The sequence below is a fragment of the Hylobates moloch genome, unplaced genomic scaffold (assembly GCF_009828535.3).
Source record: "Hylobates moloch isolate HMO894 unplaced genomic scaffold, HMol_V3 SCAFFOLD_22, whole genome shotgun sequence".
NCBI lineage: Eukaryota > Metazoa > Chordata > Mammalia > Primates > Hylobatidae > Hylobates > Hylobates moloch.
Window position 1 is genome coordinate 32,407,649 of NW_026652297.1, and position 144,179 is coordinate 32,551,827.

Below are 144,179 nucleotides of genomic sequence, written 5' to 3' on the forward strand. Positions count from 1 at the left end.
TACAAAAATTAGCCAGAAGTGGTGGCATGCGCCTGTGGTCCCAGCTACTCAAGAAGCTGAAGTAGGAGGATTGCTTGAGCCTGGGAGGTTGAGGCTGCAGTAAGCTATGATAGCATCACTGTGCTCTAGCCTGGGCAACAGAGTGAGATCCTGTCTCTAAATGAAATGAAATATTTATGAATGCTAACTCTAGACATAAGGATGATATGTTAGCATGACATTTGTAGACATTAATTAAATATGTATTTGATTGTGGTTTCTATTTGAATCTAGAAGCCAGTACATTTTTCCAAGGTCTCGTACATTTTTTGCATGCTCCTGAAAAGCTTGCAGGTATTGTACAAATGGACAAACTGTCCTTTTGCACAAACTCCCACACTTGGGACAGGTACTCCTGTAGATGTGAAGATGCATGAAGACACAGGCAGCCCTGCCCACAGAGAGCTCATGGTTTATGTTCATAGCTACTCTGGGCTTCTGCATCTATAAAAAAGAGGTCGGATTCACCCCATAGAATGGTTGTGAGGCTTCAACAAGATCACCCCTGGCCCCCACACAGACCTCCAAACCCTCATGCCTCCATCCATATTATCTGCAGCATGTCTTCTCCAAAAGCCACCCACAGTTCCCTGCTGTGCTCTGCCCCTGGCCATTGGCCTCAGACCCATTCTCTAAAGGCTGACTCTTGAGCTGCCATCAGAAAGCCCTGCTATCCCCAGCTTTATCACTGTAAATTTCCATTGATGTTTCAAGCTTTTTTCTCCTTAGCCTTTCTCCTTAACCAAAGCAGCTTTCTCCTATCCACCTCCCCTCACCATAACATTCTATGGCCAAGTAGGAAACCACACTTTGTTTTCTGCTGCTTCCCCAGACTGTTATCCACCATTGTCCCCCACTGAAGGTCACACCATCTGGTCCTGTTACTTTCTCCAACAGGGTATCCCTTTACTCCTAGTGACCCCAGCACCAGGTCCACTTGTCCCTGACTTCAGGTGATATGGCCGCCCCACCTGAACCCATCTCTCCCTCCCACCAGCACACTGGGCTCCCTCTTCGGCAGCAGGCAGCATTGCTTCCCCATAACACATCCCAGCATCAACCACTCTGTGCATCTGCTGCTCAGTCTCATATTTGGTGGTGCCTTCTCTTTCCTTCCATAACCCACTCATCTCTTGGACAGACCCCCAGTCATGTTACCTGTCCCATTTTCACCTGTCCACACCTTTTTTTTAATATATATTTGATTTCCTTCTTGTGGGGCCTGGAGCCCCTCAGCCCCTCTGATGCTGCCCCACAAATGACCTGAACTCCTTGAAGTTCACTCCTGAGCTGATGCATCCACAGCCCTGGGCTATCTTGTTTTCTTTCTTCTCTCCTGTTCCTTGGCTCAGAATTGGCAGGTGGAGAAAGTTATCATTCCATGCTAAATGGACCGACTACAAAATTGTTCTAACTCTACCACTTCCTTTTGGCAATCTTCTGATTCATTTCTTGTAACAGTGTGCTTTTCATCACGCACCGACTGTCTCAACCTTTCCCCTTCATCCTCAGAGTCTTAATCTCACTCCGACTGCTGATTTCTTACAAATTACTTCATCTACCACTTTCTGGAAGCCGATCATTAAGAGCTTTGTCCCAGTCGGTCCCTTCTCTGTACTAAAAATACCTCTTGTCCTCTCCAACTCCTAGCTTCCTAGCCCAGATGACAGACACCCCAGGTACTGAAAACTTGTCAATGGAGATTTCTCAAGTGTTATTTGTGAACTTTGAGCAACCATGGAAAGCAAGACTAGATATCAAAAAGTGTAGTTATTTTTGTTTGTTTGTTTCAGAGACAGGGTCTCGCTCTGTCACCCAGGCTGGAGTGCAACGGCATGATCTCAGCTCACTGCAACCTCTGCCTCCCAGGTTCAAACGAGTCTCTGACCTCAGCCTCCTGAGTAGCTGGGAGTACAAGCGCGTGCCACCATGCCCAGCTAATTTTTGTATTTTTAGTAGAGACAGGGTTTCACCATGTTGGCCAGGCTGGTCTCGAACGCCTAGCCTCAAGCGATCCACCCGCATGAGCCTCTCAAAGTGCTGGGATTACAGGCGTGAGCCACCGCGCCTGGCCTGGAAAGGGTAGTTCTTATTTTCCAGAGGTCAGTAGTGAATTCCCACAACTCTCGGCTTGATGACTTGCCGTCAATCACAGGCAAAATTATAGAAACCAAAGGGCTGCTTTACGTTATTTAGAAAATAGTACAGCAATTACTAGGAGTCAATACAAGTTCTCTAAGCCGCATTTCTTTTTTTTTTGGCAAGGTTGCTAGACTGGTAGATCAGGAAGACGCCATAAATATATTTTATATGGCTCTAAAGCAAGATGTTTTTTGACAAGCATGTGAGCAAGTAGGAGAATAGAATCCAGATTAAAGTAAAATCAGGAGGATTAAAAACTGGTCAAGTGTGGCCGGGCACAGTGGCTCACGCCTGTAATCCCAGCCCTTTAGGAGGCTGAGGCAGGCAGATCACAAGGTTGGGAGTTCGAGATCAGCCTGGCCAACATGGTGAAACCCTGTCTCTACTAAAAACACAAAAATTAGCTCAGTGTGGTGGCAGGTGCCTGTAATCCCAGCTACTTGGGAGGCTGAGACAGGAGAACCGTTTGAACCCGAGAGGCAGAGGTTGCAGTGAGCCGAGATCGCACCATTGCACTCCGGCCCTGGCGATAGGGCGAGACTCCTTCTCAAAACAAAACAAAACAAAAAACTGGTTAAGTGTACCCAAAGAGTGCTAAGTAATGGATTAACCTCAGTCAGAAGGGATGTTTGCTAAAGGCGCTATTCTGAGACCTATCCCATTCTTCCAAATTTTGGGGGATGACAATATAGAAGGAATATTTACAAACATGTACATATATTTGTAAAAGGAATTATGTTCGAGGAAATAATGAGAACCATAAATAACTCAATAGGCAGATTCCAACTAGATGTCTTTGACAGAGAAAATTCATCAAAACATAATATTGAGTGAAAGAAGCAAGTCATAGAAAAAATATTACAATAAGATTCCATGAATGAGTTTCAAAATAGGAAGAATTGGTGGTGGCTCACACCTGTAATCCTAACACTCTGGGAGGTCAAGGCAGGAGGATCACCTGAGCTTAGAAGCTTGAGTCTGAAGTGAGCTGTGATTGCACCACTTCACTCCAGCCTGGGCAAGAGAGAAAGACCCTGTCTCTAAAACAAACAAACAAACAGAAACAGGTTGAACTAAACAGTGTATTATTTACAGAAATACACACCAGAGATAAAAGATATGAAGAAGAAGCAGATGATTATCACAAAATTCAGGAGAGCTGGGGGGAAGCCAGGCATGTGATTAGGAAAGGGTACAAACGGGGCTTTGAGGAAGGATGGGTGAGTACTGTTCTATTTCCTAACCTCAGAAATATAACACAGTATTTGTATTAATATTATCCTTGAAAATGGACATATCTTTTCACACACTCTTTTGTGTGTTTGTTACATTATATAGTAAAAAGAAATTTTAAGGAATAAATCTAAAGTCCTATACCATGGTCCAAACCACTGCCCCCTCCAAAAAAAAAAACAGAATAATCTAATCAATACAAAGTGCAGAAAAGACAGGGGATTTAATGGGTGGTGTAAGTCAGAGTCAGGTGTCTAGGCTACATTTGGAGAATTGTCTCTACCCTATTCCTGTGCAGGCCAGCTGGGATCATGGCTGGGTTCATGGCTGGGTTCATGGCTGGAGTCATGGCTGGAGACCGTGCACAGTAAGAGCTGCTCCTTCCCTGGGAGTCAGGCAGACAGGGAAGAGTTGGGGGGTCTTGCCCCATGGGATGTCAGAAGCCATCCTCTGTCCGCAGATGCCTGCTTTTCCTGCTGTCCCGTTGGATCACAGAGAATGGGATGTTTAGGGGCAGTCACAGGTGGCAGCTGACAGCTGTCTTGAAACCTTTTAAACCGTCACATGAAAGAGGAATTCAACTTGTACTGTGTGGCTCCAGAAGACAGAGCAGCAGGTAGAAGTCACTGTGAGTCATGAGCTCCCATCTCTGGATGCATTCACGCCCAGGCTTAGGTCTTCTGTTTAGGGATGTCGCGGAGGTCACAGAAGAGTTCGGTCAGCTAAGATGACCCTTAAAGTCCCTTCCAACCTCCACAGGCTATGAGTCTATGAAACCTGTGCATGATATGCACAAAGGAAACATAGAAGCTGACTACTGGTAGCTCACGCCTGTAATCCCGGCACTTTGGGAGCCTGCGGCAGGAGGTTTACTTGAGCCCAGGAGTTCGAGACCAGCCTGGGTAACATAGCAAGACCCTGCATCTATGAAATTTTTAAAAATTAGCTGGGTGTGGTGGTGTGCATCTGTGGTCACAGCTACTCAGGAGGCTGAGGTGGGAGGATTGTTTGAGCCCAGGAGTTCAAGGCTGCAGTGAGCTGTGCTTGTGCCACTGCACTCCAGCCTGGGCAACAGAGCAAGACATTGTCTATTAAAAACAACAACAACGACAGCCATGCGCAGTGACTCATGCCTGTGATCCCAGCACTTTGGGAAGCCGAGGCGGGTGAATCACGAGGTCAGCAGTTCCAGACCAGCCTGACCAACACGGTGAAACCCCGTCTCTAATAAAAATACAAAAAAATTAGCTGGGCTTGGTGGCGGGCGCCTGTAATCCCAGCGACTTGGGAGACTGAGGCAGGAGAATTGCTTGAAACTGGAAGGTGGGGGTTGCAGTGAGCTGAGATTGTGCCACTGCACTCTAGCCTGGGCAATAAGAGCAAAACTCCGTCTCAAAAAAAATAAAAAATAAAAACAGTTTATTCTGAAACCAAAGAGATTTGATTTTAAATATAAGCATTATGCTTTGACAGTATTTATTTATTTATTTATTTATTTATTTTTTGAGATGCAGTCTCGCTCTGTCACCCAGGCTGGAGTGCAGAGGTGTGATCTCGGCTCACTGCAACCTCTGCCTCCCAGGTTCAAGCAATTCTCCTGCCTCAGCTGGGATTACAGGTGTGTGCCACCACACCTGGCTAATTTTTGTATTTTTAGTAGAGATGAGGTTTCACCATGTTGGTCAGGCTGGTCTTGAACTCCTGACCTGCAGTGATCCGCACCCACCTCGGCATCTCAAAGTGCTGTGATTACAGGCGTAAGCCACCGCGCCCAGCCGACAGCATTTATTTTAAAATGAAATGGGCTCTCCCTATGTTGCCCAGGCTGGTCTCGAACTCCTGGGCTCAAATGATCCTCCTACCTGAGTCTCCCAAGTAGCTGGGATTACAGGTGTGAGCCACAGCACCTGGCTCAGTTTGCCTCTGAGATCAACAAGTAGTATTGGTTTAGAAGAAGATTCAGGCACCTTCCGCCCACATTTCTAAGATTTCGAAGGCAAAGAGCTTTGAAACCCCCCTGGAAGCACAGCTTTTTGTGAGGTGCAGCACTTCCTGTGTCCAGCCTTCTCAAGGACCGCTGAACCTCCGCGTGATGGGCGCTGAGACCAGGGTTTACTCTCTCCTGCCACCTGCTGGTCCTCCACTGCATCTCTTCTTTCTCTAGGACACTGGTGGTATCCACACTGGATAACACTCTGTCACCTAGAGTTCCTTCCAGTGGCTCATACTAAATCCAGGAAAATCAGAAATTCACAGATCGTGAGGACTGGAGGAGACCCAGAGCTCTTTCTAAACTGGGCTCAGAGCCAGAGCTCTCCAGAGCCCTTAAAAACTGATAGCTCCTGGGCAATGGGCAGCCCACAGACAACCTCCTTGTTTGGCCCACACAATATTATATAATTTTGAGTCAATATATAAAAATTTGGAAACTTTACCTAAAAAATCTAGATTTGTAATGTTATGTTACTGGGTATTCATGAAGTCTCAAAGCAGAGAGCAAGAAGGGATTCTGGTTGTTAGACACACAATGCATGATATACGGAAAGAGAGCCAAACCAATCACCCCAACAGCTCTATAAGAAATGACAATGTAAAGGACTGCACCTAAGGGAATCCACGGGCCCAGGAAGGGAGAGCTCCACTCTTCCAATCCTACTACACCAAGCTAAATGAGGAGCCTTCTGGAACTTGGAGATGGGCTGGGGGTTGGACAGATCCTGCTTCTCACCTGGATAATTCTTAAGGCAGGACACAAGCTAGAGCTACCCACAACAGCAGGATGGGGAGACAGTGGTAGCAGCTAGCCAAACTGGACTTGCCTCATTTAGCAAGTGGTTTCCCTCGATCACAGGGAAGCAATAGCAGAAATCTGGGTTCCAGGTGAGAGCTAAATTGTTGAGACTTCACCGACGAGGGCTGCCGGCGAAGTGGACTCAAGTCTCAGAGGTGGCTGCAGGTGTGATCTTTGTGACTGGGAAAGGGTGTGAGATTGTAAAGACCCAGTTGGGAAGCGCATTCCAGGATCAGACAACTACGGCACTGACAATCCTTACAGCCAGCCTGAAGAACCCACAATGGGTGGAAAAGAACCAGCCCTGGGGCCTCTGCTGCAGTGGGGCAGCCAACAGCCAGGTTATAAGAGTGCCTGCCATGAAAGACTCTCCTCTTTTTCTCTGACTCCTGCTCTCTGCCCCTGTCCTAGAGGATCCAGTGGCTAATCCTCCCTAAACCCACCTTCTCCAGCCTCCACCCCCATTCTGGAGGGGCCGTCGCCGGGGAAGAGGGGGACCATGGGGCATCCTGGAAGAGGCAGGGTGAAGTATCAGATGTGAACCAGGAGGTGAGCTGAAGTTCTCAATTATATGTGAGATTGAAGTTCTGATTTAAATGAGAAGAATTTTTCATATCTAAAGGGAAATTGTCATTGTAAAACAGAACAGTTCTTGGCTGGGCGGGATGGCTCATGCCTGTAATCCCAGCACTTTGGGAGGCCGAGGTGGGAGAATTACTTGAGCCCAGGAGTTCGAGGCCAGCTAGGGCAACATGGAGGGGGCCCCACTGTACATAAAACTAAAAACTTAGCTGGGCGTGCTGTTTAGTTAACTGGTTAGTAAAGGTGGTTAGTAAAGGCATGGTGGCGCGCGCCTTTAGTCCCAGGTATTTGAGAGCTTGAAGCAGGAGGATTTTGAGTCTAGAAGGTTAAGGCTGCAGTGAGCTGTGACTGCACCATTGCACTCCAGCCTAGGCAACAGAGCAAGACCCTGTCTCAAATATATATAACAATTTCTATATTGGAAAGAGATCAGGAAATCATGGAATCTGATCTGTTCATCCAAGATGGCATCTAAGGGCGGGGAAGAGAATTCAGAGCATTGTTGAAGAAAGTGTGAGAAACAAGCAACTTGCTTTTTTCGGTCCTACCATGTTCAGGTCTTTCAATGCACTTTACTCATTTACTTCCCTTATAACACTCCATTTTATAAGGGAGCATTTTATAACTGAAGCAGCTGCCCTAAAGGAAGAGCTATGTGCTCTCTGGCTCCTCGCAGCCCCCACAGCTCACAGGATGTGAGCCACTTTCCTCACCTTCCCACAGGTGTTACCTGCCCCTGCAGCACCAGAATGTACAGTCCTGCTCTAGCTCTATTCCTCATCTCCCAGTGGGCAAATGGAGGCCCGGGGAGGACAAGTCATGCATCTAAAGTCACACAGAAAAGGAGCAGAGGCCGGGCACGGTGGCTCACCCCTGTAATCCCAGCACTTTGGGAGGCCGAGGCGGGCGGATTGCCTGAGCTCAGGAGTTCGAGACCAGCCTGGCCAACGTGGTGAAACCCCGTCTCTACTAAAAACACAAAAATTAGCCAGACGTGGTGGTGGGTGCCTGTAGTCCCAACTACTCGGGAGCCTGAGGCAGGAGAATCGCGTGAACCCAGGAGGCGGAGGTTACAGTGAGCTGAGATGCCACTGCTCTCCAGCCCATGACAGAGCAAGACTCCATCTCCAATTTAAAAAAATTTAAAAATTAAAAATATAAACAATAAATAAAAGGAGCAGAGCTATATCCTAAATGCATACCACGGAAGGTAAAGTCTAGGAGTGGAAATGGTGTGTGCCCCCTTTCCTTCAGTAGACAGTGCATTAAATATCGTCACCCACACAAGAGCTCTTTTCCCATCCTTTCTGATGGGGTAAGAAGAGGTGCCAAGGCCCTGGGAAGCTCTGGCAGGCTGGGCGTGGGGAGAGGATCAAAGGGGTGCTGGAGGTGCCTGGGGCCAGTCCTGTTCCCACCCCCTCACACCTGCAGACACTCCCACTTCTGCCCCACCCTCAAGCACAGGGATGAAAGCAAACGGCTTTCTTCTTTGGGTCATTCTACATGGAGCTCAGATTTTAATTGGATCAGAGGAGCTTATTAAGAAACCATTCATCCTGTAACTCTGTGTCCAAATAGAGGCCCGCTCAAGGGTAGGGACACCAAGTAGCTCCTAATCTTCTTGTTCCTCTTCATTTCTCGACTCATTATCTTCCCCTCAGCCCCATGGTGTGGGAATGCGGTATTCTCTCTTGAATTACAAGCCCCAGGATGCAAGGGCAGAGAGAAGCCCCTCTCCCTTCCCTGTAGCTGAGCCACTGCTTCCGCCAGGCCTAGAAGCAGGCAGAATGCCCAAGCTCAGCTGAGTCCAGAACAAGAGCTTCTGCCTTTGATTTTTTTTTTTTTTTTTAATCGGGTCTCACTCAGGTTCAGGCTGGAGTGCAGTGGTGAGGTAACGGCTCACTGCAGCCTTGACCTCCAGGCTCGAGCAATCCTCCCTCCTCAGCCTCCTGCGTAGGTGGGACTATAAGGCGACTGCCAACACCCTGGACTTTTTTTATTGTTGTATTTTTTGTAGAGATGGGGTTTTGCCACGCTGCCCAGGCTGGTCTTGAATTCCTGGACTTAAGCAATCCGTCCCTCTTGGCCTCCCAAAGTGCTGGGATTACAGGCATGAGTCCACTGCCCCTGGCTGCCTTTGATTTTTAAAAAGGTAACGCTGATTGGCCCCAAGCAGGGGAACTGGAAACACTTTCACCCTACACCTGTTTATACCTTTTGATTCTGCACCATGAGTACCTATGCCTGTAAATTTTTTAAAAATTAATTATTTTTCAGAAAGGAAAAATTCTTCCTGATCCCCAAAGCCCAGGAGATCCTGGGAGGCCACTCCTCCACGACCTCCTGGACTTTGGGGGCATTAACAGAGGGCCTGCAGGGAGGAGGCAGCAGCTAAAATGAGCGGAGATTTGTGTGTTTTGTTTACCTGCTTTTATCTTTTTTTTCTTTTTTTTTTTAAATAGAGACAGGGTCTCCCTGTCCCCCAGGCTGGAGTGCAGTGGTGCTATCACAGCTCACTGCAGAATTAAACTCCTGGGCTCAAGCAATTCTCCCGCCTTGGCCTCCTGAGTAGCTAGGACTATAGGAATGCCTAGCTAATTTTTATATTATTATTATTATTTTGTAGAGAGGGTCTCGGTTCTTGCCCAAGCTGGTCTTGAACTCCTGCGTTCAAGTAATCCTCCCACCTCAGCCTCCCAGTGTTGGGATTACAGGATTGAGCCACTGCACTCTTCTGCCTCAGCTGTTGATGTAGGCAGGTGGATCACCTGAGGTCAGGAGTTTGAGACCAGCCTGGCCAACATGGCAAAACCCCATCTCTACTAAAAATAAAAAAATTAGCCAGGCATGATGGTGCGTGCCTGTAGTCCCAGCTACTCAGGAGGCTGAGGCAGGAGAATTGCCTCGGAGGTGGAGGTTGCAGTGAGCCAAGATCTTGCCATTGCACTCCAGCCTGGGCAACAGAGCGAGACTCTGTCTCAAAAAAAAAAAAAAAAAAAAATGCTGTTTGGGAACCAGACTTAAGCTTTGTCTATTTCAGACCTTCCAACTGATTCCAAAGACTCTCCTAAAAGCAATTCCAGTTTTGAAATATTATGTAAGCCTCACTGATGCAGAGTACATAAAATAAAATACGAACTTCAGAGTTTGGAAGGGATATTACATGAAGACCAGGGCTTCACAGTGGAAGACGATTCTGGCAAGGCTAGGCTGGTTCCAGGGCACTGCACGGTGCCCCGAATATTTTCTCTTTTTCAGTCTGTGGTTTTCATCTGCTGACCCTGCATTGTGTCTTCGCCAAGGGTCAAAAAGCTTCAAGTCTGACAGATCAGCCTTTACCACCTGAAAGATCCCGGTTCTCTTCTGAAATCATAAGCAAATGTTATCCTTGTCTATGGAAAGCAAACTGCTGATGCAGAAACCAAAACACCAGCAGGAGCCCAGGCAGCTAAGGCCTCATCCAGGCAGGATGTGAAATGTCAGGCTATTTGTCTTATATTTTCACTGCAGTGGTTACAAGATGGGATTGATGTTGGAACAAAACACAACACTGACTTTGGAGAATTTCTTTTTTTTTTTTTTCAGCTTTAAATATTGACACCCACTCACCAGCCTTGAGAACTAGAAAAGCTACATGGATTTCTAGAGTGAGCAATAATTTCCTCTGGCCGCCATTCCTTGCCAGGTCGGTGCCACTCAGCACATGCCAAGGGCAGAGACCAGTTTCTTGTTTCATCTGGCTATGGTGTAGACCTATAGTCACACCGCTAAGGTAGAAAGCTCACAGCCCCTCCAAAAATTGACGCAATAATGATATCATAAAGATTTCATTAGTTTTGTCTAAGCAATCAATTTAAGACAGAAACTTAGCAATCAATTTAAGACAGAAAAAGAGGTATGTATAATCTAATGATAAACCTGGGTTAAAAGATGGCATTGGGTAGGTATTTGTATTTTCACTGCACTGCTAAGTCACCTAGTATATACACACATCTCTAAATTTTTCTGTACAAAAATTCTGGTTTCAAACTACATTCCCTATATAGACCAATTTACTTAAACATTTAAACCCCAGAACGCTAGCAGCTAAGGGAGTTAAAACCAACGGATGCAGGTATTGCCCTGGCTAGAAATGTAAACCAAATGTGCTCTGGTAAACATTTAAGAATTCAAATATGCTTTTACAGCTGGGAGAAAAACTTATATGTTTGCGTGGCTCCTCTGAGCCTAAAACCTCCCTGCAAGCATTCTCACAATAGTGTAAACTCTATCATAAAAGAGGTGAAAATCTATCAACAGAACACAATCCATAGCCCTACAGTCATCCATGAAACCACCCAGTAAGTCTTCACATTTGCAGGCTTGCCTTGGCCAAAATTTCAGGCAGACCCCCAGGAATTTTGGGAGAGCAGAGGGTCAAGCTGTAAACTCCAAGTGCTAGTGTTCAAATATTGTGGTCTTTCAGCTCTGGGTTCTTCAATCCTCTTCCTGGAATTCTTGGGCGACCTTCCCTTTACTAGGATTTGCTCCTCTCCTCCTGCTGTGACTGGGTGAAGGGCATCATCACATGGGGAGCAAGTACCTCTGTCTCCCCACTTGCCTAAAATAAGCAGGCATATCCCATCAGTGAGACTGGAACTTGCAGGAGAAAATAAGAAGTGAAATCTCTCACACACACACAGTTCTACTCAAACTATAAGCTTTTATTATTGTATTTTACAGATCATTCATTCAGGACATGCTGCGTCTGGGGTTGGCATCATTTCCCTTTTGAATGACAGAATGTGCATAAAAGTCTCTTGCCCACGCTGAACTCACACGTGCCTGGCAGGAAGGAGCTCTCACGAAGTGCCAGCTGGATGTGAGCTTGCTCTGGCAGCAGCAGTGCCGTCCTTGTTTCTGAGCTGCCACCTATTCACTGGAGTTAGGTGGGTCAAAGCTGAAATTTATCTTGGAATTTAAGTTGCTAATTTTATACTTTTCATTGTGGTCTGGTCAGATTTTAGTCTGCTTTAAAATCAAAAGGTCACTCACAGTCACTCTAATATGATCATTTTGAATATGGAAATTTGTTATTTACATGCTGTACCTCAAATCAAAGAAAAAGCAGGCCTCAATATCACGGGTAGGAAAAACCAGAAAATTGTTCCTTTTCCATTTTGCCACCCTGCTCAGTTTTCCTCATAAACGGTTCCAGCTTGGAAAACAAGAGCTTCCCCTCTCAGGCAGATGCAGCAGTGGGAGGAAGAGCTTTGGTCTTAAACTAGAAGCTGCAGCTGAAACTCTCCCCGTCTAATCCTGCTGTGTGTATGGCTCACACCATCTTTCCTGAGTGGGGAAAACCGCTGGCACTGAATAGCTGAAAGGCTCGCTGACATCTATGCTTCAAGAACGAGTTAAAGACAATACAACAAAACACATAGACACTGAAGGGGTTCAACCAATGTCCATCACTTATTCTGCTAATGTCAGTGCCTTTCAATAAACTTCTCAACATCTGTGTTGGTAAACTTCTCAATATTTGTTCTAGCCCAACCACGGTGACAAAGCTCCCCTGCCCAAAGATCGTGAGCCTGGACAAAGGTGGATAAGAAATATGAAGTCTAAAGCTATAGAATATAGCAGTTAGTGAAGTAAATTAAACATGCCCCTCGCCTGCATGCTGATCAGTGTTGAAACTGAAGACGGTGTTGGCAAAGTGACTCAGACCCACAGAACAGATTTGATCAAGGGCACAGCTCACAAAAATAGCAACAATTTCGAATTCTCCTATCCAACGTTTAGGGAACAATCCAATGGTAAGAAATGAGAGGAGTTCAATGCCAACAGTTTGACCTGTGGGCAATCAACCTATAAGTCCTCAAAAGAAAATTTCCTTGCTTTCCCTGGGACCAACAGAGATGGGGAAAAAAATAAAACACAGAGGCTGCGGGGTAGGGGCGTAGGAATCAACACAGGGGAGGTTGGAGAGCTATGAATTCAACAAGAGAATTCAGCAGAGAGACCTGGACATTTTAAACCAGTGTAAGCTGAGAGTTAGGAAATGTTTAAAGTTTGAGCCCCAGGACCTCTCATACTATAGTAAAAATATATGTATTCTTCAAAAGCACTATCTACATGTGTTGCAGTGTGAGGTACAGAGGAATTCTGTAAAAGCCGGGCTCCTTGGAAGTATGGAAGGAGCACAGCTATGAATTCACAGTCAATCAATCTAAGAAAGGACATCCCTTTGACCCAGTGAGCAGCTGGAAGAAAGAGGCATTTAGCAGAGGAGGAGAAAGATGATAGCCCCCTGCAGAACCTGTCAGACTGAGACTATGATGAATGAGGTTTTTTAGAGCAAGATCACCCTGAAAACCAGCTTGTGGAATGGGGGCTACCTTTTTATAGCAAATTCTAAGAATTCATATATCAATGTCCTTCCAGATAAAAAAATGATACTTTATTATAACTTTTTAAATTGCAGAACATCAGACTGAATATCATCAGACACATACACAAAACCACTCATCTCTAAAGTCATTTTCTATACCCTCTCAAAATTTGGCCAGTGAGTTTTGCCTCAGGGGATTTTCCAGTTCAACCCCATACACCAACGTGGAATAAATGGAAACACTAGCCTTTTGGTTTTGCCCACAGTTCCAAAGTGCTATTACAGGTGGAATATCTGCTGCAGGAGGTCATTCTTGCTGCTGTGGGTGTGAGTAAAACGCTTAGTTCCTTCTAAAATCATAATTGCAATATGGACTTCTGCTTCATGCTGCATCCCAAGGCACAAATCAGGTAACCTACATCTCCCAAATGATCAACAGAGCACTCCATCCTATTTTACCCTCAATGCTGAGAAACTACTCCTGGGCCCAGAAGTTGTCACATAGGTGGCTTGGGTTACCTGTTGCTCAGGCAACAACTACCACAGGCCCCACCTTGATGAACATCATCAATTTCTTTAAATATGATGATACTAAGATGGAGGCCCCTGCTCAGAGGAAGCAAGGACGTAAACGCTGGGACAGACCGCGCTGAGGGTCACTACACTAACAGACCCAGATGACACCACGGAACGTGAATACTGAAGCTGACAATCTTCTGAATCTTTTTCAAAACCCATACGCCCTTTTTTCTAATCAGGAAATCAGGGACAGGGAAACATTCGCATAATTACCCACCAACATGTTCTTCTTAACAGAAGTGAAGATTATTTTAAGAATATGAAAAGTGTTTCAAGACATCTGTTTCCAGGGATAGACCAGAGCAGCAGAAGTACTTTTCAGAGCTGGTTCATGTTAAAGTCTATCTCAAGAACAAGGGCAGCCTGCTTTCACAAGGTACCGAGACATGTTCTGGCAAAAACATTTTCCCTTTAAGTTATATGCTGTCAAGTTCAACTATTTTATACATATCTGATCCTTTTCTGTCAGCAAAAAAGGTACAATTTTTTTTAAAACTCGAAAATCAATAATTTCTGGGTAGGATGAAGGTAGAATTTTGGTTGTATTTTATACTTCAGAACACAGATGAAACCAAAAGGTCTGCAACTGTCTCTACACTCACATCTTTCAAAGGTCCTTTTCTCCTTTTCTCCTTTTACATGAATTCATCTGAATCATTGCCATCCTGTAGGAAACAAAAAAAGAGACCATAAAAGCCTTGAAAATAATTCAATATTTAAAATTTATAATTATCTTAATTAGTGAGCTGCCTTCTCATCTCAATCACTGAGTTCAGAAAGCAAAATAACTAAATTCACTCATCACTTCTCCACCTTAAGTTGTCAGTTTCCTGAGATAGCTGAATTAACAGCTATGTTTTGCGAGGTGTCATTACATGGCCTGATACACAGCAATAAGTGACCACTGATCTCTAAATAATGAAGTAAGTCCCACCTGACCTAGTATAGTGCAAAACAAATGTGACTGTAAGAAAACATGACAGATCCTTCAACAAATGTACCAAGCAAATGCTGCCTCAATGTCCTCGTGTCAACAATTCTGCCAATATGCAAACTGTTTCTGGCTTAAGTTCCACTAATTTGAGCCTCAACATTGTCACACATTTGTGACTTCACAACATGGCTTTGATCTCTTCTTCTTTTTTAATAGGAAAGGCCATTAGGAAGTCAAATATAGGCTAGTTTACCAACTTAGTTGGTTTGCCACATTTTTTAATTTAAAAAACCTGCATAATGGTATACAGCACAAAGGGACTGATTTTACTGTGTGGCTTAAGAGCAAGTCCTGAAGCCCACACACAAAGGTGGAGCCCTGACTCCTTTTTGGACAACATTCACTAAGAGTGTGCATTCTGATTTGCTTGCCAATGTCACAACCTGAACACTGCACTTGTTTTATCTTCTTTCTCTTTCCCATTGCTTGACACCAGCATTGTTAGAGAAAGGGATCAGACTAAGGCTTATCTACATGGCCCTTATTAAAGATGGTAGAGAAATACAATATGGGTAGAAAACATTGGTTCCTGTGAAGTCTGGTTTTAGCTCCAACTTCACTTAGTGGTTTTCTCTGTGCTTCTCTTCCATTAGCACGATGTACTGAAGCCATGGTAAAAATGCCTTCGATAATTGTAGAAAGAGCAGACTAATGATTGTGTTATATCCAGGCGCCAAGACTATGATTGCCCTAGAGTCTTAAGCTGAAATAAAAGCAGTAGCAATGTTTGAAAGAGTCATTTAGTATCTTCAGATGCCAGCTTTAGATCCCAAACACTGAAGATGAACAACTCAGTAAGACAGTCTGGGTTATTATCAACGAAAGTAAGCCATTCCCTATAAAGGCTGTGAGTTAGATGTGCAGAGTCCCCACTTGTCTGGGGCTATGTTTTGGAATTACAGTAATTATTCTTCTTGATGAACCTGTATATGCTAAATTAAAATTTAAGTCCTATATTATATAAACACTTGCCTTTAACTGAAAAATCAACTGATCACGTTCTAAATTGGATCATAAACCATCTGTATCGGTTACACTTCTTCACTGCTGGTGGGAATGTAAACTAGTACAGCCATTATGGAAAACAGCATGGATATTTCTTAAAGAACTAAAGTAGAACTACCATTTGATCCAGCAATCCCACTACTGGGTATCTACCCAGAGGAAAAGAAGTCATTATTCAAAAAAGATACTTGCACACACGTTTATAGTGGCACAATTCACCACTGCAAAATCGTGGGACAAACCCAAATGCCCATCAGTCAACGAGTGGATAAAGAAACTGTGGTATATATATATATATACACAAAGGAATACTATGCAGCCATAAAAAGGAATATATTAACAGCATTTGCAGTGACCTGGATGAGACTGGAGACTATTATTCTAAGTGCAGTAACTCAGGAATGGAAAACCAAACATTGTACGTTCTCACTGATATGTGGGAGCTAAGCTATGAGGATGCAAAGGCATAAGAATGATACAGTGGACTTTGGGGACTTAGGGGGAAGAGTGGGAGGGGGGTGAGGGATAAAAGACTACAAATATGGTGCAGTGTATACTGCTTGGGTGATGGATGCACCAAAGTCTCACAAATCACCTCTAAAGAACTTACTCATGTAGCCAAATACCATCTGTACCCCAATAACTTATGGAAACAAAACAAAACAAAACACAAACATCTGTATCCCTTAACAGAAGATGGTTACAAGGAGAATTAGTCTATTCTTTTAAAGTATGGAGAAAAACTATAAAAACATTTTCACTGAAAGAGAGAATAAAAACACCCAGTGCAAAACTTCCTTGGAATCTTGAACTTGATTCATACTTGGAGCTCAGGAACAGGGGTTGCAAGCAACAGAGGGAGAGTAAGGGTAGAAATGTTAGCAATCTTTTGAGCTACAAATTCAATTTCCTAGTCTTGGGACTTTTAACATCCGTCACTGATCAGATGGTGTTTGTATATGTATGTATGTAGGTTGGTAGGTAGGTATGTATATGTGTGTGTGTGTGTATTTGTTTATTTCTCAACTCTAGAATGACATACAAACTTTAAAAATCCATAATGATGAGAATGAAATGACTAAGGTCATGAAATAATATGGGGACTAGATTTCTGGTGGAAAGTAGCCTCTAAAATACAGAAAACTTCAATAAGCAAAATAACCACAACAATGACATCTGAGTTGTGGTATGTTAAAGACTACTGTTTAGTGTTAAACTGTTCCAATAGTTTCAAGAAATCTAAAATTAGCTTCCAGAAAGGATTAAACATATCTCATCTTTTCATAATGATATTCTGGAAAAACAGCAACCAAAGACTATATGGATAAGGTACAAAAATATGACTATTTACTGAGTAGGTCAAGGAAGACTTTCACATCGATTTGTCTTTGCTTTAATTCTGAAGCAGCCCTGTGAAATACGTCTCCATTTTGCTGATGATGAATACTCCCTCAGAGAGGTTAAATGACTTTATTAGGATCTAACCCAACCACTGTGACAAAGTTCCCTTGCCCAAGGGATTTTTAATCCCCCCCGATTAGCAGATGACAGTTAAGTCTCTAAACTTTGAATTCAAAGCTCTATTTAATTTAATAATGCTATTCTGGAATTTTTCAGGAATAAATTGTAAAGAAACATCTCTGATTCACAAAGGAGCCTCATAAACTTAGTTCTTCATAGAGACGGGAATAAGAATGTTGTTCTTACAAATTTTTAGAAGAGTATGTAGATATAAACAAGATGTAAAATCCTATTACTTCTAATTCATGCACTAAATCTGGGGTTTGACTAGAAGACTTGTAAGGGATCTTAAATTCTGTTACAGTTGGCCCTTGATTTCTTTATCTGTGAATTCAACCAGCCTCAGCTCAAAAATATTTAGAGGAAAAAAACAATTAAAAAAATACAATAAAAATAATATAAATTTAAAAAATACAGTATAACTATTTACATAGCATTTACACTAATGAGGTATTACAAGTAATCTAGAGATAAAGTATATGGAAGGATGTGCATATGTTATATGCAAATACTATTCCATTTTACACAAGGGACTCAGGCATACTAGGATTTTGGTAGCTTCAGGGAGTCCTGGAACCAATCCCCCACGAATACTGAGGGATGACTATATTTTTAAACTATACTACAAAACATGCAAAATCCCAAATACATCCACCCAGTTTCCATTTTCTGCAGACTGCTCAACAGCAGCTAAATTGTGCTATCTCTAGACACTTCAAGATAAATTTTGGGAAAGACAGCTCTCAAGGACAATAATTCTCTGACATAGTTCCAATCAAATAATTAGATGTGAAGTTAAGAAGATCCTTTCAGTACTATGTCATAGGTCACCATCTTTCTATCCCAGGTCCTAAGGAACATGAAAACAACCAATTTTGTCACTTAGGCTTCACTTAGTCACATAAGATCTTAGGGTAAGTACTTCTATTTTAATTGAAGGTGATAATTTTGTTCTCACTCAATTATAATATGGACTCTATAGTCACAGTAACAAAGAACACTAATAAAGGCACTTTTACATGCCTGCAACCAGAAAAGAGGGGAAATAAAGAATAAAGCCCTGTAAATATAAAATGAATAGACCTGTATGCCACAGTAGACAAGCTCTGACAATCTCTTTCCCTGAGATGACCTACTTAACAACACACATGAGAAAGTCCACAGGGAAGGAGGTGCAGTGCCTAATAGAATCCAGCCTGAGTGGTGTCCTGGTTGCCAAATCACGGTCAGCTATTTGCAACATGTAAGGCAATAATGGCCAGTAACACAATTATTAAAAACCCTTAGTGAATTATTTCAAGGCAAACATTCATGCAAACCACTTGAACATACCTGATTTGAAGACATATTTTCAACTTTCATTAGTGATGAATAGCTCCTAGAAGGAAAAAAAACACATTTAAAATATGGTGATCCAGTCAACAAATATTTGATGAACATTTCCTGTGTATCCAGCACTGCTCAGGGGCTTTAGAAGAAACACAAGAGCTATTAGATACAATCTCTGCGCTCAAGGGGATTGCAACATTCAAAGGATGAATATTTATGAACAATAAAAAAGATGTGCACAGCACTTGGTAGTTTACAAAGTGCTTTCTCCTACTTGTTTCATGTCACCACGTCCACAATAACTTGGCGAGACAGGTATTCCTACTTTTCAGATGGGGAAATTCACCTACAGCCAAGATCTGATATGATTCACAGCTGAGGTGTACAGCTCAGACTGTAAACGCTACAGGAATTCAAAGGAGGAAACACATCAGTGTGGGCAGGAGCTGTCAGGGCACCCTTCACAGACAAGGCGGAACCCAAACCAAGCCAATCAAGTGGGCAGGATGAGTGAGGGGGCATTTCAGATCCAGAGAGTGGGATGAGCAAAGAGACAGGGATGGTATCTTTAATGACTTGCTGAAGATCCAGCTAACTCAGGTAGGTTCTCAAAGTAAAGTAGTGGGAAATCAGGCTGGATGTGGGGCCCAATTATGTTGTCTTGATTGCACGACTGAACACAATGTGTTCAGCAAGAAGCCATAATACACAACTGAGTAAAGCTATAATGAGGTTCAAAGGGTATTTATTAAACATCCATGATGCATAAGACCCTGTGCTAAGCCTGGGTGGAGGATCGGATGAGAAGAAAACAGAAAATGATGACTAACACAAAGCCTGGACCCCCAGAACTTACTGGGAGCGGAAATAAGACTTATTCATCAATAACTACGGTAAAAAGCACTATTAAAAAATACACGGCTGGGGGCAGTGGCTCACGCCTGTAATCCCAGCACTTTGGGAGGCCAACGCAGGCAGATCACAAAGTCAGGGGTTCAAGAGCAGCCTAACCAATGTGGTGAAACCCCATCTCTACTAAAAATACAAAAATTAGCCAAGCGTGGTGGCGTGCACCTGTAATCCCAGCTACTCAGGAGGCTGAGGCAGGAGAATCACTTGAACCCGGGAGGTGGAGGTTGCAGTGAGCCGAGATCGCACCACTGCACTCCAACATGGGCAACAGAGCGAGACTCCATCTCAAACAACAACAACAACAAATACACCAAGAGACAAAGGAAAGTGAGACTACATAATACCAATGTTTTGAAAAGAATAATCTGTAGCAAACAAGAGTAGAGAGAGGAGGTGGTTAAGACATGAAGGTCCATTCACGATAACAGTATTTACCAGAGTATTTTAAGCCCATTGTACAAAATAAGAAAGCAGAGTCAGGGTGATTAAGTAAGTTGTCCAAGATCTTAAGAGATAAGAAGATATGCCAGGTTTTGAACCCAGGTCAGACTCCTAAGCTTATACTCTTACCAGGCCACAGCTTACTGCAATACCCCAATTTGAGGGCATGAATCCCTGGAGTTAACAGCTGTAATGGTAAGAAGGAATACAGAGAAGAAACAACAATGACATCAAGGTTTGTAGCTTGGGTGATTTGAAAAAAATAGGAGAAATGGGAAAATGTTGCAAAGAAGATGTGCCCGGTTTGAGACATGCTGCATTTGAAGCCATAGTGAGACACCCAAGTAAATATGAACTGTAGTAACTGAAAACTGAAGACCAGTGGGAAGGAGAAATGTCACAGTCAAAGATAATGAGTTGGGAGACACCCAGAGGGAGAGACCAGTAAGTCTTTCCCTCTGGAGAGACTTGTAAGCTTGTAAGAGTAAGTGGTATCCACAAGGAATTAAAACAAAACAAAAACAAATAAACACACAAACAAAAAACAGACAAGATCAACAGGTTGCATGAGCAGGAGGAGAAAGACATGTTGATGAAACAAAAGTGGTGAGAGCAGAGAATGTCAGTCCTGAGTGCATCTGAAAATCACTTGTGAAGATTTAACTGGATCCATATGCCCAGTTGTGGGGATCTACCCAGGCTGAAGAATCACTGGGTCAAAATTCCCATCTATGTGACAATGATGCACAAATTTACCTTTCTTGGGCCGGGCACGGTGGCTCATGCCTGTAATCCCAGCACTTTGGGAGGCCAAGGCAGGCAGATCACTTGAGGTCAGGAGTTCGAGGCCAGCCTGGCCAACATGGTGAAACCCTGTCTTTACTAAAAATAAAAAAATTAGCCAGTCGTGGTGGTGCATGCCTGTAATCTCAGCTACCCGGGAAACTGAGGCAGGAGAATCACTTGGACCTGGGAGGTGGAGGCTGCAGTGAGCCAAGATCGTGCCATTGCACTCCAGCCTGGGCAACAGAGTGAGACTCAGTCTCAAAAACAAAACAAAACAAAACAAAACAAAACAAAAACAAATTTACCTTTCTTTAGTTTCCTCTGAGCTCCATTTCCATTAGTCCAACTACCTCCCTGACATCTTTTTGGAGATCTCAAGGGTATTTTCAGGTTCTTATGTCCCTATCCAACTCATGGTCTTCCCCCTACCAAACCAGTTTAGTTCTTTTCCAGTGTTCTCCAGCTCAAAGAATGTCATCACTATCCATTCCATTTCCAACTGGAAACCTAGGAGTCATTCTTAGCCCCCTTTTCCCTGCCCTTTGCCTCAATCCAAACTATCACCAAATCCTAATGTTTTACCTAGAAAAACAATAATCCACTTCTCTCTACCCCAAGTCACCACCATATTCTAAGCTACCATCTGTGATATGGAATGCTCTTAACCTAGTCACACCCACTCTGGTTCCCTTTACAATCAGGTCAGCAAAGTGACCTTCTCAAAACACAAGCTTCATTGCATTAACCCTTGCTTAAAGCCTTTTGATGGCTTCACAGTGCTCTTAGGATGAAGACAAACACAGCCAGCAAGGGCCTGCATGGACTGGCCCCTTGATCCAAGTGCCCATTCACCCCTGCTGCTTCAGACATTTGGGACTTTAGTCCTGCATTTTGCCTTGCTGCTCCCATACGAGGTCTTTGCATACATAGTTCCCTCTGCTTAGAGCACTCCTTCCAACTCTTTAGCTATCAGAGTTTTGATCTTGGCTTCAAGACCACCATATCAGGGGACAAGTGTAATGGCTTATGCCTGTAATCCCAGCACTTTGGGAGGCCAAGGCAGGAGGATCACTTGAGCTCAGGAGTTTGAGATTAGCCTGGGCAACATAGCAAGACCTCGTCTCTACAAAAAATAAAGATATTAGCTGGGCATGGTGGAGTGGGTCTATAGTCCCAGCTACTAAGGAGGCTGAGGTGGGAGGATCGCTTGAGCCCAGGAATTGGAGGCTGCAGTGGGCTATGACAGCACCCCGGCACTTCAGCCTGGGATATGTTTGGCACGTGTTTAGCAGAAAGAGACAAACCAGTTGTTTTTGGTTTTCTGAATCCATGGAGATTATTAAAAAATACAAGTGATTAGCGACAGCTTAGAAAGTGGGACTAATTAAACTTTTGAAGCAAAAATTGTAGTCAATGAGATGGAGAATTATTTCCCCTTAGTTAATACAAATATTTTATATGTTGAGGACACTACGGAAGAAAGCCCAGAAGATACAAAAACTGTGTTTTGGTTTTTAAGTTTTGTTTAAATGCTTGTAATTTCTGAAACTCATAAAATGATACTAACGTCCTAAATTTTAGTAGCATGCAGCTTAATATGAATTATGACATATGCAAGTTACTTGGTTTATATTGAATAAAAATTACTTTAAAATTGAAACAAAAAAAATTGAAACAAAAAAGGAATCACCATACCAGGGAAGCTAATCTCAGTATATTCAAGATTTATGACTAGTCACTCACTGCACAGACAAAGCACTCTGCCACCTCTAAGGGGAGGCAAGGATGCACGAGTGCTTCCCTGAAGGAGTTCACAGGTAACACGAGGAGGCACAGCACACAGAGCATTATTTACAGTAGAAGGCAGTGGCGGTGTGTATAAGACAAAAAAAAAGGAACAAAGAAGTCGGTTCTTCATGAGACTGTCATCCATTTAATTAGCTAATGGTCTCACCATTTCCTCTCCTACACGTTACTTCATTCATCCTGTAACTCTACCTTTTCCCAATATTCCACAAAACCTATAAAGGCTCTTTATCACTTACAACATGAAATTCTGGACTAAAGGAAACCTTTTAAGTCACTCTACAATGTACCTAATTTTTCATTCTTTCACTTGCCTGTGTGTGACCTTGACTCTGGCCTTGCCAGTTTGTTCATTCCTTGCCTCAAAGGAAGCACGATACAGACTATCGGCTTCAGGATTAGACTTGAGTTTGGATTCCTGCTTTGTCAGTTACAGGCTAAAATCTTTCCACATTATCCTCCATGCTGAAGTAATCTTTCCCTGAAAATCAAGTTCATGTCAGTGTTCAAACTGATGATACATTTACTGACTTACCATTTCACCTGGGTCTTCTACTTCTCTCATTCCAATTACCTGAGCTTTGGGTTCCAATTCTGATCTCCCAGTCTCTATCACAACTTTCTATTTTTATTTTTTGAGACAGAATCTAGCTCTGTCACCCAGGATGGAATGCAGTGAGCTCACTGCAGCCTCAGCCCACAGGGCTCAAGCAATCCTCCCACCTCAGCCTCCAGAGTAGCTGCGACTATAGACTTGTACCACCCACGCCTGGCTAGTTATTTTATTTTTTATAGAGACAGAGTCTAATTTTGTTGCCCAGGCTGATCTCAAACCCCTGGGCTCAAGCAATCCTTCTGCCTCAGCCTCCCAAAGTGCTGGGATTACAGGCGTGAACCACTTTGCCCGGCCGCATCTCAACTTTTAAATATCCCTCTCTCAGGTAGCCATAGTCCTTAACCTTTGTTTTGACTGCCTCAACCTCTCATCTGTTATTCACCCATCCTCTATTTATGACATTTCCCTGACTATTGCTTATTTCTTCTGGTTTCGACATCTACATGGGTTGACTTAATTTTGATGTAATAAATGTTTGGTACAGTAACATAAAAAGTCAAATAAAAGAATGCAAAATTAAAACAAGTAATAGACATAGATTTCTATATCTTGGGTGGAAGATTCAAAGACAGAAATTAAAGTGAATGCTAGCACTGCAAAATGTATAAAAACACATTACAAAACAAGTCAGGGGCTTAAAGCCTATTGCTGGAATTTCACAGATGCTGCAGAACACAGCAAACAGTAGCTCCGGATGTGCCAAGCAAAGCCTTGCAATGTCACCGCGTCCCATTCCCGGCACTGCAGCCCTGTGCCACGTTCTTCCATCTTCTGCAGCATGTGACAGAAAGTTGTCTGTGTGGCACACGGTTAATGGAAATAAACCATTATAAAACAATAGCAATTGTTTTTGGTTTTCTGAGATCCATGGAGATTATTAAAAAATACAAATGACCAGTGACAACTTAGAAAGTGGAACTGATTAAACTTTTGAAGCAAAAATCTTATTCAATAAGATTGAGTCTTCCCTTCAGTTAATAGGAGTATTTTATATGTTGATGACACTATGGAAAAAAGCCCAGAAGATACGGAACTGTGTTTTGGTGGACAAATTTTGTTTAAATGCTTGTAATTTTTGAAACTCATAAAAATCATACTAATGTCCTTAATTTTAGTAGCACGCAGTTTAATTTGAATTATGACATCTATAAATTACTTGATTGATTTATATTGAATAAAAATTACTTTAAAATGGAATAAATTGAACAAAGGGAAGAAGAGTATAGTAAGTAATATGTGTAGGTTTGAGAATCAGACTGAGACTAACTAGCCAAATGAGCTTATAACAAGTTTCTTGATGGCTTCTCAGGCTCAGTTTCCTCTTCTATAAGATGCAGATAAAAATCTACTATGGCTATTGTTGGAATTAAATGATAGAATGCAGTAAAGCACTTTGCAGTGCAGTGTTTGGCAGATGGAAAATGTTCAGAAGGGTTAGCTAGTCTTCCTTATTCAATGTTGTAAGTAAATTAGGTGATCTTATGTTGCTAATATATGTTCCATCATGTTCCTAAACAAAATTATGTTCGATCCGTAAAGGGCACTAAAAGACATGTTTTCAATTTCCCCCCACTCCAAACTCAAAACAAAAAAGAATTAACTGCTCTAAATCCTGCATCACTCAGAATTCCACAAATTTTACCGCACTGATGGAGTTAATACCGTTTCTTTCACTTCAAACACAAAGCAGACTCACAATTCTAGGCCATATCAAGTATTTAAACATATGTTAGTTGGCCTCATATTAGCAGATTGTAACTCAGGGTAACATTTCTGAAGCTCTCCATTTGAACACTGTATTTTAAATGAAGCTACTAAGCCTGTTTTAGCAGAACCCCAACCAGAAACACATGCATGTGAATAATAAATAACAGTACATGTTCATTATACCTACATTCTGACCCAACAATCTTCCTAAGAATCCAAGGCATTCCAAGGAAACTGGGTTAGGACATGCCTAAGCAACATGTTTCTGATTCCACACCATTTCCAAAGGCAATATATGTTATCAGTAACCCTTTTTTCTTTTTGGTATATGTATTGCAAATAAAAAATCATAGAAAAATCTAGGAGTTCTGTGATGAGAATTCACAGGATTAATTTCCTTTAATTAGAACAACTAGGGGCTCTTCGGGTACAGCACTGTATGGCAGAATATCCACATTCTAGTCTCTAGAACCTATAAATATGTTATCTTCTACGGCAAAGTAGACTTTGCAGATGTCATTAGTTAAGGACCTAAAATGGAGAGATTATCATGAATTATCTGGATTAACCCAATCTAATCACACTGTTGCTTAAAAGCAGAGAAGGCAGTGGTCAGACAGGGGGCTGTGACCATGGAAAGCTTTGGAGAAGGAGCCACAAGCCAAGAAATGTGGGTGCCTTTCAAAGCTGAAGGGAAGATTCTCCCCTAGTGCCTCCAGACACTTTGATTTTAGCCCAGTGAGAATCTTGCTGGACTTCTAATCTACAGACAATAAATTTGTGTTGTTTTAAGCTACTACATTTGTGGCAATTTGTTTCAATGGCAATAGAAAACTAACATAATCATTATTCTCATGGCCTTCTTCACTAGAATTTCAGGAGCCAAATTGTATTTGAACTATTTAGCTGTTTAAAAATGTAGTGCTTTGAAGCAGACCTCACTACATTAAACTTTTGAAATGTAAAAAAGAGTTTTAAAAACAGCTTTGAGAGTTACTAGCATTGGTTTTTAGAGCCAACACAACTTTATTTAAATAGCACAGCTAGTCAATAGTAAATACCTCCCACAGCACCTTTTCCTTTCCAGAAGAACTTTACAAACCAAACCAAACTAGGGATAACCTATGAAGGTTTCTCTATGAATAAAATTAGTTATTTTATTTCATCCACTTTCATATCCTGCTGCCATAAACAAGCAATTCTTTTAACCAACACATTAATATAAATGACTTTTTTAAAAAAACTGATTTAAGGTTGAGTTTAAACTGAGCTTGTTACATGTCCCTCCTTCCACCAATATATCGTTCTTAATGGCTAATACATGATTAAAATCATCAGGGAATAATCTTTGAGGCCAGTCTCAATGCCACAGCTCCGACATACCTAAGTTCATCCATTTCCCTCTTCTTCTTCATTTCTTCTTTTTCTCTCCTTTTCATTTCCTGAATTTGGGCTTTTTTCTCATTCCTCTCTTCACGATCTCTGCATTCTTTCTCTGCTGCTAGGTCTGGGAACCGCTCCACTTTGGTCTTTTCTAATCGGTTCAGGATCTCATTTACTTTCTTCTCCACTGTCACAATTTTTACCTTTAAGGGAGATAGGAGAAAATATATTGCATCTTTTTGTTTTATTCTCCCAGAAGAGGGGTGAGGCTTTCCAGGGGTTTAGCAACCCAGTTTAATTCCCTTTAGAAAACATATATCATGCTCAGCCCTCAACAACAATGGTGTCAGACAGAAAAGATAGGATACTCCATTCAGTATCAGGGCTCCGCCTCCTTCAGTGGCACAAAACACTTACATCCTTCTGCCTGTGAAAGCCTATCTGCCCCACATCCATGTCAGCTGTTTTCTTCAGGTTAGACCACGGCGTATATACCACATTAACGTTGTTCATCTTGCAGCCTGCCAAGAGAGACTGTCTTCAACATGCAGGCAGGATGAGACTGAGCAATGTGTTCCCTTTCCCACTGGCAAACTGCCATAAGCCAACAAGGGAAACGGCTTAGAATGAACAGGCCACCCATTGTTTCAAACCACCAATACTTTTTCAAAAACCACCCACAAAAGGCAAATGGTAAAGCTGACAAAATTCAAATGAAAAGTATTACTGTGGCAAGTAGGGGTCCATGGATTAGCTTCAGGGACTTCTGAGGACTCTCTAAAATTGGATGCAAAATTTATCAGTGTGGTTTTTTTCAAAAGAAAAGGACAGAATATGTTTCCTCAGATTCTCAAAGAAGTCCTTGACTCTGAAGGTTAAGCAGCAATGGAAAGCCATGGCCTGGGACTCATAAGCCCTGGACTCCATCCGGAACTACCTTGAGCTAGCCGAGCCTCTCTGGAGAAGTCCCCCAGCCCTCTGAATCTCATATGAAATGTGAGGAAATTGGACTAGTTTAACAGTTTTTGCTTATAGTTTCTTTCAGCAGTGGAACCCTTTTACCAAAGAAAACACAGAAGTCATCAAAGCAGAGGTGCTCTGGATGGAAGAAGTGCCAGGTACCCTGTTCACTCCTCCTCCTGCCCCTTGCACCGCCGCCTCCACCACTCATGCCCTCTACCCCCAATACCCTCCCTGGCAGCTCTGGAAATCGCAGTTTGATCACTGGTTTGACACTCTCTCTGGTCCTTCCAAATTAGACGGCGAGATTTCAATGTTTATTAAATCCCCATGTACACTGGAAAAAGCTGGAAGACCACTTTACCCAAGTGGTCAAGGTTAACACCACTAAATATGGCGGAAAATGACATCATGTGCTGCCTGACTATAATGTGCAAAACTTCACTTATGTAATATTCCTTCCCCCAAAGTGCATGATGGGATTCTAATCCAGAGGAAGGATCAGACAAACCCCAACTGTGGGTTAGTAATCCCATTACTACAACTAGTCTGTACTTTTTGAAAGACAAAACAGCATCTCTGGATTAAAGAAGACTAAAGAGAAGTAAATACAGTGCAAGTAAATACAGCACATGGCTCTGGATCCAAAAAAAAGCTATAACGAAACAGTAGTGGGACAAGTGGCAAAACTTAAATACGGACTGTAATATCAGAACACGGTATTCTATCCATGTTAAACTTCCTGAATTTTACCACTGTAATACAGTTATTTAAGACAATGTCCGTGTTCTTCAGAGGAACATGTTCAAGGGTCATGATATCTACAATTTCGCTTCAGATGGTTCAGCTAAAAAGGTTAATGGGTATGCAATATATAAAGCAAATAAATATGGAAAAATTTAAAAATTGATGAATCTAAGTGAATGGTATATGGTAGCCGTACTATTCTTGCAACTTTTCTGTATATCTGAAAGTTTTTTCTAAATAAAGTTTCTTTAGAAAATCTCCATGTGCAAGGCACTGTGGGGGACACAAACATGACCAGACAATGAATCCTGCTCTCCACGATTCTAATGGAGCAGGGTAAGCACATAAATAACTTGGATTAAAAGGGGAACTGATCAAATGCTGTTGGAAAGCTACAGGAAACTGCTAAGACAGCACAGAGAAAGTGGGGCCACTCAAAGCTGAAGAAGGAAAAGCCTTCATCGAGGAGGCTCACAGAGCTCAGGGGTTACGGCAGCAGACTTGAGCCAAATGGGGTGACATCAAATCCAGTCTCTACTGTACTTCAGACCTCTAAGACCTTGAACAAGTTCCTTAATTCTCTTTAAGATCAGTTTCCTCCTCTATAAAATGAAAATAATATCTAACTCAACAGGGTGGATAATTTGTGAAGTACTTAGCACAGGGCCAAGCATGTAATTAACACTCCATCAATGTTAGCAATTACTACCACCACTACATCCACTATGTGGACCTTGAACCTTAGCTTGAATCTGGACTCTGATGACTGACAAAGACAAACCTGAGGGCAGAGGGAACAATATAAGCCGGGTGCAAGGTCAGAAAACAGCAAATATTGGCTTTGGCTGTAGCGTGCAATATGTGAAGGGAAAGAAGTCCACAGTCAAATCAGAGACACTTAAATGCTGGCTTCAGAAGTCCGGACTGAACAGTTTAGGCCAAGGAGAGTCAAGACAGTTTCTAAACTTTTAAAAGTTTAATCTGGAAAAGATTCACTGGGTGAACACAGAACAGGCTGACCTAAGATTCTAGACCTATGACCCAGAACAGGCTGATTCTATGGCGACAAACAAATTTACCCCCAAAGCCCTTGGTTCTGAGCACTGCAGGTGGTAAACTGGGGGAAAACTTTGTCCCGACAAAGTGCCACAAGTGGAGTGTCCTCTGGAAATCTCATAGCAATGACCATTTTCTCCACTCCTTGGCACATCATCTTCTACTGACTCACAAGAGCAAGACCCTTGGGCTTAGCTCCTTATTTGCTAGCTGAGCTATTGTTGCAGAAGGCTGAAGAGGAGAGAAAGAGGAGTTCAGTGTCATGACTCTTTGCTCCTCTTTGTTTTCTCTAGAATTAGTAAACTGTGAAGAGATTAAGAAGAAAGCAGCTGGGCCAAGAATAAGGCCTCCAAAGCTCTTTTAACAAAGACATGCCTGCTAGCCAGCAGCATAGGAAGGGATAAGGACACGTGAAGGAAGTTGGAACACAGAAGGAAAGAATATAACGATTGTTTCAATTCTTCTTGTTATTTCAGTAACTGAAGATCTTAGCTGAAAATCTTAGAAAATTCTCTTCTCCTCATAAAATGGAATGTCCCAAAATGTGTTATAATTTGTTAACTTATAGAGTTGAAAATCAGTGGCTCTGTAAAGCAACAGTTCTACCTTCTTTGGCTAGGTGCTGACTCATCATTCAGGCTGCCTAAGTGAAGGTGTGGGAAGTGTAGTCGGGGAAAGGGGAATGCTGCGCTGCTCTTGTCCTGTAATTGCCAACTCCTGGTACCTGTTATCAGCTGTGAGTCTGCCCCATGTTTATCTTCTACCCAAACCACGATTGCTTTCCAACCCTCTGGAGCATCCCTCCGCTCCATCTCAAGCCACAATAACCTCTGCCCGATCTAGACCTGTGTTCTACACCCTAAAATCGGATCTACTGGCTCATTCTTAGCAGAGCACCACCTCCTGGTTTCCCTTCTTAAACCCCACCCCTACCCTAATAATCATCCTTCTTGACCCTTCATGACTATTAGATGAAATCTTGCATAGCAGAAATAAATACCAGGTAATCACCAAGCACAGTATGCCAAGCCCCACCTAAAACACTTAGGCTGATTGTTCTCAACCCACGCTGCATAGGAGAATCACCCAGAGAGCTTTTAAAAGCAGTGATATTTGGGAATCACCCCAGACCAACTAAATAAGATTCTCTTCGGTGGGGAGGGGAAGTAACAAGATCAACTGACTTGACAACTTCACAATTTAAGAGGGAAAAAGTACGTAAGAGGAGGAGGGAAAGAAAAAGTAGAAAAGCATGATTTGGGGACTTTAATTCTAGAATCTAATGACAAATAATAGAAATAAAGATATCAAACAACATTAAAAATAAAGCCATAAAACACATTGTTCTTGCTTAGCTATCAACATTACCAAATTTCCCAAAGTCTTTTTATAATAACACTAAGTACAGACAGATCTAGACAACCTTCTATTCAAGGTAAGGAAACAGTAAAAAGAGCCGAGACTCAGATAGGACCGTCAAAATGACAGGGGTAGGGAGATCAGTTTTTAGTTCTTTGACAAGTAGCAAAATTGCCATCCATCTTAAAGAACAAAACATGGCAAAGGCACAGCACATATTATTCCTCTGATGGAGGCCAAAGTCAACAGCATGCTCACTAAAATGTAATCCATTTCAGACATAGAGAAAGTCAGTGCTAATTCTAAAAACACCGCTAGGAGAACTGACCTTGAATGCTATTGGCCTTAACAAGGTGGGCACAGTCCATCAGCACTTCCTTTGGGATGTCTTCTATATTCTCTCCCTGAAACACAAAAATAAACCAGTTGGTCCACTACCTCATTATCCATTGACACTGGAGCACTCAAAGGACATGTGCTGCCTTACCTACTAGGCATGATTTTATTAAAAGCAGAGGTTCTTCAACTGCTACAGAACACTGAAAAGTAAATTTACTGTGTGCATTATGGGAATGTTTGTTTAAAATAAGAGAAGGCTGTAATATGAAAAATACTGACACTTAATAAGTAAAAAAACAAAACAGGAAATGAAAAAAACTACCAGAATATTAATTACAATTATGTCTGAGAATTTTTATTCTCTTTCTTCTCATTCTGACTTCTAGAAACCTTGTGGAAAATGGTGCCTATTTTTGACAACTGGATGTCTTCCTGGCCGAGGTCCCCATGACCTTCCTCGCAAAAGAAAATGTGTAGTTTTAGTTCTCAGACATCTGGTAGTTCATCTATCCTCAGCTTTAATCAGGAAAAAAGTTCTTGTTGGGTAGATCTCAACCATTCATTGTGAGGAAGAAATAATAGAAATGACACTGATCCTTTTTCTCTACAGAAATCTGTATCAAAATCAAAGATGAATAAGTGAGGTGATGCCCCTTTTACAGAGGCAGAAACAGGCCAGTTAAATAACTTGCTCAGAGTCACGTGGTGAGTAAGCAGCAGAACCAGAATTCAAAGCCAGCAGTCTGGCCCCAGAGTCTGAATGAACCCCTTAGTCTTACTGCATTTCCAACCTCCTTGGTACCTACTAAGTACAACGGCTATGTCATTTACTGCAGGAAATTAATCAGGTAAAAGTTCCTCAAGGAGCACACACTTTCAAACTGGACACATTAGGCTGGGTTTAGGGGCTCGCGCCTGTAATCCCAGCACTTTGGGAAGCCAAGGCAGGAGGACACCTCGAGCGCAGGTGTTCCAGACCAGCATGGGCAACACAGTGAGACCCCGTATTTACCAAAAAAAATTAAATTGAGTTCATTACGTGTTTCCAAAAGAAAGAGAAATTGAACTTCTATTCAAACAAGTAATAACTGTGGCAATGTGAACTTGGGGCTACCACCAGTATTTTCCATCTTCTGACACAGCAGATCCCCCAAAGAATACATTAATCTGACGCCATAATTTATTTTCTCCAAATCTAATAGTTCCAAAATGGCAAGAAGCTGCCTAAAAGAATTCAGAATTTTGCTCCAGCATAGAGTTCATAATCCTCTTTTCCTTCACCATATAGTCCTCAAAAACATAAATAGTATGAGATGGGGCACACTGTTTAACCTTGCTAGTAAACTAAAAAGTGAATATTATTGCCATAATGAAGTGGCATCTTACATTCATCAAAATGGTCAAAAGGTTTTTATTTTTAAAGTTATAAAACCCAAAAAGGTTTTGGAAAACCTATAAATAGTAGAGAGCATTTTAAACAAGCACAATACTTTCAGAGGGCAATCTGGCGAAAAAGCAGTTACCAAACTATGTACATCTTTTGACCCAGGAAATCCATTCCTAAGAAGTATTCTAAGAGAATAATGAAAAACAAAAAACAAAAATTAAACCAGAAGGTAGTTCATGAAAAGTTATTTCTTGGTGATTCATAATGCTGAAAAATTGTAAACAACCTATATTCTGACAAAAGAATTTCATATTAATTGCAGCATATTATTAACTCAATGCAGCCAGTCAAAATAACAAATATGAAAATTATATAGCAACATAAAAAAGTTCATAAAATGTCATGTTAAAAAGTAATCTAATCAACCAGGGGATGTCAAGATGGAATGTGGACAAGAGAATTTAACTGTATTACAAACATAGGACATCACGTCACTGAAAGGGGTGGGAAAAAAAGTAGCTTACAGCTAACTTTGGAAAACTATGTGTTTTTGTTGTTGTTGTTGTTGTTGTTGTTGTTGTTGTTGTTGTTGTTGAGACAGGGTCTTGCTCTGTTGCCCAGGCTGGAGTGCAGTAGTGTGATCATGGCTCACTGAAGCCTCAGCCTCCTGGGCTCAAGTGAGCCTCCTATCTCAGTCTCCCAAGTAACTGGGACCACAGGTGGGTATCCCACAACTAGCTACATTTTCTTTATTTTTTGTAGTGACAGTGTCTCCCTATGATGCCCAGGCTGGTCTTGAACTACTGGGCTCAACTGATCCTCCAGCTCAGCCTCCCCAAGTGCGAGCATGGAAAACAATGTTTTGACTAGAAATGGTTTAAGGCAAAAAGACAACCTGTAGCAAAGGATGACAATCAGAGCCATCCCCATGAGCTCATCTTTAGCTTAATATAAATACATATGGAGAGATACAGAAACAATTACAGATATGTGCATACACATGGGTTAGTATACATACATGTATCTCCTTCTCTGTCAGCTCAGAGGGCCGAAAAGCGATGACACTCCAGTGGTAACAGGCGCACCCAGAGCCCAGATCTTTTTAAATTTTTTCACATCAGACATGACAAGGTTCAAGGGTGGCACATCTCATACATGCACATGAACAGCCAATCATCGCACTCAAACTACAAAAGGATCCATCTAGATCTTGATTTCGAAACACCATTACCACTGAAAAGAACCAGCGTTCCTTGAAGAAATGCCCGATTCTAGAGCTGGGACGGGGAAAATATAAGACAAGCCTGGAGCTCTCTGTAGTGCCAGAAAGCAAGGATGTGCTCAAAGAACAAACGGATGGGAGCATGTCAGAGGACATGGGAGCGCACAGGAGCCCGCTGAAAGAGCTCCAGCTGAAGCTGCAACGATATCAGAGTAAAATAACCCGGTTCCAGAACATATCTCAAAGGATAAAATAAACATAGGAGTCTAGGCTGATGCAAATAAATGACTGAATAAATAAATAGGGGAAAAGAGACAAATGTGCCTTCCAGAATTCCAAATAATGTATATAGACACTCTCCTCTCCAGGAAGTAGTGCTTAATTCCATCCTCCACCTCCTTGAGCGTGGGCTGGACTTAGTGACTTGCTTCCAAATAAGAATACAGAAAGGGGGAGAAAAGCAACCTTATAGTAGAGCAACCTCCAAACACTACCCTGGCCAGGCCATCAAGGCTTACGTCATCGGTGATACGTCACGGTAATACACGCACCTGATATGCTGTGACGAGACAGGCACTTCACCTCTGTGATATTCTCCCCGTAAACCCATAACCCATCTAGTCACGAGAAAAAATATCAGATAAATGCAAATTGAGCAATAGTCTACAAAACACCTGATCAGTACTTCTCAAACTGTCAAGGTCATAAAAAACAGAGAAAGAATGAGAAATTGTCATAGACTAGAGGAGACTAGGCAGACACAACTAAATGTAATATGGTACTCTAGACTGGCTACTAGAACAGAAAGAGGGCATTAATAGAAAATTGGTGAAATCCAAATAAAGTCCAGAGTTTAGGTGACAGCAATGTGCCAAGGTTAGTTTCTTTGTCTTGACAAATCTACCATAGTAATGTAAGATGTTAATGATGGGGGTAACTAGGTGAAGGGTAGATGGGAACTCTGTATGACTCCTGCCACTTTTCTGTAAATCTAACATTTTTCCAAAGTTGAAAGTTTATCAAAAAGAAAGCAGTACACTCACAAGCATATACACCCTATGATTCAACTATATAAAATATATGAATAGAGACAGATTGGAAAAATAATGGTATTGTATTATTAGGGGCCATTAAATATTTTTTCCTTTATTACTAGCATGTTCTTTTAAACTTCCTAAAGAAGCCCATGATAACTGGGAACACGGGCCCTTCACTGAGGCAGTAGAATCACATGAGCCACACATGATATCCACTGGAGGAGACAGAAAGTCTGGGAGTGTCAACTGAATCGAAAGAAAAGGAAAGCAGAGATGACAGACAACACACCGGAAGTGACGGGATAAGCAGTGCATCTAGCTGGGAAATATGTACACTGCCTCCTTCTACATCTCAAAAATCATCTAGAATGTTAGAGCGATTTCCTGGGTCAGAGGGAAGACATGTCTTCATTTGTTAACTTTTAGATTTGCGTACCGACTTATTACTTCAAGCAATTTAATTGCAAAGGATAAAGAACAAGATATGATGCATCATCAGGAGAAAAGTCAAGAATCCATGTTTAAATTCAGTTACCTTATGTAATCGAAGGTATACATGAGCCGAAGAGAGTTTGTCCACATGAAACCTACAAAGAATGAAAACCACTTTTAGCAAGAGGTACAAGACAATCATCTCCTCAGGCCACATGCCATTTAAAGCATTCTGTTCTAAAAAGTCTTCACTCCATGCCTGCCACATGTGAAGCATCATGAGGAGTATAAAGCACAGTCACCACCTCCAAAGGGCTCCCCATCACCATGAAGAGGTACGAGAAACACTGAGTTATGGAGCTGTAAGTGCCAAGATGAGTAGAGATACTAAATGTTAACTGTGCGGGGAAGGGTGATTTTTCAAGACATAAAAAGAACTATCAGTGATCAAACGCTTCATGATAAAAAGGAGGCAGTGAGATTTGGTTGGCCCCTGACTGAAGCATAGGACTTAGAGCAAAACCAAGGAAAAGAATTTCAGGTGAAAAAAGTGGGAGTGAAAGAAGTCAGCAAGTCTCCAATGCTGCCAGCCTGGGAGATTAGCAGAACCACAGTTTGGCGGAAACAGATGACTGTTTTGTTTGTGACATCCCAAATTTCAAGTGATAGCAAAACAATCCAAAGAGAATGTTGAATAGAGAGCTGGAAGAGTTAGGTGGGGCCTAAAGACGCTAAGCAGAACACATCATTAAATGGGTTACAATTCAATAATGTAACCCAATAATTCACAAGCCCAACAGTTCATCCGGCCCTATGTTCTGACAGTGATACTAACACATGTCTCTTGGGTGAGCACTGCCCTTTATTGACATTGTCCTAAAAACATTCAGAATGTTCCCCACCCCTTAAATTTACCTTGCATTATGGCTCTATCATCTATCAATTTAATTAAACCTTTTAAAATCTATGCAACATTCAGGATATGAGATTTTCATGTTTTCAATTCACCAAATGAATTTGACTTTCTCTTTCCAATACCCGGAAATGCCCCCTCAGAATCCCAGCATCACACAACAAACAAGGTAACACGACTGCCACTTCGTGATTCTGTTAACTTTAGTTGATATGATTTGGATTTGTGTCCCCACCAAATCTCATGTCGAATTGTAATCCCCAATGTTAGAAGTGGGGCCTGGTGGGAGGTGACTGGATCATGGGGGTGGATTCTTCATGAATGGTTTAGCAGCATCCCCTTGGTACTATTCTTGTGATAGAGTTCTCATGAGATCTGTTTAAAAGTGTGTAGCCCTGGCACCCTGCTCCTGCCATGTAAGACGCCTCGCTTCCCCTTTGCCTTCCGCCATGATTAAAAGTTCCATGAGGCCTGCCAGAAACAGACACTGCCATGCTTCCTGTATAGCCTGCCAAACCATGAGCCAATTAAACCTCTTTTCTTTACAAATTACCCAGTCTCAGGTATTTCTCTATAGCAATGCAAGACGGACTAATACATTAGTCATACTGCTTCCTTGGTCCTTACCTTTCCAGACTGAAGAATGTTCAGAAAATCCTAAAGAGGCATCATTACATCCCATTATGTTTCTCTAGCCATTTTCTTAAGCACTAATAAATGTTTTAGAGGTGAAAATGGTCACCTTCACACCTAGTACAAGATGTAGACTGTAAGATTCTATATAAAAGTGCCCTCTTTGAAGAGGTTAGTCATCTTGCTATTCACTATGCATACATAAAAATATTAGGCACTTTTGGCACACAGTTTATGATGACTCTAGGTTTTACTCTTAATCATTAGTGATACCCAGAAACAGACATAACATCTTATTTGACTTATATTTCTCCAAGTGGTTCACTTACTCATTTGCATTCCCATGTGAGAGATTCATACTAATTATCACCTTCAGCTGGACATTTTCCAGCCAGAAAAACCTGTGCTTTTTGCAAATCTAAAAATGACATATATCATTATCCTCTTTCAGAATCTTAGGAAAATATCACACTAGTAACCAAGATAACTGAAAAGTAACTTCTCCCATTCCAACTTTTATTTGCCTGAAGCCAGTTCTCTATTTACAACATCTTCTTCCCTATGTACCTATAGTAGATTGAATTCTGATTTTTCTTAAAGGTCTCTGATGTAGAATTTTGTCAAAAGAAATACCCAAATAATTCAATATATATTTAATGATATTCATACATAAGTAGAGAAAGAACCAAAACACACACAGGAATATCACTGCCAAAATACAGCAACTTTACTGATATACATCAATTTCAGGTTTGTATATGATAGATACACCTCTACAAAGGGCAGGGGAAAATGGATGAAAGTATAAGAGAAAAAATCCAGCTCTATAAACAAACTATCTTGAGCAAGTTTCCTTAAAACAGAAGCAAATGACTTCTCAAATCTTTCTAAACGTTTACTCAAAGTTTAAATTATAACCGTAGTTCCCTCTTATCCTTGTTATCTTCCTCTCCCTGTTACCCTTTTCTGAATGCAGAGACCAGAAACTTCACTAAATGAGCATCAACTGCCTGAGGATACAGATTCAGGGCCCTGGAGCTGCGGCTGTCCAACTACTTAAAGAGGAGTCTGTGGAAACACTAATAATTAGGAAGTCTGGACACAGTAAATGCACACTATTTCTATTTTCCTACATTTAAAGATTAATTTAGGGCTGCGCACAGTGGCTCACACCTGTAGTGCCAGCACTTTGGGAGACCTAGGTGGGAGGATCACTTCAGGTCAGGGGTTGGAGACCAGCCTGGCCAACATGGTGAAATCCCATCTCTGCTAAAAATACAAAAAAATTAGCCAGGCACGGTGGCGGGTGCCTGTAGTCCCAGCTACTCGGGAGGTTGAAGCAGGAGAATCACTTGAACCCGGGAGGTGAAGGTTGCATTGAGCTGAGATGGCACCACTGCACTCCAGCCTGGGAGACAGAGCGCGGCGTGGCAGAAAAAAAAAAAAAAAAAAAAAAAAAGATGAATTTAGTTCCATTCTCACTGATTCCTAGGAAAACCCTTTGCTTAAAAGAGCCTCAGGAGGTTTTCCAGGATAAATTCAGATGCTGACATTCACAGAGGTAATGAATGATTCAAAAGCTCCACAAAGTGAAGCAGGTGAACACCCCACCCTGGAATGGTGATCAACTCAGGATCATTCTTAGCACTCCCTGGAATATGTCCAAAATCGACAGCTGGAATGGGTTTTGAGGTCTACACCTACTCACATCACACCTCTAATGTAGCTTCTGAAGGTAAAAGCCAATCACATCCAACAACATTCATCTCAAGACTACTAAAGGGGGTCAAAATGGGCCTCTCGGTATCTGTAGACCAATTTGGGAAGTACTAACCGTAATGAAATGAAAAACTGAGGTCATAATTTATTGGATGTGGGTTGTAAAGTGGAAATTTCTCTTCCATTTATTTAATTAAACAAATGAAAGTCAGGTAGAAGGCTGTGGTACACTGATTTTCAGGCTGCATCTGATTATGTAACCTTCTCTATGCAGGTATTTATGCCTCAAACCTGATAGGTTAAAAATTTCCATCAGCTAACTGCCTAACAGGTGCAGACATTCTTATTCCCATGACAGTCTGGAGATCGCCGGTCTTTAAAAACAACTGAAAATCATCCAGCTGGGGGTGGCAGAAGCTCAAAATGGAGATAACCGTGATGCGGCCACTGTAGGGAAATATCCATGGAGACTGCTTCTATGCTGGCAGAGAGTCAATTAGGAAATCAACAAATATTTACTCGATACCTACTATGTGCCAGGACCTATGCTAGGTACTGGGGACACAGTAGTTAATGAAATAGGTGATCATTGTCCTCATACAGCTTACTGTCTCAGGCCCTAGGAAGGCGGGCAGCCCCAGTCTGGATGTTTTCAGCATTGCACACTGCCCACTTGAGGCAAGAGAGCACCAAGCAGGGTTTAACTTGATGACATATTTGGATTTAGAAGACAGGCTACTGTGCTGGAATAGGGACCAGATTTAAAAAGCTTTTAGGCCGGGCGCGGTGGCTCACGCTTGTAATCCTAGCACTTTGGGAGGCCGAGGCGGGTGGATCACGAGGTCAGGAGATCGAGACCACGGTGAAACCCCGTCTCTACTAAAAATACAAAAAAAATTAGCCGGGCGTGGTGGCGGGCGCCTGTAGTCCCAGCTACTCGGAGAGGCTGAGGCAGGAGAATGGCGTGAACCCGGGAGGCGGAGCTTGCAGTGAGCCAAGATTGTGCCACTGCACTCCAGCCTGGGCGACAGAGCAAGACTCTGTCTCAAAAAAAAAAAAAAAAAGCCTTTAGAATTCCTTTGTTCCAGCTGGGCGCGGTGGCTCACGCTGTAATCCCGGCACTTTGGGAGGCCAATGCAGGTGGATCACCTGAGGTTAGGAGTTCGAGACCAGCCTGGCCAACATGGTGATAGCATAGCCCCAGTCTCTACTAAAAATACAAAAACTTAGCCAGGCATGATGGTGGGCGCCTGTAGTCCCAGCTACTCGGTAGGCTGAGGCAGGAGAATCTCTTGAACTCGGGAGGTAGAGGTTACAGTGAGCCGAGATCACACGCCATTGCACTCCAGCCTGGGCAACAAGGGCGAAACTCCATCTCAAAAAAAAAAAAGAAAATTAAATCAACTCTTCTAAAAAGCAGTAGCCTCAACTCTATCACCAGAGGGAATTAAGGAAGGGTCTGTGTCCACATTTAGAGAAAAGAGGTCCAGAGAGAGCTGCAGCAACAGCCTGGGAGAAGAAAGGAGTTGAAGCCAAAAGAGTAGCAGCCTGGAGGAGACAGAAGCAGTGACTTAGAACCGGAGCCAGAGCCAGAAGCAGACAAAGCAGACCCAGTCAGTTTCTCTTAACCTTAATTTCCTCATCTGAAAAAATGGGCAAAATATTAATATCTATTTCACAGGGTTGTTGTGAAATTAAATGTATTAATGGAGGTAAACACTTAGTATTTGGCATATAGTTAAGTGCTTGATAGATGTTCAGTATCATAATAAAGCAAATGGGACCCAGGTGCCTTTATCTTCAGGGATAGCATTTGGTAGGAGGTATGAGGAGTCAGGAAGATGATAACCCACTCCATAGGCAGGACTGTGCTCCAGAAGAGAGACAATACTAGGGTCAGAGTCAGTCGTGTAAGCTGAAGATGAAGAAAAAGAAAGTAGACTGGGTGTGAGAGTATTATAGGACAGAAGCCCATGTATTCATAAAAGGTCCCAGGTCTGAATGGCAGAAGTCTATATGGTGTTCTAAGACAGAGAAAAGAATTCAGCTTAAATGAAGTCTTTTTGTTTGTTTGGTATTCTTTTTTTTTGGACTGGGTTTTGTGAGCAAAATAAATTATCTCAAAGGGAGACTAAGAAAGTGTATGTTATTATTTAAAACAGTTCACATAAATTATTTTAGGAAGGCGTTGGGGTTGGATCAAGACAGAGCTAAACTCATCAGGGAGTTTAGAAGACAAAGGAAAACAAGTGTGCTTCTTTTAAAGCTGGACCAGTCAGAACCTCCGTCTATTCCATCCGCATGGATGCTTGTATCTATTTTCTTCATTGCTTCATGTGAAGGCTTCATTTTTCCACTCAAGAACAGTGGCCTGAATATTTAAGTAAGGTGTGGTCTCAGTAACTTACTATGGCGTGGAGACAAAAAGGAGGAAAAAGAAGGCCTGTGTCCTAGAGGCCTTTGCTCTCAAGCCTGAGATCAAACCCAAAAACATCATTTCCAACTTGCAAGATAATTAGAAATGAAGGGAACTGGCAGTCAGCTGTTTACCCCTGAAGACCCATAAACCACAGTACAAAGCATGATTCTAGTTTGAGTGCTTGGCCGAGTCTAAGAAAGGAAATGATGATCTACAGAGGGCAGAACCAAAATTGTTACTTACCAGATATCTTCAGGCCAGCCATGCTTGATCAGATCTTCATCTGCAATGAGATATGAGAAAAGAAAGAAACAAAAACTGTCAAATGAAGATATGCCAGGGTTTATAAATTAAGAATGGGAGAAATGTCAGCTCCTCCCATAAATTTCTCTCTCCCTCAATGAAGAAGAGTAACTCGGAGACCTTGATGCTTGAAAATATAGAAAAAATAATAATTTTCACAATTTAACTATATAAACTTTATAATTTTTATAAATTTATATAATACTTCTAATCTAAAGCTTAGATATTATTTCTACATGAAGATAATAAAACTAACACTGACAAAACAAAGCAACCAATACATTAGATGTTTCAGAAAATCAATTCACCTAATAATACTTAAACATTAAAAAGAACTGGCTGAAACTTTAAAGCAATATTTTACTTCTTTAAGAAAAAATAACTTGATTATAAAATTACAGAAAATTTAAAACAAAACAAACACTAGAAGTATAAAAAGAAAATAAAAATCACCTGAAATTCTATCACATATGGAAATAAAATACCAGAAGAAATAGCTAACAGAGTGAAAAGTAATTGTCTGGGGAGGTAGCGGGTGGGGTGGAACATGGGTATTAAGAAGGATTTTTTTTTTTTTTTTAATTCTAAGCATTCTATTACTACTTGACTTTTCAAACTATGTATTTGTTAGATAAAAATAAAAATAAAGTTCTTTGGGAACAATGACTACCTAATTCTCTTATATGAATAAACTTTTCTATTGTTGGCCCTTGGGTTGTTTCTAATTATAAATGCTTCAATAAATTTTTTAAATAAAGTTGTCCATATTTCTGATTATTTCCTTAAGGTACATTTCTAAAAGCTAAAGTATTTGCTCAAAGTAAATGCACATTTTTTAAGGCTAATATATATCACTACATAAAGGTTATATCAATAAATATTTCTTACAGCCATATTAATAATTGGTAATAATTCTGTTTAATACAGAAGTATTTAAGTATTAAACGCCAATTTAAAAATTATAAACAAGACTGGGTGGCTCATGCCTGTAATCCCAGCACTTTGGGAGGCTGAGGCAAGCAGATCACCTGAGGTCAGGAGTTTGAGACCAGCCTGGCCAACATGGCGAAACCCCATCTCCACTAAAATTACAGAAATTAGCCAGGCATGGTAGCACATGCCTGTAGCTCCAGCCACTTGGGAGGCTGAGGTGGGAGAATTGCTTGAATCCAGGAGGTGGAGGTTGCAGTGAGCTGAAATCATGCCACTGCACTCCAGCCTGGGTGACAGAGTGAGAAACTGTCTCAAAAAAATAAATAAATAAATAAATTGTGAATGATTCATATGTGATGATTTAAAATGTACCCAAGAAAGTATGGTCTATATAATTTGAATGGGGTATTTACCGTCCAGAAAAGGAAAAGCAAAAGGAAGACACATTTTGGGTGACGAAACTCATAACAATTGTAGATACTACGAGTTTTCTGAAAGGCTTTCTAATGCTTTAAGTAGGACTGAGCAAATAGCCAAAAGGTAAGCAAAAAAAGGAAAGAGAAATTTAAAAAATCTCTTGCCTTCAGTCAGGCAAAGTTTGGCTCCCTGATGACACCTGCTGGCTGATAAAAAGAACAGACCTGAAAGCTTTACAGTGAAAGTAAATCATTCCACTTAAATTGATTGTTCTATCGAGTTCTTGGTCTGAAGTCATAAACACTATTAGAAATAAATGTAATGGGCTAGGAATGCCAGACAATGGGGTGATTTAGAGAAGTAATGTCCGTTCTTACAAGGCAACCTAGGAAAAGTTGATACCTCCAAATGACTCTAAGGGTTCCTAGGGAAAAAGTGTTCCATACATACATACATTCATTTATTTCAGACAACATATTCTCGCTGTCTCTTAAGCTGGAATGCAGTGGCATGATCACGGCTCACTGCAGACTACCTCCCAGGCTCAAGCGATCTTCCTGCCTCAGCCTCCTGAGTAGCAAGGACAACAGGTGTGTGTCACTATGCCCAGCTAATATTTTCTTTTATTGTTGTTTTTTGTAGAGACAGGGTCTCTCTATGTTGCTCAGGCAGGTCTCGAACTCCTGGGCTCAAGTGATCCTCTCGCCTCAGCCTGTCAAAGTGTTGGGATTACAGGCATAAGCCACCATGCCTGGCCTCTTACATTTTTTTCTACAAAGGTTTTAATGACAGCAAAATGCCACTCCAGAGGGCTCTAAAAATATCATCTAAATTTATATCTGTGACATAAATCATGTATCTAGATTTGTATCTATATATTCCTACAATAGACATTCAAAGGATTCCACAATCTAGTCCATCCTAACCCACTCCTCCACAAAGCCTTCTCAGCTTTCAATTTACTATCTCTGATCTGTCTACTTCTACAACATTTACTATTCATGTTACTTCATTGTGTCTATACTTTTTAAAAAATAGACCTTAGTACTTTTTCATGATAATAAAGTTGTGACATTAACTTTGGGTGTGACTTAATGGTGAAGCAGTCTGCAGCATATTAATACTTGAGTTTTATATTTCTCCTACTAACCCATAAATCATCGCAAGTAACATTGATTGTTAAAGCATTTTTCTTACGTAGCTTAGGAAGTGCTGCTGTCTCCCTATGTGAGCTTGTTTTGTTTCTCAAAAGCTAGTCTGTCAAAGTAGGTGAAAACTCAGAACCAACAAACTGGGTGGGGGGCATGGAAGGTGGTGAGTGAGAGATAACACTTACCTGCTGAAAATTTCAAAATCAAATGCTTTTGAAAACTTACTTTCATATTTATCTTTTCCCATGTAAATAGTGTAGGCAGATGAATTAACTAAGATAAAACAAAAATAAAAAACAATTAGTAACTTCATCACCAACAAAATTGTTTTTTGTTTTTTTTTTTTGAGACGGAGTCTCGCTCTGTCGCCCAGGCTGGAGTGCAGTGGCGCGATCTTGGCTCACTGCAAGCTCCGCCTCCCGGGTTCACGCCATTCTCCTGCCTCAGCCTCTCCGAGTAGCTGGGACTACAGGCGCCCGCCACCACGCCCGGCTAATTTTTTTTGTATTTTTAGTAGAGACAGGGTTTCACCGTGGTCTCGATCTCCTGACCTCGTGATCCGCCCGCCTCAGCCTCCCAAAGTGCTGGGATTACAAGCGTGAGCCACTGCGCCCGGCCCAAAATTGTTTCATGTGAAAAACAAGTGACAATTCTTAGATTAGGGGTTGGCAAACCATGGCCCATGATCCAAATCCAGCCTACCACCTGCTTTTGGACAGCGCTTGAGCTAAGAATGGTTTTTACATTTTTAAAGGGGTGGAAAAAAGCAAAACAAAGAAGAATAAGCCACAGAGATTGTAGGTGACTCACAAAGCCTAAAATATTTACTATCTGGCCCCAAAAGAAAAAGGTTACCATCCTTACCAACAGCTACTTTCCTACTTTCTCAGGGTTACAGTTCAATGGTATTGCCTATACTTTTGCCTTCTTTAAGAGTTAAAAAAAAAAAAAGAAAATTAAACACCACGACTAAGTTCCCATGTTTACCAAAGTTTTATTTTGCATAATTGTATTTAGCCAATATTACCCATATTCCAGGTGTGCTGCATATTCTAACAGGCTCTCTATCACATTCAGGGATACCATGACTCTCCAACTTCTAAACCAGTGACTCTGACCCCTGAGTCATTAGAATCATCTAATTATGCCCCAGCTCCACCTCAGATCAACTAAATCCAAACTTCTGGTGGGCAAGAGTGAGCATCTGTGTTTTCTAAAAGCCTTCCAAGTGATTCTAATGTAAGGTCAGGGTTAGAAACAACTACCCTAACTCAAATGGAATCTTCTGGGTATGGCTTATCCTAGAAATGACATTTGCTTTACCAAGGTGGTGTTTTATTGCAGACGTCCCTACCTTGGATTCCTACTGAAATTATAACTGAGTGCCAGGTTTCAAAGCTAGTCTACCAAAACTTGTTTGATCCAATTGGACTAAACTCCTGAATTCATAGACACTGGGCCCTCAGGCTACAAAGCCTGTGATGGAGAAGTACTGAAGCACACATACACACTGAGGCAAAGTACTGATAAGTGCAGAGTTGGGCTGGACAATCTGTTGGCTATCACTCCACAGCACAGAACACACACATGTACCTGGAGCCCTGAAGGACAAAGAGCAATACGCTCTCCTAAATTAAAAAGCCTTATATCAGAGAGATTCCCTGTACTTTCAGTAATGAGAAGCTTCTTCAATGATCAATCCTAGTTGCCTTTCTTGGGGGAGAGAAAACTAATTCCTTTGTTTAACATTTATAATAACTAAAGTCCAGAAGTAGTTGAGAAAAATAACTTGAAAGAATGTGTGCATCGCCAAGTTTATAGAAATGCTTGTCTATTACTGAGCATTGTAGTACCTTGATCAGGCCTTAGTGTAGCATGTAACAAATGCCAAAAGGGTGGGAATAAAACTAAAAAGCATTTCAGATTTTCTCTGCATGGCCTGACAATAGTTCAAGTATATACCCTTTCAATCCTACAATGTCACTACCTATAATGTTACCATGATACAGTACCAAAATACTCCACCAAGCAATAATCTTTTTACAACCTAACACCCCTTAATAGACACTCTTTAAATATATTATAGATTTGAACATCCATAAACAAAATACCATGTACCCATTAAAAAGAAATGGCAGGTGAAGAAATTAAGTATCAGAACAGTATTTTTGTGTATCTATATATGATTCAATTTATAAAAAATAAATGATTATAATGGTATGTGTGTACATACATACACATACATGTTTTATTTTTATATAAGCACATACTTTATATGTATGGAAGCATAGACATTTTTTAACAACAGTTACCTTGGTTAGCCTGCTATAAAACATACAGATGGCTTTTGTAATTAGAACAGAATTTTCAAAATAACAATATAGGCCAGGTGTAGTGGCTCACGCCTGTAATCTCAGCACTTCAGGAGGCCACGGTGGGCAGATCACCTGAGGCCAGAAGTTTAAGACCAGCCTGGCCAACATGTTGAAACCCCATCTCTACTAAAAATACAAAAATTAGCCAGGTGTGGTGGCACACGCCAGTGGTTCCAGCTACTGGAGAGGCTGAGGCATGAGGATTGCTTGAACCTGGGAGGCAGAGGTTGCAGTGAGCCAAGATCGTGCCACTGCACTCCAGCCTGGGCAACAGCAAGACTGTCTCAAAAAAGAAAACATAATAATTGATATAAAATATTAATAAAGTTGTCTCTGCAGGCCAAGCTATCTAAGCTACAGCCAAAAGAGTAACAGGAATGTTTTGATGGTTGACTTATTAAATGAAGTGATTAAGAAAATGGCCATAACAAACCTAAAGTGAGGAGCATTCTACAAAGTAATTCAACTAACAATGCCATGAAAGACAAAGACTGAGCAATTGCTCGCAATTAGAGGAGGCTACAGGATAATGACACCTGAAGAATGCAACGATGATTTGTAAGGTATTTTTTGTTACAAATACATCATTAGGACACAATGGGAACTGAATAAAGCCTGTTGATTAGATAATAGCATTGCTGCAATGTTAATTTCCTAATTTTGACAATGAAAAAATGTCTTTTGAGAGAGAATGCCCTTGATTTTAGAAAATAAATCTGAAGCATTCAGGGGTTAATTGCAACTTACTAACAAACATTTCAGGAAAAAGGTGTGTGCGAAAGAAAAAAATAGACAAAAAGAGAATGGGAAAAAGAAAGACAAGGCATGTGGTAAAATGTCAGAATTTGTAGTCACAGTGGCTCACGTCTGTAATCCCACCACTTTGGGAGGCTGAGGCAGGCGGATTTCTTGGGCCCAGGAGCTCGGGACCAACCTGGGCAATATGAGGAAACCCTGTCTCTATAAAAAAAAATTTAAAAGTTAGCTGGGTGTGGTGGATAAAGTGGGAGGATCACTTGAGCCCAAGAAGTTGAGGCTGCAATGAGCTGTGACTGCACCACTACACTTGCCACTGCACTTCAGCCTGGGTGACAGAGCGAGACTGTCTCAAAAAAAATTGGGGGACTCTGGGAGAATAGACAGGAAATCTTTTACTATACTTGCAACTTCTCTGAAAGACTGAAATTATGCCATAATAGAAAATTAGTCTGGGCGCAGTGGCTCACGCATGTAATCCCAACACTTTGGGAGGCTGAAGCTGGAGGATCACTTGAGGCCAGGAGTTCAAGACCAGCCTGGCCAATATGGTGAAACCCTGTCTCCACTAAAAATTCAAAAATTAGCCAGCCATAGTAGCGCATGCCTGTAATCCCAGCTACTCAGGAGGCTGAGGCAAGAGAATCACTTGAACCTAGGAGGCAGAGGTTGCAGTGCGTCGAGATCATGCCACTGCATTCCAGCCTGGGCGACAGAGCAAGACTCCGTCTCAAAAAAAAAAAAAAAAAGAAAAGAAGATGAAAAATAAAAAGGAACATCATTGCTGCGCAACAAGTCTGAATTAAGTTCCTTTCCATGTTAAGAAGGAAAAGTAAACTGAATTATTCTAGTTCATTTGTTATTCTCATCTAAATAACATGGTTGATTAGTACTGGAACCAGTTATTTGGAAGACACTTGACTTACGGGTAGCAACCAACCCAACTTCAGAGGTGATCTGATTATTTCACAATTTATAGAACAACCTACTTTTAGGTAGATGATATTAACAGGTATTAAAAGTACAAGTGGACTTTGAGCCAAGTTATCTATAATCAGATGGTCTTAAATGTGACTCTGGACATATTAGACTAATGTTCAATTATTCCCTTATGAGACATCATGAAAGAATGAAAATGGAACACATTTTAGTCAGATATTAATCTTAAAATGTAGGCCGGGCACGGTGGCTCACGCTTGTAATCCCAGCACTTTGGGAGGCCGAGGTGGGCAGATCACAAGGTCAGGAGATCGAGACCATCCTGGCTAACACGGTGAAACCCCGTCTCTCTACTAAAAATACAAAATATTAGCCGGGCATGGTGGCGGGTGCCTGTAGTCCCAGCTACTCGGAGAGGCTGAGGCAGGAGAATGGCGTGAACCCGGGAGGCGGAGCTTGCAGTGAGCCAAGATTGCGCCACTGCACTCCAGCCTGGGCGACAGAGCGAGACTCCGTCTCAAAAAAAAAAAAAAAAAAAATCTTAAAATGTAAAAGAACAACTTCCTATGAAGATTTTCTTCCCATTTTAAAAAAGTTTTTATGCAGTAAAAACCATCAGTTAGTTAAAAACTTGGCAAGCCATACAAATTCATTTCCTGAAGATTCTATATATTTGTTGTTTCTATACTGCCAATATGTAAAGTCTCATTACTATTTCACTGAGAAAGTTATGACTTTTCCATTAACTTTGCAGTTTTAAAAGATCAGCTGCACAAGTGCACTTTTATCAGGCTTAGAGGCCAAATATTTTTCTAACAGGAAACAGTTCTGACATTATAATGGAAGTCAATGAAAAAAAACAGGACCCACAAATCTAGTGAAGCATTTTGCTCTATTAAGGCCAACTGTATATGTGTGACTAGCACCTGAAGAATTTAGAGTAACTTTAAGGGGAATAGAACAGCATAAAATACATTCAGTACCTACACACCCTGCCTGTATATTTGTTTTTCCATTGTTGGGTTTATATGGATATCTATGTTGTTGAAGATTCACGAGTGGAGAAGCTATAAAGAGATGCCTGAGTTGCCAAGGATGAAAAGGCTTAGAGGCCTATAGGGGTATATGATTTTTCAGGCTGGTTTTGAATTTTGTTTCTAGTAATTTTAATAATATGGGTAAAACAAACCACATGTATAGAGACAGAGAAATAGCTCATGGCACACACTGTGGAAGCCTAAACTACTGAGAAAAATAAGGAGACGTCAGTGTTATGAAGGTGAAAGAGTAGGGTCTGTGAGTTACAACTTCCCTGGGCCTCAATCTTACTTCTAAAGAGAAAGTATCGCCTTATTCAAACCCACACAAACAATGTGGAACTAGTTTCACTTAAATCTTACCTTTTGGCTGAGCGTGGTGATTCACGCCTTTAATCCTAGCACTTTGGAATGCCGAGGTGGGTGGATCACTTGAGGTAAGGAGTTCAAGACTAGCCTGGCCAACATAGTGAAACCCCGTCTCTACTAACAAAACACAAAAATTAGCCAGGCATGGTGGTGTGTGCCTGTAATCCCACCTACTTGGGAGACTGAGGCAGGAGAATTGCTTGAAACCAGGAGGTGGAGGTTGCAGTGAACTGAGATCACGCCACTATACTCTAGCCTGGGTGACAGAGGGAGACTCTATCTCAAAAAAAACAAAAAACAAAACAAAACAAAAACTCACCTTTTGTAATTCCAGCACTTTGGGAGGTCGAGGTGGGCAGATCACTTGAGCTCAGGAGTTCAAGACCAGCCTGGGCAACATGATGAAACCCCATCTTTACTAAAAATACAAAAATTAGCCAGGCATGTTGGCTGGTCCCTGTAATCCCAGCTGTACCAGAATCGCTTGAACCCAGGACACAGAGGTTGCAGTGAGCCGAGATCGTGCCACTGCACTCTAGCCTGGGTGACAAAGCAAGATTCCGTCTCAAAAATCAATAAATAAAATAAATCTCACCTTTAGACCGGGCGCAGTGGCTCATGCCTGTAATCCCAGCACTTTGGGAGGCCGAGGTCGGTAGATCACCTGAGGTCGGGAGTTCGAGACCAGCCTGACCAACATGGAGAAACCCCGTCTCTACTAAAAAAAATACAAAATTAGCCAGGCTTGGTGGCGCATTCCTGTAATCTCAGCTACACAGGAGGCTGAGGCAGGAGAATCGCTTGAACCCAGTAGGCAGAGGTTGCAGTGAACTGAGATCGTGCCATTGCACTCCAGCCTGGACAACAAGAGCAAAACTCCATCTCCAAAAAAAAAAAAAAAAAACAGAAGACTCACCTTTAACAAGCATATAGAGTAGCAATAGAATAGAAAGTGCTATGAATAAGTAAAAAAATGGCATTCATTTATTCAACAAGCATTTATTGAGAACTACTAACCAGTCACTAAGTTAGGGAAACAAGTACAGTAGTCCCTCCTTATTTGTGGGGGATGTCTTCCAAGATCTCCAGTAGATACCTGAAAGGACAACACTCAATTCCATATATAAAGGGACTTGCCACATAATGACACTTTGGTCAGCAACAAACCACCCATACTATGGTGGTCCCATAACATTATAACGAAGCTGAAAAATTCTGATCACTATTGCCTGATTACCTGGTAGCCATTATAACAGCGTGGTGCAACTCACTTTTTCTACGTTGAGACCCGTTTAAATACACAAATACCATTGCATTACAATTGCCTATAGCCATTCAGTACAGCAACGTGCTGTACAAGTTTGTAGCCTAGGAGCAACACGGTATACCATACAGCCTACATTTGTGGTAGGCTACACCACAGGTTTAAGTATACCCTACTGTGTTGCTACAATAATGAAACCGCCTAATGGCGCATTTCTCAGAATGTATTCTTGTCATTAAGGGACGTATGGCTACTGGTATTCCCTATACATATATATCTATGATAAAGTTAATGTATCAGAGTTCGGTGGAGTAAGAGATTATTGACAACAACTAATAATAAAATAGAACAATTATAACAACGTACTGTAATAAAAGTTATGTGACTCTGCTCTTTCTCTCTCAAAATCTTATTGTACTGTACTCACTCTTTTTCTTCTTGTGATGATGTGACCACGGAAAGCGAAACACAGGACAAGTAAGGACTACTGTAAAGAGATCCTGTCCACGGCCTCAAGGGACTTACACTCTAGCTCAAGCAGACACCATTTAATACCACGTGATAAGTGCAATGCCAAAGGCATACTTGGAACGTTAAGTGGGTCCCGGAAAAGGAATAGCTAAGCAATCTTGGGGTAGGAGCTAGAATCAGGAAAGGCATCTTGGAAAAGATGGGCCAAAACTGCCTTAAGGGAATTAGCTGGGGGTTGATTTTAGGAAAGGGGAATAACAGGAACAGAATGAAACTAAGTCCGGACACGGCATTTCCTGGGAACGAACGGCACCCTTTCCTTATCTGTCAAAGATAAGTCAGAAGCATTATCATAGGTCACTTCTGAGATCTGGGACATCATCTGCCCGGGGAGTGGCTGGGTGGACATTCCAGGGTCTTTTTATTGTTTTCTGTTGCACCCCAGACCCTACAACCCCTTCCTGAAAGGGTAACGCGCACTTCCCTTAAGAAAAAGTTGTTAGCAGCTGTCTCCTTTCTCATGGGGGATAATTACCAGGGTGCAGCCAGAATAAAGGCCGCAGATGGAAGGTGGGAAGAAGACTTGGGATAAGGTGTGTGGAGGAGCCCACAGGCTCTGCCCAATCCCAGGGAGTGACTGGACGTCTTTCCAATTGGGGGACGAGAACTCCCCGATACAAATATAGCAGTGATCGCCCCTCCGCGTCCCCCACGCCATTACGAGGGGACGCCGGGGGAAATCCTGCAGCCGTGGGAGGGACAGATGTGCTGGGGGACCGAGAGGCCGCGGGAAGAGGCACTCGCATCGAGGAGGCATTTTAGAGCGAGGGTCAGGCGCAGCGGCGGACTGGGGGTCCCGGCTTCGGAGCCCGCTGCCCAGCAGGGTCCCGGAGGACGCGGCGCCCACTCACCGCTGCTGCTGGTGAAGTAGAACACCATGATCCCGGGAGCGGTGCGGTGACTCCACCACGGAGCCGCAGCGCTCAACTCAGGAAGCTCAGGATACCAGACCCGTGGCGGCTCCCTGGCCCCCGGAACTCCTCCGTGCACTTCCGGCGGACGTCGGGGCGCGTCAAAGCGCCGGCCGTGGGCGCCATTTTTAATCCTGGCGAGGCGGAGGGTGTCGGCAAGGAGTTTGGTTCAATGATTTGTGGGTTAAGGGAAAGAGGCTGGGCATCTTGGGCACATTAGTTAACCCGTCTGTGCTTCACTTTCCTCAGCAGCGAAATGAAGATGATACTAGAGTAGCTAACTCACAGAATATTTTTTAGGGTTAAATAAGTTAATGGGCGCCACGGGTTTAGAACATAGCACACAGCGAGTTGTTTCTGATACTCACCAGGACAATATGCCTCTTGGGGATTGGACTTTGTTCTGGCTTAAATCGAAGGCCTGCCATCCCAAACCTCTGAACCTCAGAGGTCCTCCTGCCGTAAAGTAGGAATAATCATACTCATGGAAACCTCCTACAGCACTTGGCTTTGCCCTGATTATTTCTCTTGAGAAAGCACTTTTATCTGAGGAATAAATTACTTTTATTTAATTTTATTTAAATCCAGACCTTTAAATTACTAGGTCTGGAGAGGCATTAAAATAAGACCCCATCATATTCTACTACCCCCTTCAGCTATGTATTCATCTCCTGAAACTACCTGCTTCTGCCACAAGTAGCTACCTACTAACCTAACACTGCCACACAAGACACTATGACCCACACCTGATAGCTTAACGATGTCTAGCCAATCACTGATGCATGTAGTTTCTATAAATCAATGAGAATGCTTGACAGTTGTGTATCAGCCCACTTCCTGCCCCCCTTTTTCGTCTTTAAAAACCTGCTTGTAGCAAAGGCCGGACAGAGCTCATATCCAAGGCTGCTGGTGGAGGGCGGTGGGGGGAGGGGGGTTGGAATCTTCTGGGCAGCTGTCCCGGCTTTAACTCAAGCAAACTCTACATTCTTATTTTTTTTGCCTCAGCCTTTTCCTGTTAAACTGACACTCTTACATCAGTCACTGGCTTCATTCTAAAATTGAGGGCGTCACTTAACGAAATTGATTTACGTGCTTGCTTTGACAGCACGTATACTAAAATTGGAATGATACAGAGAATATTAACATGGCCCCTGCTCAAGGATGACATACAAATTTGTGAAAATTAAATTTGAAAAAATAAACATAAAACCCTAAACTTATTTGAAACTAAAAATGTGCCAGAAACACTGTGCCAGGAGCTGGTGACACAAAGATAGTAACAATAGCTAACAATAACCGTTTTAGGAACTTTCTGGTTTTCCAGAGTAAGAATTTAGCTCTGTTCTGTAAATATCAATTGTTTTGGGTTCTCCGTTGTATTATTTGTAAAATGGGAATGGCAATAGATATTAATACCTTACAGATTGTGGTGAGAAGTAAATGAAACAAAACATGTAAAGCATCTAAGAATGCCTGGCACATAGCAAGTGTTAAGTTTTATATTTTAATTTGAAAAATAAAATAGTGAATAGAAACCTGAAGTTACTAATAAAAAAAGTGAAACTAACAATGAAGCTTCAAATGTGAAAAAAAAGTGCAACGAGAATCTTGGAGAGGCCATTTTTATTTATTTATTTATTTATTTTTGAGACGGAGTCTTGCTCTGTTGCCAGGTTGGAGAGGCCATTTTACAAAAATTTCTTACCCCGTGACCCCAGAATGTACCTCAACTTCAACTGGGCCGAGAACTACAATTCCCAGAATGCACCTAAACAAGGCCCGGGGAACGGAGTCCGGCGTTGCTGCAGGGGATTGTGGGTGGCGTGGTTTCCCTCAGAGATTTTTCACCTCACTAGGGCGCGAGAATCCTGGAAACAGCCACCAGGGTGGGCGGGGCAAGGGCTGGTGCTCCACCAATCACCGAGCCAGCCCCTGGAAGCTCTGAGCCGTGGCCAATCGGAGCGCAGCGGCTTCCTCCTAGCCTGGCGCGCGATAATTTGAAGACGCTCACGGAGCGGCTGGCTAGGCTGAGGAGAGCTCGCTGGGCTCTGAGGCGCAGGTAACCTCTGGAGTAGGCCGAGGCGGGGCTGTGGAAGGCTGAGGCGAGCGGGAGACCCTGTGGAACGTGGGGGCGAATGTCACGGGAAAAGAGCTTCTGCTCGGCGCTCTGCAGGTCCGCAGGCCCGAGACCGAAGAAGCCACTAACTCGTTCGCGCTAACAGGCGCCGGGTTTCCCTCTTCCCGACGCCGGCGTTTCCTTGTTTTGGGTTTAGGGTTTGTTTGTTTGTTTCCCTGACCGGGTTCAGGGTCGGGATGCTTTCCTCTCCTACCTTCCGTCGCTTAGCCCCAGAGGGGTTCCCCCTTAAGCCGCAGCTCGACCTGAATTCCCAGAGACCCTGGCCTTTCAGTTTGTTCATTCATTAATAGCTTTGAAATAACGCTTGTGTGCTGCTTTGGGGGGAATTTCCCTGATCCCAGGGAAGGGGAAGGAAATGAACTCTGACGAGCCACATAGCCGCCTGCTCGTGCATTCTAGCATTTGTTTTCAGCAGCCTTAGGACTTTAAGAGATTTTTATAAAAAGGGAAGCAAACGGCTTGCTCCGGGCTCATCAGCTAGGAAAATGGCAGAGGACTGTGCTTCACCCATTTTTTTGCTGAGCTCTGAAGAAAAGTTACAGACGGTCTCTGCCTTCATTGAAGGCTGTGGAGATGGGAAAACGAAGAAATGTCTTAAATGGACTATTAGGGAAACATAGGGTGCCATGGAAGCAGAACAAGCGTGTGTAACCCTGGGAGGGGTGGAAGGAGAGCAGTGTCGAGGAAGACCTCCCAGAAAATAGGGTTTTAACTTGGTGTGAAATAGACTAATTAAAGGGGGTGTAATTTTGATAAAGCGATTTTTAATATTTTGATGAATGTGGTTATTGTCATTTCTTTTAGGAACTCAATAAAGAAAATGGCAGCTCTTACTCCAAGGAAGAGGAAGCAGGATTCTTTGAACTGTGACAGGTGAATCTCAGCCTATGAATAGAAACTCTTAGAAAAATCCGCCTTCTTGTCTCTCTTGTTCTCTCCTATTTTCTAAAATTTTCGTTCTTCCGCTAGCCTACTCCTTGTGTCTACAGTGATAACCTGATAACCTATATTCTAATTCTAGTTTGGAAATACATTAAGTTTTCATAATGAATTATTTAGTCCTTTTCAAGGGAATCAAAGCTGTTTTTTAGTTTTTGTTTTTTTCTTTTGACATAGAAGCAGCACATTGAAGAAAGCTGTTTTCTATGGCTAGGAAATAGACCAAATCGGCTATAACCTTTTTCCTTTCTATTCCCCTATGATATTTTACATAGTGTTTTGCATACAGTAGATGCTTGTCTGGAAACAATTCTAGAAAGACTGTGTACTCAGATATTAATTACTCTACCCAGGAAAAGCCCCAGGGGGTCAGTTCATTACAGACAGTTATTATAGGGGGCTTATAGACAATAGTGCAAAATATATGAGCTATAATTTATATATGGCCAACACATAGAAATAGATTTTAAAACATACATGCATATATGTCTATCATAGCTTCTTTGTATATAGTATTTGTTTTCATGAACTCTTTGGGAAGATATTTGAATGTTTTATTTGATAAAGAAAATTTGAGAATCCTACTGTTAAACTAATAGAAAATTGTGTGTATGTTTGGGGGTACATGTATTGTTTTTAATATGACCTACAAGTAGAGCTTATTACTTAGTAGATTTGTGTAAATTTTGACGCAAAATAATCTTATCAATGGACTTTGTTTCTTTTTATAGCCTTTCACACTTCACTGAAAATCTGTTTCCATCACCTAATAAAAAGCACTGTTTTTATCAAAACAGTGATAAAAATGAAGAAAACCTGCATTGCTCTCAACAAGGGCATTTTGTTTTAAGTGCGCTCAAAACAACTGAAGTAAATAGACTGCCATCAGCAAATCAAGGCTCACCATTTAAATCTGCGGTGTCCACTGTATCTTTTTACAACCAAAATAAGTGGTACCTCACTCCACTGGAGAGAAAGCTGATAAAAGAGAGTAGATCTACTTGTCTAAAAACTAGTGATGAAGATAAATCTTTTCCCATTGTGACAGAAAAAATGCAAGGAAAACCAGTCTGCTTCAAGAAGAACAACAAAAAACCACAGAAGAGTCTAAGTGCTAAGTATCAACCAAAGTATAGACACATCAAGCCTGTATCAAGGAATTCTAGAAATCCCAAGCAAAATCGAGTGATCTATAAGCCAATTGTGGAGAAAGAAAATAATTGTCATTCAGCTGAAAATAATCCCAATGCTCCTCGGGTTCTAAGCCAAAAAATAAAACCACAAGTTACACTCCAGGGTGGAGCAGCATTTTTTGTTAGAAAAAAATCTCTTAGAAAATGGTCCCTGGAAAATGAGCCGTCACTGGGACACACCCAAAAGAATAAATCAGAAGGGATTGAAGATTCTGATATAGAGACTGTCAGTGAAAAAAAAACTTTTGCGACAAGGCAAGTGCCAAAGTGCTTGGTCCCAGAAGAGAAATTGAAAAGCGGACTGCTGAGTGCAAGCGGTAAAAATAAAGAGAAATTAATAAAGGTAAAGCTAAATATATCACTTCAAAAATGGCTATATAACAAAACTTCAGTATAAATGACATAGTTGAATAAAATTTTATTTTCTGGACTGCTTTTATAAAGCCAGATAGCACAGTGTTTAGTTACTGTAAGGAGTTTATTTATTTTGAGACAGAGTCTTTCTTTATGACCCAGACTGTAGTGCAGTGGCACACTGCTCACTACAGCCTCAACCTCCTAGGCTCAAGCAATCCCACCTCAGCCTCCCAAATAGCTGGTACTATAGGTGCACACCACCTCACCCGGCTAATTCTTGCATTTTTTGTGGAGGCTGGGGTTTCACCATGTTGCTCAGGCTGGTCTCGCACTACTGGGCTATAGTGATCCACCTGCCTCACCCTCCCAAATTGCTGGGATTATGGGTGTGAACCACTGCACCTGGCCCAGCCACATTTTAAGTTCTCAATAGGTACATGTAGCTGGTGGCTACCATATTAGACCATGCTGGTCTAGAACTTCTGTTGCTGATCTCGTGTTTATAACCTTCATCAGAAAAAAAGTTGAGTTTTGCGGGGCAGCTAGGGGCAGAAAGCCATTGAAGCAACCTTAAGAAAGGTTGTCTCCAGATCAGGGCTTCCATGTCTATGGTGGCTTGTTTATATTCATCACAACCCTTGTAGCTGGAGAAATGATAGGCATATATGATACCCAGTACACTCAGGCTTATAGTCATGTCTTTCCTAACCCACCTCTCATCATTGCCTTCCTCACTAGCTTCTCTCAAATTCAACCCCTTTCCATATCTCTCGTAATCACCTAAATTTGAAACCTCAGTGGCAAAGATAAATTGGTGGCCAGTAAACCAAATCTCACCCATAAATGTTTTGCTTGGCCTACATAATTTAAAAGTTGGAGCCAAAATTATTTTTAAATACAAGAAAAACATTTCTGGTGTCTCATATTGAAAGCTGAGCCTTCATTTCTACATGGCAATAATCAGAGCTGAGTATCAGGCTGAGTATCATACCATTTGACAAATATGGGTTCTTCATTTCTCTAAGTCAGTGTATATCTATTTAGATCAGTTTAGTTTTGATCATTTTACTTACTGCTGCCCTTGTAAGGCATTTAAGTTTTTAGTCCTCACTGCAAATGTTTTTTTTTTCCTGTTTATCAAGTATGGCCAAGTAGATTGTTAAATGAGATACATTCTTGCTGGCTAAGCCATGACAGTCTAATTTTACTAATTCATTTTCTGTTTATATCAACAAAACACTTCTATGTCTTGATAGGGATTTTGATTACAAGAGTAAGCTTTATCAAAACGTATTAAACTGTGCTTTATACTTATACATTTGTATGAAAATTACGTTTTTTGAAAGTTTGGGGCATAACTCAAGCTAAAATTGTCTCAATCCAGTAAAACAAAGGAAGAGTCTGCAGTTTCCCCATGCATCTCCTGATGATTATTCTTATCTATTTGGTACAGCCTGGTGGTGTACCAAATGAATAGTGATCTGATGAATTCTCTGTAACCAATGTAATAGAGAATTCTGTAATTCTCTTTTCTGTCTTATTTTCATTTTCTTAGCTTCACTTTATGGGTTTGGTATTAAGTTAGTTTTCAGTAGTTTGGGAAGCTGGGCTTTTGTGCATTTTAAATTTGTGGAATGGGGCTGTGCTTTTTCAGGATTTTGCTAAATACCCATGTCTGGGATTCATCTCTGCTAGTAGCTAAGGGCAAATCTGATTTTCTGTTTTTTATTTTGAGATGGAGTCTCACTCCGTCGCCCAGGCTGGAGTGCAGTGGCATGATCTCGGCTCACTGCAACCTCCGCCCCCCAGGTTCAAGCAATTCTCTACCTCAGCCTCCCAAGTAGCTGGGATTACAGGCACCGGCCACCACACCTGGCTAATTTTTGTATTTTTAGTAGAGACGGGGTTTCACCCTCTCCGCCAGGCTGGTCTTGAATTCCTGACTTTGTGATCCACCTGCCTTGGCCACCCAAAGTGCTGGTATTACAGGTGTGAGCCACCGTGCCTGGCCGGGGAATCTGATTTTCGTGAGGATACCCTTTCCCCAACTCATGGAGCCCTGAAAAGTGTTAAACTGATGGGTTATCCCACCTCTGCTGGGATATTATGGTTTTGAGTAGAAGTTCTACTTTAACCAAGAGTTTTTTTCCTTTTTCCCCAAGCTGTATATTCCCTAGTAATTCCCAAATTAGTATGAGGGAAATCTGTCAGGATTTTTTTTCTACTTTGCTTTTCCCATATTCCTGCTACTGTCCAGTGACTCTAGAATGTTGTTCTTTCCTTAGGTGCTCATTTTTAAAGTTTATGGCAAAAAGTTGTCCCTTTCCAGTCTGGAGGCTGCTGGGGAAATTTTTGCCATTTTTACTCACTTTTTTGTTCATTTCATTATGGAAGTGATGGTCTGTAATCATTCTGCCATCTCTATCAGGAAGTATAACACATTTTTGAGAGGATGACAGATTACAACATATGTACTCTGGCTTTTTTTCTTTAGAGACGGAGTCTTGCTCTGTCGCCAGGCTGGAGTGCAGTGACACGATTTCTGCTCACTGCAACCTCCGCCTCCTGGGTTCAGGTGATTCTCCTGCCTCAGCCTCCCAAGTAGCTGGGACTACAGGTGCGTGCCACCACGCCCAGCTAATTTTTGTATTTTTGGCAGAGATAGGGTTTCACCATGTTAGCCAGGATGGTCTCAATCCCTTGACCTCGCGATCCACCCACCTCGGCCTCCCAAAATGCTGGCATTACAGGCATGAGCAACCAGGCCCTGCTGTACTCTGGCTTTAAAGGTAATGTACACTTAGTGAATACAGGGGAAGTTTTCCTAAAAATAGTTTGAAAATTGAAAATCACATTATGAAATGTAATTCATAATAAACCAAATCTTTTGTTTTAGAAATAGATCTGCTGGGATTCATTCAGTAGAAAATAGTTAAAAATTACAGATTTGTTTCCTTTTTTTTTTTTTTTTTTTTTAACCTATTTTCAGGATTCATCAGATGACAGAGTTTCTTCCAAGGAACATAAAGTTGATAAAAATGAGGCCTTTCCTTCAGAGGATTCTCTTGGTGAGAATAAGACAAGTAAGAGAAAACTCGCATGAATTTAGCTACTTAAAATAATGCTTTATTACATACATTATATAATAATAATTCTTATAATTTCTGGGTCTTTTTTCAGTAGCATGCCTGTGATTAGTATCTTTGTTTATCTCTGTGACACTGTTTTCTGTAGTAAAGCAGTGCATTGCGTTTTGAAAAACAAGAAACGAGATCCTAGGTTAAAATTTTAGACAAAATATTAGGCTTAATTGGTCTATGGCTGTGGCCAAGTTACTTAAGCTCTCTAGAGTTGAGTGTTCTCATTATAAAATCATACCTACTCTATCTTTCACCCAAAATAATAGAAGTTAAAACTGTTATGTATATTTGTGATCAAAGTCCAATTGTGAGCAGAACTTACTAAGTTTTATAAATGACACTGAAATTAAGTATCAAGAACCATGGATTTTTGTCTAGGTTTACTAATAATTAGCTGTATGATCTAGGAAGATATCTCTAAAGAGTTAAAGTTAATTTTTAAATTCCTGTCAGTTCTGAAATCCTATTCCTAATTTATGCTGTGTTCGATTAAATAACTTACTAAACTATGAATACATAAAGCTGTTTTTTTATGATTCTGAGATGTGATGTTAATAACTAGTATTTACTGAGTGCTGAATATAAGGCAGTGCTAAGTATTTAGTATACGTTATGTTTTTCATAGATTGTGCTCAAAGCACTGATACAATAGAAAATATAACTAAAAGGCATCTACTTACAATAGTTATAAATTTTTCTTTTAAAATATATTTTAGTACATTGTTTAAGTCAATTTAAAGAAAAATAGTGAATAAAAATACAAATGGTATAAGGATATGGGAGAAATAATGAAAGTAATATAAAAAGACCAAAATTTTATTACTTAACTACAGTTTATCATTTAATTCTCCCAACTACTCTAGGTCCTGATATGCCCATTTATAGATGAGGAAATGGACTTGGGTTAAGTAACTTACCAATAGCAGCTCAGACTCTCACCTGCCTTGGCCTTGTTTCTAGAGGATGAGCTCTAATTATTTTTCAATGCAAAGTTAAAGTTTGTTTTTTTAGCCCACTCTCAACTTACTATTTTCCTCAAATCAATAGCTGTTTTAACTTTGCTGTTTTCTTTTAATAGACTGTTTATTTTGCCATAATTTTAGATTTACAGAAAAGTTAAAGTACAGAGAGTAGCAGTGTATCTCTTACCCTGTTTCCTCCATTCCTAACATCTTATGTTGTAATACTTTTGTCAAAACTAAGAAACTTGTATTGGTATAGACTTTTTTTTTTTTTTTTTTTTTTTTTTTGAGATGGAGTTTCGCTGTGTTGCTCAGGCTGGAGTGCAGTGGCACCATCTTGGCTCACTGCAGCCTCTGCCTCTAGGGTTCAAGCATTTCTCCTGCCTCAGCCTCCCAAATAGCTGGGATTACAGGCATCCACCACCATGCCCGGCTAATTTTTGTTAAGATGGGGTTTCACCATGTTGGCCATGCTGGTCTCAAACTCCTGACCTCAAGTGATCCCCCCCGCTTCAGCCTCCCAGAGTGCTGGGATTACAGGCATGAGCCCCTGTGCCCGGCCGCAAACACTAGACTTCATTTGGAGTTCACCAAATATTGGTAGTGGTATATTACTGTTAACTAAACTCTAAACTTTATTTGGAATCTTCTATTAATGTTTTCTTTCTGTCCCAGTATCCAATCCAAGGTACTATATTATGTTTAATTGTCATGTGTCTTTAGTCTTGTCTGTGACATTTTCTGTCTTATTTCTTTGTTTGCATATTGCCAACTGGATGTTGATATCTCTAACTCTAATCCAGTACTCCAGGATTTCTTCTATCCTTTTTTCATCGGTAACTTCCTTCTCGGACAGTGAGAAACTTAGTTCCTACTATTCACTATCCACCTACTTATTTGTTCTGTCCCAGTAAACATGTAAAACAGTTTCATAATTGTTAATTCATACCCCTGTGAGAAATAACCAATTAGAGTGCAATTTTTTTCTCTTTGAGACAGAGGCTCACTCTGTCACCCAGGCTGGAGTGCAGTGGCGCAGTCTCAGCTCACTGCAACCTCTGCCCTCAGGGTTCTAGCGATTCTCCTACCTCAGCCTCCCAAGTAGCTGGCATTACAGGTGTCTGCCACCATGCCCGGCTAATTTTTTTGTATTTTTAGTAGAGACGGGGTTTCGCCACGTTGGGCAGGGTGGTCTCGAACTCCTGACCTCAGGTGATCCACCCGCCTTGGCCTCCCTTACCTTTCATCTCATAGTTCATGTTAAGGTTGAGATGAATCTTATCTAATTCAGTCTCTTTTTCTATATGTAATTATTGCTGAAGTAAGCTTTTATGGAATCCTATATCAGCTCATGCCATTCTTCTCTAAATGTGATATATTTTCAATTTTTTCCCTTTGTAGAATTGCATATATAGTTAATATATATATTAAATAATATACGTATTTTTTAGGATGACAGGTGTGAGCCACTGCACTCGTCCTAGAGTGCAATTTTAAGTGCAGTCTTTTTGTCTTTATCCTTATAACTTCTAGTCAAAACACCATTTGCTAAAGTTACTTAGGACAGCTTCTCTTTTTCCCCCTACCTCCTTCAGTGTCGTTATGCTATACAGTTCTAATATAGTTAGATTCATTTCTCACAGTCTGCATTCCATCTTAGGCTACCTCAATAGCCTGGTTGATATTTATACGTATTTTTTTTTCTCATTTGATGTACATTGAAGTTCATTCTTTGTGATTTTTACAGTTCTGTGGGTTTTATCAAATGTATAGAATTATGTATTAGCCATTACAGTACCATACAGAACAGTTCCTTCACCCTAAAATTTCCCTATGCCTGCATTTTGTTGTTACTCTCCTTCCCCTCAGCCCCCTGGCAACCATTAATCTGCTTTTTATTTCTATAGCTTTATCTTTTCCAGGAAAAACATTACACATATCCTTTGGGGTCTGGCTTATTTCACTTAGTAATACATTTAAGATTCATCCATGTTGTTGGGTGTATCAGTAGTAATTCTGATTTATCACTGAACTATCGACATACCATAAGAATTCTTTATATATTCTGGATGCAAGTTTTTGATCAGATATATGATTGCAAATATTTCCCCCCCCCAATCTGTGGCTTATCTTTTCATTCTCTTTATTTTTTGTAGAGCAAAATTTTTAAATTTGATAAAGTCCAAATTAATTTTTATATATTATGCCTTTGCTGTTATATGTAAAACTTATTACCAAATCCAAGTTCATGAAAATTTTTCCCTAATATTTTTTCTAGACATTTGATAGTTTTATGTTTTTACTTTATTATTTTTTTTTTGTAGAGACACAGTCTCACGAAGTTGCCCAGACTGGTCTTGAACTCCTGGCCTTAGGCTATCCTCCTGCTTTTGGTCTCCTAAAGTGTTGGGATTACAGGCATGAGCCACCACGCCTGGTCATAGTTTTACATTTAGATCTGTGATCCATTTGAGTTAATTTTACATAAGGTTTGAATAGGTGTAATTTTTTTGCATGTGGACATGTAATTGGTCCAGCACCATTTGTTGAGGACTGTTTTTCCTCCATGGAATTACCTTTGCCTCTTTGTTAAATCTTGATCTTGAGTAGTATTTTGTCTTATTAACCTTTGAAATCTTATGAATTAAAGCTTTGATTTTATTTGGTAATACACATTATCATGATTTTTCCCCTACCAGTTTCTCCTAAGTCCACTGTCTATCCAATCTTCAGTGCATCTTCAGTCAATTCAAAAAGGTAAGAATTATTATTGTTTTAAAGTCCAAGCCTTATAAATTACACAGGTCCTCTGGATCTCTTTTTCAGTCTCATGCTACTTAATTTGGGGAGTTTTTTTTTCTTCCTCACTAAGGGGAATAGGAGAATAATATTGAGAATAGGGTGATGAAATCAGTCCCTCATAGAAACGTCATAAGAACTTAAGAGTTGAGAGATGGAAAAGATCTTTATATACTTGAGTAATAATAATTGCTAATGTTATTATATAATACCTTACCCATAATAAGTAGTTGTATATCTATTATCTTAATTTTCACAACAACTTAGAAGGTAGATACTATTATTCTATTTTCAGCCTAAGAAACTGTTAGTAATTTAGCCACAGTTGCACAGCTATTAGGTGCTAGGACCAGGACTAGAATCTATATCTGAACCAAATGCCCATTAGGTCATATTGCCTTCCCTGGGTGATAGTATAGTAGCTACAATTTAATAAGCATTTACAACTTCATGTTGTAGGTACCATTATTACCCATTTTGTAGATGAGAAAGCTGGCTGGAGGAGTAAGTAACTTGCAGCAGCTTAATGTTATCATAAAGTATAGCTGAAGCTACCAGTACCCTATTCAAAGCTAAAGACTGCGATGGGGGAGGCATGGATGGGTAGAGAGCATGATAGGTGGCAGAGCTCTGAAAAAGTAGTTTCTTACAGTCTAAACATCCTCTTCCTAAGCAGCTTTGATCCTTCTCTCCCCATTTGATTATAAATAACTCCAGATATTAAGCAAGGAACTTCCCGGCTACATTTTCCTTACTCTTAGAGCACCTCACTTTAAATTTCCTCAGTGACTAGGATGGGTGGGCAGCTTTCCCTCTTCAAAGGTTTGTTTCTAGTTTTTCTGACCTTTCCCATTTTTCACCTGTGTTGTCATCTTTCATGACCTTTTATTGAAGATGGGAGCTGTCTTAGTTCGTTTTGTGTTGCTATCACAAAATACCATGGACTAGGTAATTTATGATGGACAGAAATTTATTTGGCTCACAGTTATGGAGGCTGAGAAGTTCGAGATCAAGCAGCCACATCTGGTGGGTGCCTTCTTGCTGCATGATCCCATGGCGGAAGGCAGAACAAGAGAGTGTGCATGAGAGAACAAGAGAGCTTGGCTTGCAGCCTCACATCCTTCAATAATCAACATTAATCCATTCATGAAGGTGGAGCCATCATGAGCTAGACACCTCTTATTAGGCCCCACCTCCCAAAACTGTTGCACTAGAGATTAAGTTTTCACGCATGAACTTTGGGGGACATGTTCAAACCATAGCAGAAGCCTACCACAATTAACTGATAAAAGTGTATACTAATTTAGTCTAGCATAGACAGGCCAGGCGCAGTGGCTCACGTCTGTAATCCCAGCACTTTGGGAGGCTGAGGTGGGTGGATCACCTGAGGTCAGGAGTTTGAGACTAGCCTGGCCAACATGGTGAAACCCCGTCTTTCCAAAAAATACAGAAATTAGCTGGGCATGATGGGCACGCCTGTAATCCCAGCTACTCAGGAAGCTGAGACAGGAGACTAGCTTGAACCCAGGAGGCGGAGGTTGCAGTGAGCCAAGATGGTGCCACTGCACTCCAGCCTGGGCAACAGAGCAAGATTCCATCTCAAAAAAAAAAAAAAAAAAAAAAAGACAGTGGGATACTATTTGTTAAATAATATGATATTGCTCTTTTTGTAGACTCCAAAACGTCAGTTATCAGCAATTTGAGATTTAATCTTACTTCAGATAGATTACAGATTCTCAAAGTGCTTAGTCTCACATTTGTTTTTTGGCTTTTAAAATTCAATGAACATTTAGAGAGTATCACATGCTATTGAACTATACTGAGTTCTGCAGATGTGAAGATAATTAACGTGGTCTTGCTATCAAGGAGGTTATGGTTAGAGGAGGGTAGACATTTAAACAAATAGTGTTACAGTTGCTGAAATGGAAGCAAAGAGATGGCTGTCATGCATGCAGGGTCAGGGAGAGCTGAGTTACTTAGCAAAGGCTGCATAAGGTGAAAAGGGTCAGTGACTTGGACGAGTGTTTTTTCATACTGTAGGAAGCAGCCCATTAGTAGTTCATCAGACCAGTTTAGCGTGTCATATCTTGTGACAGTTACTATGGGACTGAACAAAGGTGGACGAATGCAGAAATGAAGACAAAGACAAAAGGATCTTTTTAAAGAAGGGGTCGGGAGCTCCTTGCTTCTAGTGAGCAAGGGTCCTGAGCTTTTACAGCCTTTCATATTTATTGGGTAGAAAGGGCAGGGAGGAGGAGGTAAAGGTCAGCTGCTTGATTTATCACAGGTTCACATGATTGCTAACAGGCTTCAAATGTGCCTATAGATAATTGCAAGAAACACTGTGCCTGGGCATGACTGCCCTCAGCATTCCTTCTGGGTGGCAGATGCAGTTTGTCAGTTTGCCAACAACCTGCATTCATGAGAACAGTTTGCTGTTTGTTCATATAGCCTCCAGTGTTATGCTGAGTTGGTCACAACCCTCATTCTTTTGGCCTCCAACAATAGCATTTATTTTTAGTGGAATAGTGTATCTCTCACACAGCAAGTATATTTAGTGAAACTTTGGTTTTATATCTGTACTAGTCATGTGAAATATATTTCTTAGCATAGATTTGTCAAGTCAGTTTGAAAACTGCTTTTCAGACAAATGGTAAGAAGACAGCTTGACTTAGCTTAATGCAGTGGAGCTAATGCTCCACCTTTTTTTTTTTTTTTTCTACTTTGTCAGGTTTTTTTTTTTTTCCTGTTTGAACTTCTTATTTGGGGCATAGGGGTTTTTTTTTTCTTTCTTATTTACTTCTACTCTTTAGGGATTTCTACTCCTTTGGTCCCTGGAAAACCAAGGTCCTTTCATTACAAGGCAAGGGTTACAAACTCAGTATCTACAGAACCAGCAGGCTGGGTGGAGACTAGGGCCAGCTGAAGAATTGCCCACTTAAAAGGGCATGTGCTATTCCAAGTTTGAACTCATAGATTCTTTGATGGAATAGAGGGTTAGTGATCTTACAGTGTTTCTTTTAATATTGGAAATACACATTTTTAAGTGAAATCTCTAGATGTTAAAATATTGGTAGCGAATCCAAAGTTTTTAAATACCATATGGGCCAACCAAAACATATCTGCTAGCTAGAATTGGCCTGAGGGGCTCCAGTTTGCAACCTCTGTAAGTGAATCTCAACATTCTTTCATAATAGGTAAAGGTTGTCTCAACTACATCTATTCAGCCTAAATATGTTTTTGTTTTTGTTTTTTTTCCTTAAGAATTTCAGAGTAGTGAGATGCTGCTTTTGGTATGAGGAAAAGCAAATTTACTAGCTTCATTGCCCCGGTAAAATGTTGCTGGGTCATAATATGATGGTGACTCTGATTTCCTGTGGATCTGTGAAGTTCAGTATTACACTTATTTTCTCCAGTACCCCAGGAATTTCTTTATAGCTGTATAGGGTAAATATTGTCCTAAGATTTGATAAAGCAAAAAAATCTTTTTTTAAAGGGTGAAGTCAATTTCCAAAGTGTGCATCTATGTGCATCTGATATTATAGAAGAAAGTCCCTAGGACTTGGAGTCAGAGGACCAGGATTTGAGTGTTAACACTGCTATTTACTAGTTACTTTACCTTGAGTAAATTACTGACCCTCTCTGAGTGGGCCTCAGGTTTCTCGTTGTTCCTGTCCCTATTACCTCATCAAGTTAATGTCAGATAGAAAGCACTAAAAATTGCAAGGTACTCTGATAAATGGCTGCTTTCTTTCCCTTGTAATTCCTCAAAAATTGTAAATTTATATAATATTTATCAACTTTCTGTGTCAAGATCTTTAGGTGAAGAACAGTTTTCTGTGGGATTTATCAACTTCATGAAACAGACCAATATCCAGAAAAATACTAATACCAGAGATACAAGTAAAAAAACAAAAGATCAGCTCATCATTGTGAGTAAATTCCAAACAAAGCTTCTCCTATCTAGCCCTTTACAGAAAAAGCTTGCCAATCCCTGTATTAGACAGTTCAGATCTTGGTATTTTCAGTGACATTAAGCAATGTTTTATGTGACAGAATGGGAGTTGTAGGTGGTGACACTGAATATTCTTGAATTTATCTGTTCTTTTCCTGCACTTTATTTTTTGTCAACTCTTGGGTCAAATAATTTTAATATTCTTTAAAATAATTTAATATTCTTAGCTGCTTAAGGAAAAATATTGTATAATTAATATAGAAGTCCTAAAATTTTCACCCTTCCTGTTTGAAATAAGGCTTTTTCAGGTCTTTAAGAGTTTCATTAAAGAGTTCTGTTGTTCATTTTAGCTTTAATTTCCACAATTTAATCTTATTCTTTCTTAGAACCATGGGTCTAGTAAATAATCTTGTAAAAATAAAAGAATCTTTGGTTTTTACACTGTCCATTCAAATAATTCCCTTTCATCAATTTATTGCATTTTTAGATCTCTTCTCTTCCCCCCTCCCCCAAAGAGATGGAGTCTCACCATGTTGCCCAGACTGGTCTCTAACTCCTTGGCTCAAGTGATCCACCCACCTCAGCCTCCCAAAGTGCTGGGATTACAGGCGTGAGCCACTGCACCTGGCCTGATCTCATTTCATATTGTCTTGGGGGAGGGAAGGAGGATATAGTAACCAGATTTTCATTTAGTTTTTCACTTGTGTCAGCAGAAAAAAAAAAATTAGGTGAAATTTGAATGAATGGTTATAGGAACTTAATTTAGAGCTATTTGTGCTATATTTAAATGGGTTTTTTTTACCCCCCAATTATAGGACGCTGGACAGAAACATTTTGGGGCTACTGTGTGCAAGTCTTGTGGTATGATATATACTGCTTCCAACCCTGAAGATGAAATGCAGCATGTACAGCATCACCACAGGTTTCTGGAAGGAATCAAATATGTGGTGAGCCAAAACTTAGTCTTTCAGTTTGTTCTAGAAGTAAAACTACTTTAAAAGAGACATTTCTTTTCCACCACCCAGCTGGAAAAGTTAACTTTTAATGATGATGTTTCAAGCTTAGTATCTCAATATAGGATAAATATTTTGTAAACACTGCATTCTGAGCAGAGCTGAACAGTCAAGATATACAAAATTCAGAGACCTACAGAGATACCCTCTTCCCACTATAGTGTTGTCTTTATAGATAGCCTTAGAAAAAAATAGCCTTCCCATGACTTCTCCAGGTTTTTTCTGAGAGGAGAGGTCCCACCCATTTATTAAACACCTTTCAAGTCCAAACACATCCTATCATTGGCCCTATCTTTATGATTGTACCTGCTACTCAGATACATTCCTTTTTCCCTATGTTTATTGCCACAGTTAATGCCTTCACAATATTTTTAGCCTGTTTATTGAAACAGCTTGCTTTCTGGGTTCCCATAGTGCTACCAGAAATAACATTTTAAAATATAAGTCTAGGCCGGGTGCAGTGACTCACGCCTGTAATCCCAGCATTTTGGGAGGCCGAGGTGGGTGGATCACCTGAGGTCAAGAGTTTGAGACCAGCCTGCCCAACATGGCGAAACGCCGTCTCCACTAACAAAAAATTAGCCAGGCATGATGGCAGGTGCCTGTAATCCCAGCTACTCGGGAGGCTGAGGCAGGAGAATTGCCTGAACCTGGGAGGCGGAGGTTGCAGTGAGCCAAGATTGTGCCACTGCCCTCTAGCCTGGGTGACAAGAGCGAAACTCGATCTCAAAAAAAAAAAAAAAAAGCCATAAATGAAACATAAGTCTAGTATGATTCTACATACTTCTGGAAAAAAAAAGTTCCCGCCAGAAGTTTGGTGCTCTTTAATCTGGCCTCAACCTTTCCTATATATGTGCATATAAAATATATACAAAAGAGAAAGTGTGTCTGTGTATAGTTTAAATTCTTGCCCTCTCTGATCTGATCCCTACATCAGCCAGAAAGTTCTTTCTAAAACATAGGTTCTGACATTGTCTGCTTCAAATTTGACAGCTTTCTGTTGCACTGGGAATAAAACCCAGACTCCTTACCTTGGCTGGCAGATCTCTTCATATTTGGCTCCTGCCCACCTTGTCACATGACACATTCCCTCTCCAGCTCTAAGCTCCTGCCACTAGAATAAGCCACATTCTCTGATGAAACCAGACTATACCATATTGGATTTCTTTCTTTAATTTGTGGAAACATACTGGGCATGTTATCCTTTATATATTTTGTATATTATTCCTGGGTTGCAAATATGTTCTCCCTGTCCCTTTTTTTAAGGTTTGAATTTATATTTTTGATATAGTAATACTTCCACATGATTCACATTTCACAGAATGCAAAAGTATATCCAGTGAAAAGTGTTTCTCCATACCCCTTCCAGAAACCTCGTTCCCCTAGCTATAGGCATCCAGCATTAATAGGTTCATCTATATATCTTCCAGAGATATTTTCTGCATATACAAGCAAATACCGTTACTTGGATTTTTTTTTAACCTTTTTGTGGTGTATATTGCTACAAAGAAAACAAAATTTTTATTTAGCTAATTTGTGACCTCTGGTTTCTTAAGTCAGGAACATCATCTCAGTCCCAAAATTAGTAAGTTTTTCCTACATTTAAAAATTTTATAGCTATAGATTTTATATTTAGACATTTAATCCACTGGAAGTTTTTCAAGACATAGTTTTAGAGATGGATCCTTATATTTTTCCTAAAGGACTGCAAAGTGTGCCAACATTACTGTTTGACTAGTTTATCTTCCACACTGATTAGCAATGCCACCTTTGATGCATACCAAATTCCTACATATAAATGGGTTTGTTATTGGACACTTCTGCACCATCCATTTGTTCCTGTGCTAGTGCCATACTTTTATAAATATAGCTTCATACTGTATTGGATGTATAGTTAGGTAAGTTCTCTTTCATCCTTCTCTGTAAAAAATATCTTGACTTTTTCTGCACATTTACTCTTTCAATTAAAGAGCCTATCACGTTCCCCTCAAATGAAAAACCTATTCGAATTTTTATTGAAACTAGTCAAACTAATGCCATTTTCTCTAGGGAAAAAAAATCTTAGTATAACTTAGGAACTTAGTATAGCACATACTATTATATAAACTTAGTATATACTATAGTATAAACCTAGTGTATACTTAGAAACTTAGTATACCTCTGATTGATTCATATCTTTGATGTCTTTCAGGAACATTTTATAGTTTTGTCATGGATCTTATTAAATTTATTTCTAATATTTCAACCTCATTTTTTCCAATCAGTCAGTTACACCAGATTTTTTTCCCATTCTCTGCACCTTTGCTTATTCAGTTAGTTGCCTTAGCCTGAAGGCAAGTTAACCACCTTCCCCATTATGCTCACTGACATCTTACCAAGGTTTTTAAACCCTTTTCAGTACCATAATACTTCAGTATCATTCAAACACTAGGGCCACATGCCAAAGCACTATGCTGGGGGTTGAGGTTAAAATAGTTGTAAGACTGCGCCCATCTGTGGTCTTGTCAAGCATAAGGGACAAACATATAAGGACTTTTACTTAGCCTTTTCTTGGAATTTGGCTTATTCTTCTACCCCTCCCCTACCTGCCCACTGGTCTTGAACTCCTGACCTCAAGTGATCCACCCACCTGGGCCTCCCAAAGTGCTGGGATTACAGGTGTAAGCCACTGCACCTTTACCTCTTTACCTTGTTTTATAGTCATATACATGTCTCCAGATAGGATATCAGCTTGTTGAGGCCAGGTACCTGTTTTAGACATCTTTTATTTCTCTTCCCACATTACTTTTAGTTGAATTTCATCTTTTTTATATCTGTTATTGTTTAGCCTTTTGTCTTCTCCACATCAAATTAATTAATGTTGGTTTTTTTTCTCTTCACAAATTAAACTGTGACCCTTTTGTTTTCCTTTGGCAGGGTTGGAAGAAAGAACGTGTAGTAGCAGAGTTTTGGGATGGGAAAATCGTGTTGGTTCTGCCACATGATCCAAGCTTTGCTATCAAAAAGGTATGGAACATTATCTTTTTAACTCTTGCATTTCCCCACCCCCAAGAAATCAACCTGTGTTGAAGTGCAAACCGCCTTTGCTGACAGATAATTCACTTGGGTACCTGCTTAATGATTACTTTCGTAGCAATTTATACAAAACTAAGAATTGTAGGACAAAGTAGTAAAGAAGGCAGATAAGTCTCCACAGCTTATCTTCTATGTTCATCTTTCCCTTGTGAAAGATAAACTAAGCTTTCAGTGTTGAGAAATTAATGGCCCCTAGGGTCTATTTCTTATATTGGTGTTGCCTGTGTTTCTGAGATTGGGTGTTTAGTCACTGTGAATAATGAATAAAGCTAAAACAAATCTGTTTTAATGCTTCCTATTCCTTATCCCTCCCAGGTGTCTGAATTTCTGCTAAAGTGATCTTTAAAATAGGTTCTTAAAACCTTGTTTCCACAGTAGCAGCTACATGCATCAATAGTGAAATAATTTTGGAGGTGTATAAATTTAAGAAATGGAAATTAAAGAGTCTGAAGTAACAGTAATCATACATTCTGTGTATATAAATATGTATAGTTTCTATTGTACTTTTTAAAACATTCACCTGTCTTGGTTTTTAAAATCATTAGGTAGAAGATGTCCAAGAACTTGTTGATAATGAATTGGGCTTCCAGCAAGTTGTTCCTAGATGTCCAAACAAAATAAAAACTTTTCTTTTTATATCTGATGAAAAGAGAGTAGTTGGGTGTTTAATTGCAGAACCCATCAAACAGGTATGGTATATTTCTTTTAAATTATTGGCATAATTTGCATGCTAAATAAAGAAAAGTTGGGAGAATTCTCAGCATTTAAGATTGCTACCATTAATGACATTCTTCCTAATGAAATATCCTTGACCTAGTGGATAATTGAAGTTATTTATTTCCATTAATATTTGAAATTTTGCTATATATAAACAGGATAGGTAAGCCAGTCTTTTATGTTCATGTGGTCATTTCCACAGCTGGATTATAAAGTCTAGTGATTTTAAGTAAGCAAATCTATAAACCAAGGTTTTTAAACATGTGGCTTAGTGAAGGTTAATATTTTTGGCAAAGTAGTCATTACTTATCCCTTAATTAGAATCTAATTTAGGTACTAATTAGCAATGTTCTAGAAGACATAGTTTCTCCTTGTGTTATTAGAAGTTGGAGAGAAAAGCAGCTTGTTTGTATTTTTGCCCGTATAAGTGATCAGTTTGGCCTTTTCCTTCCCCCTCAGCTTTATTAAGGTATAACTGACAAAAATTGCAAATATTTACAGTGTACATGTGATATTTTGATATAGGTATACATTGTAAAATGACTAAATCAAGCTAATATATCTATACCTCACATACTTACCAACTTACTGTGATGAGAACATTTAGATCTACTCTCCTTGCAATTTTCTTTTTCTTTTCTTTTCTTTTTTTTTTTTCTGTTTTTGAGACCAAGTCTCACTCTGTTGCCCAGGCTGGAGTGCAGTGGCATGATCTTGCCTCACCACAACCTCCACCTCCTGGGTTCAGGCGATTCTCCTGCCTCAGCCTCCCAAGTAGCTGGGACTATAGCCGCGTGCCACCGTGCCTGGCTAATTTTTGTATTTTTAGTAGAGACAGGGTTTCACTATGTTGTCCAGGCTGATCTTGAACTCCTGACCTCCTGATCCGCCTGCCTCAGCCTCCCAAATTGCTGGGATTACAGGCATGAGCCACCGTGCCCGGCCTCTAGCAATTTTCAAGTATACATTAGCTGTAGTCATGCCATACAATAGATCTGCAGAACTTACTCATCCTAACTTAAACTTTGTACCCTTTACCAATGTTTCCCCATTTCTCCCATCTCTCACTCCCCCAGCCTGTGGCAACCACCATTCTACTCTGCTTCTATGAAGTAAGCTTCTTTAGCTTCAGTATGTGAGATGTTGCACTATTTTTCTTTTTTGCTTGGCTGATTTCACTTAGCATAATGTCCTCCAGGTTCATTCATGTTGTTGCAAATGTCAGAATTTCCTTTTTAAAGGCCGAATAGTATTTACCACATTTTCTTCATTCATCCATTGATGGACACTTAACGTTGATTACATATCTTGGCTATGAATAATGCTGCCATGAACATGAGAGTACAGATTTCTCTTCAACATACTGATTTCAGTTCCTTTGGATATACACTCAGAAGTGGGATTGCTGCATATGGTAGTTGTATTTTTATAGTAATCATTCTAACAGGTGTGAGGTGATCTTTTTTTAATTTGTATTTCCTTGATGAATAGTAATGTTGAATGAGCATTTTTTCATATGCCTATTCCTGATTTATATGTCTTCTTTTGAGAAATATCTATTCTGATTCTTTGCCAATTTTTTAATCAGAGCATTTGTTTTCTTGCTATTCAGTTATTTATATATTTTGGATATTATCTCTTGTATATGCAAATTTTTTTTCCAATCAATCAGTAGGTTGGTTGGTGTTTATCCACTCTGTGCTATGCAGAAACTTTTCAGTTTGATGTTACATTTCTTTCTTCTTTTATTGCCCACACTTTTGGGGTCATAGCCAAAAAATTATTGCCCAGACCAATGTCAAGCTTTTTTCTCATTTTTTTTCCCTTATAGTTTTATAGTTTCAGGTCCCTCATTTTAAGTCTTTAATCCATTTTGAGTTGATTTTTGTATGTGGTTTGAGATAAAACTCCAATTTTATTCTTCTGTTTGTGGATATTCATTTTTCCCGACACCATTTATTGAAGAGACTGTCTCCTTGCCCCATTGTTTGTTCTTGGCATGTTTGTCAGACACCAGTTGACTCTAAATGCCTGGATTTATCTGTTTTGTTCCATTGGTTGCTGTGTTTTTTAATGCCAGTAGGAGTGCAATGCCCCTCAGCTTTACTCTTTGGTCTAGATTGCTTTGGCCGTTTGGAATCTCTTATGGTTCCACAGGATTTTAGGACTGTTTTTTGTATTTTTGTGGAAAATGCCATTAACATTTTGATAGGGATTGCATTGCATTTGTAGATTGCTTTGGGTAGTATGGACATTTTAACAATATTCTTTCAAGCCACGAACGCTGGATATCCTTCCATTTATGTGGATATTCTTCATCTTTCATCAGTGTTTTCTGGTCTTCAGTGTATGGATTTTCACCTCCTTGGTTAAATGTATTCATAAGTGGGGTTTTTAATGCTATTGTAAATGGATTGTCTTCTTGATTTCTTTTTAAGATAGATCATAGTTCGTTGTTCCTGTACAGAAATGCTACTGACTTTTGTATGTTGATTTTATTTCCTGCACCTTTTCTGCATTTGTTTATTCTAATAGTTTTTTTGGTGGAGGCTTTAGAGTTTTCTGTACATAAGTTCATGTCATTTGCAAACATGATTTAACTTCTTCCTTTAAATTTGAACGCCTTTCTTTTTTCTTCCTAATTGCTCTGGTGAGGAATTCCAGAACTATCTAGAATAGAAATGATGAGAGTTAGCATCCTTGTCTTGTTCCTGATCTAAGAGGAAAAGCTTTCAACTTTTCATTGCTGAGTATGATGTTAGTTGTGGGCTTGTGACAGATGGCCCTTAGTATATTGAGGTACATTCCTTCTGTACCTAATTTGTTGAGAGTTCTTATGAAAGGATGTTGGATGCCTTTTCTGTATTGAGATGATCATATAGTTTTGTTCTTCATTCTGTTAATATGGTGTAACACATTGATGTGCATATATTGAGCCATCCTTGCATCCAGGGATAAAGTCCACTGGATCATGGTGTACTATGCTTTTAATGTGCTAGTTTGCATCTGTTTATCAGGGATATTGGCTGGTAACTTTTCTTGTAGTGTCCTTTTCTGGCTTTGGTATCAGATTAATTCTGGCCTTGTAAAATGACTTTGGGGGTATTCTTCTTCAGTTTTTTGGAAGAGTTTGAGGACTAGTATTAGTTCTTTAAATATCTGGTAGAATTTAGCAGTGATGTCATTACAGATGCTTTCCTATGATGCAAGTTTTTTTTTTTTTTCCTTAAACTGATCGAATCACCTTTTTATTGGTTAGTTTAGATTTTCTGTTTCTTTATGATTCGGTATAGGTAGGTTGTATGCTTCTAGGAATTTATTTCTTACAGGTTACCTAATTTGTCGATATATAATTATTCATAGTCTCTTACGATCCTTTGGACTTCTATGATAATCAGTTGTAATGTCTCTTCTCTCATTTGTGATTCTGTTTAGTTAAGTCTTCTTTTTTCTTTAGCTAAAGGTTTGTCAATTATCTTTCAAAAACCAACTCTTCATTTTGTGGATCTTTTCTATTTTTCAAGTCCCTGTTTAATTTATCTCCACTGATCTTTATTTTCTTCCTTCTACTAACTTTGGTCTTTATTCTTCTTTTTCTAATTATTTGAGGTGTAATGTTAGGTTACTTGAGATCTTTCTTCTTTTTTTATGTAGAACTGCTTTTGCTGCATTCCATAGATTTTGGTATGTTGCGTTTCCGTTTTCATTTGTCTCAAGAAATTTGTCAATTTCCCTTTTAATTTCTTTGATCCATTGGTTGTTCAAGAGCATGTGGTTTAATTTTCACATATTTGTCAGTTTTCCACTTTTCTTCCTGTCATTGATCTCTAATTTTATACTGCTATGAATGTTCTGTGTGCACTTGAAAATAATGCATTCATTCTGCTGCTATTGGATGGAATACTATATGTGTTTCTGTCAGGTCCATTAGGTCTGAAGTGTAAGTTCAGTGTTTACTGGCTGAACTGAGTGGCTCACACCTGTAATCCCAACACTGGGAGGCTGAGGCAGGAGGATAGCTTGAGGCTAGGAGTTCAAGAACAGCCTGGGCAACATAGTGAGACCCTGTCTTTACAAAAATTAGGAATGGTAGTGCATGCCTATAGTCACAGGTACCTGGGAGGCCGAGGCAGGAAGATTGCTTGAGCCCAGGAGTTTGAGGCTGCAGTGTGCTATGATCGCACCAGTGCACTCCGCTCAGGGCAATAGTGAGACCCTATCTCTTAAAGAAAAAAAAAAAAAGTTCAACATTTCCTTATTGATTTTCTGTCTGGATGATGTATCCATTGTTGAAAGTGGGATCCTGAAGTCCCCTACGATTTTGTATTCCTGTTTCTCCTTTCAGAATCCTAAATATTTACATATTTAGGTGCTCCAATGTTAGATGCATATATATTTACAACTGTTTTATCTTAATGAATTGACCCTTTTATTATATAATTACCTTCTTTGTCTCTTTTGATGGTTTTTGACTTAAAATCTATTTTGTATGATGTAAGTATAGGTACTTCCTGTTCTCTTTCGGTTTCCATTTGCGTGGAGTATGTTTTTCTGACCCTTCACTTTCAGTCTATGTGAGTCTTTTGTAGGCAATATTTAGTTGAGTCTTGTGTTTTTATCCATTTAGCCCCTCTGTGTGTCTTGATTGGCAAATGTATTCTATTTACATTTAAAGGAATTATTGATAAATAAGGATTTACTATTGTTTTGTTTTCTGGTTGTTTTATATATATTCCTTTCTTCCTCTCTTGCTGTCTTCCTTGGGATTTGATGATTTTCTGTAGTGGTATGCTTTGATTTCTTCATCTTTTATGTATCTACTATAGGTTTTCGCTTTATGGTCATGAGGCTTACATAAAATATCCTATAATATAACAGCCTATTTTAAGCTGATAACAATTTATATCACCTACAAAAGCTCTGCACTTTTTCTCCCTTCAACATTACTAATTTTACAGTTTACATCTTTTTATGTTGTGTATTTATTTAAAAGCCCTTTTCCTTCTTTGATCTCAAAGAAGTAGACTGTTATGTCCTGGTAATAGGCAAGATGTAGCCAACTAACTCTTCTCTTCTACTCTCAGGTCAGAAACAATGTTTTGTTGTTGGTAATTAAAAACTAAATACACACCTATCAGAAGGGTAACAGTACGTAAAAAATTGAGACAATACCAAATGCTAGTGAGGACATGGGGAAACTAGATCTCTCTCACCTTGTCTGTAGGAATGTAAAATATTACAGCCACTCTGGAAAAAGTTTTGAAGTTTCTTTAAAAACTAAACATAGGCTGGGCTCAGTGGCTCACACCTGTAATCCTAGCACTTTGGGAGGCCAAGGCAGGTGGATCACCTGAGGTCAGGGGTTCAAGATCAGCCTGACCAACATGGTGAAACCCCGCCTCTACTAAAAATACAAAAATTAGCTGGGCGTGGTGGTGCAATGCCTGTAATCCCAGCTACTCGGGAGGTTGAGGCAGGGGAATCACTTGAACCCAGGAGGTGGAGGTTGTAGTGTGCGAGATCGTGCCACTGCACTCCAGCCTGGGCGACAGAGTGAGATTCCGTCTCTTTAAAAAAAAAAAAAAAAAAAAAACTAAACATGTATTTACCATATGATCCAGCCATCGTTTTCCTGGGCATTTAACTAAAACAAAGGAAAACTGATGTACACACAAAAACCTGTACAAGAATGTTAATAGCAGCTTTATTAGTAATAGCCAAAACCTGGTAACAACCAAAGTCTCCTTAAATGCTTTAGGTGAATGATAAGCTATGATACAGCCATGTGATGGAATATTACTTAGCGATAAAAAGTAACAAAGAATTGATATACTTAACAACTTGGATGAGTCTCAGGGGCATTATACTGAGTGGAAAAAGGCCAATCTCAAAAGGTCATATGGTATATGATTTCATTTATATAGTATATAACATTCTCATAGCCATGGGGAATAAATTGGTGGTTGTCAGGGACTGGGAATGGGAGAGGGGGTAGTGTGGATGTGACTATGAGGAAGAAGATCTTTGTGGTGACTCAGTAGTTCTGTATTTTGATTGTGATGGTAGTGAAATGAATATACAGGTGTGATTAAGTGTCATGAAACTATACACACCATTATACCAATGGTAATTTCATGATTTTGGTATTATACCAGTTATGGAAGATGTAATCATTGGGGAAAACTCAGGGAAGGATACGTGGTCCTCTGTAGTGGTTTTTTTCAACTTCTTATGAATCTATTTCAAAATAAAAATGTTTAAGAACTTGAAATGCCAACCAAATTTCATAGTTAATAGATATAAATCTTCTTTAGTGTTACGGGTTTCTTTAGGTGGTCATATATACATTTTAGGATGGAGAGAATGAGAGAGGTTTATATACTTTATTAAAAGGAAGAGTCTAATGTTTACAATTGTTTAAGAGGAAAGTTTCATAATGCTATGGGACACACTAGAATGTGTGAATGTCTCAACACCACTAGTTTTTTTAAAGCATTATGTGACTAAATGGATAAGAATTTAAGAAATAGAAAATATTTTTTAACATATTTGGAGATATAAGTTAAATTTTCGATACTTATTTAAGGAATTTTTTTTTAAAGCAGTGTGAACTCATCTGTAGTGTTAGCTATAGATGCTTCTGTGTATCATTGCAGGCATTTCGTGTCCTGTCTGAACCAACTGGTCTGGAATCCCCAAGCTCTACAGAATGTCCTAGGGCTTGGCAATGTTCAGATGTACCAGAACCTGCAGTCTGTGGGATAAGTAGAATCTGGGTTTTCAGACTGAAGAGAAGAAAGCGCATTGCAAGACGACTGGTTGATACCCTCAGGTAAGAAATAAAATGGATCTAGATCCAGAACCTTAGGTTCATAGCTTTCCCAGAACCTCTCGGCTTCCGAGCTAAAGGGAAGGATATTGGTAAGATACTTCTGTATAAATACTATCAAAGTCAGGCTAAGGAAGGTATTGGCACTAGAAAAACCATACTAGATGTACTCAGTCTAGGGCACATTCCAGGTCTGAAACATACTAGCCCACTGCTTTTCAAACTACCTGTGCTAAAGGACTAGTTTAATTTGTCACAGACCAACACTAATAAAATAAAAATGGATTGCTGGAAAAAAATAGACAAAACAAAAATACAATCTCAAATTGTTATTAGACTTAAGAGATGTGAAATTACGCTTCAATAAATATAATCTATACAAAGTAAAGTTTTTTTGTTTTTTTTTTGAGACGGAGTCTCGCTCTATCGCCCAGGCTGGAGTGCAGTGGCGCAATCTCGGCTCACTGCAAGCTCCGCCTCCTGGGTTCACGCCATTCTCCTGCCTCAGCCTCTCCGAGTAGCTGGGACTATAGGCGCCCGCCACCACGCCTGGCTAATTTTTTGTATTTTTTAGTAGAGACGGGGTTTCACCGTGGTCTCGATCTCCTGACCTCGTGATCCGCCCGCCTTGGCCTCCCAAAGTGCTGGGATTACAAGCCTGAGCCACCGCGCCCGGCCACAAAGTAAAGTTTGGAAAATTACAGAAGCTGTACATGTTCATTGATAGTGACTAGATAATGAAGACTTGCTGTAACTCATAAGCATAACTAAAAATGTGGATTTGTGAGACAATCCATGGAACGAGAGAAAATAGTTGCAAATCATTTGTCTAAGGAGGGTCTAATACCCATAAAATAATTCTTATAACACAATAAAAAGACAACACAATTTAAATGGACAAAGAATTTCAGTAGACATTTCTCCAAAGATGAATTGCAAATGGTTAATTCAACATAAAAACATGCTCAACATCTTTATCAGGGAAATCACAAAACAAAACCATAGTGAGATCCTACTTTAATACCCAGTAGGATGACTGTAATCAAAAAAACAGACAAGTGTCGGTAAGGATGTAGAGGAAACTGAAACCCTTGTACATTGCTGGTAGGAATGTAAACTGGTGCAGTTGGTGTGGAATACAATCTGATGATTTCTGAAAGTTAAACTGTTATGTAACCTAGCAGTTTCACTCCTAGGTATATACTTAAGAAAAGAAAACATGTCCACATAAAACCTTGCACATGAAGGTTCATAGCAGGATTATTTATAAAAGCCAAAAAAGTATAAATAATCCAATCTGTGATTAATGGATAAATGTGGCATATCTATACAATAATAACAATGGGATGTTATTCAGCCATAAAGGAAATTCTGGCACACGCTGCAACATGGAGAAACCTTGAAAACATTATGCTAATTGAAATAAGTCAGTTGCAGAAGATTGCACATTGTGTGATTACCTTTATATAAAATGTCCATAAGAGGCAGGCAAATCCAGAGGCAGAAAGTAGATGTGTAGTTTCCAGGGACTGAGGAAAGATGAATGGAGAGCAACTAATAATGAGTACGGGGTTTAGGATGATAAAAATGTTCTAGAATTAGATCGTGGTGGTGACTGGACAATATTTGTTAACATACACAAAACCACTCAGTGTACACTTTTAAAGGGTGAGTCTTACAGTATATGAGTTATATCTCAACCAAAAAAATGAGTCTCCAGTTTTAATTCCCATGTACACACTTTGAACTAACACTATGTATTGATGTTTAAAGTTTCCAATGTCACGAACAAGCTCGTTTGCTAATTTACCTAATCTAGGTTATATGGATGAGTTTCACAACACTTGCTCTCTCAATTTCTACACATATTTCATTGTGCAGATAATAGGTTACAAACCAATAAGCACACTTTGACCAAACCAAAGACCACACTTTGGAATAGTGTTATTCAAGCCTCTTGCATTCTATGCCACTTTTAAAAAATAAATGCCAACACCATTATGGGGACCGGATCTTGGGCCATAAATCCTAGTCAATCATATGTACTTACAAAGGGGATCAGTAGGAAAAATTGGTATCTTAAAAGATTTTTGTTTGATTAGTTATGAAATACTTTTCTATGTTTTATATTAGATATATAAATTTGGTATGAGGAATACCAGTATCTAACCTAGTTCTACCATATTATGTATTTAATTATAGTTAATATATTAGAAGCTTGTATCTTCTAATTGAATCAAATTCTAATTTTTTATTCTGAAATAATTTCAAACTTGCAAAAGAACAAGAGTAGTAGGAAGCCTTTGTCAAGATCTATTAAGTTCAACATTTACCTCATTTCCTTTACCATTCTATGTTTAGATAACCTTCCTGAATTATTTTGTTACATATATTACGCCCCTTTACCCCTTCATGCATTGGTGTGTTTTTCTTAAAAACAAGAACATTCTCTTATATAACCATGATACAATTATCAAATTTGGGAAATTTAATATTGATATAATGCTTTTATCTGACAGTCCATATTTCACTTTTGTCTGTTGTCTCAAATGTCCTTCATGGCAATTTTTTATTTTTTATTTTGTATTTATTTATATTTATTTATTTATTTATTTTTGCCCAGTATCACATACTGCATTTAGATTTCACGTCTGTTTAATCTTCATCTTCCCTAATCTGGAACAATTTCTCAGTCTTTCGGCATGGAAGAATTTGAAGAGTGCAAGTCAGTTATTTTATAGATTATCCCTCAATTTTAATTCTTTTTTTTTTCTTTCACAAACAAGCTGTAGGAGATGTTGAATTCTTTTGACCATTTCCTTATTACTTTTAATCCTAAGGTAAGCAAGATCAAGGAGAGTTGTCAAAATGCAGATTAGTTTTTCCCTTCTTAAAGCTCTCAGTGGATGTTTTCTTTCATTGAGGTAAGTTGTGTGGCAGAGACGTGCCATGATTCCAGCCTGGGGACAATGAGATCTGTCTCAAAAAAAAAAAAAAAAAAAAAAAAATATATATACACTATAAAAGTATATATATACTATATAAATATATATATAAACTATATAAATATGTACATAAACTATATAAATATATATAGTTACTGGTTAAAATTGGTGATTTTTTCTAATTATCTTTGGCTTTTAATTAGCAATATGATCTTTTTTTTTTTTTTTTGGTTGAGTTGGAGTCTCACTCTGTTACCCAGGCTGGAGTGCAGTGGCGAGATCTCGGCTCACTGCACCCTCCGCCTCCTGGGTTCAAGTGATTCTCCTGCCTCAGCTTCCCAAGTAGCTGGGACTACAGGCATGCGCCACCACGCCCGGCTAATTTTTGTATTTTTAGTAAAGACGGGGTTTCACCGTGTTAGGATAGTCTCGATCTCCTGACCTCGTGATCCACCCGCCTTGACCTCCCAAAGTGCTGAGATTACAGGCGTGTGCCACTGCACCTGGCCTAGCAATATGATCTTATATTAGTTGCTCTTTACCATGGATATCCTAGAGTTAGGTGGATGGTTCCCTTTGCCTCTCATCAGAATTTTTTCTGGACCTTAGTTTTCTCTTCTGTGAAATGATATCATTAGACTTTTGTCTCTAAAATATAAGGCATTTTTTCACTTACTAAAAATAAGGTTAAGTCAAGAGTATTTACTTAAATTGTGCTCATGTTAATTAGAATGTTAAGTTGCTTCCATCATTAAATCATCTTTTCTTCTCTTTTAGGAATTGCTTCATGTTTGGCTGTTTTCTCAGCACTGATGAAATAGCATTTTCTGACCCAACACCAGATGGCAAGTTATTTGCAACCAAGTACTGCAACACTCCTAATTTCCTTGTATATAATTTTAATAGTTAAAGCTGATTTCAGTTATAAAGGAGTTACTATCTGGATAAGTTCAGAGAGCTCCTTATTATAAAATACAAACTAATAAATATCAAAATAAAAAATACCAAGACTCACACTCATACACACACACACACACACACACACAGACACAGACACACACACGTCAGTTTTGTTCCTTATGAGTTGAAAAGTCAGGAATAAATTTTTTGAAAATTATCTGGGGATTCAAAGAAAGGAAAAATCTTTGGGTGATTTGCTGATTAGCACTCTGAATGTTTAATTATGAAACTTGGTAGCTATAACTGGAAAATTACCTGACTCTTATGTAAGAGTATTAAATACAAAGTGATTTTTCTCTAGAAATGTGACCTGGTCTTTTATAAAGCACACTCTTAGACCAGGATTATCTAATGCCACATCAGAAGCAAACAGGCAAATTTAAACTTGGGCAAGTAATTTCTATGCCCAATTTGTAAAGGGAATTTCTGAATTTTTTTTGGTTTGTTTTAATAGAAGCATGGGTCTCACTATGTTGCCCAGGCTGGTCTGGAACTTTTGGGCTCAAGCGGTCCTCCCAAAACGCTGGGATTACAGTCATGAGCCACCATGCCCAGCCTAATTCCTGACTTCTCTATACAGAGTCTTCACTTGATAGGCACTCGTCTGTAGTAACTCAGTTTGAGTATCTTTAGAAAATGTTTAGAATTTATTTGTAACAAGATGTTAAGGAATAAGATTATCCCATATGCATTTCTGTAGAGCAGAATTTTATAGCTTAATGTTTAATCTTTTTGAAAATAAACGTTTACCTGTCATCAGATTTAATTAAAATTATACTTAGTAATTGCACTATTACTTAGTTAATTTTTGTTGTATGGAAATATTGGTAGTACTACTTTGGGAACCTGTTACTGACAATTGATGTCATTAACAAAATGCCTAGTTGGATTAGATGTTTCATTTTCTAATTTTTTGCTTGTTTAAAATGCACCTTACTTGTTCCGAGATACTTGGCAAAAGTCTTTACAAAATGTATGGTAATAGAACCAAGGTTGGTAAATATACATAGGCTGGTGGATCAGAGACCATGGAACTGTGTAAATACACTTAAATGTTCACACATTTTTCTAGTATAATTCTTGGATACTTTAAAAAGCAAAACATTGTTCAAATTGTTTTGATTCTGAAAAATCATTCAACTGCTAACTGGCAATAAGACTCTAGGCAAGTCATTTTCCAGATTGTAATTATATGTAGAAACTATTCATCTGCATTCATTTTATTTGCCTGTAAGTTAACATGTTTCCAAAATTTAAAAGCCTGGGTTCCCAAAAGAATGTGGAAGTATTAAAATGTATGTAATTATGCAAACATTTTAATGCTATTTTCTGCACTTATTTCTTTTAAATATTTTATTTAAAAATTTTAATTAACATTTTGTTTGCTTAATGCTTTTGTAATGAATCAATTAAAGTTATTTTATACAACTAAATCTGATTTTAATTATATTTTATTATGAAAATAGTATATGTTAAATAAAATTCAGATAATACAGAAATAGATTGCCAAAAGAAGAGGCTTCCCTTAATCCTGCTTTGAGTTTAGTGCTTATTACTTTAGATTAACTAAATACATATGCAGTTATTTTGCATCTTGCCTCACTTCAGTATGTCTTAGATATGTTGTATTTCAAAAACTATTTCTATTTTAAATATTTAGCATGATTTGCTATTGATACTGTTGGCTTGGTTGGGTGTTTTTTTTTGTTTGTTTGTTTTGTTTTTAATTTAAGTATAACACATACAAGAAGCAAGTGCACTGAGAAGGTCTCAAAGCAACGATACCCCAGTGGCAATGAGCACACCTACCACCCAGATCTTGGTTGGTCTCTTTCTTTTTTTCTCCCACCCTGGGCTGAAGTGCAATGGTACAAACACAGCTCGCTGCAGCCTCGACCTCCCAGGTTCAAGTGATCTTCCCACCTGAGCTCCCTAAGTAGCTGGGACTACAGGTATGTGTCACCACGTCTGTTTAATTTTTGTATTTTTTTTTTTTAGTAGAGACAGAGTGTCACCATGGTGCCCAGCCGGTCCTTAAGCTCCTGAGGCGCTTGAGCTCCTGAGCTCAAGTGATCCTCCCACTTCAGCCTCCCAAAGTGCTGGATTATAGGTGTGAGCCACGGTACCCAGCCAGATCTTGCTTACTAATACCTTCTTCCACAAAAGGACCTGGGGCTCTTTGGAGAAATGGCTCATTCTAGGGATAGGGCAATGAATGTACAAGATAAGCCTAGATCACCTTGTACAGCAATCCCCCCTTATCTGCAATTTTGCTTCCCACAGTTTGTTACCAAAAATATTACATGGAAATTTCTAGAAGTAAGGAATTCATAAGTTTTAAATTGCCCACCATTCACAGTAGCCACAGTGGGTGATAAGTGCTCAGTTAAGATGGAAAAGGCATTAAATTTGTGGGCAGAAGACATGCACAAAAACATATTCCTATTGAGGGTAATCAGGTTCAGTACTGTCCATGGTTTCAGGCATTCTACTGGGGGTCTTTGTCATAAATTGTGCCCATATATGTGTATGTCTATTTCTGCCTGTGTATTCTTACTAATCTTATATAGGTTCTATTTATGCTAATACCAGACTGTGTTAATTATAATATTAATGTTTGCTATAGTATTAGTACATGGTCCTACTTTTTTTCTTCAGTCTATTCTTGGACTTTGCATTTCCATATACATTTTAGAATCAATTTATTCCACAAAAAGCTACCAACAACAAAAAAGCCTGTTGGGATTTTATTGGAATTGTGTCAGATCTATAGATCAATAAAGGACTGATTTTTAGACTTGCTCAAGTATTAGATACTTTTTTTTTTTTTTAGGTGGAGTTTTACTCTCTTGCCCAGGCTAGAGTGCAGTGGCACTGTCTTGGCTCACTGCAACCTCCGCCTCCCGGGTTCAAGCGATTGTCCTGCCTCAGCCTCGAGTAGCTGGGATTGCAGGTGCATGCCACCACGCCTGGCTAATTTTGTATTTTTAGTAGAGATGGAGTTTCACCATGTTGGCCAGGCTGGTCTTGAACTCTTGACCTCCAGTGATCCACCCGCTTCAGCCTCCCAAAGTCCTGGGATTATAGGCATGAGCCAGTGTGCCCAGCTGTTACTTTTTTTAAAGCCATTGGGAAAAGTGTTTTAAGCTACATCTTGTTTGCTGATATATAAACTACAAGTTTTCTGTTTTGACTTTGTATTCACAATCTTTCTAAACTTATTTAATTCTAATTTATCTATTTCTATCTACATAATATCTGTGAATGAGTTTTACTTCTTTTAGAATCTTACAGCTTTTATTTTTTGTTCTTACAATATTGCATTTCTAAGATCGCCAGTCTAGTACAGTGTTGAATAAAAGCAATGGTAGGGGGCATATTTGTTTCATTGCTGATAATAGGTAAAGTTTTCAACATTTTACTATTAAATATAAGGTTTATAGTTTCTTTGTAGATAAATTTCTAATATTAAGGAAGTTCCTCTGTCTATTCCTAGGTTTCTAGGAAGCTCTCAAACATCTTGAACAGATACTCAGGTTTTGTAGAAAGTCTTTCTTCTTTCTTTGGAGATGATTTTGATTTTTCTTCATTGTTAATATGGCAGTTACATTGTTCTTTGAATGTTAAAGCAATCTAGCCTTCCTGAACTAAATAAACCAAACCCAATTTGGTCTTGATGTTTTCTTTTTTATGTTATTGGCTTCAGTGAACTAATTTTTTTTCTTTTGGACTTTTCATGTGCTCATGAATAAGATTGGGTATCTGTAGGATCTGTATTAGAGTTTTTTCACTCATGACATGTCTTTTTTCTCCATAGATGAGTTTTGCCTAGGGGTTTATCAATTTTGTTAGTATTTTTGAAGATTGGCATTGTTAATCCTATCATAGGTTTTCTATTTCCTATAAGTTTTAATTCCCCCCCTCCCCCCAAAGGAGGGGAAGTACTATGCTCTGAATGTGTTCCACCAAAAATCGTATGTTGAAACCCTGTCCCCCAAGATGATGTAATACCATCGTAAGTTGTGTCTTAGGAAGGTGAATGGGTCATGATGGTGGAAGGAACCCTTAGGGATTAATGCCCTTATAAAAATAGAGGGTCGGGGACCTCCCTTGCTCTGTCCACCATGTAAAGATACAGCCAGAAGGTGCCTTCTATGAGGATGCCCTCACCAGATACCATCTTGATCTTGGACTTCCTAGTCTCCAGAACTATGAGAAATTTCTGTGGTTTGAGGCACCTCATTTATGGTATTTTTGTTATAGTAGCCTAAGATGGGAGGCTTGTTTTGTTTTTCCTAAATTCTTAGCTGATATATATATAGCATTTTTTATATATATAGTTTTTATATGTAGCATTTGTTTAGTTTAAAATCCTTTCTAATTTTTATTCTAATCAACAGATTGTAGAAGATTAAATAGGTACCAGGAGACATGAAAGAATCATCTTCAACATTTCTCAAGCAGCTGCTGATTATCTCCTTTTATGGAGGCATAACCAGCTCCTGGAGGCTTCTACAGATTCCAAAGGGAAAGATTTTCTGGGAGGTGAGAAAGCCACTTGAGAGAAGGCTATTCTGATTTACTAATTAATTCAGTGTAAAGGTAGTCCTGGGCATGGTAGCTCATGCCTGTAATCTCAGCAGTTTGAGAGGCCTAGACAGAGGTTGCTCAGGAGTTCCAGACCAGCCTGAGCAACTTGGTGAAACCCTGTCTCTACAAAAAATACAAAAAAAAAATTAGCCAGGTGTGGTAGCACACACCTGTGGTCCCACCTACGCGGAGTGGGAGGCAGAGGTGCAAGGATCACTTGAGCCTGGGAGGTCGAGACTGCAGTGAGCCATGATTGCCCCACTGTACTCTAGCCTGAGTGACAGAGCAAGACCCTGTCTCAAAAAAAACAAAAAGCCCTCAGCCAAGTCACATGTTGCTCTTTTGAGAATGAGGGAAATGTCCAAAAAGATAACATCTGAGATTTAGAGCAAGTTCTAGAACAAGAATAAAAAAAAATTTTCTTCCAGTTGGTAGCAGATTGTCTGCAATCTTGTGTTGAGGATTTCTAGGACCTCACCAGACTCAAGGGGCAATGCATGCTGGGATTATTTTGTAATGTCTACCATAGACAAGGGCTGTGAATTTGCTGGTCTTGTCCTTGGTATTAGTTTATTCCTATTAGATATCGCAACTGTAGGAACTGGAAATAAATTTCTCAATGAAAAGCAATGGCTTATGTATTAAAGAGCCAGTTGAAGAAAGATCCAGTTCCTGCTTTAAGTCTTAAAGCAGGAACTGCTATTCCTGCTAGGAAAAGAATGGCCTGGAGAAGCTGCTCTGTTGGCTTGGCAAAGAAGAGTGACACATGTCAGAGTGAGGATAAGAGACCCTATTGAGTATCAGGATGCGAAATTATACATACATTTTTCTACAGATTAAGACAACTTCCAATTTACTTGTCACATTATTTTGATGGAATAGATGCAAATTAATGTTCTGTGTCCTTTTGCTTGGTACAATCTTATACCAAAAGGCATTCAGTGATTTCTAGGCATTTTTAAAGTTCAGAGTGCAGTTGTTCCTATTGTTTCTAAGAACGCCCTGTGTCAGTAATTTTTAAAATTCTGTCTACAACCCAAATCTAGGTATACCACCTACATTGGCAATTCAGTAATTTGGAAAATTCCCAGGGGACTGTGGCTAACAGAAACTACTGATCCAAAACACTTTACAGATTAGCAAAATAAGGCCAAGAGAGGGAAAGAAACCTCACATTTACTCAACAAGTTTAGTGACAACATTCAAATCAGTGAAGTATAAAATAATGCTGAGACACCTTCTGGCACCCAAAGTGTCCTTTATTCTTTATCCTATTTGAGTTTTATTGTTTTTACACAGCTGGGAAATGCTTAAGGTACAAATTAATAAATTTTAAACTCAGTATGGAAAATACATTTAATAAATTAAAGCAAAAACCAAAGATGAGGAGATCCAAGAGATCAAGACAAGCTGTAACCAGAGTCTGAAGTATCCAAGAAGCTACTCTTTTTGAGGCATATTCTCCTCAGCTTCCAGTTATCATTTGACAAACACATCAGCAAAAGGTTCAGTGTTTAAACAAATGTAGACTTTATTTTGTACTGTACAAAGTGCTAATTTCAGTAGATCCATTAAAATAGAGAATATTTAAGAAAGATCACTAATAAAAGTAATGGTCATTCAATTTAATGTTACACAGTTTACAGCGTTTTACTGCTAGTGTTTTAAGTCAGCATGAGCAGTATCAAAGTACTTATGTAGCTAGTTTCTAAAACTTTACAGAAAACCCAGTACAATTCCAAGTGCTTATAAGCCAATATAAGCATATTTCATATTAGAAACGTTATCCGTATGTTAACAAGAAACTATGGTCCTCAAATATGCCAATTTTAGAGAGTCTAATAACTACTGATAGTAACTATATAAATGTTTTGGAATAGTTATTTACGTAAGCCACACTTCAGCTGAGGTGATCACTAGACATCTGTTTCCAGAGCTTCAACAATGTGTGCAGCAGAAGGACGATCTTTAGGGTCTTCATTAGTGCATACAGAGAAGAGTTCAATTACTTTCTGGTATGATTCATCCAGTTCTTCCATATTAATAGGTGGCCTAGTTCCCAAGGCTGCATAGTATGCTTCATCATCAAAATCACTTTCATCAAAAGTTTTATCTTGAAGGAGTTAGAGATTGAAACAATAAACAAAATCACTTTATGTCATGGAAAAGTTTAATAGCTCACCCTTCTCCTGAAACAAGAATTTATGGTCCAGTATGCTTTCCATTCTGCCACAGACAGAATGGAAATGTCTTCAGTTGTCCTGCCATCAAGTAGATTTGCTTTAGTCTTGGATTTATAGGTTATCGACCCCTACTCTTACTCTTTCTATGATAGTTTTCCAATCATTTTCTCAGGAAAGGGAGTTTTTAAGATAATTTTTTGCTTCTCTGGATAGCCTCAATTTTTCTCCCTATTCTCAATCTATGTCTCATTTGTGTGAGATTAAACTTTGGTGGTACCAAATCAGTCATCAGTACTAATACATATCTTAGAAAGATAAAATTATATAAACTAATCTTTAGTGTGAAATGAGAATGGGATTTATGTTAGAAATTGTATTCATACCTTCATCATCATCATCATTTGAAAGATTAATGTGTGGAATCGATAAAGTCATCATTTCCCACAAAGTAAGGCCAAAGGCAAATATGTCTGCCTTGTCAGTAATAACACCGTTCTCCTCCACAGCTTCTTTGGGTTTCCATGGCTCTGTGCCAATGTAACAAGCCTCAGGGTCAGTCACTGAAACAAGCAAGATGGTTATGAAGGCAGGAGCTACAAATCACGAAAAGGCAAGCAACCCAAAGGGAAACGGGCAAAATGATTTGAACAAGTAGTTCACAGGTTAATCAGTGTAGCCAGAAAATGTAAAAATACACTTAACCTCAATAAGGATTACTTTCTACCTTTCAGGTTGGTAAATATTCAAGAAGCTGGTCAGTTGGCAGGTATGTAGAGAAACAGCAATTCTCTTACAAATTAGTAGGAATATAGAATGTGGATGTTGAGATTACAGACTCTGGAGCCAGACTGCCTCGCTTGGGTTGGTTCAAAGACATGTGCAAGCTGCGTGACCTTGAGCAGATCACTTCTAGACCTGAATTTCTTCATTTTGTGAACAATATTAGGCTGAGAGAAGTACCATTTCTATGCTTCCATGATTTGCTATGTCAAAGAAAAGGGAAAGGGACCAATCACACATAGGCTCTTTTTTTAAAGCCCAAGAAAGAAATAGGTCCACTCACATTTCCATTTAAACTTGAGTCAACTTGTCAATTTCAATGAAAAAGCCAGCTAAAATTCTCATTAGAATTGGACTAAATCTCTGGATCAATTTGGTAAACAGTAACATCTTAATAGTATTGAGTCTTCCAAACCACAGTCATGTATTTCTCCACTTAGTTATATCTTACTGAATTTTCTCAGTGATGCTTTATAGTATTCATTACAGAGGATTTAGACTTTTTTGGTTAGATTTATTCTGAAATATTTTGGGTTTTGGTACTTGTAAATAGATTTTAAACAATTCCATTTTCAATTATGTACTGCTAATACACAGAAATGTAATCACTAACTTCACTATAGCTGTTTTATAGATTCCTTGGGATTTTCTACCTAAACAACATATCAACTGCAAACAGGGACAGTTTTGTCTCCTTTCCAATTTTGCCTTCTCCATTTTCTTGACTTATTTTAGTGGCTAGGGCTATAGGACTGCTAAATAAAACTGGCAAGAGCAGGCATCCTGGCCTTGTTCCCTACTTTAGTATGATACCTGCAGGTTTTTCTTGTAGATGGCCTTTCTCAAGCTAAGATCCCTTCTATTTCTAGTTAGCTGAGAGGTTAATCTTTTTTTAAATCAAAAATGGATGCTGGATTTTGTCAAACACTTTTTCTGCATCTATTGAGATGATATGTAGTTTTCAAATTTGATTAAAGACTTAAATGTTGGACCTAAAACCATAAAAACCCTAGAAAACCTAGGCAATACCATTCAGGACATAGGCATGGGCAAGGACTTCATGATTAAAACACCAAAAGCAATGGCAGCAAAAGCCAAAACAGACAAATGGGATCTAATTAAAGAGCTTCTGCACAGCAAAAGAAACTACCATCAAAGTGAACAGGCAATCTACAGAATGGGAGAACATTTTTGCAATCTGCCTATCTGACAAAGGGCTAATATCCAGAATCTACAAAGAACTCAAACAAATTTACAAGAAAAAAAAACCCATCAAAAAGCAGGCAAAGGATATGAACAGACACTTCTCAAAAGAAGACATTTATGCAGCCAACAGACACATGAAAAAATGCTCATCACTGGTCTTCAGAGAAATGCAAATCAAAACCACAATGAGATACCATCTCATGCCAGTTAGAATGGCCATCATTAAAAAGTCAGGAAACAACAGATGCTGGAGAGGATGTGGAGAAATAGGAATGCTTTTACACTGTTGGTGGGACTGTAAACTAATTCAACCATTGTGGAAGACAGTGTGGCGATCTCTCAAGGATCTATAACTAGAAATACCATTTGACCCACCACGGAATACTATGCAGCCATAAAAAAGGATGAGTTCATATCCTTTGCAGGGACATGGATGCAGCTGGAAACCATCATTCTCAGCAAACTATCACAAGGACAGAAAACCAAACACCACATGTCCCCACTCATAGGTGGGAACTGAACAGTGAGAACACTTGGACACACCGTGGGGAACATCACACCCTGGGGCCTGTTGTGGGGTGGGGGGGAGGGATAGCATTAGGAGAAATACCTAACGTAAATGACTAGTTAATGGGTACAGCAAACCAACATGGCACATGTATACCTATGTAACAAACCTGCACATTGTGCACATGTACCCTAGAACTTAAAAAATTTTGTTAATATGGTGAATTTTATTGACTCCTCCCCCCAGCTTTGAGGTATAATTAACAAAAATTATATATGTTTAAGGTATACAACTTGATGTTTGATATACGTAAACACTGATCTCATTGCCACAATCAAGCTAATTAACATATCTATCACCTCATATAGTTACCATTTTTTTGTGTGAGAATACTCAAGATCTACTCTCAGCAAATCTCAAGTGTACAGTATTGTTAACAAAGGGCAGGAAGCTTCCATTATGCAGGATGAGTAAGTTCTGGTGACCTAACGTACAGCATAGTGAGGACATTGATTCTTGAATGTTACAACTTTTCCTTCCCGGAATAAGTCCTAGTTGGTCAAGATGTAGTGTTCTCATGTAGTATTAGACTGAATTGGCTAATTTTTGTTAAGGATTTTGATATCTGTGTTTGTGAAGGATATTGGTCTATGATTTTTTTTTTCTTAATATCAGTTTATTTTTCTGGGTACACAGCAGGTGTACATGTTTGTGTTAATGTGATATTTTGATGCAGGCATGCAGTGCATAATAATCACATCAGGACTGATGGGATGTCCTACAGTGTGTCCGGTTTTGATATTAGAGTTATGCTGACCTCAAAAACAGACTGGGCAGAGGTCCCTATTCCTCTATTTTCTGAAAAAGTTCGTGTAAAATCCGTATCATTTCTTCCTTGGATATTTGATAGAAATCAACAGTAAAACATCTGAGTCTTGAGTTTTCTTTGTGGGAATGTTTCTTAGTAGACGTAGGGCTGTGGATTTCCTATTTCTTCCTATATTGATTTTGGTAAATTGTATTTTGCAAAGAAATTGTCCTTTTCATCTAAGTTGTCAAATTCGCTGCCATAAAGCCGTTTGTAATAGCCTAATTATTCTTGAAATGTGTGTAGAATTTACAGTAACCCTTTTCTCATTCCTGTTATTGGTGACTTGTGTTCTCTTTTTTCTTGATCAGTCTAGATAAAGCTTTATATATTTCATTATCTTTTCAAATAACCAGCTTTTGGCTTTGTTAATATTTTATAGTATTTGTTTTTTATTTCATTGATTTCTGCTCATAGCTTTATTTCCTTCCTTTGGATTTGCTCTGCTTTTCTTTTTCTAGATTAAATCAAGGAACATAGGTCACTGATTTAGAACTTTCCTTTTTTCCAATATAATTTACAACTATAGATTTCCCTCTGAGCCCTGCTTTAACTATTGCTTGCACATTTTGATATGCTGTATTTTCCTTAATTATTCAAAACATTTTCTAATTTCCCTTGTCATTTTCTTTGACCCATAGGTTATTTAAATTTGTGTTACTGAATTTCCAAATACTTGGGGTTTCCTTAGATATATTGTTAGTGATTTCTAACTTAATTCCATTGTTGCCAACAAATATACTCTGTGATTCCTCCCATAGTGTTATACAAACCTTTACTTCTGCTATAACTAGGATAAACTCAAACTCTTACAGAATATTCACTAGGCAGTGTTAGAGTGTATTATACTAAAAAATGAAAATTTTCAGTATTTGATTACTATAATCTGCATTTCCTCACAAATAAGGTTAGAGTGAAAACAATATAATTAATTTTGAAACAATAGAAGACACAGTGGGGCTGTTTACTGAAAGAAATTTCTCCAGAACTGAAGGAAAGTTCTGCCTTGAGAGTCTCAAGAAATTTACAAGGAAAAGAGGAGGAAACTAACAGGGCTAAAAGAAGGAAAAGTGAGAATCCATAAGCCAGGAAATTGAAGATTCCAATTAACAAGCACTCATTTATTCCGTTAACATTTTGGGAGGTATGCCTGATAAATGAGCAGACTCTGATAAGTGAGAACAAAAATACCAGACTAGGAGGGTACCCAGTACCAGCAGGCAAGAAGGAAAGATGAGTGGTGTCTCTATGGTAGCCTTTGTACTTAGTTCTGCTTTGGGCATTACAGTTTAGAAGGTAGCCATGGACATTATAAGCTCCTTAAAGGTTTTCCCCTATACCGTACCTTATATCTTAGAGGCACTTCATGGAATTCATGACAAGAGAAAAGCCTATAGACATGGCCCACATGGGCAGTGACGCTGTGGCAATAAGGAAGGATACTTACACCATTCAGTATATACACTTATATGTTTGTGTACACATACATTCTAAGTAGGTCAGATTCCTACAAGGATCCATCAGGCTAAAAAGTAGTTTTCTAGAACACTGGGTCTAAAATAACGGCTCCAATTTGAGACTCGAACCACAAGTGCATTTCCTGTATGTATGTTTACATTTCTCCAAGTCTGTAAACATAATAGCATGTGACATAGTGAATTTAACATAGTATTTAAACATAATGGATTGGGCGCCCCCCGCCGCCATGTTACTGATTGGGTTTGCTCCCTGTGAAGATGGATTGTTCTGACAACAAAAGTTTGATGAGATCATAAACTAATGGTTCAGTCATTCCTTTTGGTTGATACAGAAACAGTTTATACTTTATTTCCCTTTACTACATTCAAAGAGTTTAAGCAGACATGCTTTAGTTACTATCCCAAACTGAAAAATGATGAAACTGGAGCTCCTACTTATCCTTCAATTCTCAGCTTATTAAACATCATTTAGCAAGGCCTTTCTCAACATCTAGACTAGGTTAAGGGCCACTGCTGTGTTTATAATTCCTTGTTTCATAACTGTCATCTTGCCTCATTATTATTCAAGAGCTGCTTTCCATCCTAGATTAGGAGCTGCAACAGGGTAAGGACTGTCTATCTCATGTACTCTATATTCATGGTGCCTGACATGTACATAGTATTAATATTTGTAAATTTATCTTGAGATAAACACTTAAGATTTTGGCTTTTCATCAAATACTATATATATATAAAAATTATTTTTTGAGACGGAGTCTCTCTGTCGCCCAGGCTGGAGTACAGTGGCTTGATCTCAGCTCACTGCAAGCTCCGCCTCCTGGGTTCACACCATTCCCCTGCCTCAGCCTCCTGAGTAGCTGAGACTACAGGTGCCCGCCACCATGCCTGGCTAATTTTTTGTATTTTTAGTAGAGATGGGGTTTCACTGTGTTAGCCAGGTTGGTCTCAATCTCCTGACCTCGTGATTCGCCCGCCTCAGCCTCCCAAAGTGCTGGGATTACAGGCATGAGCCACCACACCCGGCCAGAATACTATATTTTAGTTGTGAAATGTTAATATATTACCTGTTTAAAAAAACATTTTACGATTTGGGTATTTTTTTTTTCAAACTTTTCTTCATATATGTAAATACATATAAGTGCTATTTTATACTCTGTTTATCTCACTGGATATATTTATGCCTATAAATATAAACCTGTATAATTTATGGATATATGGTATTCTATTGTGTGGTAGTATAAATTAAACTATCTCTTATTGGTGGACATTCTCACACATTGTTGCATAGTCTGTTCTGCTACAATGTGTATTTTTGAAACAGTAAAAAGATTGATATTTTTCCCAGTACATAAATGTTATTTTTGAAGTGATCAGAAGCAAATCTCCTCACAAATAGAAAGCCTTTGCCTACAGAAATGCCTTCCCTGAGCATATGCCTGGTGTAGTAGCTTTAAGAATTGCTATGCTAACTACAAAAGCTGCGAGTGAGTCTAGGTAAAGGAGCTGCCAACACATTTCCCACATGCTTAAAAATACATTTTTTTAGTGAGAAAGCCAGATCAAATTTTTCATCTTGATGAAAAGTATCTATTGAAAATACTCTCATATGTAACCTTCAGCACAAACCCAGGGTTTATGGCTACAGAGGAACATTTTATCATCATAGAAAGTTTCACTGAACAGCACTGCTCTAGAAAGTCTTGCTCCAGCTCAGAAATGACACAAGTCATTTCTTCTGGTAGAACCTTTCAGACGACAGTTTGGAAATCTGCATTTAAAATAAGAAAAACCTTTAAAAATGTTTATGCCCTTGCAGATTTAATGTGTTAGTATCTTTCATTAGGATTATTAACTGTTTTTATTGCTTTAGTTTTCAAAGTTGCATAGGTTTTAACCCTGTTTTTTTTTCTATAAACCTAGTTATGTCTTAACTTTTGCGCAATGAAGTTTTGCAGGAAATAATATATCAGGTTATTATTAAAAAAATGCCTGTACTGCCCAATTACTCAATTACTTCTTTGGATTGTGTTCTTAAGAATGAAACTATTGGGTCCAAGGGCATAAACATTTTTAAAGGTTTTTCTTATTTTAAATACAGATTTCCAAACTGTCATCTGAAAGGTTCTACCACAAGAAATGACTTGTGTCATTTCTGAGCTTGAGCATTTAACTATCTCTGCAAGACTTTCTAGAGCAGTATTGTTCAATGAAACTTTCTATGATGATTTAATCTCCTAAATCTGCATTGCCCAATGTGGTAACCATTAACCACATGTAGCTTCTGAGCACTTGAATTGTGGCTAGGGTGGCTGAGAAAATAATTTCAATGTTTTAAATATTAATGTAAATAGCCACATGCAGCTCATAACTACTGTACTGGACAGTGCCACTCTAACGCTTTTTCACCCTCCCCATAATGGTGGCCATGTTCCATATAGTGGCTGTTCCATCAGTATAGGTCCTAAAGGGAGAATGACACAGAACACAGTACTAATGGCCATGCAGCTTGAGTAATAAGCCTTGGTTGTTGTCAGTCACTGAAGTTTTTGAGGTCTATGTTACCACAGCAAAACCTATTCTAACCTCAGTAAAACAGCAGTTACAAGTTCTGCTTAGTGTATGAGATGACATGTTAACCTACATTGTTGCTCATACTAGCAATCTTTTTATTTACTAGCAATCTTGTTACTCCTTCAATAATATATTTACAAGTCAGGCACTATTCTACGAGTTGAGGATATTTCAGTGGACAAGATATACAAGGTTCCCTTCTTAGAGCTTACAAGCCTAATGGAGGAATGGAGAAACGTTTAACAGATAATTTAAACAAAGTGTGATAAGTGTTGATAGCAGATTATCTCATTGTTATTTAGCTTTTAAAACATTACTAAGAACATTACGTATATATTTTCCTAATTGCCATTTTTTTCATTTTTCAAGTCTTCATAATAGAGCTTTTATCTTTTTCTCATTGATTACTAATAACTCTTAATGCATTAGAAAATATTAAACCTTTATCTTATACGTTTATCTCAGTTTGTAAAGTCTTAAGCTCCCTGCCCCTCTCCAACCCACGGTGATATAGAATTCTTTTTTTTTTTAATGGAGATACTCATGGCTTTTTAATGATGGTTTCTAGCTTTAGTGTCCTCTTTAAAGTCCTCTCCACAGCCAACATTGAAGAAATATTTATCTACAATTTTTTCTACTGTTACTTTTTCCCCCAATCTTCAATATATGGGGATTCAAGTGTAAGGATAGAAAACAGCTGTGATTTTTTCTAAAATGTCCAGATAACATCATTTACTGACTAAACTACCTCTTTTCTCACTAATACAAAAATGTCACCTTTATCACACAACAAATTCCTCTATTTGGGAACTATTTCCTGACTCTCACGTTCTATTTTTCTGCCTATTTTGGCATGAGTATCATCGCTTTAATTACTGTAGCTTTATAAAACTTCTTATCTGCTCAGGAAGATTCCTCCTCCTTTCCTTGAGTTTTCCCAGCCATGTTTGAACATGTATCCTCAAGGAGGAACTTCAGATTAATTCTGACATGTGCTAAAATAGATCACATTAAGATTATGCAGAATTTATAGGCCTTTAAATTCATTCATTTCTGCTTTCTGTTCTTCTTAGGGCGTCATTTTTTTCAATTTCAGTTGAATATTCAACTTCATAAAAGTTAAATAATGAAAATGTTTCCTTTGAGTAGTTTTGACCATATCAAATAGGGTTTGACTTGTTCTCATTATTTTCTAAGTATTTTATAAATGGAATTTGATTTCTCTTTTTAGCCAAAAATTATTCAGAAGTGTTTTAAATTCCTAAAAAGTTTGGAGTTTTTGTTTCCTATTTTATTACAAATTTCTAGATTTACAGCATCGATGTTAAGGATATCACCTATTAGACTATTCATGCTTTTTATAATTTGAAGTTTTTTTGTGTGACCTAAGAATATGGTCAATTTTAATAAATATTATGGTGCAGAGAGACTTGCCTTACTATTTACTCAGATCTTTAACATCCTTACATTTGTCTGTTTGATCTATTAAGCATTGAGAAAACTACTTTAAAAACCCTCATTTTTATTATGTTTGACAATTTATCCTTTTACTTTCTAAAGTTCCCACTTTGTCAGTTATTTAGCATAAGGTTTCACAACAGTTCTATTTTTATTAATGATTACAGACATCATTTATTTATAAAGTCTGTCCATTCATTCTGCCTCTTGCCTTCAACTCGTAAACTTTTACTTCGACGAGAAATTCAGGCATTTATATGTTCTAAACAGCATTTATTAACCATTTGTTTAACTTCTGTTCATATAAAGAGACAAATTTAAGTATTATTTACTAAATAATATGTTGCAAGCAAAGGCTTTCTCTTGAGGCTGGCTCTTGTTTCTCACCAAGAACATATCTTAAATTCCCTGAGAAGCCAATGATCAGTATATACAATAGAGAAGAAAGGGCAAAGAGCCAAAGACCAGCCTTCATTAGCACCCCTCTTTTCTGCTTCATTCCAGTTTCTTCTACCAGTTTCCTAAATCTTGTCACTTCACTGATGCTAAATAAACCGCTTTACACAACCTTTCTAAATTTTACTTTCTATTCCCAGATGCTTTACTGCTTAAAGATCCCAATCCAGTTAGAAATCTTTCCCAAAGATAACTCCAGTTAAAATATATGCTAATACTACTACTAATAATAATACAGTAATTTATACTGTACATGTGGCAAGGGAGAAGACTGTAGGCTGGGAGAGAAAAAAAGGGACTTTTTACCATATACTTTTTAAAAATAGTTTTTGTTTTTTGATCCATGTGGACTTACATATTTAAAAATGTAAACACTGTATTAAAAACAAAATTTTAAAACTTAAGAGTACAACTTACCAGTCATATTTTCATCCAATGGTAGAGAGACTCCTACATCACAGATTTTAATTGTTTCAAAATCGCCTTTAATTACAACATTTGAAGACTTTATGTCTCCATGAAGCAGTTTCTTTTCTTGGTGCAGATACTAAAATAGTAAAAAATTTAACACATATGTGCAGAAACACAAACTAATAAAAAAAAAAGTGATAACCTCCAAATATAACAACTTGAACTCCCTTCCTAAACTCTAGGTTTACATTTGTCCAGCGTTTCAATTTTTTTTTTTTTTTTGAGACGGAGTCTCACTCTGTTGCCCAGGCTGGAGTGCAGTGGCATGATCTCAGCTCACTGCAACCTCCGCCTCCTGGGTTCAAGTGATTTTCCTGCCTCAGCCTCCCAAGTAGCTGGGACTACAGGCAGTTGCCACCACACCCAGCTAATTTTTGTATTTTTAGTAAAGACGAGGTTTCACCACGTTGACCAGGCTGGTCTGTCTCGAACTCCTGGCTTCAAGTGATCTGCCTGCCTCAGTCTCCCAAAGTGCTGGGATTACAAGTCTGAGCCACTGTGCCCAGCATTTCAAAGTATTTGAAACAAGAGAAGGGAACATCCCATGTTATCTCAGTCTGCCATACTGACCAGAAGTCTAAAAGTTTCTTTAGAAATAGATACTTCTGCTAACCTTTTATACTTATAAATAAGTTAACTATTTTTTTCTAAGACGGATTCTTGCTCTTGTTGCCCAGGCTGGAGTGCAGTGGTGCAATCTCGGCTCACTGCAACATCTGCCTCCCAAATTCAAGCGATTCTCCTGCCTCAGCCTCCCGAGTAGCTGGGATTACAGGCGCCCACCACCATACCCGGCTCATTTTTGTATTTTTAGTAGAGATGGGGTTTCACTATGTTGGCCAGGCTGGTCTCAAATTCCTGCCCTCGTGATCTGCCCGCCTTGGCCTCCCAAAGTGCTGGGATTACAGGCATGAGCCACCACGCCCAGCCAAGTTAACTTTTTTTTTTTTTTTTTTTTTTTTTTTTTTTTTAGACGAGGTCTCGCTCTGTCGCCCAGGCTGGAGTGCAGTGGCACAATCTCGGCTCACTGCAAGCTCCGCCTCCCGGGTTCACGCCATTCTCCTGCCTCAGCCTCTCCGAGTAGCTGGGACTACAGGCGCCCGCCACCACGCCCGGCTAATTTTTTGTATTTTTAGTAGAGACGGGGTTTCACCGTGGTCTCGATCTCCTGACCTCGTGATCCGCCCGCCTCGGCCTCCCAAAGTGCTGGGATTACAAGCGTGAGCCACCGCGCCCGGCCAACTATTTTTATATATAAGTATATATATATATACTTATAGCTTATAAGTTAAGTATACTTATAAATTAGTTAACTTGGTAAGTTAACTAATCCTACATACTTTATATCAGAAGATACAACTGCAGATTTCAAAAGATACCACAATTTTGAGGCTAGTCTAGTAATTTTTAGAAATAATTTTGGAATCTTCAGTGAAGCATACATAAATTGTTGAGACCATGTGGGACAATGAATGACTAGGGCCCCATGTACGTATAAGGATGTTTTGGTCAATGATGGACAACAACATAGACAACGGTGGTTGTCAAAATATCATATTTTGATTTTAGCTTTTCTATGTTTTGATATGTTTAGTCACACAGTACTTACCACTGTGTTACAATTGCCTATAGTATTCAGTACAGTAACATTCTATACAGGTTTGCGGCCTAGGAGAACTGGGCTATGTATACCACATAGCCCAGATGTGTAGTTGGCTCTACCATCTAGGTGTGTAAGTACACTCTATGATGTCTGCACGCACAGTGATGAAACTGCCAAATGACACATTTCTCAGAACATTAAGCTACACATGAACGTAATTTGGAAGCAGAAATGTAAGCCTCTATTTTGTTTTCCACTAACCTCCTTTTGGAACTGACAAGTAACAATATCTATCCACATTCAAAGATGTCCTGCAAAGTGATTATTTGTTCATTTAAAATATGAACAAAAAGAGAAGTCATTTAAAATATAATGGCATAGTTACCTTTAACCCTCTTGACATATTCAAAGCAACTTTTAAAATTATGGCTGCTGGAAAAGGATCTCGGCTGGCTTTATATCGTTCTTCTATTAAGTCATTTAGAGACTTTTCACCTCCATATTCCATAGCAAGACACAGACTGCCATCACTGGCTTCAGTAAAAGCACGATAACCTTAAAGAAAACATGACATTTCTTCACTAATATACAGTAGAACGATAATATTTAAGTCCTTTATAGTAATGTGATTGAAAACATGGATCTGGACTAACACAAATATACAATTAAACAGCTACTATTTACAAGACTAATTCAGTAGATCTCATTTAAAATGCCTTCGGTGTTTGCCAGTAGTACCACAAATTAAAATACTTTCCTTTGCTTCCCTAAATATAATGGTTTCGCCAGCCCTACTTGTATTAAAAATGAAAAATGAAATCCAGGAAATTACCTAAATGGATTTAAATTATCTAAATGAAGATCATTTTATATTCCTAAAATCTTCATAGAACTAGCAACATAATTATTATATCTATTCCCATGAAGTTTGTATACTTAGGCATCAAAAAATACTATATGCAAATCTTTATTTTAGACCAATCACATTAATTTGATACCCGTTAAATATCCAGCCCCATCCTCTTCATTTCTATTAGTGAAACCAGTTAAGAGAGCATATAAGCTGTTTCTGAATAAACAAAATAATATACCAGATACTGCTACCAAATTTAAACTTACCAACAATGTTTGGATGATGGAGGCTTTTCAAAATCTTAGCTTCATCCATTAGTCTCTTTTGATACACACTTCGATAATGATCATTACATATAGGATTAATCTTTTTTACAGCCCAAGGAGAATGAGACAAACCTCTTGGAGATCTAAGAAAAAATTTATTTAAAAAGGATAGAAAACAATAAAACCACAATACTTTTTAAAATGACTTCCAAATTTTTGGGAAAAAGCTTGAAAGAAATTTGCTTTTAAAAACTATTTAAAATAGTTTGGACTATGAACACCTCTGCTACATTTCCATTTCAATTGGGTGATAAGATCTAATATACTGAAACAAGTCTTACTATCTATACAGTGGAAGGGAGAGGATAAAAAGAATTCGAAGGGTAAAGATGGAATGTTACAAAGTTTAAACCTGAAAATTGTTACTTTCCTATTTTTCCATTTGAGCATGTCAGACTACAACTTATTAAATATTTAATTATATGTATCAGAGATGAGTTATAGGATCCTGAAGAAAAAAACATTAGGAAATTTAAAGAAGAGATAATCAAGAACATTTTGCCCATATATCATCATCCAAAGAACAGCTTGCTGTTCTTATTGCTCCCCTACACTGACCAATTCACCTTATACCTTTTACCACATGCTCAAAGATACGTGCTTAAGGAGATAATGATGAACATACAAATGAGAAAATTTTAAACTTTCTATAATCTAGGAAGATTAAGCCATTTTAAAAATATTTAAGGTATAAATGTTTTCAGGCCTAAATAGGTAAAATAAAGTCAGGGAAAGGTTTACCTGAGGTGGTAGATATTTATGAGTAGAGCAAATCACAAAATACTTAAGTATATGCAGCGTAACAGCACAAAACCTAGTGAAAGAGCCTCAGAAGTTTAAGACAGAAAGTTTAATGGTAAGAACACAAAACAAGAGATTGAACCAAAGATCTGTTTAGCTTTGGACTCCCGCACAGGCATAGCTCTATGACTGCAGAACCTTTTTTGTTTAATCAAAAAGCCTATACTAAAAGGATCACAAGATTTCTTAATTTATGTATATCTATCATCTGTAAGTTGATCTAAACTTCTTAAACCTCCAGTTTTAGATAACAGCAGCATTTGAGGATAATGATGAGCATCTGCATATCATTTTATTATGAAAAATATATTCTTCAAGTTTCAAGGGTTGAAAGTTTAGCTCTTGAAAGTTTAGAATTTAGTAAACAAGTCAATCTTCACCTTTTCCATAACATATTCTAATCTATAGAATAAGAATAGATTTATGAAATCTGAATACTCAACCATGCAAAAAGCTGGTTCATTAAAAAGACTAATAGAAAAAAGGCAAATTTCTGATGAGATTACACAAGAAAAAATAAAGACAATATCACAAATAGAAATGGAAACAAAACTACAGATACAAGAGAAAAAATATGTAAGTAAATAATAAAATCTTTATGCAATCATTTAAGACAAAATGGACAAAGACTTAGAAAAATCTAAGAAAACTGATGAAGAAATTTAATCACCAGTTTAAAATGTTCCTACTAGAAATACAAAGTGTAGATGATTTTACAGATGAGTTTACTACGCTTTCAAAGAATTCACCACTCAATCTTATACAGTTTCCCCAGGGAACACAAAAGGGACTATGAGTCTCATATAACTTTAATTTTAAAAAATCAAAAGGGACAGTAGAAAAGAAAACCATAAGTCAACTTCACTTAGATACAAAAATTGAAATAAACTTTAATATTAGCAAACTGAATCCATCTGTTTATTTAAAAATACTACATCAAAACTATGTTGGATTTAACCAAGGAATGCAAACTTGATTTAACAAAAAAATATAGACTTCTGGGTTAAAATTGTAGCGTAAACATACACATTGTTTCTGTCCTTTCCAAGCCCACTAACATAATAGCAAATGGATATTTTAAGACATACCAGCCAGCAAGAATGGAAATAACAGCAGAGGAGACAACAGCAACAAAATTTCAGAAGCTGGAACGCAGAAGAAAGTAACTGACTTAGCCCCAATGAACTGCTTGCAAGTTATTTAAAAAGCAGGTAGGCCTGGAAGGGGTAGCACATAACTGTAATCACAACACTTTGGGAGGCCAAGTCAGGAGGATGACTTGAGACCAGGAGTTTGAGACCAGCCTGGGCAATACAGTGAGACCCCTTCTCTACAAAAAACTTTTAAAAGCCACATGTGGTGGCCCACGCCTGTAGTCCCAGCTACTTGGGAGGCTGAGGCAAGGAGGATTGCTCAAACCAAGGAGTTTAAGGCTGCAGTGAGCTATGATGGCACCATTGCACTCCAGCCTGGGCAACAAAATGAGACCCTGTCTCTAAATAATAATGGTAAAAAACAGGTGGACTCCTAGACACCCTCCTTAATTCTGTACCAACTGGCAGCTGCCCATCCCCCACCCCCAGCTTCTAAAGATAGTAGACTAGCTTTGGAAGGTATAAAACAAGTCTTTAGCCTGAGGTTTACTGTCAGTTGAGAACCTGTAATACAGAAGCAGGTTAATAATTAATCACCATATGCATACTAAATGCTCAATGAGTTTTTACATGTGCATATACCTGTGTTATCAACACCTAGATACCGAACATTTCTAGCACTCCAAAAGACTAAAGATGCTATTTTTAAAAAGGATAATTAATTAAAAACAAGATAGAAACTCAATAGAAGTGTTGAAAGATAATGCTGGGGAAATCTCAGAAAAAAGAGAAGATAGCAAATAAGCAAAGAAGAGGTAGATGAGAAATCAGTAAGTTCAACATTCAAATAATTGGATTCCAGATGAAGAACGAGAAAAACGGGTGAAAATCATCAGCAAAGTAATTTTTAAAATAATGTCTCAAAAATTTAAGAACAGGAACTATTCAGATTCCAAGAGCCCCACATCCACTCATGTCATTGAAATTTCAGAATGCTACCGACATACAGAAGATCATACCAGGATCCAAGACAGTGGGAGGGACAGGTAACATAAAATGGATTACATATGAAGAATTAGCAGTCAAAAAGGCTTCATAATTCTCAACAGCAACAGTGTAAGCTAGAAAAAAAACAATGTCAGTGACTGATATTCTCAAAATTCTACAGGGAAATTGTTTCCAAATGAGAATTGTAACCCAGAAAACCAAAAAGGGCCATTCAAGTATGAGTAAAATGAAAACATTTTTGGAAATGCAAATTCTCAAAAAAAAATATCTTCTGTGCACCGATTCATGGGGGAGCTATCAGATGTCCTAAATGAAAACGAGATGTAAATCAAGAAATAATAATACTCAAGATACATAAAAACACAGGATCTAATTCAGCAGAGAAGCACAGGAAATTTGCAGGTTATGGATAAAAGAAATCCCAGGTTGACAGGGCTGAATCATGAGGAGTGGTAGGGTCAGGCAGGCACTGCTGTTCTTCAAGATCAGCTATTTGAAGCTTTTTGACTAAACCACATACAGTGTAACTTTGTTAAAATCACTTTACATTTAAAAACTTTTTTTAAAAGGGAAAAAATGAAACTAGGCATAAACCTGTGAGAATTTTTTTTCTTTCAAAATAGGAGTTAACACTAAAAAACAAATTAGAAAACAAATTAATACCATACAAACATACAAAAAAAGTGTTTAAACTGCAAAAATGCTTCAGGAATACCCATTGTATGTAATTACTAAATTATTCTTAATTAGCCTCTTAGGAAAGAAAGCATTTCTATCTGGAAACAATGTAAACCTAGATGAAGCTAAGATACGGAGGGTTGGACTAGTCAGACTGATTCCAAGAATGCATTAAGGAATATATATTGACGTAGTTGTTTGCCACTTAACAAACATGAAACTAGGTACAGAGTAATGATTAAAAGAAGTAATTTTGGGCTAGGCATGGTGGCTTATGCCTGTAATCCCAGCATTTTGGGAGGCGAAGGCGGGCAGATCGCTTGAGGCCAGGAGTTCGAGACCAGCTGGCCAACATGGCAAAACCCCGTCTCTACTAAAAATACAAAAATTAGCTGGGTGTGATGGTGCACGCCTGTAATCCCAGCTAGTTGGGAGGCTGAGGCAGGAGAATCGCTTGAACCTGGGAGGTCATTGCCACTGCACTCCAGCCTGGGCAACAGAGTGAGACTCTGTTTCAAAAAAATATATGAATAATAAAAAAGTAATTTAAAAAAACACTTTGTTGACAGCTATATTGGCACCATACTTATTTCATTTTTCTTAACACAATATTCCTACTTTAAAATCATGTATTTACCCTTCTTAATAACAATACCAGGCTGGGCGCGGTGGCTCACGCCTGTAATCCTAGCACTTTGGGAGGCCGAGGCAGGCGGATCATGAGGTCAGGAGATTGAGACCATCCTAGCTAACACAGTGAAACCCCATCTCTACTAAAAATACAAAAAATTAGCCAGGCGTGGTGGCAGGCGCCTGTAGTCCCAGCTACTCGGGAGGCTGAGGCAGGAGAATGGCATGAACCTGGGAGGTGGAGCTTGCAGTGAGCCGAGATTGTGCCACTGCACTCCAGCCTGGGTGACACAGCAAGACTCCGTCTCAAAAAAAAAAAAAAAAAAAGCCATATAAGAAATGAAAATCTTTTACTTCTTTTAGAAGAGCATATCTTAGGAGGGCAACACTGCAGAAGAGACAGCAGTCACTGACATCACCCAATACTGGCTTCCTCTTTGAGGTTTTCTCATGAAGAATCTGGTTTAATTACCACAAAGGAACCCTTTCCCCTGCCACTTCCCCTTCTTATGGAAGCCAAGGAAAAATTAAAAAGTAAATGACTTCCCCCTTTAATAACCCATCAGGAGGAAGCTAGGAGAAAAGCAGAGGCAGAGCTACCGGCAAAGTTACAAAAGGGTCTAGGGACTGGAATACAGCCGTCAGCCAGGATCAGGAGCAGACAACCGAATCTAAATACTGGAATTTTCATACTACTTCTTTGTCTCCAAGTACAGTAGAATTATAGTTGCATGAAAAAAGGTTAATCTGAAATCTTATACTTACCTTTTCATTAGGTAAACATTTACCCCAGTACCAAAGCCAAGCTTCTGCATAAACGGAGAGGCCGGGATATTTATAGTTGGAGTTGAACATAATACTAAATGTCAGAGAAATAAAAAATAAAATTAATAAAAAATAAAAATAAAAAACAAAAGCATCTTAACATTCTCAATATACTACTGCCAAGAGTATTAATTGGCACGGTCTTTTTGGAGAGCAATTTGACAACATATATCCTAATTTTAAATGAGTACCTTTTGACCAAGCCTACTTTTGGAGTTTTATCCTACAGTAACTCTGAAGCAGAGATTGGGAAATGGCCTGTTTTTGTATGGCCTACAAGCTAAGAACTGTTTGCACATTTTTAAAACATTGTTAAAAGATAAAGCGGTTGGATGTGGTGGCTCATGCCTATAATCTCGATGCTTTTGGAATCCGGGGCAGGAGGGTCACTTGAGCCCAGTAGTTTGAGACCAGCTTGGGCAACATAAAGAGACTCCATCTCTATACACCAAAAAAAATTTTTTTAATTAGCCAGGAATGATGGCACACACCTGTGGTCTCAGCTACTTGGGAGAAACACTTGAGCCCAGGAGGTTAAGGGTGCAGGTGCAGTGAGCTGTGTTCATGCCACTGTATTCCAGCCTGGGTGACAGAGCAAGACACAGTCTCAAAAAAAAAAAAAAAAAAGATGAAAAGATGGAGTTCTGCTTCTGCTCATGAAAAATAATTAACTACTCCTGGACAACTAACTACTCCTAGAGTTACCATCTCGCCATGAACTAGAAAACTAGACAAAACATAATTGTTTTCAGACACGACAACAGGCAGAGCAGTGTTGTGATGCCTGAGAGAAGAGAAACAAATGAGTCGGGCCCTATCACTGCCCTAACTTTCTGCTTGAAGGCAGTTTCCAGACTGCAGGACAGAGGTCACATAATCCAGAAGCCCTGTCACATTGAGGAGACAGAGATCAGAGGTCAAGAAGGACTAGGCGGCTAGAATTTGTGGAGCAGAGAACTAAAGAGAGCTCCAAAGAGAGCACTCCAAAGATCTGAACAGTCTCTCTTTGAGTGTTTGGCCAAGTACTGATCTGCACATAACAATGTGTAGATGCCCCAAAGCTGGGAAAGCACCAGAGGAAAGCAATTGGCTCAACAATTACCAGAGATCATAGAAGTCTAGGAACACTTCATGTCACCATGAGCTAGAGGATGGTAAGCCTGTAACACATAGTAAAGTCCTCTAAAGGGTCACAACTAGATAGTATGGCTAAAGTTTAGCCCCAGATAAACATTCATAACAAAGCTTAAAAGCCAATCTCAAAAGGAACAGGCTAATGTGCAGGTAACTTAACCTCAGACCGTAACTAAATCAAACACTCTTTAAAGGAATAACAAAATCCAGTACTAGACAATGCAAAATATCTACCGCCCAATCAAAAAGTACCAGGCATGAAAGCAGTAAGAAAATATGAACAATATAGGAGAAAAATAAATCAATAGAGGCCCGGCGCGGTGGCTCATGCCTGTAATCCCAGCACTTTGGGAGGCCGAGGCAGGCAGATCACTAGGTCAGGAGTTCGAGACCAGCCTGGCCAACATGGTGAAACCCTGTCTCTACTAAAGAGGCAAAAAATTAGCCGGGCGTGGTGGCACATGCCTGTAATCCCAGCTACTTGGGAGGCTGAGGCAGGAGAATGGTGTGAACCCGGGAGGCGGAGGTTACAGTGAGCTGAGATAGCGCCATTGCACTCCAGCCTGGGTGACAGGGCAAGACTCCCTCTCAAAAAATAAATAAATAAATAAATAAATAGAAACATACCATAAGATGACAGGAGGCCAAGCATGGTGGTTCATGCCTGTAATCCCAGCACTTTGGGAGGCCGAGGCAGGCGGATCGCTTGAGGCCAGGAGTTCGAGGCCAGGAGTTCAAGACCAGCCTGGCCAACATGGCGAAACCCTGTCTCTACTAAAAATACAAAAATTAGCTGGGCGTGGTAGCATGTGCCTGTAATCCCGGCTACTCGGGAGGCTGAGGCAGCAGAATTGCTTGAACCCAGGAGGTGGAGGTTGCAGTGAGCTGAGATCGCACCATTGCACTCCAGCCTGGCTGACAGAGCAAGATTCTGTCTCAAGGAAAAAAAAAATGACAGGGATGGCAAAATTAGCAGATAAGAACCTTAAGACAAATCTTAAAAATGTGCTCAATGATATAAAGGAAAATCTGAGTATAACAAGGAAAAAAAAAGACAAAATAGAACCTTAGGAATGAAAAATACAATGGATAAGAATAACATCATCTTAGAGAAGAAGGATAACTAAATCTTGAGACAGAGCAACAAAACCTATCAAAAATGAGGCAAAGAGAGAAAAAGATTAGAAAAAAATCATCAGTGAGCTGTGGGACAATAGCAAAACAGCAGATTTACATCCAACAATAGACAATTACATTGAGTATAAATGGTCTAAACAGAGCTGTCCAATACATCATGCTGCCATGTGGAAATGTCTATATCTGTGCTGTCTGAGCACTGAGCACTTAAAATGTGACTAATACAACTGAGGAACTCAATTTGTAATTTTATTTAATTCTAATTAATTTGTATCCAAATTTAAATAACCACATTTAATAATCCAAATTTAAATAACCAAATTTAAATAGCCACATGTAGCTAATGGCAAAACAGTCCAATTAAAGGAAATTACAGTTGTCAGAATGGATAAAAACAAGACAAGACGTGCCATTTATAATAAACTCAATTTAAATATAAAGATGCAAATAGGGCAAGAGTAAAGGGTTGAAAAACATCATTAAAACACAAATCAAAATAAATCTGGAGTGGCTCCATTACTATCACATGAAGTGGACTTCAGAACAAAGAGTACCACTGAGGATTAAGAAGGGTATTTCATAACAGTTAAGGTATAAATTCATCAAAAGAAATAACCATCCTAGGCCAGGCATGGGAATCCCAACACTTTGGGATCTGACTTGTGGTTTATGTATCTTGGTGAATGTTGCATGCACTTGAAAGGGAGGCCAAGGCGGGTGGATCACTTGAGGCCAGGAGTTTGAGACCAGCCTGCCCAACATGGCGAAAACCTGTCTCTACTGAAAATACAAAAATTAGCTGGCCATGGTGGTGCACGCCTGTAATCCCAGCTACTCCAGAGGCCAAGGCACCAGAATCACTTGAGCCCAGGAGGTAGAGGTTGCAGTGAGCCGAGATCACACTGTTGTACTCCATTATGGGTGACAACAGGAAACTCAAAAAAACAGGAAAAAGAAAAGAAATAACCATCCTAAATGTGTATATACCTAATAACAAAGCTTCAAAATACATGAAGCAACAACTGATAGAAATTGGGGGTGGGGAGAAGCAGACAAATCCACATTGTAGTTGGAAACTGCAACTCTCTTCTTTCATAATTAATATAAAAAGTACACAGAATATCAGTAGGGATATAGAAGACCTGAAGAAAATAACACAAACAGGTCAATCAACTTGACCTATTGACATTTGTAGAACACCGTACCCAACAAGAGTAGAAAAAAATGCCCTTTTCAAGTGCATGCAACATTCACCAACATACATAAACCTCAAGTCAGACTGATTCAGGAAAAAAATTAAGAAAATATAAAATACTAGTACCAGATATGAAAAAGGACACTAGAAGGTTAATAAGAGTGTATCAAGAATAACTTTACACCAGTACATTTGAAAATTTAGAAGTGACGGACAAATTCCTTGAAAAACACTAACAAAATTCACAAAGAAAATAAGAGATCACTTGAATAGCCCTATATCTATTAACTGTGAAATCACAGTTAAACTCTTCCTACTAAGAAAACTCCAGGCCCAGATAGCTTTACTAGTGAATTCCACCAATTTAAGGAGGAATAATACCAATTCTACATAAAGTTAAAAAAATATATATTTCTATTAAAAAAAGAGAAACATTTCTCAGCTTACTTTATGAATAAAGAATAACCTAATACTAAAACTAGACAGATATCCCAAAAAGACAACTGCAGTCCAATATCCCTTATGAATATAGACAATATCAGCAAATCAAGCAATATATAAAATATATCATGACCAAACTGGCTTTACACAAGGAAGTTCAGTTTAATACTTGAAAATTAATGTAATTTACCACATTAAGAGAGTTTAAAAGAAAATTTAATAGATTCAGAAAAAGCGCTCTACAAAGTTCAATACCCACTCACGATAATAACTAGAAATAGAAGAAAAATTCCTCAAACTAATAAAGGGCATTTGTGAAAAACCTACATCTAACATTAATACATTGGGAACAAGGCAAGTATATCCACTAAACATACTGGAGCCAGTGCAATTAAAAAAAGTAAAAGAAACAAAGCCATACAGACTGGGGAACAAAGTAAAATTGTCTTTCTTCATCCACAAATGACCAACCATACACAATATCCTAAGCAATCTATTAAAAAGCTAATAGAATAAGTGAGTTTAGGATGGTTGCAGGATACAAGGTCAATATGAAAAATCTGTCACTAGAAATGGACAACAATATTTTCTCATGTTATTTTCTAGAAATTTAATTTTAGCTATTTTTTAATATAATGGGAGTTAAGGGTCAAGGCTTATTTTTTGCACGTGGATATCCAGGTGTTTGTTGAAAAGATTTTCCTTTGTCCATTGAGTTGCCTTGGAAAATATCTTTCCCTCACAAGAGCAATGTATGGATGAGAGGGAGAAAGGTAAAGCAGTTCCTTAATGGGTCAAGCTAAGTTGATTCTTGAGCAGGGAGAGCCTCCAAACCTGTTAGATTGTCAATAAAATTAGTCCAGAGATGATCAAACCGTGGCCTATAAAATAAGTCTTATTTGTTAAGATTAACATCATAAAGGGGAGTTAAAGTTTCTAAGTGACCCATAATAAAGGATCAAACTAAATAATACTAGGACATTTCTAAGAGAAACAATAGTAATAGTAAAAAAAAATCTTACATCTGCTATCTTACCAGATTTCTTTTTTTCTGATAATTTGCTTGGTGTCTTGAAATTACTGATCGCTTCCATTGTGAAAGTCACTCTCAGTCCTACGATGAAAACAAATTGCAAGTTACACAGCAGATATAAGGAATACAACTCTCATTCATGAAGAAAAATGCCTATACCCAGGCACAGTGGATTATGCCTGTAATCCCAGCACTTTGGGAGGCTGAGGTGGGTGGATCACGTGAGGTCGGGAGTTCGAGACCAGCCCGACCAATATGGAGAAACCCCGTCTCTACTAAAAATACAAAATCAGCCAGGCGTGGTGGCGCATGCCTGTAATCCCAGCTGCTCGGGAGGCTGAGGCAGAAGAATCACTTGAACCCGGGAGGCAGAGGTTGCAGTGAGCCGAGATCGTGCCATTGCACTCCAGCCTGGGCAACAAGAGCAAAACTCTGTCTCAAAAAAAAAAAAAAAAAAGCCTATAACATTATCGTTCATGTTATCACAAACAAAATTTAAGAACTAAAAAGGACCTCAACAAACATTTAGCCCAATTTTACTTAAAATGAGGAAACTAAAACCAAAAAGTACAATTACCTCCATCATAATATTAGTGATCGGGTATTTTTGTTTTAATTATAAAGTAATATATGCACTTAGCTAAAAAAAATTCACCTAGTACAAAAAGGTAAACAGTATATCTCCCTCTTACAGTTCCCAGGAGCAGTTGTTAACAGGTCTCTTATATCCTTTAAGGAAACTGTTCAAGCAGCATTATTCATAACAGCCAAAAGGCAGAAACAACAGAACTCTCCATCAGATGATGAATGGATAAACAAAATATGGCATAGCTATACAATGGAATATTATTCAGTCATAAAAAGGAATAAAGTGCTGATATATACAAGAATGAACCTTGAAAACATTATACTAAATGAAAGAAGCCAGACACATAAAGGCTACATATATGATGATTCTTTTTTTTTTAGAGGGAGTCTCACTCTGTCACCCAGGCTGGAGTGCAGTGGCATGATCTCGGCTCACTGCAACCTCTGCCTCCCGGGTTCAAGCGATTCTCCTGCCTCAGCCTCCTGAGTAGCTGGGACTACCAGTGCCCACCACCACGCCTGGCTAATTTTTATATTTTTGGTAGAGACGGGGTTTCACCATATTGGCCAGGCTGGTCTTGAACTCCTGACCTTGTGATCCGCCCGCCTGGGCCTCCCAAAGTGCTGGGATTACAGGCATAAGCCACTGTGCCCGTCCAATGATCCCATTTTTAGGAAATGTCCAGAACAGGCAAATCATAGGAGACAAAAAATAGCTGAATAGTTGCTAGGGACTGGGAGACAAAGAATGTGGAATGACTGCCAGTGGGTATGGGATTTCTTTCTGGGGTGATGAAAAGGTTCTAAAACCAGATAATGGTCTAATATATTCATCTCTGAGTATATTAGAAACTACTGAATTTTACACTTTCAAAAGGTGGATTTTTATGATACATTAATTATCTCAATAAATAGTTATAAAAATTGTCTATGAAAATAAAATTAGGCGGGGTATGGGTGGCTCACACCTGTAATCTCAGCACTTTGGGAGGCCAAGGCAGGCGGATCAGTTGAGGTCAGGAGTTCAAGACCAGCCTGGCCAACATTGCGAAACCTCATCTCTACTAAAAATACAAAAAAATTAGCCAGGCGTGGTGGCGTGTACCTGTCATCCCAGCTACTCAGGAGGCTGAGGCAGAAGAATCGCTTGAACCTAGGAGGCGGAGGTTGCAGTGAGCAGAGATCGTGCCACTGCACTCTAGCCTGGGCAAAAGAGCAAGATTCCATCTCAAAAAAAAAAAAGAACGGAAGAAAAGAAAATGTACATACCACATATATAAACAAAGCAACTCAATGTGTTTACTTCTTTGTAACATACTTAAGAATTTTTTTATTTTAAAAATTATATTTCTTTTTAAAAAATTAGGTTTCCTATTAGATTTATTTATTATAAAGCAAAACTGTTCCTACATGTCTATAAGCTCATTTGTCTATAAAAAGTTGGGAGGCAGAGAGATTTGCTTAAATTTTTTATAGAGCCCTTAATAATAGCATCTTTAAAAACTGTGTACTAAGGGGAAGAAAATCATCTCAAAGGCCCAGCTTTAACTGTCTATTAATGACAAGTTTGTTCATCTTGTTTAAAATGTAGCTACAATCACTATTGTCTTCAGATTCACCTGTCCTGAGAACACTGAAGAGCCCCTTCACATGTATTTGTCAAGAGTATAATAATTTTATGAAGTGACCCATTTAACTTGAAAGTAGGAACAGCAGAATTTCTGAAACCAGTTTCAGAACTTTGGGGAAGGATATACTGTTTAGCAGAGTAGGTTGCAGGAGGTATTTCTACTTTGGAAATAATTTCCCCATGTCATTCTGACTCCCCTTCTTCCATCTGTGTTATCTTTCCCCATGGGACGCTGTGATGCAGCACCTCAGAGATCTTCTAAGATTTTTTTTTTTTTTTTTTTTTTGAGACAGAGTTTCGCTCTTGTTGCCCAGGCTGGGGTGCAATGGTGCAATCTCGGTTCACTGCAACCTCCGCCTCCCAGGTTCAAGCAATTCTCCTGCCTCGGCCTCCCAAGTAGCTGGGATTACAGGCATGTGCCACCATGCCCGGCTAATTTTTTGTATTTAGTAGAGATGGGGTTTCACCATATTGGTCAGGCTGGTCTCAAACGCCTGACCTTAGGTGATCCACCCGCCTTGGCCTCCCAAAGTGCTGGGATTACAGGCGTGAGCCACCACACCCAGCTTCTTCTAAGATTTCTATCTACCTGTGTGAAGCTACTCTTCATTCACTCAATCAGTATGCACACACTGAGCACATACCATGTGCTCTAACAGTGCACCGTTCTACACTCTGGAAATAGAGCAGCAAACAAGACCTAAACAAGTATGAAGATAAACATATACTATTTCAGGGGAAATATATATCAGTGAAGGGAGCAGAAGGCCTTGGGAAGGGGCTTAATATTTGAGTTTAAAGTGGTCAAGAAAGGTCTCCTTGAGAAACTCATTTGAAGGAAGTGAGGGAGCAGGCCCAAGCAAATATCTAGTGGAAGTCTTCCAGGGAGAGGACAAGAAATATAAAGACCTGAGGCAGAAATCTTCACGAAGAGGCGAGCTAGCAAGGGGGAGAAGGAGACAAAGTCAGGGAGGCTGAGGGTAGGGACTGGCAAGTCAAGTACAGCATTGTAGCCACAGGACTGTGACTTCTACTCAACTGTAGTCACAGTCAAGTTTCAGCTTGTACTGAGAAACAGAAAGCTGTTGGAGAGTTTTGTGGAGGAGTCAAATAGGTGGGTGGATACGGGTCTGGCATGCAACCTTAAGATTTAAGTTTGTGGGATGGCAGCATGTAGACGTTATTAAAGCCAAGAGACTGGGTAAGATCATCTAGGGAGTAACTGTAGAGAGAACAGGGGTGAGCCCTAGGGCATCCAAGCATGAGAAATGAAAAACAAAGCAACCAAGAAGGTGCCAACAAAGTAAGATGCAGAAAACCCTGGCGCGTAGAGTGTCCTGGAAATCTTATGATGAGCCTTATAAGTCTCATTGCCTTTTCCCGCTCAGTCTACGGAGGATTTGATATTCAGAAGCAGCACGTTTTAAAAAAGAAAACCTATCTCTAAAAACAACTAGGTTTAAACAGAAGTCTTAACATTTCATTATGTTCTCTTACGACTGAGTCCCACCTACTCTAAGCTATTTGCACCTCAATGTACCATGTCCTATCCATTTCACAGTTGTCTGAGGGCCACTTTTTTCCAGACTGCACACTCAGGTTTAAGCATTAACTACTGACAGATGGCTTTTGGCCAGTAGCCCAGACTCTGCCTCAGATTATGTTATGTATTGTATATGCATTCTTAACATTAATTGTTAAATAACCATACTAATTCTAAATCACAAGGTTCTCATGAAGATGACAGCAAAAAAACCAGTGAATATTTAGATGAAGATACATTAGAAATGGCGTAGGATGACCGTGAGCAGAATTTCATACTCTGTAGAATACGTAAGATATTTTTAACAATCAAGTACTGTTTAAGAGGCAGCATTAAAGTGAGCAGCGCTCAGGCAAGCTAATCTACAGATCTACCAGGTCAAACGTCAGTGACCTTTGGGCCCTAAGCCTGGGACCCTGGGACTCAACAAATACCTGGACACTACTGACAAAGCTACGACGCCGACGGACAGCAGAAAACGGAAAATTAAAAGAATGAGAGAAAAAGTAAAGGAGAAAAGAGAAACAAAGTAGATGTAGAAAGTCCAAGGGGAAGCAAAGGGAAAGTGTGGGCCGCAAGATTCTCAGGTCCTCTGCATCTCACACGCTCAGCAGGTTTCGAGGGTGGAGGTCAGACTGTTTACCCCAATCCAGGGGCTCACAAGGGGCTGGCTGCCAAAATCCTTCGGCTGTAACCAGATCCTCCCCTGTCACGAAAGCCCCCGCAGAGGCCTCGGCTCCGGGCTCGGCCCCCGCCGGGGCTCGCAAAAAAAGTTCCTCTTACCAGAGTCTCACCCCCTGGAAGGAAAGGTCGGAGGTGAAAAGAAGTCGTGGCCAAGTACCTCTTCAAAATTGGTCCCAAGCTGCCCCCAGCGAGACCCTGCAGCTGCCTCTAACACCGACACATACGCCCGGCAGCTGCCGTTGCAATTCGAACCCTCCCGGCTTTCAAAACGTCGCGCGCTGAGACAGCGTCGGCCCCGAGCTACGGGGCGGCGTGAAGGACACGCCCCGCCGATTCGCCATTCCTCCTCCCTCGCCCAGGACTCCCGGTGCCCGCAGGCGCCGAAGACGAGGAAAGGAAGGAAAGGCGCGGGGAGCACAAACCTTTACAAGAACCACCAGCCCTTCCGAGGAGCACAGCCCGGTGAATAGAACACAGTTGCCTGTGCTGAAGGCTGAAGCGCTCTCCAAACGCTCACATCTGTGTTGAATGTGTCGTGATTATGATGTCAATTTTATTATAGGTTTATGAGGCCTTGAAACACTGTAAAGACAAATGTGTAGCTTAAGGAACAATCATCTTTAGCCGAGGGGAAAAAAAGATATTTAGAAATGTTGCTAACTCATGTAATTGCCACATTCAATTCAACATTCTTTAATTTATTCAACGATTATTTAGGAACATCTGCTCCCCAGGAGGGGATGGGCCATGGGGCAGACCAGGGGCCCAGAGCTCAGGGCAGGGGGTACCCCTTGTGGGGCCGCTCATTTCTGTTTCGAGGTACACCAAGGGTTAGAAAAACCACACTAAGCAAAGAACTTGCATCAAGATCGGGACTGGAATCCATTAATGTAGGTGACAAAGCCCCGCAAGTCGGATCACCGCTTCTCCCCAGGACACACGGAAGATGTGCCCTGAGGCATCCCCCGAGGATGGCGCAGGTCCTGAGGGTCGTGGGGATCAAAGAATATGTGCCAAGACGTATAAATCACATGTTGGAGTTTGCCTTCCCCTATGTGACCACAGTTCTAGATGATGCAAAAATTTACTCAAGCCATGCTAAGAAAGCTACTGATGTGCAATTGCAATCCAGTATACGCCGACCAGTTTTTTTTACCTCTCCGCCCCAAGAGATTTTTATTAGATATTGCAAGGCAAAGAAATCAAACCCCTTCGCCTTTGATCAAGCCGTATTCAAGTCCTAGATTGCCACCCAATAGATATTGCTTAACAGCTCCAAACTATATGTTGCAGGGAAAACCCCAAAACTAGGGTACAGCCACAGAGGCCACCTGGCTTGGAGCAGGAAGGAATTCGAGAGCAGGCCCATAGAGTAAAATGAGAGCAAGTTTATTAAGAAAGTAAAGGAATAAGGTGGCTATTCCATAGGCAGAGCAGCCTGGAGGGCTGCAGGTTGGCTATTTTTACGGTTATTTCTTGATCATATGCTAAATAGAGGATGGGTTATTCATGAGTTTTACAAGAAGGCCCTGGGGATTTTCTGGAACTGAGAGTTCCTCCTCCTTTTAGACCATGTAGGGTAATAACTTCCCCGGGTTGCCATAGCATTTGTAAACTTTCATGGCACTCAGGGGAGTGTCTTTCGGCAGCTAAATCATTATAATTAGCCTATAATGAGCAATGAGGATGACCAGAGGTCATCCACTAGTGGATTTCAGTCTCAATCTTGATCCAGGTTCTTTGCCTGGAGTGGTTTTTCCAACCTTGGTGTACCAGGAAAGGGAACGCTGAGTGGCCCCCTATGGGGTGCCCTCTTGGTTTTGGTGGGTGTGGGCCGCCCTCTTTACTGCATCTGTTTTATCAGTGGGGGTCTTTTTGACCTCTATCTTGTGAAATCAGTCCTGCCAAACTCCTGTCTCATACATACAGGCTGAAGTCTTTACAGAAAAAGGCATCAACTTCTGAGGGAAGAATAACAGTCTCCATGGTATCAGTGGGCCAGGGGAGGTCCTCAAATGCCAGTGGGTCCTAGACCCCAGCAGGTGTCCAGAATCTTGACACCATCTTGAGAATGAATTCAAGGATGAGTTGGAAAATAGTGAAAGTATGGAGATCTGTTGCAAAGGGGAAAAGTACACACTTAAGAAAGGGGATTGCGGGTGTACTCAAGAGAGTCACACAGTGGGGTTTGCGGTTTCTCTCTGTATGGATTTCTTTAACAAAGGGGTGGAATATTTATGACAATTCTTGGAAAAACATGGAGATTTCTTGGAACTGTGGTGCCACTCATTTTTACACCAAATATAGGTGTTCCCAGAACTGTCATTGCACTGGTGGGTGTGATTTAGTGTGTTAATGAGCATATAATGAGGTCCTAGGTGAAACCTAGGTCAAATGCAGCGCCACTTTGGGTCTAGTTGGTCTGAGCCAGCTTGGTCCACACCCTGTTTTTCAGGGGTTCATCAGCCCGTAGCCCCTACTCATGGGAAACTGCTGTCTGGAGTTTTTATTCTCCTGTGAACACCCTGCATTATTTCTGTCTCACCCAGATTAAATGTTGGTTCAGTTACTAGCCGACCAGGTATTCATACACTAGGCATATCACCCCCACAAACCATGTTTGTGGCAACTAAAGTAAGGACTCAAATGTCCCTCACAAGGCAAAGGTTTACAGTGTAGATGTCTGCTTCACATTGCCCTGTGAAGTGTTAATTCTTGTAACATCAGCAATTCAGAATGTTCTGGTTAATCCATCACGAACGGAACATTCTTATTACACTAATATGGTGTCATCACAAACTACTGCCAATGGAAAAAAAAACATGAAGAAGATGATGATGATGATGCTAATTTGTAATCTAGCTTTGATGTATGTAACATGTATACTTGATCTTGAATTCACTGTACTGAAATTAATCATGTATGCTGGATGCTTTCAAGTTGTGTTTTAGAAAACTTAAATAATATTTCATGAGTATACTCTATTTTCAATTGAAATATTAGATTTTCTTTAATAGGATAAGTAATGGTTTTTCATCAGCATTTAAGAGTAAAATAATAAAGTTGTCCTTCATCAATTTAAAAAAACACATTTATAGAGCACCTGCTTCTACCCTTCAAAGTCCAATCTTTCAGCATCCCTAAGCTTCCTTAGCCCATCTCAGGAGGAGGCAGGGGATGGGGGCTAAGGAAACTTAACGAAATCACTCCTCCTCTCCTAAGTCTTTACCTTCACCCACTTTAATAGTCATTTTTCTTCCAAATCAAACAATAGCAATAATAGCAAACACTTATTTAGTATTTATTGTATGTCAGGTCTTGTTTCATGTATTAGCTCATTTAATCTTCATAACTCTATGATGTAGGTTACTATGATTATAAACTCCATTTTTCAAGTGAGGAAACTGAGGCACAGAAAGGTTAAGGAATTTGCCTAAAGTCACAGGCTTTAACGATTGGTAGAGCCGCAATTCGAAACCATGTTGCCCTTAGACTTCCTCTTTAACAAATGTACTTAAAATCTCTTCCACATTACACATGTGTGCACACACACATACACCCCTCCACCTCTGGGGCCTTTCCATTTTTGATCACCCTCTTTCAAGCATAGAAGCACAGTGTCTCACCTCTCTCTCTCAACTCTCATTCTGATTTTCTTGTGCAGGCGTTATATTATAGACCTCACTACCTTTTCTTTAAAGATCTATAGTGTTCTATACTTTTTATGAAGTCCTACATTTTTACAAGCCTATTTTCTACTCTTACTGGCTAATAAAATCCTGCCTAAAGCCAGAGCCTGAAAGCTTCATAATTAACCATTGCTAGTGAAAAGAAACTCCAGGGAGATGAGGTTGTCGACGCAGGTGTAAGATGAGGCCAAGAGCAGGCATAAGAGCGAAGGCACTGGTGTAAAGCCTTACTCATAACCATCCTGTTCCCCATCTTGTAATCATAAAACTACCTCCAGAGATTAGCCACAGAAACATCTGAACTTCACAAGTGCAGTGTTATCATTTGTGAAATGCAACCATGAACTCAAAATCTTGTATACTAGTCAGTTGTCATGGAAAATAGCTTGCAACCTAGATCATTATTTATTTCAGTGTATAAATGGCCTGGTTTCCTTGGTTTAGCAAAAGAGCCCACAACTCTGACTCTTGGCTGCCTGAGCCCAAAGAAACATCGGCACTGTCATCTTTTTACGGCATAAACTCTAACTTCTGGTCCATGCAGGACCTCACCTTTTGATTTTCAAGGGCCTAGTTTGAAAATGAAAAAGAAAATTAACTTTTTTTCTCTCTTTTTTACTGCTATTGCATTCTAATTCTCTTCGAAGCTAAGTAAATGCTGCCGATTGTGATATAGGAGTTAAGAAGAAATTAGGCAGATAGTGAGGGTAAGGAAGTCCTCAGTAAGGTTTTCCTTTTAATGAAAAGCAGCCCCCAAATCATCTTCTTTTCTAACAAAGAGCAGCCTGTAAAATCGAGCTGCGGACATAGACAAGCAAGCTGGAAGCTTGCCTGGATGAATGCTGGCAGCTGTGCCAGTAGGAAAAGGCTGCCTGGGGCTAGGCATGTCCAACATGGTGGTTCCATCTATCCCTTTCCCTGTCAACCATGTGCACAGTAAGGAGCAGGCAACATGCACTGGCCAAGTAGAAATCCATTTGCATAATAAAAGATTAGGGTGGGTGGCCAGCTATGTAAACGTCCCACCTGGTCCAACCAATCTTGGGCCCTGTGTAAATCAGACTCTGCCTCCTCAAGCCTGTCTATAAAACCCTGTGCACGCCACCACGGGACAGAAGTCCTACTAGGGCGCCCCTCTCTCTTGCAGGAGAGAGAGCAGTTCTCCTTTCTCTTTCTTTTGCCTATTAAATCTCTGCCCCTAAAGCCACTTCTTGTGTGTCCACATATTCGATTTCCTTGTGTAAAATGAGGAACCTCGGCTATATACCCCAGACAACGACACCACTTCAATTGGTTAGGTGGGAACTTTTAGGAAAGAAGAGGAAAAATATCAAAATGTTAAGGTTTTATCTTGTTACATCTGTATATCCAACCAATCAACTTGACACATCCCTAGGGTGCTTCTCAGGTGTCCTAAAGCCATTAGGTCTTCAGATGAGGCCATCGAGCAACAGACTTGGATTAACCTCAAAATGTTTAGCAAAGAAGCTACATGCAAAAGAATACACTATTGCATAATGCCATTCATATGAAGCTCAAAACAGGCAAAACAAAGCCATAGTATTTAGGAGTGCACACTTAACTGACAAAAACATTACAAGGTAACACCACCAAAGTAAGTGACTACCATCAAAATCAGGTTCATGATCACTTTGGAGGAAGAAAGTAGGAAGGATCAGGAGGAGAATGAGAGGGGCTCCTGGGGTGCTGACATTCTAGCTCCCCACCTGAGTGATGCTACACAAGGGTTTGCTTTGATAAATCATTGTGCTGGACATTTTGTTTTGGGTACTTTTCTGTAGTGTTAAGTCCACAAGGGAAGAGCTTTTAAAAAGCAAAGGGACATGTACTCCTTAAATATATACACCTACTGTGTACCCCTAAAAAGTTAAAAATTTAAATTTAAAAAAAAAGCAAAGGGAGAAGAAAAAAAAAGTGTGATGGAAAGTGAGCCCGGGAAAGTCTGTCACCCACATAGGGACACAGCGAAAGGGTTCCGTTTATGAATGTGTTCTTCTCAATGGGATGCACCTGGTGCAAACTGGAAGGCAGAAATGAGATGGAATCCCTTTCCTGCCCCTTTGCCTGTTTCCCCTGGCAAGCACAGCTCAGTGGCGGGGGGCGGGAGGGCTTGGGGTTTTTTTTTAGGGTTTCAGCAACCACATTCCAGTGTCTAGTCACTTACTTTGTGGGTCTTGAAAGACACCTGCAATGGCAGTGGTGGTCTCCCAATCCGTAGATCACAGCTACGATGGGTGTCCTTGAATCTAAAGTGAATCCAACACCCCCAGTCCCGGTCTCCTGCCTGGCAATGGGAAGGTGTATAGTGGAAAAACAGTTTTCCTCTATACTCTCAACACTTCTGTGACCAGATGTGCACACTTTTTCTCATGCCAGCCACTTCTCCCACACTAGCTGGGTGTCGTACAATTCAATTCAGTTCTGACACAGACCAGAGTTAGCATAGACCTCACAGGTTAAGGGCTCAGTCCCACAACACCAGCCCCCAATTCAGATGCCAATCACAAGTAGTAAGTCCCCAGGTCACCACAACTTCTGTCTGATTTGGCTACAAATTGGAGCTTCCCATGAACCCCTCCTTGGGTTCAATAGTTTGCTAGAGCAGCTCCCAGAACCCAGGAAGACAGTTTACTTACTATTGTCAATTTATTACTGAAGATATTTCATCCAGATGAAGAGGTACAGCATAGGGCAAGGTCTAGAAGGGTCCCCAGCACAGGTCCCCATAGAGTTAGAGTGCACTACCCTCCTAGCATGTGGATGCATTCACCAACCTGGAATCTCCCTGAACTCCATCTTTTAGGGATGTTAATGAAGGCTTCATCACAAAGGCATGATTGATCATTAACTCAGTCGCTAGACCCTCTCTCCTCCCTGGAGAATGAGGGGTAGGGGTGAAAGTTCTAGGCTTCTTTTTTTTTTTTTGAGATGGAGTCTTGCTCTGTCGCCCAGGCTGGAGTGCAGTGGCCTGATCTTGGCTCACTGCAAGCTCTGCCTCCGAGGTTCACGCCATTCTCCTGCCTCAGCCTCCCGAGCAGCTGGGACTACAGGCGCCCGCTGCCACGCCCGGCTAATTTTTTGTATTTTTAGTAGAGACGGGGTTTCACCATGTTAGCCAGGATGGTCTCGATCTCCTCACCTCGTGATCCGCCCGCCTCGGCCTCCCAAAGTGCTGAGATTACAGGCTTGAGCCACCATGCCTGGCAGTTCTAGGCTTCTGATCATGGCTTGGTCGTTCTGGTGACAAGCTCCCATTCAGCAGCCCAGCAAAAGTCACCTACAGATAGTATAACAGATGCTCCTATCACCCAGGTCATTCCAAGGGATGAGGAGCTCTGAGTCCAGACCCTGGCATCTGGGAGAGGTGCAGCTGCAGCTGTGGAGCAAGGTGGGTGGGGGTTTGCGGGGAGGAACCCTTTGCACAGCCACCTTGGGAGGGCTGGTCTCCACCAGCTTTGTTCATCCTCAATGGCTAAAGGTTTCCATTTGCAGTTTTCTGACTTTTCCTACCTCCCAATAAGAGGTGAAATTATCTGGTTCTGGGAATATGGGGCTTGAAAAACAAGAAGTGCTTTGGAAAATGTGCTGGGATCTGAGTCGCCTGTAATTGATGAGTTCCTGCCTCCATTGTGGTCCAGTGAACTGGGAAGATGTGGCAGGGAACTCAAACCCTCCCTAAGGGAAGACGCCTACTTAATGCCTAAGGAAGATGAGTTTTCCATCCTCTGTGATTGTGTAAGATTTCCGGGCTGGCCCTGACATCTGGCCACAATCTCAGCACCCAGTCATTGTTTTTGTTCCACAATATTCTTTGCTTTTTAACTCCATCAGAAAAAAAAAAAATTGTCTTGATTCTCAACATGTTAGGGTGAATCAACACAGTGATTAATAGGAAATAATTTCTGGTGGTTTACATTTTAAGTTCTAAGTACCCACCTAGAATGTACAGAGTGGCCAGGAACTTAGAGGGAATGGAAATCCTCCTGCACACTGGGTGCTGTTTGAAATTATCCTGCCACTAAGGCAACAGCAGCATAAACATACTGGGTGAAGAAAAACAAGCCGGATGTTCTCAGGATATCTGAAAATCATTGGTTCAGACCCTTTCCTCAAGGAAGATAGTTAAATGGAGATGTTGGTCACTTTAGAACCCATGAAGCTGAGGCGTGAGAACAAGCCCAGAGCTTTTTCAGCAACATGACACACTCTGTTTGTTTGTTTTTTAATAAAAAATAATTGGCCAGGCAGAATGGCTCATGACTGTAATCCCAGCAGTTTGGGAGGGTGAGGTGGGAGGATTGCTTGAGGCCAGGAATTAGAGATGAGCCTGGGCAACATAGCTAGACCCTGTCTCTCCAACAAAAAAAAAAAAAAAAAAAGGGAGAAACATTAGAAAAAAAAATTAGCTGAGCATGGTGACTCTTGCCTGCAGTCCCAGAGCCTTGGGAGGCCAAGGATCACTTGAGGCCAGGAGTTCAAGATCAGCCTGGGCAACATGGTGAGACCCTATCTCTACAAAAAATAAAATAAAATAGCCAGGCATGATGGTGTATGCCTGTAGCCCTGGCTGCTTGGGATGCTGAGGTGGGAGGACTGTTTGAGCCAGGGAGTTTAAGGCTACCGTGAGCCGTGATTGTACCATTGCACTCCAGCTTGGGTAATAGAATGAGACCCTGTGAAAAACGAAAAAGCAAACCAAAAGAAACCTGTTCCTCAGGCACAACAAAGGAGTAGGTGGATATCAGAAGGGAAGGGCCTCCTAAGGCCCTAATACCTATGCCCCTTCATGCACCTATTAATATTCTCTCATAAATTTAGCAGCCCTCAATCAGAGAACAGTCCCAAGCTAGGCATTTAGCTCATTAGATGGCTGCTGTGGTCAATGAGACTTACATGTTTTTTTTTTTTAATTGTAAGCCTGAACTAGGAAGACTTTGATGAGTCTCTTCCCTGTGTGTGGGAGGAAAGATTGCATTTTATGGATTGCTCATGAAAACTCCAAAAGTGGGAAAACTCATTCAATTCCCTCCCTCATTCTCTTATTTATTTCTTGAAAAAAATGAACCTGAGCCAAGTGCTGGATGTTAAAAAAAAAAAGAAAAGATTAAAAAATAACCTGCTTTCAGGGAGCATTCATACTACTTAGCAAATAGATGCAATACAATGTGCCAAAGAGATAATGGATTTTAGTGAGCCTGACTGTGCTGGGGGTGTCCTGCAAGATTTCATTGACTTGGGTCTTGAAGTATGACAAGTTTGCATGATGATCCTGATTCATGGGCACAAGGGCAGGGCAGGGCTCACCAGGCAAGAGAATAGGATGGGTAGAGGCATGACAAAAGATGCATAATCTTTGAACAATAAAGAGCAAGGAAGGCTGGGTGCGGTGGCTCACTGCTGTAATCTCAGCCCTTTGAGAGGCTGAAATGGGAGGATCACTTGAGCTCAGAAGTTCAAGATCAGCCTGGGCAACATGGGGAGACCCTATCTCTATAAAAAATATTTAAGAAATTAGGTGGGTATGGGTGCACGCACCTTTAGTCTCAGCTACTCCTCAGGAAGCTGAGGTAGGAGGATCACTTGGGCTGAGGAGGTTGAGGCTGCAGTGAGCCATGACCAAGCCACTGCACTCCAGCCTGGGTTGCAGAGCAAGATCCCGCCTCAAGGAAAACAATAATAAGGCAAGGAAAAGTAATTGGGGAAATAGGAAGAGGCCAGACCATGGCCTTTTCTGGTGTAGAAATTTGAACTTCGTTTTGTAGGTCTTAGGGAGTCACAGAAGGTTTTAAAGCAGGACAGTGATGTGATCAGAATCATGTGTTAGATGGAGAAATCTCCCTGCAATTATTGGAGGGAGCAGGTAATGGGAAATTGTGGTAATCCCGGTGATAGACCAAGAAGGATGACACTGGCCAGTCGCAGTGGACTGTAAAGAACAAAACCAATTCTACCCCAGCATTTATGGGGTAGAATCAATAGCAGAGTTTGTGAAGTCATTAGAAGCCTCTTGCCAAAACAAAAGTTTGGTCCCTCAAGAAGAGCACTGCAACATGGTCTAAAGAGAAAGGCCAAAAGGGCTTTCCTAGATATTGCTCCTCTGTGGCAGGAACAGACAGAGAACCAAAAAGAAAGGAAGCTAGAAAGAGTATTTACCAAGCTATACCATGCCTCTGAGTTCACACTGTGGTTAGGCTAAAACACTAAGAGAATAATAGAATATAGTTGAAAATTCCAGGTTGGATCAAGACTCAAGGCATATCCTTTTGCACCTGCTATAAGTTCCTTTAAAAAAAATACTATTTGGGGCCGGGTGTGGTGGCTCACACCTGTAATCCCAGCACTTTGGGAGGCTGAGGCAGGCGGATCATGAGGGCAGGAGATCAAGATCATCCTGGCTAACATGGTGAAACCCTGTTTCTACTAAAAATACAAAAAATAAGTGTGTGTGCATAGTGGCACACACCTGTAGTCCCAGCTACTCAGGAAGCTGAGGCAGGACAATTGCTAGAACTGGGGAGGCGGAGGTTGCAGTGAGCCGAGATCACGACACTGCACTACAGCCTGGGTAACAAGAGCAAGACTCCGTCAAAAAAAAAAAAAAATTCTATTTTGAAAAATGTAACATACTTAATTTGTATTGAGTCAAAATTCACATGCAATGAAATGCATAGATTTTACGTGTATAATTGATAAGTACACACACAATACATGACTGTGTACACAACTTCTTTGTATGTGATTGGAAATATTTTCTCCCAGTCTGTAGCTTGCCTTTTGATTTTCTTGACATCTTTCGACCAACAGAAGACTTTTTTTTTTTTTTTTTTTTAAATAGAGTCTTGCTCTGTCACCTAGGCTGGTGTCTGGAGTGCAGTGGCATGATCTCAGCTCACTCCATCCTCCGCCTCCTGGGTTCATGCAATTCTTTGGCTCAGCCTCCTGAGTAGCCGAGATTACAGGCATGCTCCACCATCCCTAGCTAATTTTTATATTTTTAGTAGAGATGGTGTTTTGCTATGTTGGCTAGGCTGGTCTTGAACTCCTGACCTCAGTTGATCTGCCTGCCTTGCCCTCCCAAAGTGCTGGGCCACTGCACTAAAATATTTAATTTTAATGAAATCCAATTTAACATTTTTAATGGCTAGTTTCTTTTTTAACACTTTATTTTCTTAGAGCAGTTTTAAGTTTATAGCAAGATTGACCAGAAAAGATGGTATTTCTATATACTCTCTGCTCTCCACATGCACAGCCTTCCCCATTATCAACATCCCCCACCAGAGCAGTGCATTTGTCACAACTGATAAACCTACACTGATATATTAGTATTACCCAAAGTCTATAGTTTACCTTAGGGTTCACTCTTGGTGTTGTACATTCTGTGCATTTGGATAAATGTAAAATAGCATGTATTCAACATTATGATATCACACAGAGTAACTTCACTGCCCTAAAAATTCTCTGTGCTCTACCTATTCATTTCTGTCTCCCCAGTAAGCCCTGGCAACTACTGACCTTTTTACTGTCTCCATAGTTTTCCCTTTTCCAGAGTGTCATATCGTTGCAGTCATATAGTATGTACCCTTTTTTAGCCTTTTTCACTTAGTGCTGTACACTTAAGTTTCTTCCATGTCTTTTCAAGGCTCAATAACTAATTTCTTTTTAGCACTGGATAATATTCCATTGTCCGGATGTAACATTCACCTACTGAAGGACATCTTAGTTGCTTTCAAGTTTTGGTAGTTATGAATGAATAAAGCTGGTATAAACATTCATGTGTAGGTTTGTGTGTTGTCATAAGTTTTCAACTCTTTCGGGTAAGTATCAAGGATCTAAAAGGTTAATGTTATACCCAAGGTCATCCAAGTTTTCTCCTGTGTCATCTTCTATGAGTTTTAGTTTTACATCTTACATTTAGGTTTGTGATCCATTTTGAGATAATTTTTGTGAAGGGTGTAAGGCCTGTGTCTAGATTCATATTTTTTTGCATATGAGTGTCCAGTTATTCCAGCACCACTTACTGAAAAGACTGTCCTTGCTCCATTGTATCACCTTTGCTCCTTTGGAAAAAATCAGTTGACTATATCTGTGTGGTTCTACATCTGGGCTTTCTATTTTGTTCCGTTGATCAATTTGTCTATTATTTCACCAATATGCCACTGTCTTGATTATTGTAGCTTTATAGGAAGTATCGAAGTTAGGTGGTGCTGGCCAGGCATGCTGGCTCACTCTTGTAATCCCAGCACTTTGGGAGGCCAAGGCAGGCAGATCATCTGAGGTCGAGAGTTTGAGACCAGGCTGGCCAACATGGCGAAACCCCATCTCTACTAAAAATATAAAAATTAGCTGGGTGTGGTGGCACGTGCCTGTAGTTCCAGCCACTCAGGAGGCTGAGACAGGAGAATTGCTTGAACCCGGGAGGTGGTGGTTGTAGTGAGCCGAAATTGCACCATGCACTCCAGCCTGGGTGACAGAGTGAGACTCTGTCTCAAAATAAAAAAAAAAAGTTAGGTATTGTCAGTCTTCCAACTTTGTTCTTTTCAGTCTATTGTGTTGACTGTTCTGGTCTTTTGCCTCTCCATATACATTTTAGAATAAGTTTGTTGAGATCTACAACATAACTTGCTAAAATTGTGATTGAGATTGTACTGAATTTATAAAGTTGGGAAGAACTGACAATATTGAGTCTTCCTTTCCATGAACATGGAATATCTCTCCATTTATTTAGTTCTTTATTTCATGTGTGTTGTAGTTTTCCCCGTATAGATCTTGTATATATTTTTTAGACTTACACAGAATTTATTTCATTTGGGAGAGTGCTAATGTAAATGATACTGTGTTTTTAACTTCAAATTCCACTTGTTCATTGCTGGTATATAGGAAAGCAATTGATTTTTGTATATTAACCTTGTATCTTGCAATCTTGCTATAATTGCTTCTTGGTTCCAGGAGTTTGGTTGTTTTTTTTGAGACGGAGTTTCACTCTTTTTGCCCAGGCTGGAGTGCAGTGGCACTATCTGGGCTCACCGCAACCACCACCTTCCAGGTTCAAGCAATTCTCCTGCCTCAGCCTCCCGAGTAGCTGGGATTACAGGCACCCGCCACCATGCCCAGCTAATTTCATATTTTTAGTAGAGACGGGGTTTCTCCATGTTGGTCAGGCTGGTCTCGAACTCCCGGCCTCAGGTGATCCACCCTCCTCGACCTCCCAAAGTGCTGGGATTACAGGCGTGAGCCACTGCGCCCGGCCCTTTTTTTTTTTTTTTAAGATTTTTACAGATTTTCTACATAGACAACTATGTCATCTGTGACGAAAGATAGTTTTATCCTTGTTATTTTCTTCCTTCTATTTGTTTTGGATTTAATTTGCTTCCCCCCCTCTGCCATCAGCTTCTTACAGTGGATATTTAGATAATTGATTTAAACCTCTTTTCTTGTATAATATGAGCATTTAAAGCTATAGATTCCTTTGAAGTATTGCTTTAGTGGCTTTACAAATTTTGGCATATTGCATTTTCATTATATTTTAGTTCAAATTATTTTCTAATTTCTGTTGTGATTTTTTGATGCAGAGTTACTTATAATTTTAAAATTAATATTTTTAATTGTCATAATTGTATACATTTATGGGATACAAAGTGATGTTTTGATATATGTATTATACAACATGGAATAAATTAATAAACATATGCAGCACCTCATTTACTTATCATTTTTTGTGGCAAAACATCTGAAGTTTACTCTTTTAGAGGGTACAATCATTAATATTGACTATAGTCACCCTGCTGTGCAATAGATCTCAAAATGTATTTCTCTCGTCTAACTGAAACTTTATACGTTTGGCCAACAACTTCACATTCCTTCTCCTCCACCCCCACCTTCTCAGCCTCTCATAATCATCATTCTACTCTCTACTTCTAGGAGTTCAACTTTTTTAGCTTCAACATGTAAGTGACATCATGCAGTATTTCTCTTTTTTCACCTGGCTTATTTCACTTAGCATAACATCTTCCATGTTCATCTATCTTGTTGCAAATGACAGGATTTCCTTCTTTTCTATAGCTGAATAGTATTCAATTGTGTATATATTACCACCTTTTCTTTATCCATTCATTCATCTGTGGACCCTTAGCTTGATTCCATATCTTGGTTATTATGAATAATGCTGCAATCAACATTAGAGTGCAGATATCGCTTCATTGACTTTAATTCCTTTGGATACATACTCAGAGTAGGTTTGCTAGAACATAAATATAATTTTTAATTTCCATATATTTGAGGGCATTTTTTTCAGTATCTTAGAATTAGTGATTTATAATTTAATATCATTTGGCCAGAGATCATACTATTAGGCTTGGAGTCATGCTTTGTTAGGGCAGGCCTGTTTGGCTCTGAGCATTGCCCCTACTCTTGGTCATTGCTATTTTCCTAACTATAAATAGTTGGAAAATGGAGTTCTGGAAGGGTGCATATGTATATTAGGGTGATAGAGGAAAGTAATAACTCCTTCTCTTCCTTAGTGGGAGGTTTTGATAGATAACACCTGAAACTAAAAAATCAGTATATATAACCATAGGAGATGAAATAGATAAGGTACTTGATGTATCTGAATGCTTGAATGAAGATTTAGATAATGGTAAAGCGTTTTGGGTTGAATTAAGTAAGTGTGCAGAAAATGAAACAAAAAATTGACAACTATTAAGTCAGTGTGCAAGAAATGAAAAGTAATTATATTCACTACATAGTTCACCTGTGAATAGTATTGACATAATAAAGAGTAAATTAAACATTTTTTAATTTAAAAAATTAGAAAAGTTGAAAGAATACACAGTCAACACTTTATATATATATATATATTTCACATGGATTCATGAATTAAACAATAGATGGTAGTATACTTTTTATCATCAAGGTGTACAGAATGTCTGGTTGTCCATCTTTTTATGTTAGTAGTTATTGATGCTTAAATTCTAGATCCATTAATTTATTGAAGGCTACAAAATGACATTTTAATTCTGTCAGTTCTTTTTTGATTTGTTTCCTTTCCACTACTATTTTGTGACACAGTTAGGCCATTTATATACTTTTTTTTTTGAGACAGGGTCTCACTCTGTTGCTCAGGCTAGAGTGCAGTGGCATGATCCCGGCTCACTGCAGCCTCCATTTCCTGGATTCAAGCGATTCTCGTGCCTCAGCCTCTGGAGAAGCTGGAATTACAGGCACGTGCCACCACACTTAGCTAATGCTTCAATTTTTTCCCTTGTATTTACTAGTTTTCAAAATAATGAATTAGTTCCAAATCATCCTCCAAAGGAGATCACTTAGGTTTTAAAAACGACATCATTTTGAATACATGGATTTCAATAGATTTGATGGATTTTAATTCATTGCAACTCTCATCCTCACTGACATTCGCTGTAATATCTTTGGTCATGGGAACCTTTCCAAGCTGGCCCCTGATCTTGTTCACATGGCCTTCATAGTTTTTCACAGCTTCCTTTTTAACTCATATGACAACATGTTCCAGGCTCATCATGTTCATTTTTCACTGCAGACTTGGTATCAGCCATTTCTTCAAGAAGCCCTCATGTCTTTCTTTTGAAAGGAGAAAATGGTATTTCAAGAACATAATCTGAGTGCTAGGGATAATCATTGCTTGAGGTGTGGTCACTGTTTCTAGGCCTGTTTTTTAAATTGATTTTTAACCAATTGCTTAGTTTTAACCACACGTTCACCTCCACTTCCAAAAGTAGCTCCTGCCACTGAGCCCTAAGCGTTTTGGGAATCCTGTGGCCTTCCTGCTTCCTGCTTAACACTCAGCCTTCTCTTGTCTGCTAAGTCATTCACTGCTGTACATCAGCTTTCCAGTTTCAAAAAGGCTGTTGGGCCGGACATGGTGGCTCACGCCTGTGATCCCAGCCCTTTGGGAGGCTGAGGCAAGAAACTCAGTTGAGCCCAGAATTTTGAGACCAGCCTGGGTAACATAACAAGGCTCCTTCTCTACAAAAAATTTAAAAATTAACCAGGACTGGTGGTACATGCCTGTAGTCCCAGCTACTCAGGAGGCTGAGGTGGGAGGATTGCTTGAGTCTGGGAGGTTGAGTTGGCAGTGAGCTATGATCACACCACTGCACTCCAGCCTGGGCAACAGAACTAGACCTGGTCTCTAAAAAGAAAAAAAAAAAAGTTTACTTTTGTCTCTGCTTCCGATAGCCCACTGTTGTAGGTTTATGTCCATAAGAGACAAAATTGTTTTATTCTTGTTTTACTAAGGGTCTTAGGAGGGAGTGAAAGAAGGTATTTATGTCCAATCTACCATTTTTAGCTTTGAAAGTTTCTCATTTATCGTTGTATTCCTGGTATACTTATAGGTTTTGTTAGTCCATAGTAAATATTTTTGAAATATAAAGAGAGAGTGTATCAAGAGAGTTACCCTCTCTTGGCCTTGCTTGTGACAAGATGGGTCAGACCAGGAGATAGGAGATGCTGGGATAAGTTGTTCCAAGACACGTTTCTTTTCGCTTCTGACTTTGCCTTGCATATTCCCCGGCAATCACCTTGTCACTTAGGTCTGAGATCCCAAGGCTATGCTCTCATGCAGATCTGTAGATTCAGCAGGTGTCTGGCTGATCTGGGCTTTCTGACTCTGTTCTTGGTTATTAACCTTGCTATGGACTGACTGGTTGCCAAAACTACACCCAGAGCTCTGGTTCCCAGGTGAAGTTACCAGTCAGGTGTCAGCTGCAACAGAAACCCTCACAGCTGATCCAGCCCTGAACGTGCTGACTGCTGAGGCCAGTGGGCCTTCTCAAACAGGAAGAAAACCTTAGGAAATGACCATTTCCATCCATCTGTGAATGTCAGACACGGAATAGCAGCAACCCAGATCTCCTTTTGGCTTGATGGAATCTGACCTCTACTCCCCACTCCAAAGTCCAGAGGAGAAGACTTTGCCAGAATTATAATTTATCAAAACATGTTCTATTCTAAAGGGAAAGGGGACATTGACAGTATTTGTATGGAAAACATTTTGCTTTGCATCACTGATTCTTCATATTCTAAATAATTTGTGGAGTGAGTGAGTTACTTGATTTTTCTTGTAAAGGGAGAAAAATAAAAACTCTTATAGTTCTCTAGAGGAGCAGCATAAATTAAAAATGGAAAACGAGGCAGCAGTGATACATTCCATTTACCTTCAGCAAACACTGCACAGGGGACGCCTTGGCTGCAGAATCCGCAATGCCAGAAATCAGCGCTGACTCTTTTTTCAGATGTGACATATTTTCCACAGAACTTGATTCTCATCTTTGCTATGACTGCCTGTGGCCACTCAGTTACTGGAAACCTACCATGCCAGTTCTTTGCTAAGTGGCTCTGGCATGGTCTTTGCTAGCATTTAATCACAGTGAGAAAACTCCAGAGACTTTATTAGCTGTATAAAGAATTATAGAGATATTAGCTTAAGTTGGATGAAGTCCAGAGCAGCTGTAATGCTCTTCAAGTACCAGAGAATTTCTAAGAGATATATTGTGCTAACAGAAAAGTATCCTGGGATTTTAACCCTAAATTATGTTAATACTGAACATACGTATTCCTTATTTTACAAAGTAGCTGTATTCCTGAAAACTGTTGTGTAAATCTGACTTCTAATACCCAATCCTACTTCCCCATTCATATATTTTGAAAGTGCTTAATCTTCATTTATGGCTAGATGTCAATGTATATATATTTTTTGTTTTTTAATTTTTTTTTTCAGAGATAAGTTCTCGCTCTGTCACCCAGTCTGAAGTGCAGTGGTACGATTGTAGCTCACTGCAGCCTTCAACTCCTGGGCTCAAGCAATCCTCCCACCTCAGCTTCTCAAGTAGCTAGGACCACAAGTGTGCACCACCATGCCCAGCTTTCCCAGCTAATTAAAAAAATTTTTTTGTAGAGATGGGGTCTCACTATGTTGCCCAGGCTGGTCTCAAACTCCCAGGCTCAAGTGATCCTCCTACCTTGGCCTCCCAAAGTGGTGGGATTATAGGTGTGAGCCATTGCACCCAACCTCAATGTATGTACCTTTGTTTGTTTGTTTGTTTGTTTGTTTGAGGCAGGATCTCACTCTCTTACCTAGGCTGGAGTGCAGTGGCATGATTATGGCTCACTGCAGCCTTGACCAGCCAGGCTCAAACAATTCTTCCCCCTCAGCCTCCAAAGTAGCTGGGGCTACAGGCACACACCACCATGTCTGGCTAATTTATATATTTTTTGTAGAGACAGGGTTTTGCCATGTTGCCCAGACTGATCTTGAATTCCTGGGCTCAAGTTATCTGCCCTTGTCAGCCTCCCAAAGTGTTGAGATTACAGGCATGAGCCACCCCACACCTGGCTGACTCAATGTACATACTTTTACTTTCAATTCTACTTCTCCAAGTTTCTTTGACAAGTACTTAAATATAAAAAGAGTAAATATGCTAGTATAGCTATCTATTTAAAGGAATGTTTATTAAATATTTTGGTAATGAGTATTTCATTATTTTGATTTTTATATATTAATAGGAATTAAGTCTCAGCTTCACCCAAAATCTGCAGTCTGACTCACTTAACCTGGCTTAACCTTCCAAAATACATTTGCTTGTAATTAATACATGCTGCCACTAGGTGGTGGTGGTGCTTTGGCTACTGAATGAGATTAGCATGCTCTTGCAAAATAAAATATAGGGCCTGGTGTGGCGGCTCATGCATGTAATCCCAGCACTTTGGGAGGCCGAGGTGGGTGGATCACCTGAGGTCAGGAGTTCAAGACCAGCCTGGCCAATATGGTGAAACCCCGTCTCTATTAAAAATACAAAATTAAGGCCGGGCACGGTGGCTCACGCTTGTAATCCTAGCACTTTGAGAGGCCGAGGCGGGCGGATCACGAGGTCAGGAGATCGAGACCACGGTGAAACCCCGTCTCTACCAAAAAATACAAAAAATTAGCCGGGCGTGGTGGCGGGCGCCTGTAGTCCCAGCTACTCGGAGAGGCCGAGGCAGGAGAATGGCGTGAACCCAGGAGGCGGAGCTTGCAGTGAGCCGAGATTGCGCCACTGCACTCCAGCCTGGGCGACAGAGCGAGACTCTGTCTCAAAAAAAAAAAAAAAAAATACAAAATTAGCCAGGTGTGGTAGGTGCGTGCCTGTAATCCCAGCTACGGGGGAGGCTGAGGCAGGAGAATTGCTTGAACCTGGGAGGTGGAGGTTGCAGTGAGCCAAGATAGTGACACTGCACTCCAGCCTGGGCGACAAGAGCGAAAACTCTGTCTAAAAAAAACAAAAACAAAATCATATCTAAAAATACTTCACTGTTGAAATAAGTACAATCAGTATATTTTCCATTAATCATTCAATATGATCATTTCAAATTAATTTAGTTCTCAACTTATTTCAATGCTTAATTAGCTTATATCAGTGTTTCTTAAAGTAAATTTTGTAGAGCACTAGTTCTCCACACAGTACTTTTCTATGCCGCATAAGAAATTGCCACAGTCTTAGCAGCTTAAAAACAAGAAACATTTAGATTTCCACTTCCAGAATGGCCTCACGAGGTGCTCTACAGTCTCCAGCAAACCCAGCATAACTGGTGAAAAATATATTTCAAACCTCAGTATTTAAAGTCTCTAGAAATTGTCCGAAGAATATATAGCAAATAAATAAACATTTATTCAAGAAAATGAAGTAAAATTTGGTAAGAACATTGAGAGTCCATGGCATTTGAACCATAACTCCTTCCTTACCCAGGGTTGACTGTGGCAGAAACTCCAGTCTAGGCAAGTGAAGCCAAGAACACAAGGCTCCCTCTCCCCTCGGCTCCCACTTTCGGGTATGGTAAGTTCCTGAGAGGGGCAGGCCACAGAATTTTTCATCAGCTGTGTGTTGTAAATTCCAGAGCTAAATTCCAGGTGAGTCCAGCCAAGAGGTCTGATGTTTTCTTCCACCCAGCCCGCACTGGCAGGTGAAGGTTCTCCACCAGGCGCATCACACTGAGAACACAGAGGCTGTGCTCATCCTTGTTTGCAGGGTGGAGGCTCTACACTCAGAGGGATGGATGATGCCATCCTTTACTATCACTAAGTGTGGAGTGGGGGATAACAAAACGGGTTAATGTGGGAGGTGAAAAGGTTTTATATTTCTGCTAAAACGAGGTCAGTTCTAAATTACTTTTATTGCACACTGGTATAAGATCCATGAAGCTGACTTCTACAGTAATGATTGCTTACACATGTTGAAAGCTTGGTGCAACAGATAGGGTGCTAGACTAGAGGCTGGATATCTTTTACCTTAATTTTGTCATTTACCAGCTGTGTGACTTGAGACAATTTACCTAACCTCCGGTGGGTCATTTTTTTTCATTACATAATGGGGATAATAATGACTGCCTTAATGATCTCACTGAACAAATATGCAAACCAAATCAGGTAACTCGTAAAGCCGTCTTAAATTGATTACCCTATATGAATGTAAAGGTTTATTTTTATTGTTGATGATGACAATGTAGATGGTTAATAACTAATTGAAAATAATTGGCTTAAAAAAGCATAGTTATTCAATTAACTTATCCTTGATTGATTAAACAGGTTTAAACCCAGTTCTTGTGGTTGTTCATTACCATGGACATAGAACGATCAGTTATATACTAGGATGGTTGTTCTTCACCTTCAGCGTGTTTTAGAATCACCTAAAGAGCTTGTTGAAATGCAGACTTCAAGAACCCCTCCCCAGAGTTTCTGATTCAGAAAGTCTGGATTGGGGTCTGAAATTGTGCATTTCTAACAAGTTCCCAGGAGACACTGATGCTGTTAGTCTAGAGACCACAATTTGAGAACTACTGTCTTAGCAGGACATTTTCAGTCTTGTTACAAATTGCTATAAAGGCCCTGAAAAAAAATTCCAGGTAATATGAAAACATTTTTTTAAAAAGGCAGCTGCCCTAGCCTGGGAACTGCTAGAAATCTGCAAGAAGGAAGGAACATTGGAGCTGAAATCTGGCAGAAAAGTGGTAGTTAATCAACATAGCAGGGTGGCAGAAGAGAAGAACTGCTAGACCAAAAGAAGAATGGGTCAAAGGCTCTGGGGCTGCGTGGAGTGTGATGCTCAATGCTTCTGAGGAAATGGAAGGCCAGCATGCTAGGGTGAAGGTGAACACAGTGGAGGCACCGGTGAGACCAGAGTGAGAAGGAGGAGACAGGCCCTAAAGACTCTGAATTTCATCCGAGAGCAATGGGAATTTGCTGAAAAGTTTTCAGCAAAAGAATGTAATGACCTAATTTGTGTTTTTAAAAGTCCTTTCTGGCTGCTACATGGAACATTGGCTGAAAGTAGGCAAGGGTAGAAATGATGAGACTAGCTAGGAAGGTACAGAAGTCCACGAGAGCTGGTATCAAGGGCTGGCTGAGAAAGTCTAAGTGAGGTGGGGAGCTGCAAATGGGAAGAGTGAGGCACTCCCTAGAGTGGCGAGAGAGGGAGCTGCCACCTCCCAGCTGGGCGAGGTGCAACATTCGCTGAGCTGGAGGGTGGAGGACCACAGTGTGATGGTAGGGATGGGTGGAGGGACATCCTGATTTCATTGGGGACTTAACTGTATTTTAATTTTTTAACTCACAGTAGAATTCGGGATTTTTTTTTTTTTTTTTTTTTTTTTGAGACAGACTCTTGCTCTGTCACCCAGGCTGGAGTACAGTGGCGTGATCTTGGCTTACTGCAACCTCTGCTTCCCAGGTGCAAAGAATTCTTTTGCCTCAGTGATCCAAATAGCTAGGAGTACAGGCATGAGCCTGCCCAGCTGATTTTTGTATTTTTAGTAGAGACGAGGTTTTTCCATACTAGCCAGGCTGGTCTCAAACCCCTGACTTCAGGTGATCCACCCGCCTCGGCCTCCCAAAGTGCTGGGATTACAGGCATGAGCCACTGCGCCTGGCCAGAACTCAGAATTTTTTTTTTTAATTTGGAGAATATACATTTCTAAGAATTTTGAACAATGGTGTATACATAATCACTACTACTATTAGGACACATGATAATTTCATCTTCCAAAAACTTCCCCAGGTCGTCCTTGGTAGTCAAATCTCCTTACTCCTAAAATCTGGCAACACTGGTATCATCTTGGCCTCTATACTCTTACCTTTTTAAGAACGTTCCAATGTGGAATCATACAGTAGGTAAGCCTTGGGGCCCGGCTTCTTTCACTTAGCACAGCGTATTTGAGATTCATCTGTGCTCTTGCATGTGTCAATAGTTCATTTCTTTTCATTCCTAAGCAGTAGTGTGTCATTTGGGTGTACCCCTTTGTTTTGGCATTTATGAATAACACTGCTATAAAGTTTCATGGACAGGCTTTTATGTGAACAGAGATTTTCATTCCTCTAGGGTAAATGCCTAGAGTTGGGGTGCTGGCTCATATAAGCTTATCTTTAACTATATTTCATATTTTATCTTATTTATTATTTATTTTATATATTTTTAAATCTTTTAAATTTTTTTGAGACAGCATCTCACTCTGTCACCCAGGCTGGAGTACAGTGGCTCTATCTCAGCTCAGTGCAACCTCTGCCTCCTGGGTTAAGGCAATTCTCATGTCTCAGCCTCCTGAGTAGCTGGGAATATAGGCGCACGCCACCACGCTTGGCTAATTTTGGTATTTTCAGTAGAGATGGGTTTCGCCATGTTGATCAGGCTGGTCTCGAACTCCTGGCCTCAAGTAATTCACCTGCCTCGGCCTCCCAAAGTGCTGGAATTACAGGTGTGAGCTACCACGCCAGGACTATCTTATTTTTTTTAGAGACAGGGTCTCGGTCATCTCACCCAGGTTAGAGTGCGGTGGCGTAGTCATAGCTCACTGCAGCCTTGAACTCCTAGGCTCAAAGGATCCGCCCAACTCAGCCTCCCAAGTAGCTGGAGTCCTGGTCACATGCCACCATGCGTGGCTAATTTTTATTCTTATTTTTTTTGTAGAGGTAGGGTTTCACCCTGTTGCCCAGGCTGGTCTCACACTCCTGGCTTCAAGTGATCCTCCTGCCTTGGCCTCCCAAGGTGCTGGGATTGCAGGTGTGAGCCACCTCACCTGGCCTTTTTATAAAAAACAGCTCAACTATCTTCCAAAATGGCTAAGCCATTTCACATGCCCCTCAGCAGAGTATGAGAGTTCCAGTTGCTGTGTACCTGCATCATAATTGGTATTGCCAGGTTTCGGTTTTGTGTGTGTGTGTGTGTGGAAATTTTGACCCTCCTAATGGGTGTGTAGTGGTGTGGTTCGACAGTGTGGAGTATCTTTTCATGCACTTACTTGATATACGTATATCTTCTTTGCTGAACTGTCTTCTCAAATGTTTTGCCTAGTTTTTCACTGGGTTATTTGTTTCCTTATGAGTGAGCTGGCCAGATTGCATTTGAGAGGCCTTTGTGATATCTGGGTGATAATGGAGGCCCTTGGAGACATGCTTGGTGTTCAGAGATGTCTCATCTGGAGATGCTCACTTGCAAGTAGTGGCACATAGATGCATGAAGTAGTCCAAGGACTGCTTGTGGAACGGAGCTTTGAGGCATTCTAGCACTCAGTGGCCAGAGAGGAAGGTGAGCCTGCGGAGGATGCTGAGGACGGGCAGCAACAGAGGTCGGAAGGAAACCTTAAACATATGGTTTCAGCAAAGCCACAGATAAGGCTTTCCTTCTCTTTTTTTTTTTTTTTTTTTTTTTTTTTTAGATAGAGTTTTGCTCTTGTCTCCCAGGCTGGAGTGCAATGGTGTGATCTCTGCTCACTGCAACCTCTGCCTCCCAGGTTCAAGTGATCCTTCTGCCTCAGCCTCCCGAGTAGCTGGGATTAGAGGCGCCTGCCCACCATACCTGGCTATTTTTTTTTATTTTTAGTAGAGATGGCGTTTCACCATGTTGGCAAGGCTGGTCTTGAACTCCTAACCTCAGGTAATCCACCTGCCTCGGCCTCCCAAAGTGCTGGGATTACAGGCGTGAGCTGCCGCACTCAGCCGAGGCTTTGCTTCTTCTACAAACAGAAGAAGGCAGACAACAGAGTTGAATGCTGATGAGATATGATAAAGGCTACAAAAGACGTGTTTGGTGTACCAAGGAAGATGTCACTGGTAAGCCTAGGACTGTTTCAGTGGCCCTAAATGGGGGGATGGATTGGACCATGCTGAGGAGGGAGTGGAAGTGAGGAAATGGAGTCAGCAGGTCAACTTTTTTTATTTTCTAATTTTAAAAATTAGTTTATTTTTTAATAAACTGCTGGAGGGCAGTGGTGTGATCATAGTTCACTGCAGCCTCGAACTCCTGGGCTCAAGTGATCCTCCCATCTCAGCCTCCTGAGTAGCTAGGACTGCAGGTGCGCTCCACCATGCCCAGCTAATTTTTAAAACATTTTTCATAGAGACGGGGTTGCACTATGTTGCCCAGGCTCAAGTGATGCTCCTGCCTCGGCCTCCCAAAGTGCTGGGATTACAGGCCTGAGCCACAGTGCCAGATAATCTCTTTTAAGATGTGGCTTTAAAGAGGAGACAGATAGATTAGTAAATGGAAGTAGGATCAAGGAAATCGCATTCTTGGGCTTTGCTGAAATTTGAGAATTTCTACATTAAGGCATGACTCTTCATTTAATCATGAACTCAACATTTGAGGCCTGCTATGTGACAAGTACTATGTTCCTTGCTGAGGAAAGAAAGCTGAATACAATGGAGGCCCCAGATGACAGGCCACTAACTATGTAGATGGCAGCCCCATCTATCAACTCGAGCAGAACAGACAGTTTATGGCATTAAGATACAAGAGCGTTCTTACTGGTAACAACTTTCTGTAGAAATTGTGAATTTTGTCTTAGGCTACATAGGTTTTGAGGTTATAAAATACCAGATCTGAGAGGGAACTGAAAGATAATCTAATTCAAAGGTAGGAATTTGAGTCCCAGAGAGGCTTAGCAGCTTGCCCAAGGACGCACATCTCCTAAGTGGCAGATTCAGGGACAGAGCCCTTATCTTCTGCTTCCCAGTTCAGGGAATTTTCCACTACTCCATGCCAGATGATACACATAAGTGTCACTTTCTGCATTTCTAAATTCATATAGCTTAACCATTCCTTTAAGTGGTACTGTTAATGAATTCCATGAGTTAGTGCTTATTTTCCATATTCTGCCAATTAGTTGTGGGTTGGGGGTGATCCATTCCAAGACCCTGGATTATTAAGTGCAGTGTCAGCTGTTTTTTGAAGGTAATTCATTCCAAAGCTTGGACCAATTACACCTGACAGAACTGAGATTTGGTTGAATTTGCCTCTAAATGTCTTTGAATTGAAAATCAATAGTCCTGTCTGCTCCCCCAACAGCATGGCTACAGGGAGCAACTGGGGCATGGGGGAGGTGGTGTCTCCATACACTGGGGAGGTGGGTATCCTGAGGGGGCGCAGGGGTCAGGCTCAAAGCAGCCCCCCTCTTACCTGGTGGATAACAGGCTGGAGTGGTCTGTTTTGGGAGTTGGCCTTTTTGTGCTATTCCATCTAGAAACAATAGTAAGAAGAATTTATGATTATTTCTAACCTTCCCTCCCTCCATCATTCTCCCAGCCCTGAACAATCTGGATTGGACTTCTACCATCTGGGAAATATCAATTTCACTTGGAAACCAGGAGCATCTCCTACCTCATCTAGAACTAATTACCTCCCTAGCCAGCAGCATGTCAAGGAGAAACAGAAAAAGTATATATTATCTATTGTACAAAACAGCCATTTTCATGCCCACGGCTTCTGGTGATCAGATTAATTTTTGGTGGCCTCTGCCATCCAACCTAATCATTTGAGGAGGCAAAGGCTTGTCCTGCACCGACCTGTCTAGCAGTGTGGCTCTGGGCAAGTGATGGCATCATTAAATATTACAGCTGGAAACTGTAGGGATGGAAAAAATAATTTCCCCTCTCTACTCTTCTAAGTTCTTGGCAGGAACCCCTGTAACAAAAGAGAGATTAGTAAGAGAAAAATGAAGAGAAGTTTATTAACATACATATCTCATGTGTGCATGGGAGAAAACTCAGGGAAAGAGTAACTCTCAAAGAGGTAGCTTAGAACTCCTGTTTATACGGCATCTTTAACAAAGAACAATACATTTTTAGAAAAGTGACAAGGGCCAGGTGTGGTGGCTCACGCCTGTAATCCCAGCATTTTGGGAAGCTGAGGCAGGCAGATCATCTGAGTCAGGAGTTCGAGACCCGCCTGGCCAACATGGTGAAACCCCGTCTCTACTAAAAATACAAAAATTAGCTGGGTGTGGTGGTGTGCACCTATAATCCCAGCTACTTGGGAGGCTGAGGCAGGAGGATCTCTTGAACCCGGGATATGGAGGTTGCAGTGAGCCAAGATCCTGCCATTCCACTCCAGCCTGGGTGACAGAGCGAAACTTCATCTAAAAAAAAAAAAAAAAGTGACAAGACAAAGGAGAAGGATCCTGAGTCTCTAGGGGTGGCAAATTGTGGCAAGTGAAATATAGATGCAGGCTAGTTAATAAAGTTTGTTATGTGGATTCCCCTTGTGTGGTCTTCAGGCTGTTAAGAGTCAAAAGTCATTTCCAGGGATCAACTTAGTCTTTCCTGGTGGAGCAGGGAGGAGGGGCACCTTTGCAAATTTACGTCCTACTTTTAGGCATAGCAGGGAGGGCAGAGAGCTTTCCTTGTATTTGCTTCCTCTCAATTGCCTTCAGCTCAAAATAATTCTTATGTCAAAGTGGTATATTTTGGAGAGCTATATTCTGCTACCCTTTGAAAGGCTTTCCAAGCTCACATATTTAGATATTACCAACAAGGAAACCAGGCTTAGGGAAATGACATATCTCATGTTCTATACATTTGTGGTGGTGCCTACCTGCTCTCTCTGCTTTCAGTTTCTTCACCCGCAAAAAGGGACACTGAGCACTTCTAACATCCTTTCCACCTCTGGTATTCAATGCTCTGAAAGTCCCTTTGAGCCTTGCTACTCAACACGTGGGTGTGGACAGCAGCCTTGCAGCATCTCTGAGAGCTTATTAGGAATGCAGAATCTTGTGCCCCACCCCAGACCTGCTGAATGAGGATCTGCACTTCAACAATGTGCATATACGATTTAGAAGACTCATATAAGCTCAACTCATATAAATCGGCTTTAGAAATCCAGTTGCTCTTGGCCCTAAACATCCTGCATTTTTTTCCCTAAAGCTTACAGTTGTCTTTCTCTCATCAGCCTGCAGAGGTCAGGAGAGAGCCGATGGCGGTCTTAATGAAGAGGAAGGAGGGAAGGACACAGCTTTTTTCCCCCCGGCTTAATTTACTCCGTATTCGGCTTAACTTACTCCCTACTCTACCCTCCGGTCTTCAAGTTCCCTTAAGCTCGTTGGCCTGTTACCCAGTAAAACTACAAGGAAATGGGCTGTGTGGTGAATTTTGAAGCTGTCCACACTACAGATACTCCAGTGTCTGCCCTTCCAGAAAAGGGCTGGACCTAAGGGGTCCTCCTGTCTCATGTGCAGTCTCCCAGGGCGGGATTAAAAATGCAAAAATCCCATGTTTCCTTGCAAATCCATGTAAATCTGTGGCTGATATTATTATGCCACTCTATGTGATGTAATGAAGCCTAATTTATTTTGGTTCTATAATGTATTTATTTATCAAGGCATTTGTATTCTATTTTATTGTTGATCAATTTCCTATAATTTAAAATTCTAATGACCACCTCTCCAATAAACCAAAGGCCAATGTCTTCCATGTTGTTACACAAATGATATTCTTTGTATAATGCTTTAGAGTTTATAAAACACTATTTCACTTTTTAAAAAATCTTCATAACACAAGATACATTGAATACCTCCATTTATGATGATGCTGCTGTAGCCCAAGGTTTATCCAGTAGGTTGTGGAACTAAGACTTGAGTCCAGGTCTTCTAATTCTATATTCCATAAATCTTTCTATTTTACTAAATGGCCTCCACTAATTATAATAAAGTTTCCGCTCAATGAATGACATCAAGGTGTAGTTACCCACTGCTGAGATGTTTTATTTGGGGATTTAACATTTTTATCTGATAATATTTTTTCCAGCAGTGCAATTTACCAGCAATAACCGATTAGATATTATAATTTCCAAAGAAGATTTCCCTCTGTCTGCGATTAGAAAGAGGCTACTGGGAAAAAATGAACTTTAAAACTAATAATCCAAAATACCACAGGATAGGGACATTTCTGTAGAATAC

The 144,179-nt window shown here is 40.0% G+C and overlaps 3 protein-coding genes, 1 non-coding gene and 2 pseudogenes across 7 annotated transcripts; 3 read left to right on the top strand and 3 right to left on the bottom strand.

The window, feature by feature from the left end:
• Positions 1 to 9,823: 9,823 nt before the first annotated feature.
• On the bottom strand, positions 9,824 to 51,516 carry CCDC25 (coiled-coil domain containing 25). 4 transcript variants are annotated; one of them, XM_032143381.2, is made up of 10 exons: positions 51,389 to 51,509; positions 43,492 to 43,539; positions 40,706 to 40,745; positions 34,882 to 34,933; positions 30,690 to 30,765; positions 26,657 to 26,760; positions 26,240 to 26,442; positions 18,592 to 18,637; positions 14,342 to 14,404; positions 9,824 to 11,387 (listed from the first exon to the last, which is right to left on the bottom strand). In XM_032143381.2, exons 1-9 carry the CDS (start codon positions 51,414 to 51,416, stop codon positions 14,375 to 14,377), a joined length of 627 nt encoding a protein of 208 aa, XP_031999272.1. In that variant the 5' UTR covers positions 51,417 to 51,509; the 3' UTR covers positions 9,824 to 11,387; positions 14,342 to 14,374. The 4 variants fall into 4 exon arrangements, with proteins under 4 accessions (XP_031999272.1, XP_031999271.1, XP_031999270.1 ...); XM_032143380.2 differs by lacking the exon at positions 9,824 to 11,387 and adding an exon at positions 11,447 to 11,705; XM_032143379.2 differs by lacking the exon at positions 9,824 to 11,387 and having other exon boundaries at positions 13,208 to 14,404; positions 51,389 to 51,516.
• Positions 33,198 to 33,286, bottom strand: LOC116462179 (small nucleolar RNA U13; annotated as a pseudogene).
• A 1,021-nt stretch (positions 51,517 to 52,537) lies between the features above and the next one.
• Positions 52,538 to 52,639, top strand: LOC116462203 (U6 spliceosomal RNA). The gene has a single exon (XR_004246292.1). It is a non-coding gene; the product is annotated as a U6 spliceosomal RNA (small nuclear RNA).
• A 796-nt stretch (positions 52,640 to 53,435) lies between these two features.
• On the top strand, positions 53,436 to 83,889 carry ESCO2 (establishment of sister chromatid cohesion N-acetyltransferase 2). The gene is made up of 11 exons (XM_032143384.2): positions 53,436 to 53,507; positions 54,390 to 54,458; positions 55,256 to 56,060; positions 59,064 to 59,157; positions 62,876 to 62,933; positions 66,790 to 66,907; positions 67,746 to 67,877; positions 70,860 to 70,949; positions 71,564 to 71,707; positions 78,392 to 78,567; positions 82,287 to 83,889. The coding sequence occupies exons 2-11, from the start codon at positions 54,406 to 54,408 to the stop codon at positions 82,417 to 82,419; spliced, it is 1,803 nt and encodes a 600-aa protein (XP_031999275.1). The 5' UTR covers positions 53,436 to 53,507; positions 54,390 to 54,405; the 3' UTR covers positions 82,420 to 83,889.
• A 4,408-nt stretch (positions 83,890 to 88,297) lies between these two features.
• PBK (PDZ binding kinase) lies at positions 88,298 to 116,490 on the bottom strand. The gene is made up of 8 exons (XM_058433566.1): positions 116,341 to 116,490; positions 111,800 to 111,877; positions 106,797 to 106,890; positions 101,761 to 101,903; positions 101,027 to 101,196; positions 98,985 to 99,114; positions 89,626 to 89,835; positions 88,298 to 89,172 (listed from the first exon to the last, which is right to left on the bottom strand). The coding sequence occupies exons 2-8, from the start codon at positions 111,855 to 111,857 to the stop codon at positions 88,976 to 88,978; spliced, it is 1,002 nt and encodes a 333-aa protein (XP_058289549.1). The 5' UTR covers positions 111,858 to 111,877; positions 116,341 to 116,490; the 3' UTR covers positions 88,298 to 88,975.
• A 722-nt stretch (positions 116,491 to 117,212) lies between these two features.
• On the top strand, positions 117,213 to 119,098 carry LOC116461770 (transcription initiation factor TFIID subunit 9-like; annotated as a pseudogene).
• Positions 119,099 to 144,179: the final 25,081 nt, after the last annotated feature.

Coding starts and splice junctions, on each gene's coding strand:
- CCDC25 (XM_032143381.2), bottom strand. CDS start 51,416: ATGGTGTTCTACTTCACCAGCAGCAGCG. Junction 26,761..30,689: donor TAAGGCCAATAGCATTCAAG/GTCAGTTCTCCT, acceptor CTCTCTTGGCAG/GCTGCAAGATGAACAACGTT. Junction 18,638..26,239: donor AGGGAAATGGATGAACTTAG/GTATGTCGGAGC, acceptor TTTTCCTTCTAG/GAGCTATTCATCACTAATGA.
- PBK (XM_058433566.1), bottom strand. CDS start 111,857: ATGGAAGCGATCAGTAATTTCAAGACACCAAGCAAATTATCAGAAAAA. Junction 101,197..101,760: donor CCATCATCCAAACATTGTTG/GTAAGTTTAAAT, acceptor GTTTTCTTTAAG/GTTATCGTGCTTTTACTGAA. Junction 89,173..89,625: donor AAATGATGATGATGATGAAG/GTATGAATACAA, acceptor AACTCCTTCAAG/ATAAAACTTTTGATGAAAGT.
- ESCO2 (XM_032143384.2), top strand. CDS start 54,406: ATGGCAGCTCTTACTCCAAGGAAGAGGAAGCAGGATTCTTTGAACTGT. Junction 54,459..55,255: donor GATTCTTTGAACTGTGACAG/GTGAATCTCAGC, acceptor TTCTTTTTATAG/CCTTTCACACTTCACTGAAA. Junction 59,158..62,875: donor TCTTGGTGAGAATAAGACAA/GTAAGAGAAAAC, acceptor TTCCCCTACCAG/TTTCTCCTAAGTCCACTGTC.